Here is a 124,199-nt window from a genome sequence, read left to right as displayed (position 1 = left end):
ATTAATTCCAGAATTATCTTTGAATTTATTCTTCAGTATTTGTTTCTATAATTTATGATGTACAATTGTCTTCCCCTATATATCTGATAATGCAAAGAATTAACAATGTAAAGATTCTGTCTTAAGAAATATTTGTTACTGTAATTTATACTTGTATATTTAATCTTTCTATATAGCAAACCGACTTTTATGGAAGAATAAAGTTTGTTGGTTTGTAATGCTTTATAGTTTGATGTTTTGGTAGAATGTTGGACTCCTGGTGATGTACACGCCATTTTAACCCTGAAGATCCTACTCTTCATAGTCACTACTATGAGAACCCAAAATCCAACGTAGTTTTCTGTTTATTAATCATTAAAATGAACACATTAAAAAGGCAAGAAATAATTTCAGACTATTGTAAGATTAGCATAAAGCCTTTTGAAGATTTAATATGAAATGTTTGAAACAAATTTCGTAAAAGTACGCTGTCTCCATTCCCTATACGTTTTCATGGCGTGGCATTTAATTAATTAAACATAAGATCAACGTTGCGTTTACTTTACCCTACCTTGATAACTTGCAAGGTGTTGTAAAGGCACACTCAGAATGCGATTCTGATTCTCTACCGCTGCGCTAAGCCGCTCTATTATAATTATCTACAGAGAGCTGTCATTACATTCTGGTAATGACAGACCGTCTAGACGGGGCTGTTGCTCAATAGTTAAGCCTATATTGATGAACATATTGTGACATGTGTAACCGTTGCTAGGCAACGGGAGGTGGAACGAGTTTCAGCGAAGACAGACCCTTGATAAACGGTCGGTCTTCGTGGTAACTCGTTCCAGCTCCCGTTGCCCAGCAACGGTTAGACATGTCACACTATGAAATGGCACTGATATCTAGAGGAAACGTTTTAGACAAAAACAGACAGTTCACTATATCCCGGCCAGGATAACATATTTTGTATAGCGACTGGCTACGAGCTGGACGACGTAGGGGTCGGAGTTCGAGTCCCGGTAGGGTCAAGAATCTACTCTTCTCCACGTAGTCCAGACCGGCTCTGGTGCCCACCCAACCTCCTATTCGATATGTACCGGGGATCCTTTCCCCAGGTGTAAAGCGGCAGGGTCGTGAAACTGACCACTCACCTCCAACTAGTGTCGAGGTCAAGAAAATGTGGATCTGTACATCCACTTCCATACTCCTGCATGGCATAGTGCTAAGTAAAGTACAGAGACAACTTTACTTTTAAGAAGAATACAGAAGGAACATAAATTTCCCCTGCAGTTTGAGAATGGATAGTATCTTCTTTTCTTCAGCTGTTTCTTAATTTTAAAAAGGAAATTAGGTGAACAGCATCTCTAACATCCTTCTTATGCGTTGTTCTCTTTCATGCTGTAAGACCATGGTTACTGATGTTTTGATCTGAACTATAATGTTCATAAATCCAGAAATCTCTTTGTTTCTTTTACCTTTAGATAGATCGTATGAGAGATCTTACAGTTACTCAAGAAACATGATGACATTTCGCCTTCTTTAAGTTCAGGAATTTCATCTCCATAAGTTTCATGACTCACAGAGATAGGATGGGATGGTATGGATTGGATAGATCTGGCTCAGGATAGGGGCCAGTGGAGGGCTCTTGTGAACACGGTAATGAACCTTCGGGTTCCATAAAATGCTGGGAAATTCTTGAGTAGCTGCAGAATTGGCGGCTCTTCCAGCAGGGCTCAGCTCCATGAGTAAGTAAGTATGTTTCTTGACATATACTTACTTCGGCCTACTTAGATTCAAGCTATGGCAGGATTTTCATTATGGCTTGCGTCATTGCTAATGCTGATGGTATCTTAGTTTTCCGCCTATCCACGATCTGAGAAATAATTTAGGAATATTTTTATAGCAGGGTTATCCTTTTCTAACTCATCATTTTGCTTCTACCATTTCCGTTGAATGCTTTGGTATTTCCTTCTTATTTTTATATGATCTGAAATTCATTTTTAAGGAATTCAGCGTAGTTGTCACTAATGACTCATGAATGATGATCCCGTAAATATCATAGGGAATTTAAGATTCTTGACCAGAGATGCCTTACAACTTTGCTTTTGAATAAGCTATTTCGAGGGTCCATATAGACCAGGCGGGATTGAAATTGAACGGAACGCATCATTTTCTGTTCTGTGTTTATGCTATAAATATATTTGAAGTTGGAATAAATAAAATAAAGAGTAATACAGATTCTCAAATTTACGTCAGTAATGAGGTTGGTCTAGAAGCAAGGTCATAGAAATTTAAGCATATGCGGTATATTGAATTCTCAACAAGAAGAAATCCTGACATAAAGATAGTTAATATATTCTTCGAACTGTGTAAATTTAAAATATTTTGGAACGAGAGTAATAAATAAAAATAGGTACATGAAGAAATCAGGAACAAATTAAACATAGGTAATGCTTCCTGCCGTTCAATTCAGATTTTTCTTTTTTTCTTCTCGTCTGCTGTCCAAAATTACAAAGATCAAACTGTTGCTTTGCCTGTAGTTTTGTATGGATGTGAAACTTAATTCCTGACATTATGGTAAGAGAGTGTTTGAGAACAGGGTGCTGAGGACACTGTTTGTGTCCAAGAAAATTAAATAATAGACCTGAAAGTAAATGCATACTAGAAGAAGGAAGGAAGGATGGAAGGAAGGAGGGAAGAAGAAACCTCAGTCTGAAGATGACTTGTTGACACACTGGATTTATTACTAGATGAAAATTATTTTAGGAAATAGCCTTAAATACGAATTTAAAACTTTGTTTACAAGAAACGTTTTGAAATTCTGCGTTGTAATTAAAATGCATTAATTAAGAAATAATTTCTAATGTTAAAAAATATCCAGTTTATAAAAATAAACTTTGTTGTGAAATGTTGGACAAAAATGAAGTACGAATATTAGCTTTCCGTTTTATAGTGACATCAACTTCATTTTCAATTGTGTATACGACGAACATTGCGTGCCCTCTGGAGAGATGGATGAGAAACAAACTGTTTGCTTCAGGTTTGTGGAAGATCTCTTAATTCAATGGTCTATGCTCTGAGGATAACAATATATAGGTGGAAACAAAATGGCGGTAGTAGTGTGTGTTGAAATAGCATGTCTGTGTGAAATATTTTAATTATGAATTAATACAGAAGTCAAAATGAGTCAATGGAAGCCAGTAAAAGAAAAAGATCGATATGGAATTGGTATGTCATAATTTAATTTAAGAAATAATGGAAACTTTGATTCAAACTATGTTCGGTACCAGTGGTCCAGCCCACTTTTCGGTAAACATTCCGTCGGTCATTGATTCATATGTATGTGTATTTTACATGAGATGTTATTCGTTGCAATGATATTTATTTCAAGCTTGTAATTTACGGCCGCATAAGCTCCCGATTTCAGTGTTCATTATTGGCTTAGCTCAATTTTGGATAGACTTACTCTGTTATTGTCTCTTCGGTCGGAATGGATGTGGTCCATATACGAGTTTATTGTTCGATAATGAGATTTTCGATTTTTTTTTATTATTCACAAATGTATAGTAGCCGTCGATTTAGTCAATTTTTTCTAACATGTAATATTTATGACAAAAATTGTTACGTTCAAATGACTGCAGATACTCAGTTGCACCTCTGCACCCATAGTTTTGAATCTTGTATTGTTCCAGTAATTCGGTTAATTCAGGGAATATTTTTTTTGTAACATTGTTCACTAGTTCATTCACAATATTTTTACATTTTTATAATTTTCTTAACGACGTGTTTTCCTGTAGACCTGAAATAGCTGTCGTTCATGGACAGTATTATCAACAAATATGCTCTGTCATATGGTCCTCCATACTCAGTATATTACCAAGGCATTTAAGACCAAAAGGCATATAACTCCACGTTAGATCAAAATGAAACTTAGTTGAAATGTTGAAGGAACAGATCTGTACTTATTTAAAGTGTACTTCTGTGATTAATGTAATAAAACTTTTAAGGTAGTCATGCCTGAAATACTCATTTTTGTAGGAAGGAAACATTTTTGATGCATATGATGCATGACTGTTATATTTTGAAAATGTTGTTATTTATGTTACTTCATGTTAAGATAACCACTCAGCAACTGGAGTGACTATGATAAAAAATTGACTCCATATGCTTTATGATCTATCAAAGCATCAAGAGGTTTGTTAACTCTCCAACAGATGGCATTAGAAGACAGGAGGCTATGTAAATGCTTTAAACAATGATGGACAAATTATAAATCACTCCGTCCAATGTGACCTGTAAGTTTTTTACTACATAAAAACTTAACACCCTTACATGTTTCGGTCTCTGTGGACCATCTTCAGAGGGTAAACATCACTACAAATAGGAAACCACTATCACATAATTTGTTTACACGCAAAGTACGTACACTTATATGTTACAGCACACAGTGCACAGAATAGAACATTTCACAAACACAGCACTTTCCTGGGAATGTAAGTTTTAAAAAAATTGTATAAAATTCCTTGATGCTAATTAAAAGTTTTTTAGATTGTCAATAATTAAAATTCATAAACCATGCAGGCTCATGTTCGTTTTTTTAAAACTTACATTCCCAGGAAAGTGCTGTGTTTGTGAAATGTTCTATTCTGTGTACTGTGTGCTGTAACATATAAGTGTACGTACTTTGTGTGTAAACAAATTATGTGATAGTGGTTTCCTATTTGTAGTGATGTTTACCCTCTGAAGATGGTCCACAGAGACCGAAACATGTAAGGGTGTTAAGTTTTTATGTAGTAAAAAACTTACAGGTCACATTGGACGGAGTGATTTATAATTTGTAATTGTTATTGTGATGGACCAGAATGAAACAAATAAAAAATGATGGGACATTTTGTTGAGAACAGCAAAAAAGAATACCCAAAGTCAGTTATAGAGCTCTTAAGGCTAGAAGAAAAAAAGATTTCTGCAAGGCGTCTGTTACTTCATAAACAACATTCCTATATTTATATAAAATAGATATGTAAGAAAAGCAAAAGAAGTAATTATACTGATTATGAACAGTATACTCGCAGATTTAAGTTAAGATCTATATTAAGAATCTTGGGGTTACAGTTATAGAATAAAATGTTTATAAGAATGTGCTATAGAAGGCCGGATGGGCATTGCCTAGGCCTTTTTCGTATATATAGTATTTTTTCTGTATTAAAAAAAATAAATGCTTTCAGCTGCAAAGCCCAGGCACAGCATTTTGGTCAGTAAAAGTGTAACGGTTGTGCATCAGATCGGTAAACGTTACAAACATTTATAATGAATTAGGTATGTACATTTCTGTTTATTTTATAATGAACATTTGAAAAGTTTGAAGGCTTTTAATTTGAGCTTAATCTTGCATGCCTTCTGGCAGGTCCACAAGAATAATATTCTGTTAGATGTGACAACTTGCGAAGCAGTTTCAAAGTATGGGTAAACATAAAGTATGCAATATTATTGAGGCAGTGCATTAAGACACACTTTTTGTACACATTATTGAGCCTGTGTTGAGTCCTAGAATGTTGAAGAGATGTATTAAATATGCATTTTTTTCCCCACATTCCTTATCTTGGGATGTCATCCCACATGAAGAAGTATTCAGGTGTTACAGTTGGCTGTATGACGATATACTGAAGGTCACATTTTTATGGACAATTCTGAGTGAAATTGTTCCATGCCTAAATATAAAGAAATCTGTCAGAAGTTTAGTTGTTAATATCACACCACAGGCAGATGGAAAGACATTATGACCAGAGACAAATCTGTGACCTCCAATATAAGATTTTATTAAAATCAGTCCAGAGTTTTTAATCAGCTTCTTGACAAAATGACAGATGTTGGAGCAGAGAAGATCCTTATGCTGTTCATGAAGTGCCATTGCATGATTTAAAAGTTGGGAGGATAAAAGTTTGGCTCAGGCCTTCACACGAAATAGTAAATGCCAAACATTATGTGAAAATGATTCTCTTGCACATCTTTGACCAGCTGATTGATGAAGAAAAATTGTATGAGCATTTCTATGGATGTGTTAGGTGAAGCCTTCAGCAAATGAGTGATAAGCTGAGGATCATGGCCTCCATGATCACCAAGTTCCAAACCTTGTGATTCTTATTTGTGGTGCATGCTGAAGGTAAAAGTGTATATGAACAATCCACACTCTTTGGGAGAACTTCAAGAAAATGTTAGGCATGAAATTTCCACTGTACCATACATCAGCATCAGTGTGTCTAGAAACACATTTTCACAATGTGAGGCACACTTGGAGACTTCTGTAAACTTACATTAAAGTACAGTAGATAATTGGGCCATGAATTATATCTACTGCTGCAGTTCTATGCGAGAAAAGTGCCATGTCACATGTGGGAAACCGGTCTAATGATGAACTGTACAGCCAGTAGTTTCAGAAACGAAACTCATGACTGAACAGACACTGCTTCCTCCATAAAAAGTAAAAAAAGTAAAGCTATCCCTGTAACAGGCTGTGAAGGCCCATAGGGTTGTGAGACGTTGAGGGTCCCACATTATCTAGACAATTGGCTTGGAGGTGGCGACAATGTTGTCAGCCTTATGCGCCAGCTGCGCTTTACTCCCCAGGAAAATTATTGAATTAATTCCTGGTACTCATTTCTGTTAGAGGCTGAGTCAATCCCAGGGCCATAGTGCGGCTGGAAGGGTTAGGTAAATTGAAGAAAATCCAATGACCTCATCGGGACTTGAACCCATGACCTTCCAGCTTGTAGCATAGTGCCTCAACCAACTACGCTACCGCATGCCCCATGCTTCCTCCATAAGAATTCATTTTCTGTATCGAATGCAAAGAATGCTTAAAAGTGATGGGACTTATGTATTTGCTTTATTATTATGTGATTAGGACAACTTTCAGTCTGTTGGATATGCAGCACATGTTAGTGGTGCAGCTGGATATTCATTCAAAGCTGTTGTCAACATGGAACACTGTTAATAATAATTTACTGTTTTATTAATTTAATTACTGCTCTATTATTCAGTTTCATATTCTTTTTTAAGTAGAGTGTAATCAGTAAAGTATATGAATGTGACAAGAAACCAAAGTCAGGAACAATACACCTTGTATAATTTGAAAGTATTATGGAATCTGTCTGAAGTCAACTAATAGAGGTTCGTGAACTTTGTAGAAGAATGAATTCTGGAAATTCTTATTAGTATTAAGTTTAGAAATTGTCATGCCATTTACATTTAAAACACTAAAGATTTGGATATAATATAACATTTTTGTTGCTTTGTGTGGGTGTGACATGTGGTCTCTTACTAGATGGGAAAAGTATTTGGGTCTTAGCTAGGATGTGAAAAACTAAAAATGTGTACGGAAGATTGATGGGGATACCTCCCCGAAGAATGTGCAGGAGAGGAGAAGAAAACATAGGGATTATAGGGAAGTTGGTTGTAGATGAAGCTGGCCCAGGATCACGTCCAGTGGTTGGCTTTTTAGCGTTGATTATTCCGGTTCTACTGCCAGACACTTTGAGCCTGACAATTTTTTTTTTACTTTATTTCTTTAATGGGTTATTTCATGGTGCTTTGAGTATCAAGACAGCATGTTAGTTGAGACAGTTGAATGATAGGATATTAGATGAATTGGAAATAATTTGGAAAATGGTTGTCTTGGCTTGTTAGAGATGCTATCCTGGCATTTTCTTCCAGAGACAGGAAAACTATGAAAAACGTCAGTTAGTATAAAGCAGTGACTCAGCTGAAATTTAAAGTAAGTGCTTGCTGAATACTAGTCTAGAGCACTGTCTCCAGACCATCCTGTTTGGTTTCAGTAATTTCATGTGAAAGTAATTGATTGGCTGACAGTATTAGTAGGCAACCTGCTCATTTATATGTTGTTCCTAGAAACCAGGTAAAATCTATGTGACTTGGAGGTCTCGTTTTTTATCACAAAAAATTTTGGGGAGATTTGTAAAAGGCACTTCATGATACAGTAAAGTTTTATATTTTGTTATTTCACTGTGCTCTTCTGTCACATGAAGATTTATATTTCCTTATAAAATGTAACTTATAAGGTTCATCGCATTGTAACAAATATGTACTGTTGATGTAAACCAGTGTATGTAAATTATCGTGATTGCATATAGTACAAATTACAAAATTGATAGATGTATTGGTGTCTTTAGCTGCATTGAATTGTACTCTAAATGCATAATGTAATATATATGCCCATCCCAGTATGACAGGAGTGGCTGTAAGCAGTCTCTTCAGTGGGCACATTTCTGGACCAGTGCAACTCATCCTGTGAATGGGTTGTCTCTAATGAGGATATCCTGATATAAACATCATAATGTGTAATGGGGGGGGGGTCTCTACAGAACTGGTCTAGTAAAAGAAATTCAGATTACTATGAATGTTGATCAAGAAATGGAAACTGAAGTATGGCAATATTTGCATTTTGCATTTAATGCATATTTTAAGAACATTCTGTTGAAGTAGTTAATAAAGTAAGTTAGAATGTCTCTCAAGACACGCCGCCTCTTATTTAGGAAATTGTGTCAGAAAATATTTTTGTTGACATTGTTTAAGTCAAATAACACCCTTTACCCTTTAGTTTACCCTTAAGGTTTATAATTCACTGTGTTCCCCATTCTTTTTACAAGTTTTTCAATGTCTTTTTGTCTTTGGTTATCTCTGCAGTTGTATTAACAGCCATGAGACATTGTGAATGTTAAAATCTGCCAGGCTCAAATGTTGGAAATATTTCCATCTAAAATTGGAACACAATATGGCACACTTTGTACTACATTTATTCTTTCTTCTTTTCTGCTGGATATCTGACTGTATTGGGTACTGATTCATTGTAGACATACATCATTATCAAAATTCAGGTCAAGTTAGTTGAGATCTTAAGTGTTCGTTTAATTTGTTTTGAGTCTCATGCAACGTAAGCCCAGGAGTGTTAGGTAACAAATGAATTAAGTCATGCAGTAAGTTTGTACCTTTACCTGTAGTAAGTTCAATACATTGGAAACTTGGAACTTTATTACACTTTAGTTAAAGCTGTATGATGAATGATTAATAGGATTATTTGTGTAATAAATTAATTATAACATTTTTTTAACAGCAATCCACAATTTTCATCAGGATGCAGCATACAGGATAAAGTTGATGGTTGGAGAAGCTGTTCACATTCTGGAAGAAAATGGAGGCTGGTTCTTTGGGTATTCAACGAAGAACCGAGCAGTGCGTGGAATCTTTCCAAAATCTTACATCCATATCAAAGAATGCATTGTTGACAGAACTGGGTAATTATGTAGAGATTACAATGGACACATGTCAGAGACTGAGTTGACTTTTGAGAGTTATGATATTTGTGACGGGTTTTAAGAATGGCAATGTTCTGTGGTTACAGACCAGTTGAAGTGGTAACATTAAAACAACCTCATGTCGTGCAGGAACTAACATCAGTTCTGAGAGAATGGGGTCATATATGGAAACATTTGTACATAGTAAGTATGACAAAATTAATACATTTGTGTATATTGTAATCTTGGTTAATCAGTCAAGTGAAGTTTTCAGTAGCTGAAGTGGATAACTAGCTGACTAGCAAACCACCCAACTGACCAGTTGACCAACCAGTTAAGATACAGATCGGGTAACTGACCAACAAAGTAACTAACCATATTAACTAAGCAATTGACCAATTTATTGACAAAGAAATTCTTAAGTAAGAAATTAATTAACCAACAACCATGCTGTACGTCTATGTAACCTGTAAAATAATTAATAAAGAAAGTAATTATTAAGTAACTAATGAATAAACACTGAGTGCTCGAGGACTGCATGGCACAGTGTTCTCCCTCTTTAATTATAGAGTTTAGCTCATATGGAACTTAAGATTCATCAACATTGTTACAAAATCCTGCTCTCAGATCCAGTCCAGTACTCTGAAAGTAAGACTTAAAGAACATGGCAACAGTATCAGACAGGGAATTGTAGAGTGGCCTAAGTATGCGTGGTATATATTTGAATAAGCACTCGAGATGGATTAGTCTGATTGCACTGTCATATGGATAGATCTTAGTATTAGACTCAGAAAACACTAAGAATGGGCCCACACAGTGTGCTCAGAACGTGGATACGAAATTTTGCCAAAGACAGTCTTCTGTAGATTCGGCCAACAGGAATGCGTGCGTAGTATGAAGTTAGTCCATGGTTAGTTTTTGTCAATTTGTTACTAGAATATGGTTTCTTGTTGTCATAATATCTTTGCTTGATCTAGTCTCCTGGCATTCATTTATTTCTGCTTGTTCTGACATAACTTTATGCCAATTTGTGACATGCCACATCTTGTACTCAATTTCTTTCTTCTATCCTTCTACATGGTGCCTGCATCTGATTTGCTTTGGAGCATAGTGGTAAACAGTCACAGATAGTCATCACAGACTAGGTACATGAAGATGGGCACAAGGCCTTCCTCAGAAGTGTCATATGTTTTGTTTCCAGAGAGTGAAAAATACCAAAGAAATTTCTCATATGACTACTAAGTGTTCCAAAAATATTTTACAGCTTTTGCTGTGAGAATTTATGGAACTTGTACTTGTTTTCTGTTCTGTTTTTTAGATCCATAGTGAACATTTTGAGACCATAGAGCATCGGATTTATGAATTGATTCGATACCGAAGTAAAATCCTCTCTGGCACATTGCCTGTCGATGAACTCAAAGAAATCAAACAGCTAGTCACGTCAAAAATAGATATGGGTAACAAGTAAGTCATGTGTGTATTTGTTAGAAATAAGCAGCTGTATATGTTTACTTCAGAGCCAATTGAAGTGTTGTCTGTTTTAGTAGCTCTGTCTATCATGTCTGTTTCATGAGGCACCATGAATATACTTGATGTTTATTTACAGATTGTTAGACCTTGATATGGTAGTTAGAGACGACCAGGGAAATATTTTAAATCCAGATATTACTTCCACCATTCAGCTGTATTGGCAACATGAACTAGCCACTGAAAGGATAAAAAAAGCCACAGTAAGTTTTAAAGTATGTAATGAAAAATTTTGAAACTGGCAGTAGAACCCAAAGGTTTGACACTGCTAATACCAAAGCCTGCAATGGGACAAGATCCTGAACTAGTTCTGTCTTCCTCCTACTGTTAATATCTGTTCACATGGGGTCCGTTGTAATTGGCTCCATCTCCCCCTCAGTTTTATAGTCTCTTTCACAGTGATTTCCCAATATTCCATAATAAAATGCAAATAGGGATTATATTCAACTGAAACATAAGTCTGTGAGGAAGATTTATGAAGAGATAGTCAAACAAGATTTAGGAGTCATTGAACCAGTAGAATCCACACCCTTAAATGGATGATGATGATGATGACAGTGACGACAATGATAGGTACTTTATCCACTGTGATGTAAAAAAATGAAATGGAAGCTGAAACATAATTGCAAAGTGTCAGAGGGTATACTTGCATGTCCCTGCAAAGTTGAGATTTGCTGTCCATTGTGGTGTGACTCTCTTCTTTTACAAAAATTTGTTTTAATGTATTCAGTGTTCTTTGCAAAATGTGAATGACATGAACATATATGAAGGAGATCATGTTCATTTACAAGTATGTTCAAATTTTGTGACTTACAAAACCCACTAAATAAATTTGTATAAAAGTTAATGAGTTATTGCAAGTCTGGCGGCCTCCGTAGTGTAGGGGTAACATTCCCACCTCATGACTCAAGGTACGCGGGTTCAAACCCGGCGGAGGTCGTGGAATTTTTAAGGGCGGAAAAATTCAGGGAACAAGTCCTCCGGGAGGGACTTTAAGCCGTGGGTCCCGTGTCGTAGATTTACGGCATGTAAAAGTACCTCATGTCTCTAGGATGCCTCTGAGCTAAATTAGGCCAAAAAAAGTTTCCCGCCCAAATAGTTTCCAATGCCTCCGATAGATGGGGAAGTATTAGGTACCACTTCCAGAGGAGGGACGACCTCGCTGATAGAAAGGGACTAATTATTAGATACCACTGCCAAGTAGAGGGTAGAAACCTTGCTGGCAGAAAGGGGCTAAAGTATTAGGTATTACTGCCAGAGGAGGGACTACCTCGCTGACAGAAAGGGACTAACTATTAGATACCACTGCCAAGTAGAGGGTAGAAACCTCGCTGGCAGAAAGGGGCTGATAGTGAGCACCAGTATCAGTAGGGGATGGAGACAGTAGAAATTAAAAGGGGGATGTACAATAGACTATCAGTCGTGGTGCATGGGGAAACCCACCCCCTCAATACTGAATCACTGAATTGCAAGTCTATACCAAAAGGTGGGCATAAATGTAGTTTTGGTTCATATCTGTCCCATATAACACATGTAACTTGACAAATTTTCTCATAAATGGTTCAGTGTATGAAAAAAAATGTCAGACTATAGAGTTTATTAAGATGTATAACTTCCATTTGAAATATTTTTTGATATGGTAAGGGAAAATAGTCTCTGATAATTCAGCATGAAGTTTGTAGTATGATCACCAATGTTTTCTTATGCACCAACTGAACATCAAGGGCAGTGAGGTATACAAAATCACAAATAATGCATTTGAATGAAAAAATATGTATGCATATTTGCCAATGCACTTGCACACACAGGACACTGAAGCAGATCTTTCCTCTTAATTTTTCTCTTATGGTTTTGTTTCCTGTTTTTGTAAGAGTTAAATTTGTCATGTTTGCAGTCTGTCCCCATGGAGAAAGCGCAGAAGACATTGACACAGTACTCGCATATATTTTTTGTGTCTGTACGTAACTTTGTATGCAAGATGAGTGAGGATGCTGAGCTTCTCATGACATTATATGATGCCAAAGAAGGCCGAGCTATCACAGAAAATTATGTAGTGAGATGGAGTAAGGAGGGCTTGGCACGAGATATTGACCAGCTGCACAATCTCAGAGTGTTATTCACTGTAAGTTAAAACTGAAATCACAGTCTTCATTTAAATAATGATATGGTAGAAAGTTGCAGCAGTGTAAGATGATGTACTGTCTAACATTATAAACCATCATTAATACATATTGCTGAAATGGGTATAATGGGCAAAAGGAACAAGTGAGAGAGTTTGGAGCAGAATGAGTTGGCCATGTTTTCTTCCTGTCTCAGTAAACTCTATCGATTGAATCTAATGAATGCAGTTTATTATATGATCTTCCCATTCTGTCTGGTTCATAGAACAGCAGAACCATTTTATAGAAAGGACGCAGTGATTGGTGACACGTGTTAACTGGACAGCAGTCACAGAATGTGGGTGGGAAGAAGTAGTGGTCATACTTCACAGCTCTGCAAGTTGTCAGAGGTTTTTTGAACTTCTGAGAGCTAAATATAAAATCATACTGAAGTGAGCATATGAAAATGAAACTTATTTGTAAAGGAGTATGAACTAAGTGAATGTATTTAAAAACTTCAGGTATTGCTGAGTTGATTAATTGTAAGCAGTTCAGTTCTTATTTGGAGCTTACAGCTTTAAAAATGCAATACATAGCAATTTACTTTCTGAAATACTGCATTTCAGACATTTAATTGCATTTAAAAAGCAAGGCCATCAGCTAGAGTGCTGGGGGCTTAAATGTCATTCCTTAAAGGTCCGTGATTAGTATCATGTTAAAATGTAAGTACACTCAACTCTCGATTATCTAGGGGCGGATAAACTGGTTTGCGGCTTAACTGGGGCTTTTTTTTGAGGCTTATATGTTGTTTAATATTCATTCACTTTTGTTTCACATGGTGAGTTGTAATACTATTTTTAGCAATAGTGTGAACTGAGCTCTGCATTTTTTGGTCCCGTTATGCTAACACAATGTTCTAGGGTAGGAGTGGAAGAATGAAAGGATTTGTGGAAAGTTTCAAGGACAGATACACTGCTCCAGTTAGTCTCTTTGTATCGATCTTCAAGTGCATTAGCAAAATGTCGGGGTGTAGAAGGAAGCATGTTGTGTTAAGTATTCAACAGAAAAAGGAAAATGCCACGAATAAACAAACAACAATATTAAATTTTTTTAAGGGTTAAGTGTGAATATTCGTAAAAAGAGTTGGATGTTGTTGAACACTGTTATTGAAATAACTAATTCATGCTTCAGTGTAATGTAAAAAAAGTATTAAATAGGCCATGAGATGACATAAAAATGAGGTTGAATAAATTTAAATACAGGTAGGCCTATAGTATAATGAAGGTACAGTATTACAGTACCTCTTTTAACCAAATTTGTGTTAACCGGGTTTTCAATTAATCATGATTTTCATCCCCACCATTATCCCGGATAATCGATTGTTGAGTGTAATTAGAAAAATATGTCTCGAACAATGAAAAGCTTTGCTTTTACATGGTGGTGCCATGTTTCCTGATGAAATGACTGTTATGATGCAGAAGTTAAAAGCTTGAGAATCATTGATCTAAAACACTTTCCTCCTGGTTTCTGATTGAAATTTCTACTCCTAGCCCTAGTCACTTCTGCCTGGAAGATGACAGTAATTTTCTTTGAAAATATCAGTTGCCTAATCCAGTACCATCTGTTGTTGCAATCCAGAGGATTTTACTTTTAAGATTGTCTGAGTACTGTAAATTTTTTCCTCTGCAAATGCATTTTGATATAGATTTAATGTTATGATTAATAAAACATAAAGGTTTCTCTGTAACAGGCCATGGAGGCCCATAGGGCTATGAGGCGTTGAGGCTTGCATATTTCCTAGACAGTTGACTCAGATGGCAATGAGGTTGTCAGCTTTATGCACTAGCTGATCTTAACCCCCAGGAAGATTCCAGGTACTCATTTCTGTTAGAGGTTGAGTCAGTCCCAAGACCATAGTGTGGCTGGAAGGATTAGGTCACTTGAAGAATCCAGTGACCTCATCCAAATTGAACCTGCCACCTCTCAGCTTTTAGCATAGTACCTGAACCAACTATGATTAATAATATATATTTTTTTTTTTGCCAGGATTTGGGCAGCCGGGATTTAAGTCGTGAGAAGGTGTATCTGGTTTGCTATGTAGTGAGAGTAGGTGCCATGGAGGTTCGAGATCCTGACCATCGACGGAGTTCACACGTTCCAAAGAAGGTGCATGCTGAGGGCATGAGGCGTCCTTTTGGTGTTGCAGCAATGGATGTAACTTTATATATCACTGGCAAGATAGAAGGGAATGAAGAGGAGCATCATTTTATTCCTTTCTTGCAGTAATATATCCTTCAGTATTAAATTTGTTGTAAATGTCTTCACCTAGAATGGAGTGATGTTGTATTAAGCAGCTGTTTGGTCTTTTCACATAGATGCAAACAGTAAATTTTGAACAGAACATACAATCCTTACCTTCCTCTAGATGCTTTAGGTTATAGGATGAGGCTAGAAAGAGCTATGTGTTAGTAGCTATGCACTTTAGTGATTCACTTCTAAACATAAAGAGCTATCCCTGTAACAGGGCCATGAAGGCCCATGGGGTTGTGAGATGTCGAGACTCCCACACTTTGTCTAGACAGTCGGCTCACAGATAATGGTAAGGATGTCAGCCTTATATGCCAGCTGCCCTTTACACCCCAGGAAGATTCCCAGTACTGATTTCTGTCATGTTAGCNCCCCCCCCCAAGTTTCTTTTATCTTAGCAAAGGCATTGGGCTTTCCCAAAGCTCTGTGCTTTATACCTTTCTTATGAAGTGTAAACACCATGAGAAGCTACCTTTTTGAATGTTGCTTTGACTCAAGAAGATCTGCATGCAGTGGTAAGTGTTTATAATATGTATCATATGCATTTCAGATGTTGTGAGAGAGATAATCTGGATGGTACATTAAGGAGGATACTCACCTTGAAGGAGCTACCTCAGAAAGAGCACAAAGGGCAGGGACTGTGGACGAGCCTGAAACTGCTGCATGGTGACCTGAAGCAGGTTTGTTTTATTCAGATGTTGGGTAAGATCATGCTGAATCAGTAATACAGTTACAGTATGGTGAAGCTTATTATTTGGAGCAGTTATTATCTCATCAGTGTTGTAACCACTTCTGATCTTGATGTCTTCTTGCCTTGAGCAACCCTTTGATATGGTGCAAGTCTTTCCAAGCCCATCACCATCATCATTGCTGTGGGATACTGCTGGATCATGTAGACTACATCCAGGTTCATCTCTTCAGGATGGCTGCAGTGTATGTAACTTTCCTCTGGTCTCTGTTGGGTTGGACAGCTTTATTTGTTTTCCTTCCTGGAATCTACAGATTCGGCTAGGCACTGGTTTTTGGGCTGCCATCATGTCACTGGAGATGGTGATCTTCTTGAACAGTGCCCTGCCATTATTCTGGGGCCTAGGGATGCCACACACTTGTCACATTGGCACCTGCTCTCACCCCTGTTGCGTACCCAGTAGTACCACTGTCTAACCTTGTTCAGACTTTTGTTGACACCTTGAAGTCCTCCCGGAGATCATCCATGGGACTTTCTTGCTACTTCCTTCACCTTGCTCAGGGGAAGTACTGTTTTGGCAGTCTTGGACCTGTCCATCTGCTGACCCCCTGTGGTGCTCTAGCATGCCATGTCTCATTGTCAGGGAATTCCATTGAGCTTAGTAACTTTTGTGTCTGGGACTGTGGTCAATGATGCTCTTCTACTGGGGATGCTGTCTGGCCTGAATTTCCTGTAGAACTGGACTTTTGTTATTGTCATCCAGCTGCTACATCCTCAGTGTGGCACAGGTCCAACATCGTATGACAGCAGCAATGCTAACTTGTGCCTTCAGGCTGACTGTCATTCAATTGCTGACAGTGAGTTTATGCCTCAGGATGGGGTCATCTAGAAAATTCAGTGCCATTGTTGTGCTTCTGCCCCTGGTGATGTTCAGCTGTTCTGACAGGTACCTCTCTTGGAACTTGAACCAATGTCCTTGCCCTGCACTCACCTTATAGATGTGTAGCCTTTGAACTTGGTCCCATTAGGCTGTTTCCTGCCTCTAGGGGGCCCACCAGCCATGCAGTGATGACTGTCCCAAACCCAGCCAATACTATGTCATTGCTGGCTATCATATAGAAAAATGATCGTGTTAGTGTCCAGGGACCCATAATGACACTTATATACCCAATCACATCACACACACTGCTTCAGATTCAGCATCAGGTTGTAAGTTGGCAGGAGATCCAGCTAACCTCAGGATGAATTTTCCTGTGACCTTTGCAATCGAGAACTGAATCATAGCACATTTTGCTGCAGAGTCTGCTGTACCAGCACATCCTTCAAGATAAGAAGGTCCCCCCATGATGCTGTCTGAAATATCTGCAGCTGACTTAGCTTTCTCTTGGGCAGTCCTGCACTGATTTCAGGTCTGGTGATGGTCATGGATGGTTTGATGTCAGTGGTCATGAGACATGGTTTGTCCCCAGTGAAGCCCTTGGCGTTTAGGTTGTTGTTGCTCCTCTTGACCAACACATTGAGTGTGGAATGAGGGTAATGATTCCAGCACCTTGTTCTTGTCAGCATTTACTCATACTCATGAGTCCTTGTTGGCCCCCTTAGGCAGTCCTAGTCATGTTTCTGTTGACACTCTCCTCAGAGAGGGCTGCATATGGGTTGTTCAGTCTTGTGGCATTGGTTCTTGGGAACTGTGTTCCCACTGGTGTCCAGCCCTTACATTCTTCAGGTCTACTGATACTCCAGCTGGCTGTCTTTGCTGCATCTAGCTTCAGGACCTGTTTTTGTGCAGTGATTATATAATGACCAAATTGACAAGCGAGTGAGTTGACACTCGGTCTGAGGTTGAAGTCAGTGGTTAGGAGTCTTGAGTTGCATTGTTAGCAGCAGTTACCTAGCAGCGACTAATGAACTAACAGCAGACTGTGTGTGCACTTTAATTGTGATTTAGAGTGTGTACATTAGTGGAACTATTATGGATATTTGTAGTCATGAGTTAACAAGCATCCAATAAATCCAATTATCAATCCAAACCCCTTGTCCAGTTACTAACATGTGACAGCTGGTGTCAGAAGTGGGATAGAATTGTATTGTGCAGCATTGGATTGGAACCCATGTGATGGATAATCATGGCAGACTTGGAACATCTCTTAGCCATTAACCATTAGCTGGAAGCCAAGACAGAGACCAGCCAAGAAAGAATGAAAGCCAATGAAGAAAAGATGAAAATCAAGATAGATAGAGGGCATTCAAGAATATATGGGGGCCATTTCGCAAAGTGTGGAGGCCAAAATGGACACCACCGTGAACATCATCAAAGAAGCAATGAGGGCCTATCAAGAAAGGATGGAGGCGCATCAAGAAGGGATATGAACCAAAATTGAGGCCAGTCAAGAAGAAATTAAAGCCCCAGTAAGGACAAGCCAGGAAAAGATGGAGACTGCAATAAGCTCCATTTTATCCAAATTGGAGGAAACTATCAAAAGTCAGGTGGAATCTTTCAACCAGTGCACCTAGAATCTCTGCAAGGAACTGAGCTTAGAGATTGGAAAAAATGCAGGTGGAGTTAATGGACGTTCCTTGATAAGTGGACCTGATGCCTCCATGGTGAGTGCAGACACAAAGGAGGACTTCCATGAAGAGTTCTACTTCAAGATAGAAGCCACACAACATGAGTTCAAAATGCAGCTAGCAGAAGTCAAAACCAACGCTGAGTGCGGATCTTGTGGGAGAGCAGGAAATGGTGTAGGCATGGCACAGCCACCTAAGTTTGATGGATTGATACCATGGGCCATGTTCTGACAGCAGTTCGAGACCATGGTGGAGCACAGCCACTGGATGACCAGCAAGAAAGCTACGTACCTGATTGCCATCTTGAATGAGCTGGCATCCCTGTGGGAGCAATGTATGAAGAGTTTACTGAGGCACTTGAGAACTGCTTTGCTGACTGCCACCTCGAAGCAGCTTTCCACTTGCAGGTGAAAAGAGGGACCCAGCCCATCAAGGAATCCCTGCAGGAATTAGCTACTGCCATTGTCCACTCTGTGTTTGATTCTTTTACGAGTATTTGTTAGTTTTATATAATTTTCACATTTTCTCCTATGTGGGTGCATGCAAACTGCTTTGAGAGAATTACATAATGTTCTTAAGCTAAAAAGCATGCTAAATCTTTCAAAATTATTTTCTTTGCTTAACTACATTGAAACTTAAAGTATAACAAAACCATTTGAGGAAGAAGGATGACATGTGATTTAACCCCAAAACCATTCACTCTAAATATGTTAACTGTGTGATGACTTAATTACATTAATTAATTTTTTACAGGTTCGAGAAGAAAACCCACATTTAGTACTGGGCAATGTGACAATAGCACGAAAGATGGGTTTTCCAGAAGTGATACTGCCAGGAGATGTGCGCAATGATCTGTACCTTACTCTCGTGAGTGGCGAGTTCTCTAAAGGAAGCAAATCAACTGACAGAAATGTTGAAGTTACTGTCAGAGTTTGTAATGAAAAGGGGCAAAGCATTCCGGTAAGCATGACTGTCACCTGTGTGTTAGTTATTGTCATCATTTACAGTAATAAAGTAACAAGTAAATTCATTTAATTATTTAGGGTAGCAGGTATGTTTAAAGTACAAGAACAGGGTTATGCAATAAAATGACACAATAAAAGAATCTTAAAAAAGAAAACTGTGGAGGGTATTTGAATAAAACTGTAAGGCTTGTGCTTTCATATAACTTTTAACTTTGGACAAGTTGCTGAAGTTTTCTGAGATTAGTAACAGATTTTATATTTTAAGATCAGAAGAGAAGTGAATGTATTAGAGAGGAATTACAGATTATTAAATTTACAGACAGAATTTCAGATTATAGAAATTAACTGTGGAGATGTGTTGAAAGGAGGGAAGAAAATTATATTCTAAAGAACGATTCACAAGGAATAAATAATGTGTGAAGACCTGTGGCAAGATGGATTGAAGATTTTAATGGAGATGTAACATGTTATTAATCCTCATCCTTGTGAAGTTCATCTTGATGATGATGGCGAATAATTACCATGTGTAGATTACTGATCATGTATTGCTTGATGATTGAGTATTAGTTATTTTCCTGTCATACCTTATTATTTAGAGATGTTGGGTTTTCGGACTTATCCATCGTCCTGGTTTTAAGATAACTAAGAAAAAAAAACATGACGTTTCGGAAACTGGATCTGTTTCCGTCCTCAGGTGAAGGAAAAACACCTATTCTGTTGGGTCCCTTAGAAAGAGTAGCCTCAATCACTGGACACAACAGAATAGGTGTTTTCCCTCACCTGAAGACGGAAACAGATCCAGTTTCCGAAAGGTCGTGTTTTTTTTCTTAGTTATCTTAAAACCAGGATGATGGATAAAGTCTGAAAACCCAATATCCCTAAGTGTTATACACCATCGTCAGAATCCTGTAGTAAATACCTTATTATTTATTCTGACTTGGTGTTTTCATGTTATCCCTGAGTCTGTCAAGGCTGAAAAGCACTGTGACTTCCTTTCTATATCAGTACATGTTTTTATCATTCCAGGCAAGACATTTAGTTCCATCTTTAACATATCTGATCTTAGTTTATGATTGTGGGGAAAGTAAAGGAGGCTTGAGGAAATTGCATAATGAGAGAATCCATAATTTGTATGTAAAAATTATTCAGATACTATTACGATAATCAAATCAGGGAAGATTAGATGGGCATGACATGTAGGATGCAATGAAGAGATAGAAAATGCATACAGCATTTTAATTTGAACATATGAAAGGTAGAGATCACATGGGAGAGAGGTAGGAGGATAATATTAAAATGGAATTAAAAAAAAAAACATGGTTTGATGATGTTGACTTCATCTGGCTGAGGAGAGGATCCAGTGATGGTCTCTTGTGAACGTGGTAAGGAACTTTGGGTCCCATGATAAGTGGGGAATTTCTTTAGTATCTTAGCAACTATTTGTTTCTCAAAAAGGCTTATGCATCATCATGATACTTTGTGACCAATAGGAAAGCAGTGCAGTGAAACTTTGATGAATCCATGGATTTTTTTAATGTTTCATTGCCATATATTTGGAGTGAAAGCCTTCAGTAGCTGATATCTCAAAGTGTCAGTTTTCATTTGAATTTTATTAAAGAACTTAAGTGCTCTTAAATGCAATAAAAATGTGTAATTAGAATATTCAGCTTTTTTTGAGCTCAAATTTCAGGTTTCATGTAAATTCCAACTTGTCCAGTATGGACTGAAATTTTAAATATTTGCATCTCTCTCTTTGTTGCTGTATGTCACCTTGGATTCAGAATGTACATATATCTTTATCCCCAGAAGTTTACTCTTTGTTACAGGGCTGTATTTAAACAGGTATTTCATTTAGTGGTTCAGATGCCTTCCTCTACTGGAAATAATGTAGAATAACATAAAATGAGTCTTTTTTCAGACACAGTGTTGTTAGGAAGAAAGATTTGGCAATGGAATAATCAAGATTTATATAAGTTTAAATTTAATAGTTCTGCTATTTTTCTTCTCCAGAAAGAAAGGATATCAGAGCGATGTTGGGATATGGCAATAGAGTTTTGTGTAGAAACATATTTAAAGAGTAAAATGTTTTATCATTTGCATTACAATATATATTTTTGGTGTTAATATTTGTATTGCAAAATAAAGTTCTTTTTCCATCAAACATTGATTCTCATACTATTGATACTAGACAAAGACAAGATTTGTATCTACCTCAAGCTAATTTAACTGTTTATCGAAAAGGAGTTTATTATGCGGTTATAAAAATATTTAATAAATTGCCCATAGAGATCAAGAACACATATAATAATTTTTAAAAAGTTTAAGGTTGTATTAAGGCATTTCTTGAACACTCATACGTTTTATACTGTGAATGAATATCTCAATAGATAACTTTTATTATTGTTATATTCACTGTACTGTCTAGTTGTGTAATAACTATGTATGTATTCTATGCTTTGTATTTTTTATGACATGTTGTATATCCATCTTTGGATCTCTTTAACTTACAATACACATTTGTAATGAAAGAGTTTTATTGTTGATATTTTTTCAAAAGAACTCCCTAAATGAAATTCAGGATTCCCTGTTGCTTTGCTATAATTCTCTTTTCAGCTGGGACAGTGTACTTATGTTACAGGGTGTGATTACATTGGGTGGTGGAGTTGAAATGATAAATGAGTACAGGTCTGTCATTTATTATCATGAGGACAAACCTCGCTGGTTTGAGATATTCAAGGTTGCTGTGCCCATTGAGGAGTTTAAAGGAAGCCATTTAAAATTTATGTTTAAACACAGATCTTCAAATGAAACCAAAGACAAGACTGAAAAACCATTTGCTATGTCATATGTAAAACTGATGCAGGAAAATGGGACCACACTACCAGACAAAGAGCATGAACTTCTAGTGTATAAGGTATGTGGAACTTCATACAGATGCTCGTTTACATTCTCACAGTTTAGTGTCTAGACGTGGGGTTTGAATTGTTTGATTTATTGAACACCTATTACGATGGGAAGTCAAAATGTCTTAATTATCACCATGAGAAAATCATAATTCAAAAATATCGTTCTATATAGGAGATAGCCTGTTTCCTGAGCTTGCCAAACAATAAAATTTCCCGTGCCAAGTGGAAAGAGGGAGCCACCAGAAGGGGCAGGAGCAAAATGGCAACATCAGTTGAGAAAGTGGAGGCTTGAACTGTGATACGGTTCCTGCATTTGCAAGGGAAGTCTGCCAAGGAGATCCACGACCAGATGACTGCTGTGTTTCAGGAAGGTGTACCTTCATATGAGACGGTGGTCAGGTGGAAGAGGCGCTTTCATTGTGGACAGACAAACCTCAAAGTTGAACCCCGAAGTGGACGACCGTCTTTCACTGAGGAACCGGGAATTGTGGCACAGGTGGAAGCTTTGATCCTATCCAGTAGGTGAATAACTATTGAAGCTATTGTTCATGAGGTCCAAATTAGCCATGGGTCAGTTTTCAACATCATCCATGACAAGTTACACATGAGAAAGGTCACTGCATGTTGGGTGCCACGATTGTTGACACCAGTTCAAAACAGCAACGGATGGATTTGGCAAAGAAACTTTTGCAGTTTTGTCAAGACGAAAAGGTGGAATTTTTCAACTACCTGATCATGATTGATGATGTTGGGTCTATCATTATGACCCTGAAACAAAGGAAATGAGCAGGCAGTGGAAACATGCAGACTTGCTGCCACCAAAGAAGGCCAAATCCCAGCCGTCATCAGGAAAGGTGATGTTGAGTGTGTTCTGGGATTGGCAGGGTGTCATGACCAACTACGCACAAAAGGACTTCACCACCACTGGCAAGTACTACTGGAACCTTCTGAGAAAATTATGGGAGGAAATCCAGAAAAAGCAACACAGAATGCTGAGAAAAGGTGTGCTACTTCTTCATGACAGTGCACCAGTTCATGCTACGACACTTGCTGCCAGTTTGGGATATGAAATTCTCCCCCATCCACCATATTCGCCAGACCTGGCACCAAGCGACCTCTTTCCACGACTAAAGAAGCCACTTTGTGATAAGTGATAAGCAATTCGAAGATGACGATGATGTCCTTTCTGCTGTGGAGGACTTCCTAAACAGTCAAAATGAGACATACTATGATCAAGGTATCCAGCAGCTAATGCATGGTTGGGGAAAATGTGTGGCCTTGCAGTTGACATATGTAGAGAAGAACTAACTCACATACAATTTCTTGCACCTTTATCTCTGTTTCTTCTGGGTGATAATTAAAATTTTATGGCTTCACCATGTATATGTGGCACACTAGTCTTCTCAGTTTGTTATAGTCTTCACTAGTCATTGCTTGGTTACGGCTTCTATGGTGGTGCTGACATCCTTGCCAGCTGGCATCTTTCAGCTGCAGCTCCCGTGCTAGGCTGATCAGGTTGTCCAAGTCACATTGCAACTGATGGTCCATCAGTCTGTCTGTCTTTGTGTTGAGCCCTGGCTGGGGCTCATGACAAGATTTTTTTTTCTTATATGAAAGTTATTGTCCTGTTCATTTGGGGCTCCCTCTCTTCATTAATTTTAATATTCCAGTGTTCACACCAGGTCTCCATTAAGCTGAGACCACGCTGGAGTTTTCTAACAATAAAACCCTGCTTGTGATCTGTCACATAAGACAGGTGTCGTCCACAAAGAGGGCCATGTGAACACCATGTGTTTGGGGGGTACAAATTGAAAAGGGTAGGGGAAAGGACTGAACCTTGTGGCACCCCTGCTTGCATTTCCCTTGGGGTTGACATTTCGTCTTCAACCGAAACCCTGAATTTACGTGGAGAAAGAAAGGACCCAATAAGTTTCGTCAAACTGTTTGAGAATTTCAATTTTGGTAACTTACACAGCAAGCCTGAGTGCCACGTGGTATCAAAGGCTTTTTCGATGTCCAAGAACACCGCGGCCGTAGACATTTTGTTGTTGAAATTAAGGGTCACATGGTCTGCCAGCCTCATACATAGCAGTGTCATGCTGTGACATGCACAAAAACCAAACTGGTTTGCGTTGAGCAGGCCTCTTTCTTCAATATGTTTTTGTAGTAATTTCAAAATTACTTTTTTTAATAGTTTTCCTGTTGTGGACAGAAGGCTGATCAGACATAAATTTTGCAAGAATTTTGGGTCTTTACCAGGTTTAGGTAAAGTTATTACTTTTGCTTCTTTCCAAGTATTTGGAAAATGAGAGAGCCGAAAACAATGATTAAATAAATGAGTTAGGTAAACCAATGGTCTGTATTTGTTGTGCTGACAATGACATAATTCTTATATATATATATATATAGATTATGACTGTTCATCTGTGAGGTACAGATTTGAAACTGGTGTGACTTGTGCTACGTGATCAGAGTGTACTCAACCAGCCCTTATGGATAAAAATAAAGTTTTAAATACTGTAAAAATTTAAAACTGTACCAGTGTCAAAATTTAGTTGGAAGGTGTCTTATTGCTAGTTTCGAATTCACTGGCTTAATTATATAGGCGCTGTATCTCCATTTACATTTACAAGTGAAATATTGTTTCAGATTGATCACAAGAAGTTTGAAGACAATGATTTGGGTTATCTGAGCCTTCCTTCAATGCGACAAGAATTGACTGAGGGGCAGAAACCCCAGCTTGGGGGAATAAGTCTGAGTAGCAAAGACAGCTTTACTATTCATACCAATGTGTGTTCAACTAAGCTGACACAAGATGGTAACATTATTTTATTTTGAGTGCTATGTAAACTTTGTTATTACTTAAAGGATTACTGTCTTCCGGGATGTGATACAGTGTAATCTGGTAGAAAGTTACCAGTGTTTCAGAAGTACCCATTGGCTCCAACTTCAGGGTAGAAGATTAAGCCAAATGGGAAAAGCAGGGTACAGATATAGGGAAAGAAGGAAAGGACCCAGGATAATAACAGTCCAGTGTGAGATGGTGAGCAATAATAGGGTGGGACTGTACATTTGACAGGAAGAGAGACAAGATAATATTTTTATGAGGAAAGCAGGTGAGAATACTTAATCAAATAGGAATTGCAAGGGAGAAAGAAGATAGTGTGTTACATGGTTTCATGAGGAATATCAAGCAACCATGTGGAATTCACAGTAATTAATTCCATGGAGTTCTGCAAAAGGCAATTGCAGTGAACTCTGGTGTATCTGTGCAACACTAACTGGAAAGGAGGATAAAGAGGAGGAAGGGAAAGGAGGAAAGTCCTCAGTCTTACCAAACACAAGTGCATTGATACATCATTAGCATCCAAAAAATGATAAGAAAATGAAAGTAAGGAAGGAGTGTCTGTCATCAGGGTAGCACAAATTGAGCAGTGTGCTGGTCACTGGTGCATCTGTGCACTGGCTAGAAAACGGAAAAGGAAGGTCAGTCTTTGTGTGTCATGATTGGGCAGTATGTTGACTGTAAGTGCATCTCTGCATCATTAGTGGAAAAAAGGAATGATAAGAAGGAAAAGAGTTTGTATGTCAGTCCACGGGTGCCTGCAGAAGAGCAGTTACATGAAACTCTGATGCATCTGTGTATCACTAGCTGTAGTGGGGAAAGGGATGGTTGTAGGCCAGCCCCGTGAAAGGGTATATAGGATCAAACGCGCATTAACATGTTCAATGTAAAATGTAATGATAAGGAGCAAAGAAGGAAAGGAAGGAAGAGCAGTTTCAAGGGGTCCCATAAAGGTCATGAAAAGTTGTGACCTCTGGGATGTAATGCTGTATAGTCCATTGCAAGTCAACCAGTGTTTTGAAGGAATATGTTATCACTTGTCTTCAAGGTTGAAGAGTAAGCCAAGCATGAAACCATCATGAAGCAGGTGGCAAGTAAATGGATTACATGGCATTATGTCTCAGAAGATATAACTCTTCATGATCACTGCTGTGAGAATCTCAGATCCTACATAACAGAGGCCTTTTTTTTTTTGAAACTTCCCCTACAGAGCACATATGCATATTGCAGAAGATTTTCTGTGTTCCTTCAGGAAGCAGAGAAGAGACTACTGTGACTCGCTGAGCTAAAAACCATCATCCCTGTTCATATTGGAATGGGGCTTCATCTCTGGGCTTCCACAATGATGAGGTCCAAGTGTTAGGATTTGGTGGAGAGGATACTGATGTTCTGGACTAAGATGGAGTGTCGCAGGTTGATGCTTGTTCCCCTATGGCTGGCTTATTCAGCAAGTAGAGGTGGTTGTGTTGATAGTCATACTTGACTCTGGTCTTGGTGAACTGACTAGCATGCTCATATAGACCTGATCATATATTCAGGGATTGCTGTATCATCAATCCTGCATCATCCTTCACAAGTCAAATGGAATTAGTAATCTTTCTTGATGAGAGGAATTGGAGATGTTTATGAATCTGAATCTTGTATTTCTTCTGTGATTAACTTGGAGAGAGAGGGAAAATTGAAGAAGAAATAATGTGTCATGCAAGAGCAAAGAGGCCTATATTGGAGCATCAGTGACAGGTAGTGGAAAACAGTTGATGATTCTTACTCTCCACATAAATTAATTTATCTGAAAACAGTGGTACCTTAATGTCTGAAATGCATCTCTGACTTTAAAGCTAGATTTGATTATTTTGTCATGGATACAACCACCTCTGTGGTCTGGTGGTCACAGTTTCTGGCTACAGATCTAGAGGTCTGGGTTCAATTCCCTCCACTACCAGATTTTCTGAGAAATAGTGGGTCTGAACCGTGTCCACTCAGCCTCATGAGGATAATTGAGGAGCTATTTCTAGGAAATAGCAGCTACGGTCTAGAAAACCTAGATTAACGGCCATGGGGATTCATTACGCTGCCCACATGACACCCTCTATATGCTAAAGTAGACATGAACTTCACTGACAAGCAGGAGTTGCTCGGTTGGTATAGTTTGCTTGCGGACTCAGAACCACAGTTTCTTTTTGTCATGGAAACTATAGTTATAAACTGTTATTCTGGAGAATTCTTGCAGACACAGAAGGATTAACTAAAACCATGATCTTGTGTTGTCAATGGAAAGGATATTGACAGTAATAAGGTTATGTTTTTTGCACTTTCATTGTTTTTACATTCCATGAGCAGTGATGAAGTTGGAGCTTAGGGATGATTATGGATGAATAGTTTCTACATTTCTCCAGATCTCTGCCTGCTGATAAAGAAAAATGGTTTAGATTTATAGCTGGAACACTGCAACTAAACAGGAAGAACCTTTGGTTGTAAAAGAGGCAAAATTGAGACAGGGTGAACATGTTGCTATTTTGGCTCAAGGCGTGATGTAGTGAAGCAGATGGACAGGAAGTTTGTGTCATTATTTCCATGTTTCACACTGATACTGTGGTGGCAGTTTTCAAACATACATAAATATACAAACCAAAAGATATACATAAATACAGTTTAAATGAGAGAGCGTTTATGAAGAAGTCTGTCTTCTGGGATATAACACTGTATAGTCCGTTGACAATCAGCTGAAGTTTTAGAAGAAGTTGTCACCATCATCAGGGTTTGAAGAATCAACCAAGCAAGAAACCAGCATGACACAAGTCACAAGCAGGCACTGCTTCATGCTGGTTTCTTGCTTGGCTTTTTCTGCAGATGTTGGTGATATGTTCCTCTGAAACAGTGGTTCATTTTCCACATACTACACATCGTTGTATCCTAGAACATAGAACTCTTCATAATAACTGTTATGAGAACTTCAAATCCTATTTGGGAGGTGATCTGAAAGATCAAAAGCTACAGCCATAGGAAATCGAGATGAAAGAAGGCAGAAAATAATGCCCAGAACTGTTCAAGAGGCTGCTGAATATATGATATGTAATGCATTTGTACTTTACAAAAAAAAAAAAACATAAAAAGGGCCGTATTTCTTTTTAACTTCATAACCCTAGAAGATTGTTGAAGACATCCATTGATAGACTGATTGCAAGACATTTTGTAGAAAGGATACCACCATCTGAGAAGTTGGCAAAGCCTACCAAAAGGTGCACAGACAAATGGAAGAAGAAAGGAAACTTTATTTTGGTGTAAGGACTCTGGAATAGTTTGTGTTTTGTGGACTGTTTGAAGATCTGCCATGCAAATACAATTTATAACTGCAAACAGGATTTTATAAAAATAATTATGCTGCATGAAACTTTAGACCTTTTATAACATCTGAAGGTTTCATAAAAGTCTCTTTAGTAATGTATAAAATGCATACAAATGAAAAAAAGTCACAAGAAATGTCTGCTGCAGGATCATTTGAATACTGCTGTGTTATGCAGTGAGTAGGGGTTTTCAATGCCGCCTTTAGTGGCTAAGAGGGATCCTAGTGAGATTGGATGTAGATTGAACTGGCTTAGGATCATGTCAGTTATGAGCTATTGTAGTAGTGGTAAAAATATTGGGGTTCTGCTGCTACTTAAGGAGTTAATACTCTGCCTAATCCTGTTACTGGGACCGAAATGGAAGACCGTCCCATTCCTGCAGATACCAGGATGTTGAAACGCCATACTTGAGGCATAGGCCATGTCATGCACTTGCTTGTTTGTTCTTGATCTTTATAGTTGACTTGCTTGGGCTGCTGAACTGGATTAGCCATCCTGAAGTTCTTAAAGACAGTCTTGCAGCATTGATGACGGTGGATGGTGAAGAAGTAGTAAAGTTCCTGCAGGATGTATTGGATGCACTGTTCAACATTCTAATGCAAAATTCAGACTCAGATCTGTACGACAACATGGTCTTCGAGTGCCTTGTGAGTAAATGGATGTGTCATCCCACCTCTATAGTACAATGAAAATAAATGTACAGTATGATTTAAGATCTTTACAGGCCTCATCAGTTGCAAGAAAATTCCTTTCCTAGGTGTAATGCAGTGAAAGCTGGTTTTTACGTTTCTTGAATATACATTTTCCTTGATTCTACACATTTTTTATTGGTCGTGCCAGGACTTCCAAATGAATAATATTAAATTTTCTTGGAATTTGCATTTGTGTTCTCTGCCAGTTCCATGATTTTATGTTCAAATTTGCCATTAATTATCCTGTTGCCACCGTTTTAAGTACTTTCAATTGGAAATCAGGAAAATAAACATTGATATTCTGTTACAATTTCCCATCTCCTCTATTGTCTTTATGTACGCTAACCTTTCTATGGCTTCAAGGTTGCACTAGTAGAGCACAGCCATGTTTCCTACCATTTCCATGACAACTTGTGATGCAAGTTTCATGTACTTATTAATCACTGTGCTAGTGCTGTTTGTAGATGTACCACTGATTAAATCTTACTTTATTTTCTGGTTATTATAAGTGATCACAAATACCACATGCTTATTAAGTCACTTTGTTAGGGTTGTTTCATGAATCTACTACAAAATAAACTAGGGAACAGTTTTGTTTTAATGCATAGTTGTGATTTGTTTTTCAACATACAGGAACCAAAGAAAGGGAAAGGGTGCTCTGTTCTAGAATAAATCGACATTCTAGCCCAAATGGATGCTAGTAAGGAAAGATGTGTTTCATTATGAAATCATCACTGTCACACATACCACATCTGTGAACTATTGCCAGAAGTGTGTATTCAATTTAAATCAGAGCAGTGATGTTGAAGATATAACAGAACTTAGCATATTAAAGATGACCAGAGGCAGCTGAAAGCAGGTGTATCATATTAAGATACAGATTCTATAACATGTATGGTGCAGACAGAACAAATGTGAATGTTCATTATAATTTTCAGAGGAATTTGTTACTGATCCCTGTCCTGAGCAAGATGAATCCATTTTATACCTTCCATCCTATTCTTTCAACATTCACAATTCCAAATCTCATATCTGTTTTTAGCTTCTTAGTTATTCCAGAGAATCTATCTGAAGTCCAAGACCCAGCGTAACAGTTCTTATGGCAAGGAGCTGTTAGGGCGCTGTCCAAAGCCCAACTTGGTGTACCATCTCTTGCTGGTTGTCTCTGCTTATTCATTATATTCACAGCTGGCCTTCATATCTGGAGTGTTTAGGTTGCACCATACCATAGTGGGTAGGATGAAAAGTTTACATTTGATGTGTCTCAGGAGGAGGATGGGGGGGGAGGAAGATGATGGTGGAAAGAGTGAACCTTCAGCAACATTTTTGTCAGCACCGAAGGGCATCTTACACTGTGAGGAAATACTTTGTGTTTGATGTCAATGATATCATGATAGCTGCCTTCAGTAGTATTGAGAATGAGGTGTTACAGGGTTCAGCAGAAAGTGAACCTGTAGCAGCAGTAACAGCTTATTTTACTGTAGGTGTGAAAGACATGAACCAGATTACATTTTTATTGCAGAACATTGAACTACGGAACATTTTTCGTGTAATACAGTATGAATTTAGTGTATTTAGTTACAGTAGCTATATAAGCAGCCTCCGTAGTCTAGAGATAACATTCCCACCTCATGACTCGTGGTACGCGGGTTCTAACCCAGCGTAGGTCGTCGAATTTTTAAGGGCGGAAAAATTCAGGGAACAAGTCCTCCGGGAGGGACTTTAAGCCGTGTGTCCCGTGTCGTAGCTTTACAGCACGTAAAAGAACCTCATATATCTCCAAAGGAGGTCACTGAGCCAAATTCAAGGACATTTCCCGCCCAACAGTAGTCTCTAACACCTCTGATAGATGGGGGAAGCACTATAGATACCGCCAAGCCAGTGGAGGCCGAACTCGCTTGCTCGGTCGGGACTGATGGTACGCACCAATATCGGTAGGGTATAGAGACTGGTAGAATATCATAGAGAGAAGCACAATGGACCAATACTGGTCTAAGTGCATGGGGAAACCCACCCTCTCCAATAACTAACTAACTACAGTTGCTCTATAAATGTTCATTTCCTCGATTTTATGCCATCCAATATCTCTCTCTCTCTCTCTCTCTCTCTCTCCCACACACACACACACACAAATTACATTACATGTTTGGTATCACAGAGCTCAGGAAAAATGTTTTTACCAAACAAGGACATAAAGTCTCTTGGAAAATGTATTCATAACAAGCAATGGTGGGTTTACTTCACTCTGGATATTGATCCCGATATTTCCTCGATACAGATGTAGCATTTCCATCAGAAAAGCATTACATGACTGCATGCTGCTATACTCCACATTAATTAATAATGTCATTTTGTTCTCTGTTGTCACTCCTTTGCCATCAGAAATACAGCAGTATGAGCCACAAGCGAATACAGTATGAGCTTGTCACATTATGAAGGCTTCATTATGAGAACATACAAAAAATAATACAGACTGTAAATTTGATTTTCTGTAGCTCTAAATGGTAGTGGATCAGGCAACTGTTTATATATATTTTCTGCTTAAAATTGTCTCCTCAACAGCCCCATGAAATTTTGCCATAGGACTTTGAATAACTCTCTGTAATAATACAATTTGTTAATTATAACTTTGAATTTTAGCCCTGGTGATGATGCAGATTGCCTGCTGTGGGCCAACATTGAATTGGATTAACAGCCTCAGTATTACATTTCATGAAAGTCCATTCAGCTGGATTGATGTTTTTTTATGCTTGATGTTTCAGTTGTTTTCTATGGATGCTTTATTGGAAGAAATGTGTGAATTTTGGCAGGTAATTTGTTATTGAATAGCAGGCAGGAACGAATGTGATGTGCATGTATATGCTTGCTTTCAGCTTTATATAATTGGACTGGTGTCGGACAGAAAGTACCAACATTTTCAGCCAGTTTTGGACCTCTACATACAGGAGAGCTTCAGTGCAACACTTGCTTATAAGTAAGTTTGCCTGCTGCAGAACAAGCCTAAAGTTAATTTCATTGGAGTAGAATTAGATTTACCAAACATGAATGAATGAATTAGTATAATTTCAGTGGTTTAAGATGTGAAACTAGTTAAAAAACTTGGGAACAGGAGGTGGAGGGGGAATCCAAATGAACAGTAATGGACAATAAAGAAAATTAAATATTGAAAGATCTTCGCGGGTTCAAATCCCAATGAGGTCATTGGATTTTTTTCTGTTGACCTAATCCAGCTGCACTAGGCCTTGGGGTTTACTCAGCCTCTAACAGAAATGAGTACCAAGAATTAAATAATAATTTTCCTGGGGAGTAAAGCGTGGCCAGCGTGTAAGGCTGACAACCTTACCGCCATCTTTGAGCCGATTGTATAGATAATGTGGGACCCTCAACGTCTCACAACCCTATGGGCCTTCATGGCCTGGTACAGGGTTAGCTTTACTTTTTACTTTTACCCTGTAGAAAAATGAATTTAAGAATGATACCAGCCTTACATTTAATTTTGTGGAGGATAAGAGTCTTACAATATAGGGATACTTAAAAAGAGTTGAACATTTTCAAAAATGTATTGTGAGTGAACTGAATAGGTATGAAAGCCAACAGTGCATTGTTTGAAGTAGTAACTCAGAAGGTTTATTATCAACCAGAAAGTATTCAGTGTGGGCATGAAGGTAGTCCTGACCACTCCCAAAAGATATGTGAACTCATCCAGTGCTCTGTGTAGAGTATGTATTTCAGTGGACTCCACAGCTTACATTTGTACATAATTCGTAAATTCACTGATCCGTTGTCCGAATTGGACTGGATATTGAACTCGTCAAAATAAGACTTGATTGCAGAAACACAATTGTGTCAAAGGAATTTAGTTATTAAATGTTATACATGCTTAGCAGAAATATATTCATCTATTGAACAAAAAGCATTTGTTGTGAGGAATCTTTTCAGTGTGCGTTTAAAAATCTTCACATTATCACTCATCCTTTGTATATTTTGAGGAAGATTATTATAAACCATAATGGATGAATGTAACACGCCTCTGTGGATTGAAGATACTCTCACTGTTGACACATGTAGCTTTCCAATCTGTCTAGTGTGTTTATATGATGAATATTATTATGATCCACTGGTTAGAGTACACATTATTTTTGACAAATTTCGCTGGAAAACATGTTTCAAAAATCAGTAAAAAGATATTAAAAAATAGATTAACACTTTTGTTAACATCAAAATTACTTAAAACAGTTTCCCAGGTTTCCCTACTCAACAACTCACTAAAAGTTATGATGCCAGAGCTCAGATATAACTCTTCTTTTAACTAATCCACTCTCATTCCTTTGGCTGTTCATAACATTACCAACAGTCATGATCTGAAAGCCCATTGATTACTGAGTACACCTGTAAAGTATTTAATCTGCTGTAATCCAAAAATATACTATCAGTAGCAATACTGGTATCAGTTGTAATCCTAGTTGGAAATTTGACAACTCGAAACAGGTTGTACATCTGAAATAGTGAAATAAGCTGAAGAGATTTACTTGAATTCTCTAAAAAATTTACATTAAAGTATCCACATATTATTAATTAAACTTTAGGCTTGTAAACAGATTTCAGTATTAGTTCAAATTGCTTAATAAATTCCTCTACATTTCCACAAGGAGATCTGTAAATACATAGTATTATAAAATAATTATTACCAATATTTTGTCAGACTGCATAGGCCTCAATCACCTTTTCCATGCAATATTGTATTATATCAATTGGATCACAGTCCATATCCAATTTACAATATATACAAACACCTCCACCATTACTTAACGATCGTGAGAATTGAGAGGTTAAACAATAATTTTCTGGTTTGATCAATAAAGGTTTCTGTTCAGTTAAGTAATGTTCAGTTATACAAATTACATGTGGGCTTAAGTCATGACTAATTAACATACAAATCAGTTCATCAATTTTATGTTGTAGACCTCTAATATTTTGGTGAAATAAATTAAAGGAGCTTATCTTAGTATCCTTAAGTTTAATCTTTGGTGCTTGACTAAGGTCACAGCTACTGCATGAGGTCTTCAAATTCAATACAATTTGAGGCATACCATAAAAAATCATCACTCATATTTACTGGTCATCTTCTAACTCTCTTACCCAGCACCGGGGAGATGATTCATTCATTGAATTTAACTGTTAGTGTTCAAATGCAACAACCAGTTGGTGCTATTAATATTGATAAAATACTGTCAGTACAATGACAGCCATTCACTTGAAGATGATAGAAGAGCCATTTTATGAAATTTTGTGTATATTGAATATAATTGAAATACCAGAAGTATCCAAAATAATTAGTGGTGTAATATCCAGCCATTGTCACTTTCCTTTACAGAATCAGTTGGTAACTAACTTGATGTTTTGTTTTGTAGCAAACTGATTGTGGTTTTGAAGTATCATATAGACAATGCCAACTGTACTGACAGCCAGAATAAGGACCTTATGCTGAAGACCATGAAGTCCCTGCAGTATTGCATTCGCTTCATTGTACGGTCAAGGCAGCTCTTCTCAGAGTGAGTGTTGTGTTAAGAAGATTAGCTAAGTATAATCAGGGTTTACAGATACTCATATTATAATGCAGCATGCATGGGAGATGACGAATATATATACAGTAAAACTTGGTTATAGCAACATCGGTTTCTGCGACACCTTGCCTATTGCGTCAAATATTCAATGGGGTATGAACTAATTCCTCATAAAGCAACTGTTTTTATACCTTGCTTAGTATGACATGCACAAATGCATCAACCTCGTATGTAACGTCATTTTCATTCCTGAATTTCTCTGATATGGACATTGAACGTAATTTAGAAAGTGGGCAAGTAACAGGAAACAGATGAAGATAACTGATTACTGTACTCATATCTAGGTACAGTAAGGCACAACAATTGATGTAATCTACTGTAATTTGATGAGTAGGCCTACCTTTAATATACAGTATTAGTGCGGTGTGTATTGTCAGTGAAAAGCGCTGTAATATGTCTTTGATATTACACATTTGGGCAATTCCACGTTAATGTTACGTTAGTCTGTACTTAACTACGTATTTCACTAAAAAATGCAACATTTTAACTCGGTTTTTGGTAGATTTTTACGTGACTAACATAAGGCTACTGTGGAAGTGCCCATTTCGGTTACAGCGACATTCGTTTATAACGACACTATTTTTAGGTCCCTTTGATGACGTTATAACCAAGTTCTACTGTATATATAAATATAAAATTTTAATTTGGATCATAACCCAAAAGGGGAGCTGGGATAGTGCAGTTGGTATAGCGACTGATTCTGTGGTGGATGACCAAGGGGTCAGAGTTTGAGTTCCATTAAGGGCAAGAATTTTCTCTTCATGTCTGTGGTCTGCTGGTCAGAGTTCCTGGCTACAGATCCAGAGGTTCCGGCGCAACCAGACTTTCTGAGTGGTGGGTCTGGAACAGGGTCCAGTCAGTCTTGTGAGGATAATTGAGGAGCTGTTTCAAGGAAATAGAGGCTCTGGTCTAGAAAACCGAAATTAACGGCCTTGGGGATTCATTGTGCTGACCACGCGACATCCTCTATATGCTAAAGTTGGTACTAACATCAACAAGCGGCAGTCGCTCAGTCGGTATAGTGTGCTTGTGGACCAAAACCACGGAGTTTGTTTTGTTTATGTCTTCCAGACTGGTTCTGGGGTCCATCAAGCCTCCTATCCAATAGATACTGGGTGTTCTTTCCCCGGGGGTAAAGCGACCAGGGCGTGAAGCTGACCACTCACCTCCAACTAGTGCTGAGGTCAAGAAAACATTGGCCTATTCATTCACTCCCCTATATGCCTTTATGGTGTAGTGCTTAATTAGTTAAGCATGGAGACAACTTTACCTTTACCTTTAAATAACCTGAAAAGAAAAAAGCAACTTAGAAGAGTGTGGGATGCTAATACTAAAGGGGATCATTAGGAACAGGTATGAGAGTATGAACTACATTGAACTAGCTGAGTATAGGATCTAGTGGGAGGCTTTTGTGAACGTTGTAAGTAAATTTCAATTTTAGTACAGTATAGTAGCTGTCAGCTTGTCAAAAAGAACCTACTTTGTATACAGTGAAACCCCGATTTAATGGAGCCACATTTTATGTTTCCTGAATTTAAAGTACACTTTTTATGGTCCCACCCTAAACTCCATGTATGTAATTTTGTCATTTTCTTTGGTTTAAGGGTTTTCCTGCATTTTATATATGAAAATGTGATTCCCATACATGTTTCAGGTCCCATTTTAGTGTTGAAGGGAATTTTTTTCATTTTCCAGCATGTATATGACCACCCTTGCACAGTTCTACATCTTCATTTGCGTGGTATACAGTGCAGTATTTCTCTTTCTGCCCAATCTTTGTTCCTTCTTGGTTTCAATTGAAAGCTGTTACTGCTTGTTCTTTCTTGTGTTATGTTTGTATTTCATAATTTTTTAAATTGATTTTGAAATAATATATGGCCACTGTGGGGGCACGCGGTAGCGTAGCTGGTTGAGGGGCTATGCTACAAGCCGGAAGGTGACAGGTGCAAGTCCTGATGAGGTCATTGGATTTTTTTCATTTGATCTAATCCTTCCAGCTACACTATGGCCCTGGGGTTCACTCAGCCTCTAACAGAAATGAGTACCAGAAATTAATTAAATAATTTTCCTGGGGAGTAAAGTGTGGCCAGTGCGTAAGGCTGACAACCTTACCGCCATCTTTGAGCAGATTGTCTAGATAATGTGGGACCCTCAACGTCTCACAACCCTATGGGCCTTCACGGCCTGGTACAGGGGTAGCTTTACTTTTATATGGCCACTGTATTGAAAAGAAAGAATAAGCAATAAATGAGAAAGTGAAAATTATTCAGAAGGGTGGAAAGTGTCCAACTATGTTACGTGAAATTTTGAAGTGTTATGTGCTGACCCCATCATCATTAAGTGACATAATTCAGTGGAAAGCTTCTGTTCAGCTGTGGGCCATATTTTGAGAAATGAAAAAACTTAGCTTATTAAAGGAACAACGTTTAGTGCCTTATTATTGATTTAACTAAGTTCAAGTCATTTTAGGCTCCTTCCCCTTCAAACCCCCATTTGAGATAGGTTTAAAAAGCTTGTCCTCCAGATAGACCTTAAATTGGGTCTTCACCATAGTTAGTTTACACCATAACAGTCATTCCCTGTGTGTCAATAAAATTCTGTAGTTCAGTTTATCCTCAGTGTAATTTGCATCACGTGTTCTGATAATCTAACATGATAGTTACATGTATCTAAATTTAGAAAAATGGTGTCCTCTGTGTCAGTGTTTCTCAAGGGTACTGCCCCAGAATTCATTTGGCCATGAAATACTTTTACAATACTCTTGAATAACAAGCACCTAATTGTTTTGAAATATTGCTTTTTGAAAAATAATGCTACATGCAAAACGTTCAGTTTCATTCCATGTTCAGGAAATAGCTTATGTTTACTTAACTAAAGCAAAGGCTGGATCTGCCTATTATTCACAATGGTTTTTTCTTAAAGGAAAAAGTAGAATTATTTCACCATACTCTGTGTGTATTTGTGTCTTCCTTTTTGANAATATTATGCATTGGCCACATCAACCCCATAATTTCATTTCCTGGGATTAATAATAATGACAAGGAGGGTACATGAACTTTAGTCCAACTACTGCCTCTTAATGTATAGGGTCTTGTAATCGTGTATAGTAATAAGACTTCAAGGAATATACATATTTGTTAAGCCGATTTATTTGTGGTATTTGAAACAAAAGTGTAGTGGCTGTGTGGAAATATTCTTCTGGCTTTTTTGATGGCCATCGCTCTTATGCCATTGGAGCTATCAGTTTCAGTTTTGTATGAAGGTAAAATATACACAGTGAAGTGGAATATTTGGGTTATTCAACACTGAGGAAAAGATTAGTATAATTGTATAACTTTCATGTTCAAAATATTAATGTGATTTTACTGTATTTTATTCAGGTTGAATGAAGGGAAAGATCAACAGCAGTTTGAGCTTTCATTAAAACAGTTGCTCCAAAGCATCACTGGCATGATGTGTTACAATACAGATAACACACTGACAGTGCAAGGGACATGTCTCAAGTTCCTGCCGTTTACCATTCCAGATATCCTCACAGTATTCAGTGCCACAGAACTGAGGTAAGAAGTCACCATCATTATGGAATATACCATGTATCTGTGAGATCAGGGTTCTCACAGATACGATTGTGAAGAGTGCTGTCTTCTGGGATGTTGCACTGTGATTGTTGATAGATGTTAGCAGTGCTTCACAGGAATATACAGCCTTCATCCAAAGGGGGCTTACTGCTTGCTTCATTTGTCAACTCTAAAGCTGGAGGTAGCACATTCCTCCAAAATACTGGCAAACACATGGCAGGCTACAGAGCATAACATCCCAGAAAATAGAACTCTTCATACCATGTTATATACTTACACTGAGTCTGTAGAGGAGAATCTTACTTTGAAAACAGATTTTCTCACATACTTAATAATTTCTGCAGTGGAATATCAGGTCTGATTCATGGAAGAAGAATGTGAGGAAGGGGAAGTGTGGTATCTATTGGATAGGCAGCTGGATGGCTGCAGAATGAGTGTATAAATTTTAACAAAGAGAAAAATCCCTTCCTCTGCTTGGAATTGAATGTCATTTGCCTTTCCCATATTAATATTAACCACTACCAGAGTTATCTTAACATGCAGTAATATCTGTGATCAAAATAAATACATTTAATGGGAATGGATGGAAAATATAATTATGTGTCATTTTATGTGGATATAATATTTGATCTGACCGAGAGGTGAGGACATAGATCGAGGGTGCTGAGAGCAATACTTAGATGATGGAGAACATTTGACTGCCAAAAGTTACAGTGATTAATTAAGGAATGAAGAGATGGACAGGACGTGTAGCATGCAAAGGGGCAGTGAGATGTGCATATACAATTTTTGTTGTAAATCCTGAAGGAAAGAGACTGTTTGAGACCCTAGATGTAGATGAGAGGATAATTTAGAGAAACAGGTTGTGAGAATGTGGACAGGATTCAGGTGGAAGGGATTTAATGGCAGGCTCTTGTGAACATATTAGTGAACCTTCTGGTTCCATAAAGGCACGGAATTTCTTGACCAGGTGATCAGCTGCTAATGCTCAACTTCATGGAATTAGTTATGATTGGAAAATAGTAATGCCTTAAAAATATTGACAATTTTTTATAGTGGCTTATTAACGGAGCTTATTAACAAGCTGCCTCCAACCCGCCTCACAAAGCAGAAGATGATGACTGTGAATGACATTGTGCATAGCAAGTTGTTCCTCTATTCTGACTGCCGTGCAGTACTGCTTCCTGTCATCACAGCTCACATCAAAGAGCTGCTTGAGTCCAAAGAAGAGGTAAATATGTACTTTCCTGTTATAAAGTAATTATAGAAAGTGTTCAGTCAGTTCATGGATGCTGTACCTAGGATACTGGAACACAATGAAGATGTTTGATGCAGAATTGCATCCTGTTGTGAAACATGTTTTTGTAATTTTTCAAATTTCTGTAGAGTGGGTTATCATATATGCAAGAGACTCGATAGGTTTAATATATATAGCATTTTATTTGAAGAATATTTTTCAACTTATTTTTCTAATACTAAAAATGTAATACTAAAATTTGACAATTTTCATTCAAATACTTTTAATGGGAAATTCCCCCCCCCCACACAGAAATAGTTCCAATGAATATAAACGTTTTTCAAAACTGATACTAAGGCTAGCTGAATCGCGTAGTTAAAGCTAAAGTTGGTGACTTAAATCCCCTGTTCTGCATGATGAAGGTTAGGAATTCTGGCAAGAAGGAGAATGTGTTGCATGACATCAGGAAACTGTTGATGAAAGGAAAATGCATTTCTGTTTTATTCATCTTCTTGATTTGCACTGAATTAGAGACAAAATTTTTGTGGGCAAACACAAGAGTTATGATTAAACTTTAGAATAAGTTTTATGAGCCCGCATTTACATTCTGGCGCTATGCTCTGTAAGCAATGTGTTGGTCAAAGCATGTACCTGCCCATTTCATAGCATTTATTTTAACGCCTATTCTAGAAACACTTAGGATAAACCATCTTCGTCTTCATAATTATTATGCGTTGATGCATCAGATTAGCTTGTCCTATAAAAAATTGTCTTCATTCAGCCCTACCTTCCCTCTCATAAGTGCTTTTCTAGTATTTGTGTTCCATATTCTGTTTCATATCTGTTCCCCTTACATAGTTTCTTTTTCCTCATCCCTTATTTATTAATGGTTAAGGATATAATTTAGGGACAAGATATATATATGCCATTTGTTGTATGAGGGCCAGGATAGCTCAGTCAGTATAGCAACTGGCTGTGGGCTAAATGACCAAGGGGTCAGAGTTCGAGTCCTGGTGGAGGCAAGAACTTTTCTTCTCCATGTCATCCAGACTAGCTCTGTGGCCCACCCAGCCTCCTATCCAATGGATACCCTGGGGGTGAACTCACCTCCAACTAGAGCCATGGTCAAGAAAACGTGGATCTATACATCCACTCCCCCATACACCTTCATGGCATAGTGCTTAATTAGTTAAGCACATAGACAACTTTACTTTTACCTTTGTTGTATGCCATTATAATCAGAAATTGCTGCTCTTTTGCTTCCTTTATTTTGGTGTATGTGGTCTTTGAAAATAAGATATTAACAAGGGGCCACTTTATTGCCACCATGAGACAATGCAGCCAGCTGTTTGGTCAGATTTTGTAACCAGAAAAGTTAATTTCATTACACCATACCACCAGAATCTGTACTAAGGAACATACATAACTGTATGTATAAGTGATGATTTGAAGTTAGGGGACCTTAATTTCTGAAGGTGAAGGCAGAGTTATCCCTGAGACTAAGCATGACACTATGAAAAGATGGAATGTGATGGTAAGGCTCCACACATTCTGCATGTGTGCACTGTATAGAGGTGAGTGAGCAGTTACTCGTATGCCCTGACCCTTTTGATGCCAGAGAAAGAGCTCGTGTAATACATTGGATTTAATCTGCATATGATGGTGAAAAGAAGAATTCAAGTTCTTGTACTTCATTCTAAAGCCTGACTATCCAGACCACAGGCAGCTACCTTACTGAGAGAACTGTAATTATTTGCAGTATATCAGTAGATAAGCTACTTATGATAGCACTCCTTAGGAAGTTGACTTGTATAGATTATGTATTGCCTCAGTTGATTAGCTATATGGAATATTGCTTTTGTTAATGTATAGTTGCTTGAATAATAAATGGCTTGCTTTTGTGACCCAGCTGTGTACATGTATCACTGAAGCATTCAGATGGGAATGTAAGAGTGCTCCTCTCATATGCATAAGTACTATGCATTTGTTGGGACCACTTTAACTTGATTATAGTGTATGTGTATGTTAATTGTACATGGTGAACATTTATGCTTGCTGATTTCTTCCCAACAGCCCTGGCAATCTTGACAGCATCTTGTGTTTGTAGACTTGTTAGAGTGCATACGGTAGAATATAACTGCAAATGTATTTCTGTATATATCGTTTATAGGCAGTATATTTCCTCTGTTTGTATGATACTTATTACGTAATTTCTTGTTGAGGACATATCTGGTGAAACAGTTTTGGGAAGAATGACCATATGAGTTACTTTCTCTCATCTCTCTGGTTTGTTAGTGTTCGGTTTTATAAATGCAACACTTCAGAGTGTACTTTTGTCTCTGCATCAAGTAATGAAATTACAAGGAATGAGGAAATGCTTGTTTTTATCCCATAATTTGTTTTTATTTTGGCTTCTGACTATACATACACATGTGAATTCACCTTTCAGGAGTAGGTCGCATCAAACTTTGATGGTTTTTGTAATGTTTCATTAAACCTTGCAGCCCTCTTCTTGAGGGTAAATGACTTCATGAGAACTATTGGCACTTTTATATAGCTCTTGCATTAGGTAGCAATTTGGAAGGAGGCTGTGATTGCATGAACAGGGATAGCGGAATGATAACCAACAGGGACCTCCTTTGTTGATTTTTAAGATGGCAGGCGCAAGGTTTGCCAGAAGGTTGGAACACCCTCAGTGTTTGACATTGCCTAGTCCCAGAAGCTGAAACTACACATTTATCTCCAGCTGTGAAAGCCTGAAGGCTAGAATTATATATATGAGATCTGGTCTAAAAGCATCAAGACTGAATCTGTGGACATTGAGTTACTGTACTAACAAGAAAGGGATGTTAATCCCATTTAACAATTCAGCAGGTTCCTTTAGCATGTACAAACTTGTTCCACCATTCCTGTCAGTCTGGAAATAGGTTTTAAACTCAGTTTTTGTAATTACCAGTAGCTGCTCCATTGCGTTGTATTCAGTTCTTTCGAGATCATTGACTATTTTACTTTAGAATTTGTTTTCTTTCTCATGTAAGCAGTTTATATGAGAGAGTGTTCTGGTGGTGATAAGTATGTCTCAAGATTTTGATAGATTTTCAAGGCTGCAGAACCCCTGAACATGAATACATATATATATGAGAAGGTATTCTCATGTTGAAAGAATTGACCACATGATTTTGATGGCTTTGCATGTTTTTGGTTTCCCTGAATATGAAAAATTTGTTTGGAGTGCTGTCTTTCTGCAGTTCTGTATGTATGGATATCCATCTTACTATCACCTGAATGGGTTGATGAATTTTATTCATATTTTTCGGTTAAGAGCTTATCCATCATAGGCTGGGCCTGTGGCTGAATGATATAGCCTCAAAATAAGGGGCTCTTCAAATAAACCTCAAAAATAAAATAGCAGTTTACTTGAAAATGTCTGGATTGGTTGTATCAAAATTTCCGTAGTTTATGGAGACTGTTCCCCCAAAACTGCATAGGAGGTACTGTCAGTAAATACTGGCATACAGACTAGGGGCTGAAATGTTTATACAGTGCATGCATGTCCTAGCTTGTATAATTAATAGCCAACAGTGGTCTATTAACTGATTTTGTGAAGAGTTCTGTCTTCTGGGATATAATGCCATGTAGTCATGGGATGGGAGTAACTCCCTTGCACTATGGCCACTTCTGGCGTATTGTACCAGGCCCAGATGATAGGTGAGGGTGATTGTGGAGCAATTGGTAGAATGAAGATTGGCAGGGAAACCGAAGTACTCGGAGAAAGACTACCCCAGCGCCACTTTGTCCACCACAAATCCCACTTGACCAGACCCGGGATCGAACCCAGGCCACCACGGTGGGAAGCCAGCGAGTAACTGCTTGAGCTATGGCACAGCCTGAGTTGGCATGTCATTAACACCCTCATTTTAAATGTGATCATGAATGACTGAAGCAATGGAATCGGCTGTAACTGTGCCGAGGTATGCATTGACATGTCAGGACACATTCATTATATCTGCTTTCATGCACAGTGAGATCTATCTGAGATATGCATTCATTCTCAATTCTTTGTGATTGGACCTTTCAGCTATTTTTAAATTATGAACTTTAAATGCATTTTCTATCGTTACTCTTTATTTAGAATATCATAATTGGTGCTTCTGTTGATATTTATTGATGAGTAAGAAGCTGTAAATTTTGAATCTGAAGTCTGAAATGAATGAACCAAGTGTAGGTAATAAGCAAGAAAATTTCAGCTATTGACACTCGTTATCTTTACTTAGTTTAGCACATTTCTTCATTCTGGCTTTGCTATATAGGGTGGCGATTATTTATGTTGGATTTAAGGTTCTCACATTAGTGACTATGAAGAGTTCGGTCTTCTGGGTTGTAATGCTGTGTAGTTCGGATAGAGCCTAAGATTTTCGAAGAACACATTGTCTTCACCTTCATTGTCATCCCTGAAGATGGCGGCAGTACGTTCCTTCGAAACATCAGGCTGTCGCTGAACTACATGGAATTGCATCCTATGCACTTCGAAGATGACTTAAATTATCAAACAAGGTGATAAGGTGAAATTGAAGCTAGTGTTCTGATTTGTGTGGATTTAGGCTGGGGCCACGAGCGCACAAAATGCGTCCGTTGTAACGAACGTTGTGATGTCCATTGTAGAAATAAAGAAGAGAGGTGAATGCTACGCTTTCTTCTGGCTCCATTGCAGACAGAAAACTACGCACCGCATTCTGAAACTGTGTGATGTCCTCAGCAATGTCCGTCATAAAGTATGTTTGTTACAACGGACACATTTTGTGTGCTCTTTTGGCCCCAGCCTTGCATGATTCAAACCTTGGATAGGAAGTGACTATAATGATTCAAGGTTTTGTGTTCTTCGTGAGTGTGATCAGGGCGATGTAAGGATACCTTAAAGTAGGCCATGTCCGTTTTCTTCCACATCCTACCTGGCTTATCCGTCACAGTTATCATAATCCATTCATTTTTCCACCAGGATGAGCCATGTCTCATTCATTCTTTGCTATGCTGCATAAGTCTCTTGTGTATGTACACCTTTTTCGTGGTCTCTCTAGCAGATCTTTCATTTGGTCTCCCTATCCTTTCCTTTGTCACCTCAGTGGTTATTTCTTTGTTAACTTAAATGTGTATGAACATTTGAATAAACATTTACCTGTTCATAATTCTCATGTTTATGGTACAGAACTTTATAACAAAATAACATTATAAAAAATAACTGAGTATTGAAGGAAATATATAGCAAGTTAAATAATTTTTCACAGTTTTGTATGACTCCTTTACATTTATAACTCCTTTTCATTTGCATGTCTTTGAAGAATGATGATGAATATTACTTTAATACAAATTTTGAAGATGTATTCTTGATAGTGCCACAGTTGCTTAAGTACAGGATGCATGTATGCGTTGTAATTTAAAGATTTTCCAATATGTTTTAGTTTGATTTCACTGGCTGTTTTGAATTTAACATCAACTAATATAGTACCGAAACATATTTTCATAAACATTCTAACTTCATATTTAAACGTTAACAAAATCATAGTTTTGCAGTGATAGTGATTAGTAGGGAATTATCATGTTTGAGTATGTATAATGAATGCCTTATTTCAGCAGAATCTCTTCCCAAAATTGATTTTGTAATATATTTATGCAGATCTAGAGTGGTAGCTTTTAGTAAAATATCTGAAAGAATTTGTGGAGCTTGAATATAGCATAGAGTCAGGTTTTCATAAGTATATGATGTTAAGAAACTGTTGTATTTGGTCAAGTAATTTCATTTTCCTTGTAAAATAAGGAAATAATTCAAATGTGGATTATGCGAGGGTGACAGTCTTCTCTGGGTATCCATTCATTGAACAGACTCTCCAGAACCTATGTGGAATTTTCTGAGTTTGCTTTCACAGAGATGAACTTACACATGACTGAAGCACATAATTATATTCTTCATTGTAATATTAGTGTCATGAAATCAAGAAGAATGAGGTAGGTGGGATGTCACACTTACAAGGGAATGGGAATTTACATGTACTTCAGAAAACAATAAGGGAAGAAACCACTTGTCAAATTAGGCATAGATGCAAGCATGATAGTAAAATGGATTTTGGAGAAGACTGAAGGTTGCAGCAGAATTGGCTAACTTAAGTTGGGTGTCAAGTGAGACTTTTTGAACATGGTGAGAAATCTTGATGTTCCGTAAATGCAAGGAATATTTTGGTAATTTAAATAACCATTAACATCAAGGAATAATATACTATGGAGGTGGTTGTTATGCCTTTGCAAACTTTGTGTATCATACATTATACCACAGGAGATGGTATGATGATGGGTTTGTTAAATTTATGTCGTCATGAAGTGTGTTTAGATGCCAAAGGAAACTGATTTAAGACCGTAGTAGACAGTTTTTTTTTACCTCCAAATTATTGTTTGATTCATTCAGAAAACTCCACTCAGTACTATACTTGCTTGAATATAATACCTTCTTCCCTCTCCCCACAAATTACTTCATGGAAATTGACCATACATTATGTTTGTGGATGTTCAGCTGTGTGGGGAATTTAGTACAAGCTGTCATTCAAAATGACATTATTTAAAATAATTTTTGAAGTACTAAGGTAAAGGTAAAAAAGGGTGAAGTCCCTAAGACTTAGTAAACACTATGGTATGAAGGCGTATGGGGGAGTAGATGTATAGATCCACATTTACTTGACCTCAACAAAAGATGAAGGTCAGTAGTCAGTTTCATGCTCCTGCCACTTTACCCTCAGGGAAACAGCCCCCGGGTACCCATTAGATAGGAGTCTGGGTGGGCCCCAGAGCTGGTCTGGACAACGTGGAGAACAGAAAATTCTTGACCCTACCAGGATTCGAACTCTGACCCCTTGGTTGTCCAGCCCATAGCCAGTCGCCATACCAACTGTGCTATCCCACCTCCTTTTGAGGATCTGAGGCATGCATTACATGCAGGGGCAGTGTGACAGCACAGGTAGACTGAGCCAGTGCATGGGGTGGCACATGCGGTGTTTCTTTTTTTTTGTGAGGGGGGGAATTCAGTAAATATTTTTCCTTATCTTTTGTACATATCATGGCTGGAATTTTTATATTTTTATTTTTGTGTGATATCCTGCCTAATGGCTAGAATTGTTCTTTAGCAATTAAGATTCTGTAAAATTTGGTTTGGGGTGATCTGTGCTATGTGGTACTGCATTTGCTTTGATGATGAAACCACCCACTCTTTGTATATTTTTCTTCAAACTAATTTACTAACTTTTGGGAGAGCATCTTTCTTCAGTAATTAATAGTGTGCTCACCTAAAATTCTCACATGGAATATGAAGGTTCATTATTATGTTCACAAGAGCCCATCACTGAACCCAACCTGAGCTTGCTGAGATTTCTACATGCAGTTTAAAAATGTTTTTGTACATTGTTCTTTGAAAAGTAAAAACTTTCTGAGTCCTGTATTGTTGTAATAAAACTGTCTGAGTGTGGAACTTCTTTGGATGACTGAATGAAATCTGAAGTAGCTTTATACTTATGCATGTTATTAGTTATAATGATGGGTCATGTGTTGTGAATCAATTAACCTGTGAATGAACTGCAAGTTATATAGAATGGCAAGTGCAACGTGTTTATAGCAGTATATTTGTTGGTTCATAGGGTATTTGCTGTTTCAGCTGCAGTTGAATGATTGGTGAAGATGATTCAGAATGGTGTATAAATAAGAATTTGGAATGTGGTGGTTTGGCTAATTTAAAGACACTATCCTTACATTTACTTGGACAGACTGAGGAACGCAGTGATAAATCTGTCAGAATGCCAGGATGCCCAACTCAGTACCTCCAGAAACACATATGATGTGTGTTACTGCTGATGTAAAAAGTATTTACTTGAAGCAGAACTGTACTGCTTGTGCGATAGCAAGGCAGTAGTTTACTGTGTGACTGTAGAGACAGCTGTGCAAGATTTATACTTTCATGTGGCTCTGACTCTTATATCAGTGTATATTTTCACAGAACATCAATTGACCCTATAGAAACATAGCACAACTTATTCTGTTTTGTAAGAATTGCTGGTAATGACCTCTTCTGCCACCAAGCATGCCTTACTGTGAGCAAGCAAGTTTTGTGACAATTTAAGTTCATCCTCAGAAACTGAAACACTTTCATGTGGTATTTCTCTCTGGAGAGCCTCAGCTGTTCACATTATTCTCATCACTTTTTCCTTCAGGTTCCTCTAGAGTTAGAACTCACAGTAACTAAGATCTAAGAGGCCATAGTCTTTTGCTGAGTATTCTGTTCTGGTCTCTTTCCTTCTAGCTTTCCAACCAAAATCCTATATGCATTTCTCTTCTCCTTCATGCATGGTACATAGGCTACCCATTTCATCCTCCTTGACTTGATTATTCTTAATATACTTGGTGAAGAGTACAAGTTATGAAGCTCCTCATTGTGCAGTTTTCTCCAACCTCTTACCGCTTCATCCCTCTTCAGTCCAGATATTTTCCTCAGCACCCTGTTCTCAAACATCCTCACCTTATGTTCCTCCCTTAACATCAGAGACCAAGTTTTGCACCCATATAAAACCACAGGAAAAAGTATAGTTTTGTATGTTTTTATCTTTATTTTTCTGGACAGCAGATGAGAGAAAAAATGGCTCTGAACTGAATGGTAAAAAGCATTACCTGAATTCAGTCTGCTCTTAATTTCCACATGAACCAATTTTTGGTGTATTACGCTCATTCCCAAATATATGAACTTTGCCACATTTTCAGTGGATTTATTAGCTTTATTTATTTTGTGATTTTGGCCTGAATTCTGGTGATGAGCAATCAAAATACATTTAGTTTTCTCTACTTTTACTTCTAGACCACCCTGCTTGCTACCGTCAATTAAAATTTCTGTGTTTTTCTTTATGGTATATATTGTCACGTGTTGGTGACTAGACACCAGGTTTGGATTGGTGATTGGAATTATTGAACACATGTAACTCACAGCTACAATATTTATAACACTGTCACTAATATACACTCTTAGCACATGATTACTGCATATGCTCCATCTCTTATGTCTTCGCTAATTGTTGCAGTTAGCGTCTTCACTAGGCATCTTAAGGTTAAGGATAATAACCATGGAGGTTCATCTGCTTCAGTGCTTACCTTCTCACTGATTGATGGCTGGCTGCCAGTTCACTGTCTGCTCACGGGTTATCACTCATTAACTTTTCGTGATGGCCCTTGCTATATAGCCTTGGGCCAGACCACATAGAAGACACTGCCTCTTTTGTGGCATGTTGAGTCTCCAACATTTCCTCTATCATTGGCAACATGTCCGTTGCCATGAACATGTGTTTATCCAGCTGTTACTGTCCAATGGATGGCTTCTCTTGTTAAACTATTCTGTTGTGTCACAGTATATTTTCCCCCCCAGTAGATTTACATCATCAACACAGACAAGCATGTGATCTGTCCCATTAATTTTAGTCCCATCAGGTTTTCCTAGGCCTAATAGCACATTGTAAATCAAAGTTTAAAAGGGATGACAGTAAATTAGCACCTTGTTTTAGACCATTTTGAGTAAGAACTGTATCAGAGAAATGTTTACAGACTTTACTATAGGCTTCATTTAAACACACATTAATCAACCTAACTAATTTCATGGATACCCCAAACTCTGTGAGAATACTGTACAATACCTGCCTACGAACTGAACCTTAGGTTGTCTTGAAGTCTATGAATGGCTGATGTTCTGTGTCATTGTACTCCCATTTTTTCTCCAGTGTCTGCTGTATCAGAAAATCTGATCAGTAATTGAAACTCACACTGATGATCCCTAATAATTTCATCTATGTATGGACTCAACCTTGAGGGAAGGATTTTGTATGAAACTGATAAAAATGATATGGCTCAATAATCACTACAGTCAATTTTATCATTCTTCTTGTAAATTGGTGCTGTCTTTCAGATATTCCCATGTTCCCTCATATTTAACTCGTGCACAGTCCTTGTTTATGTGGCAGAGTCTTGTGGCTGTGAATGCATGTACCAGTGAAAAATCAGTTTTTTATGTTTCATGAAGGTATAAATTATGGTTCTCAGAGGCATGGCACCATTCATTATGGAAGGGAGGTCACAATGTTTTGGAGGAATACTTTATCTAAATCTTCAGTGTAGATGTGAGCAAATTTGGAGAAGTGGCAGGATATATAGCAGTAGGAGGAAGGTAAACAAGTCTTGGATGACAGGAGTATTTGTTTCACTTCTGGACTGTGAGTGACACAATGACCATGATTTGGAAACTTGGAGATATTTATATCCTGACTAATATGTACAAGTTGGCTAAGGCTGTAACATTTCTGGCTTGTATTCAAGAGAAGGTGAGTTAGAATCTCAGACAGGACACTGGCCATCAGTAGTGGGGTTGTATGTAGTTTCCCCAGACTCTCCAGGCAAATAGCAAGATAGCAGGCCTACTCCAGATTCGACCATGACCATTTCCTTCCATTAAACATCCTACCATTCTGTCTTTTGTAGTCTCAGTTATTCTGAACTCTGTAAACCACGAACATTCAACAGAAGGTGGAAATAAGTGTTTTGCATCGCAGAGAAAGTTAGTTTAAGCTGTACTCTTTTTGACTTGCATTTAGACATCCCTCCTGCTAGATCTTGGGATAGTACCTAAAATTATACTGCAGCTATTCTCTTGCACCCCTTTCCCAGTAAATGTTCACGAACCATCCTCTCATTCAGAGCTTTATGCTCTGATCTACTGACATCACTGTGTAAACAGCAATATAAGTGGGCAAACATTCAACAAGAGATGGAAAAATTACTGTTATGACTTACAAAACAGCTTGACTTAACCCATAATGTTTTTTAATTCTACTTGGGAGCACTCATATTTTGAATTTTGGAATATTCCTGTGTCAATTTTGGGACCTGTATACAGGATTTGTCCAATTTAACTGTCTTTTTCTTATTCCATCAGTTATATTTGTGTTTTATGGTCTGCTCATTTTTTGTTTTATAACCACTGATGCATATGTATGATTCTAAAGACTGCAGTTGATCACACATTTAGTACTTTGTTTTAAGACATGGTTAAAAATCCAAATTTCCAGTTTATAGATGGAAGCAATGATAAGTGTACAATGAATTTGGTATGGTACATTCTTTGGAATTGTGTGCTAGGTTTCACTTGTAGCTTTACTTATATAATTTTTATCTTTAGAGGAAACACAAAGTAATTTCCAGTCACCATGATATCAAAGAATTGAATATCATTTTATTTAATTATGTGCTATTGTAGTGTAGTTAGGCATACTAAATTTTAATAGCTGGAGTAATATTTCAGTGTGTCTGCTAGCTGTAGTGTAGTTGAGTTTCTTGCATATCTGCGTGATAATGTAGTGGTAATGCAGCTTGCTAAGATTTTGAACTTTTTTGTCATTCATCATCATGGGATCAAAATACTTTGGAGGACATGTAGGTGTTCAAGTCCAGTATCAGTATTTTCCCAGATAAATAGGATTTCTAAATGCCTATTTCGCAAATGAATATATTAATTAAGGAGGGCAGATTGTTTGGTCTCCTCATTTACTAATTTATGAATATGCATATTGAAGTTTNATTTATGAAGTAGGCAGTTTATTATTGTGAGAATTTGCGTGGAGAAGTATACAAAGCAAACTGAATTTATATTATTGACTACTTGGAAGTGATGGCATGTAGTTTGAAAGATAGGTACAAGCATTTCAGAGGACTCTGGTGTAGTAGGACTTCATATATAATAGAGTTGTGATGATTGCAAACAGTGGATGGATATAATAGTAGCTTGACATCATAGTTGAAGTGTTGCCTGATGTCTGTCAGGGACGGGCTGGTGTCGAATTCCGTAACAAGACTAAGTCTGTTGCCAAGGTTGCCAGGATGTTAGGAGCCAGCAAGCAGAAGTTGCACACTCACTGTGGGAACTCTGAGGAGGTGAGTCATAAGGATAAGCTTCCCTCTTTTCTTAAAACCTAACATTATAAAGTATAGCATCACATCAGAATGGTGGAAGGTGTGTTTGTGGATGAAGTTGCTACTCCTTTCTTCAGGGTAAGAGTGCACTTGAACCCTGAAGGAAGAGGTGAATGTTCACCTTCTTGCTGTGGGTAAAGAACTCATTTGTTAGGCTACAGGTAGGCTCCAGAACGAGTCTGACAGAAAAGAAAAACTCCAGCAGTGCAGCTTCCTTCGCATTTGAGTGCATTTATTCTTCAAGGAGGAAGTGGCAGTCTTCTATAACATATGAGTAATTCTTAACCATTTTGACATGGTGCTACACCCCATAAACTTTACAGTGAGTATTGACTGCTGTGAAAGATGTCAGGTCTCAACAAAAATAACCTTAGAGGCTGTAGGATGCAGTACTAAAACAAGATGAAGTTTCCTTGTTGCCTTAGCACTGCACCACAAAGCATCTAGAAATTATGTTAAAGTTTCACAGATTCTTCATTTCAATACTAGATGGAGTTTTACTGAATGCTTTACCTCTACTTTACCCCTAGGAAACTCCTCTTGTACCCATCCAAGATGGAAGCGAAGTCTGTGAGAATCCTCCTGTAATGATATGGTTGGTAATATTATGATTTTAGGTGTTTGGTGACAGCATATACTTTTGCCATTGGTGTTTCTCATGTACACCATTCTGTGGTAGGTGAATCAAAATGAGTGATTAAAGAAAACAGCTTGTTTCAAGCTTGGTAAAGTGGCTTCTGAGACATAAAATATATTACAGTAGTAGGAGAAGATGCTGTATTAAAAGCACTGGTTGTTTTCGAGATTTACTTTCTCATATATGTGTAATATATACAGGGTGTGGCTGAAAGGTGTGGACCAACTCTAGGCATAAGTTCACATACCGAAACAAGAAAAAATATCTGTACCATATGTCAGAAAAGTTTGTGAATTAGAGCTAAAAAATACATTTGGAATAAGTGTTAAGTGTCCCCTTGTTGGTGATTGATAGACCTGCATATTTTGCCACATCAGCCTACAGACAACCATTACTGAGATTTCCTGTTACACGATCTGCCAAAGCCACTGGTAGTCAGAGCGTGAATGTGGCACATGCAATATGGTGCTCTGGCACGTTAAAGTCGCACTTTGCGAGATGTTCTCAGTAACACCTATCATGACAGATAGATAGATGGAGGACCACTGCATGACCTCCATGCTCACTAGATGTGAATCCTCTGGATTTTTACCTGTGGGAACACCTAAATCCCCTTCTGTATGCAGCTTCTATTGACAGTGAAGAAGCACATTACCATTGCATTGTGGATGCTTATCAGACTATCTGCAGCTGCCCCTGCATCATTGTATGGATGTTGCAGTCATGATGAGACTTGTCCAAGCGTGCATTGAATCTTGTGGAGGACATTCTGAGCACTGATTATAAATGTATACTTTCAGCTGTAGCTCACAAATTAAATGTTTCATGTCATGTTGATATGGACACTTTTTGGGGTGTTGAACTCGTGCCCAAAATTTGTTTGCACCTTTCAGTTACACCATGTATGAGAAAATATTGTAGTTTCAAATAAATTATTGCAGTTTTTGATGGATTTATGCATTTTCAGTCACCCTGAATATGAAGCTATTTTTGTGTGCGTGCGCGCACACCTCTCTAATGCCTGAACTGTTGGAACAGATTTTATCCTTGAAGAATACTGTCTACTGGGATATAACGCCATGTAGTTGATTGAAAGTCAGTGGACATTTTGGAGGAACATGTCTCCATCTTCAAAGTTGAAGAAATGCCGAGCAACCTGGCATCATGAAAGCAGGTGACAAGCAGAGCATATCCAACATGTTCCTCCAAAATGTTAGTTGACTTTCAGTGGACTAGATGGTGTTGTATCCCAGAAGGCAGTGCACTTCAAATCCTACAGATATTATTCATGTTCGGTATTTGAGAGTTTATCCATCAACGGTCAGTGCTTGATGAACATTTTAGCTCCAAGAAATAGGCTCTTCAGATGGGCCCCCAAAAAACAAAATCATGATTTTACCAAAAATGGCTCAGAGTTAAACTCGTAATTGCAGAGACTTCCTGAAATATAATTGCATAGGTGGCATCTTTAGGAAGGTAATGGTGCACCTTATAATGGCTGAAACACATATGAGAAAGTATGTGCAGTGGCTTTGCATTCTTTTTCATTTTTTTTTTCCTTTTAAAGTTGCCAGTGCATTCTATCAGATCTGAACATGCGAAGGATCTCTGCCAAATGAAAGAACAAAGAAAGTTCACTGTCTGTCCTGATCTCGATCAGCGTTATGGTGATCCATGCTCTTGGCCAGTGGTTATTACAGGTGATAAAACCTAGGTTTGTGGGTATGATTTGGAAACAGCTGTAGTTACCACAGTGGATATCTTGACTTGTTAGTATGCCCAGCGAAGTAGACCACACAAATTCTGTTAAATGTCAAGAGCATGTTCATCATTTTTTCAACTGTAATGAGGTTTTTGTGTCGTGAATTACACCCCCCCTCCCAGCCAAGTAAATAAGCAGTATTACTGGATGTCTGTGAGAATACATTTGCCAGAAACATCCTGAGACATGGCAAAATGTAGCCTGTCTGTGTGCCTGTCTGTCCCAACAGGTCATGACCAAGAACATGACTTTTTCCCCAGCCACCTAACTGCTTGATTTGATTCCCTGTGATTTATTTGTGTTTCCAAAGATGAACCTGAATCCCTGAATCCCAAAGAAAAGAGATGTAATGTTGTTTTAGAGATCCAGCAGAATTTGCAGCAAGTACTCAACAGCATTATGACAGAAACAGTCCCAGACTCTCTTCTGATCGCTGGGCTCATTGTGTTAACTTCCAAGCAGAGTATTTGGAAAAGAACACAGTGCACAATTGGACGACTTATAATCCAGTTATCCTTTCTCCAGACTGCAAATTGGGGAAAGGGGAGATGGTACTTAAGGTTTGGGAGTGAGTAATGCAGAGGTGGGGGTGTTGATGCTGTTTGTTTATTTAATGTGTGAGATGGTGAATTACCATAATTAGATTATTTATGTAGTTCTATATGTATGTGTATATGTTTATAATGTATTTATTTAACAGTAAATCAAAATCAGAAGTGGCACTGCTTCTTTAAGAACAGAAGTGGTGTGAGGAAAGTTGATTTTTTTATGAATGGTATTGTTAATGCTTTGGACAAAAGTGTATCACTGTCACATTTTCACATCATCATCATTTAACCATTAACAGGGCCAAAGATACAATAACTGGTCCATAAATCATTATTTATAAATGCATTGTTTTAATTTTGGACATGAGCTCAAGGGATAGGTGGCTGTGTGGGATCCAGAACTATTGTGATATGACAACAAACTTACTTCTGCCCCTGTTGGAGATGAATCATAGTCCACAGCAAGTCGTGTTACTGATGGAGCTTATGGAGAGTTTTATAATGTGTGGAAAATTATGTGAGTTTCTCAGTCTCAGGGATTGTTCCTCTTCATAGGACACATTCCCGCCCTTCCTGCCAGATTTGGATCCCCCCCCCACTATGTGCCTAGCCTGTTGATATCAAATACAGATGTTAGTTTCACACTGGGAAAATAAATCTGTGTTTTTAAGTTCATTGAACTTCATGAAAGTCAGTGTTTGTTACTATGAAGTTAAACCTTGAGTTGCCCTATCCTGAACTGTGCAACTCATGTTTTTAGTAAGTTAAATGTTTTGTTGCAGGTTGTTCTTTGTGTGAAGATCCTTAGTGATATAATGGAACTACTATTCCGTAAAGATATTGGACCAACAGCTCCAGATGTAAAAGAAATCATGCTTACGGTCTTGCGGACTGTCATCCAGACTACAATAACAATGGACCGGGAAAATCCTTTAGTTGTAAGTTCTTATTCATTACAAAATAATGACTTGAATCCTCAATCCATTTGCGTAACAAATTACCTATGGATGCCTATAGGAACAGACCATATCATGTAAAGGTGTTTGCTTTTCTTACTCCAGAATACACTTTCTGGACATCACAAAATTTATTTTTATGAATGCAGTGGTATGCTACCAGGGGTAAGAGGAAGTCCTACCACTAACATTTATAAAGCTGTAAGTCATGGGGGGTAAATATTTTCCCTGTTGCTATTTTCTCTTGTGCAAGTGCCTAAAACCTGGCCTTTGACCTATCAAGCTACTCAGCTAGTAAGGGGTTGACCTGCCTAGTACTTTCTTAACGATAACTGCATGCAGATGTGATCACATCCCCAAGAGACTGGGCTGGGTGTTGTGTTCATGGGTGGCTCTTAGACCAGTTACACTCATAGCACTCTTTGGAGAATTATCCTAGTAGCATACCTGCCACCATGTGGTCAATCCAAATCATAAAATATGGCCATGCAGTGACTAACAATAAACAGGCTCTGGTTTAAATGGAGATTTTGGATCATGCATATATATTACAAAATGATGATCTATTACTTGAAGAAAGCAGTCTTCTGGGATTTGGCACCGTGTATATGTGGTGTTAACCGACGTTTCGGAGGAACGTATCGCCCCCATCTTCAGGGTAGAAGAAAAAAGTATAAGAAATCTGCAAGCGACAACACCGTGAGAAACGGTCTGCTTTACCGTTTCTCACGGTGTTGTCGCTTGCAGATTTCTTATACGTTTTTCTTCTACCCTGAAGATGGGGGCAATACGTTCCTCCAAAACGTCGGTTAACACCACATATACACGGTGCCAAATCCCAGAAGACTGCTTTCTTCATAGTCACTGCCGTGAAAGCCTCAAATCTTACATCGATCTATTACTTGTTTGTTGAACCAATGATACCCATGCACTGCATACTGAACCATGAAAAAGCAATTTCTGCAGAATCTCCTAGTGCAAGACAGGCATGTTCATTTGAACTTTCTTTGCACTGGGTTAGATTTGAGCCTAGTATCAAGCTGCAAAACTGTGAGGATGAAAGCAGGTCCAAATCTCATAAGTCACATCATCAGTTAATTCTTCAGATGGGACAACAATCATTAATGTTGAGGGGTCTGTCATCACCCACTGTTTTTTATGTGATTTCATTTCCAAATTCAACACTGTCCATTTTAGAAACTAACTTGCATACTGCATCAGACCCAGGGCAACTTGCACACTTGTTAAAGCATGTGTTTCATTTTCTTTTGACCAAAGCATTTTTCAAGACAGTGTTTTGCATTGAAATCGCCTGTAAAGTGTGCTTCTTGCACCATGAATTTTATGTTCTCAGAAACCATGGACACATATTGTGTGGGTCCCTCTTGCACATCCATGGATGTAGTTCTGCAGTTTTTTCTTAATTCTGTTGAAACAGGTGCAGGTTTCTCATGAAATGCCACATATAGTTCCTGTAGATTACATGATACTAATCTGCTTTGCACATCTTAGAGAGTATGATTTCTTCAGGTCCTCCTTGCAACAACACAGGTGATGGTATTCATCATTCTCATAAAATTGGATGACCATATAACAGCTTTAGGCAAAGGCTGGCAACTCTCCTTTCCAAATTCACGAAGAATGTCATGAGTTTTCTCTTAAAGTTCTTTTTTCACAGTGTGTTGAGACGCACCAAGCTCAGCAGTCCCCTTTACTGACCAGCTGTGGGGTTTATATATCCTAGCTTGTGCTATGGGGGAGATAGCACGAATTAGGGAGGCGAGGAATGTGTAGGATATTGGTGGGAAAGCCAGAAGGAAAGAGACCACAGGGAAGACGAAGGCGTAGGTGGGTGAACAATATTAGAATGGATCTTAGAGAGATAGGATGGGATGGTATGGATCGAATAGATCTGGCTCAGGATAGGGACCATTGGAGGGCTCTTGTGAACAGGGTGATGAACCTTCGGGTTCCATAAAATGCTGGGAAATTCTTGAGGAGCTGCAAAATTGGCGGCTCCTCAAAAAGGGCTCAGCTCCATGAGTTAGTAAGCAAGCTTGTGCTGTTGCTGGTGTCTGGAGATAAGGACTAGCTCTTTTGATTGGGCCCAACTGAGCAGGTTCCACCTGAAGATGAAGACAGAATCCAATTTCCAAAACATTGTGCATTTTAAATAAAAACAGGATGATGGATACTGCCCGGAAACACAATAATTATGATAACTGATGTCGCTTATAAATATGCCACAACTTTATATTCAGATAGAACAGAGCAGCTGGTGTTCCAACCAAGATTCGAACCAAGCACATTCCGAGTACAAATGCAGACATTACTGTTATATCAGCTTGATCAGTACCAGTGGTATAATTTCACCATTGCAGCTGATAGTGATTCAGATTTCTCCAAAGATCATTACAGGTGATGAAACCTGATGTTTATTTTATGCTCTAAGAAAATGGCAATCCTCTGTATGGAAGCTGTTATTGTTGCCAGGAGCTGTGAAACTGTAGCAGGATCGCACAAAAAGGAAGGTGAAATCTTGTTATACTAACAAGGCATCAGTGTATGTCTGATGGTGATATGGACAGTAGTGAAAGGTACAAGGAGATGCTCACCCATCTGTGGAAGGCATTTTGCCTGAAACATCCCAAAATGGTGATCCCTGTGTCTGAGTGCTCCTGTATGACTGCCCCAGCACATTGGTTACTCTTATGCATCAGAAAGTCATGAAGCTGGTATTGTTGTTTTTTCAATCACAACACTGTTGTGATTGTGAGCCCTACAGTTTTATGGTACCTTTGAAAAAGGAGGACTAGCTGCAGGAATGTCACATGAAGGTTCACCTGACTGCACACTGCATTGCAGGAGGATGTGTGCAGTGGTTTCAAGAAATATTTTAAGCAACTTTTCTCATATTCTGGAATAAGTGTGTAGCTCCTGAAGGACAGTATTTTGAAAATAATTGCATTTAATAGCTTGTTAGTTCTTCCAGATTTGAGATATTGTTCCTTTCCCAGAACTTTCCGAAGCTACACTATAGAGCATTTATTTTGTCTGTTTTTGTATGGTTATGAAACATGGTACTGTATGTAAACTGAAATTATTTGGAAATGAAATTACATTCATATACGCTAGAGTCTATACTACCTCAATACAGAAACCTCTTTTCCTATGCAGGGTCGACTGGTCGCTGTAATGATTTCAATTTTTCGTCAGATGACAGCACATCATTTTGAAGTGTACATAGGTCACTTTGTGACAATTACAGACCTGCTTGATTTCCTTATGGAAATCTTACTTGTATTCAAGGACCTGGTGTCAAAACCTGTTTATCCTAAGGATTGGTGCGAGATGATAATGTTGCAGAACAGGTGAGCAAGTTCATCTTATTGCTATTAGATGCATTCAGGAAGTTTTGAATTTCTCAAGAAATAATGATAGCCTGTCTTGGTTCATGGTCTCATTTGTGCAAAAAAATAGTAATCCAGGTAGTATGGCATGAACCATGTGATTGATATAGAATTCTCATTGGCATTTGTTGCAGTTTATGAAGCTTACTTTCAGTAGATGTATAATTGGCATTACAAAACTGATGTGAATTGAATTATTTTGAATCTAAACATTTTGGTTGCTATCCCCTATGAGCACACTTTCCTCCATGATGTCATCCGCAACATTCCCTGCAGAATTCTTTGCAGTTTATTAAGCTTGCTTGCTGCCAGTTTATAAATGGCATTTAAGCAAAATATGAAATTTGTTAGATAAAATGAGTGAAATCCATATTTAAATAACATAATAAGGCACAATAATTAATTTTCATAAAATATGTGAAAGAATTTTGGGTTGGCCTGCAAAGGGAAAGTCTGTTTATGGCCTTATCAAGAGTTGGATTTGTAACCAATCAGTATGGCTAAAAATCGAATTAACTAAGTAATGTTATTCCAAGACACATCAAATTCCACAACAATTTGATTAATGGTTTTTGACATAAGTTTCAACGAAAGTTCATTTATGCCCTTATGTGAAATATAATTTGTTACTGGACAGTATAGCTAAAAAACAGAATTACCCATGTGTGTGTGTGTGTGTGTGTGTGTATGTATATATATATTGTAATGTATTTTGCTATTGATGGCGCCGTTCGGATTGTTAATTGGTTTATTTAACAACCTACAAGTCTTGGCTGCAATTAATTATAACACTGTTACGGGCTTACACAATTTACAAACCCTACTCACAAATCTCTTCAATCTGTCTTCCGTAGTCTTCACTTATTCACAGTACAGTACGGGAGCTATACCAGTGTCACTGTATTACACACTCCCAATACCTTCTCACACTATCACTTCTAATCACACGTTCCGGTATTCTTCTTTTCGCATTCACGATTCGCTTGCTACAACTGAACTTGGCGACTGTTTCAATTCAACTGTCTTAGGCGGCTGCTACATTTTAACTGACTCCTTAGGCAGTGCAGTTATCATATAAACCCTCAGCCAGACAACAGGAAAACGCCTCGCTTTCTTGTTGCCTAGTCGCCGTGTTTACGGGTGTTGCTGGGAATGCTATCGAGAGTTGTTTATTGCTGCATAGCAACCGTGGCATCCTCTGCTACATCACTGTTGTCACCTGCCATGTCACTGTGGGGGAGCTGCCAGAGCGCTGACCAGCCTGTTACCATATCAGCGAAAGCGCTCGATGTTCTTGCATCATCGCTGGTGGAGGAGGGGATGTCCTCCATAGCGCAATACGTCACAATATACACATGCACACACGCACACACATATATATATACATACATATATTGTAGCATGTACAGCCGTTGCTGTGCAGCAGGCAAATATACAACTGTTTCTGAGTAACAGCCCTGTAAACACATTCGTGTGGAAATAAATACATATGTTGGAAACGGGCTGTTTTCTGTATGGTCCATGTCGAGATGTTATGAGCAGGACGGTTTGAAGCAACCACTTCAGTTGAGCTCTGCAACGGTGGCTGATGAGAGATGGGACCGTAGTTGAGTTGAAAGTTGATAAGAGTTGTACATAGGTGGCTGTGAAGATTGGACCTGAGCATGGGAGGCTGAAGAATCATCACTGTTAGAAGCCGTTGTCAGGGAACAGCTGATGAAGGCACAGCAGGATGGAAAAAGTCTTAGTGGGTGTTGTGATGATTTGTGAATTGCAGAGTTTAGCGGTATTGCTGTAATCACTTGTACCGAGTGGTGTGTATAAATGGTCAATAAATCTGTTCACCAATGCATACCCTGTCTATAGTCACCCTTAAATCATGACAAAGATGTTTCATACTGTATTTATCAAATTTCTGTATTTTAGTATTCTGCTGTATTAGTGAAGTTGGTTGCACTTACCTATCTTCTCTACACAATGCACCAGTGATGTTGTTCAGTTGTGTATTTATTAGTCAATCACAAGGTCACTATGTACACTGGACACTGAATTGTTATTTATTAACAACATATTTTGAGCAGTATAAAGTTGTCATCAGGTAGATCTGTGAGCTGATACACTGTCAGTTGTATAGTCATTGTAGATAAAAAAAAAGGGAGGGGAAACTGCTTTAAATTTTCTAATAGAATTAAAATTGAAGTTAAATTAATGTAACGTGTTTGGAATAGGTACTTCCATGGTAACACAATAATAGTGGGCCGTTGCGTAGAGAATGCCAAAACAATGAACGTGTTTCCCTGGAGATGAACAACAGAAGGTTCATAGACAGACACGTACGAGCGAGACAATTGAGATCCAGCCACAGCCAAGGACAGTTGAGAGGTCACAGCCGCAGTAGAAGTATTGAAATTGAGGCAGTAGTTGTGATACCGCAAGTTATAGTAATTGTATTCCTGACTCTAAGTAAGTGTGGATGAATGAGTTGAATAAATAAGCATCGAATCCTAAGGCTACAGGAAGTTATTTGTCGCGCTGCATAGGTAACACATGACATTATATTTGGTGCCAGTGTTTTTATAAAGACTGGTGTTAAATTCAGGACTGATATTTGATGTTTTTGATTTGCCTCTTTCTTCTTTTGGCAAAAGATGGGGTATTACAGTTAAATTATGAATAGTAATACATTTTTATATCATTTGTTGCAGTGTCATCCTGAAGTCTCTTCGATTCTTCTCACACACAATACGCGATTACTTCTTCCAGCCATTTGAGCACCAGGCATGGAACAACTTCTTCCATTGTGCCATTGCATTCCTTACTCAACCTGCATTACAGCTGGATGTTTTCAGCCAGAATAAACGTGCACGCATTATTGGAAGGTACAAGGATATGCGCAGAGAAACAGGCTTTGAGATACGCAGCATGTGGTTCAACCTTGGTAAGTGTGCTCTTACATTATTACACATGTGTTATCTAGCATTTATTAAACGTAAAGGTTAGCCATTGAAATTTTTCAGTGATATATTTGCTATCTTTTTTCTTTCTGAGTTTGCAGTTCTGCTACACTGAAAGGCTCTGTTATTGCAGGATTTTTTATAGCTAAAGATTTTTGGCACTAGTTTAGTACTGGCAAGATTATTTTTATAGGATGTCCATATTTTGATAAAAATATTGTGTGTTGTGTGAGAAAGGAGTCTCACAGAGTAGGCACACTTACCAGAAGACACACACATAACTTGCCTCTGTAACACTGTATATCTTTTATGCTCAGAAAAGGTCAGTATCAAAAGAAAATGTTATGTGAAAGTCTACAGGGGTCCTCTTACCAGATGTGCTGGAATCAAAATTAAGGGAACCTGGGTTATGAAATCACAATCTCTTGNTTCTGAGTTTGCAGTTCTGCTACACTGAAAGGCTCTGTTATTGCAGTAATTTTTATACAAATAACATCACTGATATTAAGAGATGCTTAAAGCTTGACCCTTTCGTAGCATTTCCTTGTTTCAGACAGTTTGAATAGTAAATGATAAGACAAATATTTACCTATACAGACTTCATTGCATCATGGGTGTACTAAATACAGTGAGAATATCGTACAGTGTTTCCCTTCAAACTGAATCATAGGCACTCTTGAAAAAGTAAAGTAACAGGCCGTGGAGGCCCATAGGATTGTGAGATGTTGAGGATCCCACATTTTCTAGACAGTCGGCACATAGATGACGGTAAGATTGTCAGCCTTACACACTGGCCACCTTTTACCCCCAAGAATATTCCTGGTACTCATTTCTGTTAGAGGCTGAGTCAACCCCAGGGCCATAATGCAGCTGGAAGGATTAGGTAAATTGAAAAAATCCAGTGACCTCATCGGGATTCGATCCTGCAACCTTCCGGCTTGTAGCATAGTGCCAGGCTCTCTTGACGTCTGTGAATAGCTAATGAAAGTGACGCTCTGTTTACTGAATCAACATAAAACACTGACCACTTGATTGTTTCTGATTCTGGTTGGTTGTTTACAGTGCTTCCTAGATGGACACGGTGACTAAATACAAGCTTAGTGGAGTGAACACTGATGACATAAGTTTTTAGTACTCTGTTATTTTGTGCGATGGAAATATATCTAGAAACTATATCAGCCTACACTGAATTTGGGTGAAGCCTTGATATTCTTCATAATACTTCCCCAAGACCTCTCACAGAAATTTTCGTTCTCAATTGTTCCTTTGAATGGCTCTTTTCTCTCTACTTTTGCATTGGCATCTCCTAAAAACTATGCATGTGGTACCTGGGTATATTTGTTTATGGTCAGTTTATTTAATGACACTGTTAGGCTATCTATGTATACACAGGAAAGAATACAATCTGGCAATAAAGCATATTATGCCAACCTATAGTTACTAAAATCTAAGTATATAAACAGGAATATGAAAATGAAAATATGTAAAACATTAATATTTTCTGTAGTAATATATAAAAATTAGACACGGGTGCTAAAGAAAGAGGATGAAAATAATTTAAGAAGATTTGAAAGAAAAATTAGTATGAAAATATATGGGCCAATGAAACAAGAAGAGCAGTGGAGAATTAGAAACAACGAAGAAAGAAGATATAGTTAGATTTATAAAGGCAAGAAGAATTGACTGGCTGGGACATGTAGAAAGAATGGATGCTAACAGAATGCCAGGGAAAATCGTGTATGAGAAGATGTACACTAAAAGAGTAAGAGGCAGACCAAAACTGAGGTGGTTTGATGATGTCAGAGAAGACTTTAGGATACTGAAAGATAAAGATTGGAGATCCACTGCGATGGACAGAGATGCTTGAAGGCTGTTGGTGCAGGAGGCCAAGACCCATAAGGGCTGTAGAGCCAGTTGGTATGTATGTGCGTGCGTGTGTTTTTTTAGGCTATGTATTGTCAGATGATTGGATGACAGTGAATAATGAATTTGACAGGATGCAAGGAAGCAATTGTCTAATTTAATGGCTTTAATCCTGTAAGTGAGCTTGGTCATCTACAGATGCTGTATGCAAAATTACCATAGAGGAGATTCTGTCTCTTAAGATTATACTCTGTCAAATTAAAAGTTTTTCTTCTGAAAGAGCTTTAAGGAAATTGTTTCTTTCCCTGTCAGTAGATGGTGCATGTAGATACATTTTGTGATTTATTGGATGTATGCAATTTTTTGCTTTTCATTTCTTTGCTGTGAAATACTGCCTGTTGCTAGTTTACCTAAAAAGTGGTGACTTGGGAAAAATCATCTGCAGAAGTGATAGAAATGAAAATGTTAAGGTTTTCCTGGAGCTTCTGTGGAAAAACCATGAAAAATCTTTGTCTAGTCTGTGTCCCAGCCAAATTTCAAACTGGACCTCCCACACTTAAGTAGGAAGTGTTACTGATTGAACCCACTTGTTGTCACTTGTGGAAGTGACCAGATATCCATTTTAGTTCATAATAAAAACTGTCCTTCACATCATCACTTTTATCCTATATGTGCATGCAGAAAAATATTACATTTGCCTTGTAGTAGTATCCTGTCAGTAACAAATTCTAGTCTCTTAATTCCTGGTCTTTTTATGTATGTAAACGCTGTAGTGATCAGCATTTCCTTTTGCATAGGCACACGTGTAATCTGACCTCCTGTACTCCCACTATATCTGCAAATGTATCTAACTTAAACTTCACTAATTGTCTTGATACTCTTTCCAGTGAATCTAAGCTATAGAGTCTCCTGAAATTCCAAGTTGGAAACCACATATCCATTTCCTGTTGCATTTTGGCAGTTAATTATGAGTTATCATTGAATTGCAATAAATCAGTGACACTTAGGCTGAAACTGACTTTGCTTCAAAATTATTTGTGTCCCTCTTCTTTCAGAATTCTCATACTCCCATAAAGAACCAGGGCTCAAAACTGAAGATCGAATGCTTGCAGACGAGAAGAAATTTGTTATAGGAAAAGTCCCTAATTTGATTTACCATTGAATTCATAAAGATAGCACGGTTGCTTCATTAACTAATCAGATGTTGTATGTGGTATACTATATCATGCAGTGTTTGTTTGTTTCATAATTTCTCAGGTCAATACAAGATTCAGTTTGTGCCCGGGTTGGTTGGTCCGTTCTTGGAGATGACCTTAATTCCAGAGACTGAATTAAGAAGAGCAACAATTCCAATTTTCTTTGACATGATGCAGTGTGAGTTTTACTCTTCTCGAGTATCAAGCGAAAGCTTTGGTGACACTAAGCGCAACACTGCAAACATCAAAGCCCACTTCTCAGAGGTATGGTATCATTGTTATCTTGACATCTGCACCACCACCATTACCACCAGCACTGCCTCCACAGCTACTGTTATTACAACAAATGCCACCACCTCCACCACCACAGCCACTGCCTCCACACCTGCTGTTATTACATATATATAAAGGTAGAATTCCATCAAGTGCTACTATTTAGTAATCAAATAAATAAATCTTTTCTGTCTTACCCATTTAGTCACTTAACAACCATTGTCAGGAGACAAACCAACAACATTATGAAGGAAAAATATTATACTATACATAAGCTGTTATTACATATCACTAAAGAGGCTAGTGGCAGCTTATATATAGTATTTTCTTTTTAATGATGGTTTGCCTCCTCGTGATGGCCACAAGTGTCCAAAATCTGTAAGCCAGAAAGTATTTTATTTATTATATGAAATAGTTACACTTTATGGAATTCTGCTTTTTAATTTATTGATATGTGTATGTTCTTGAAGCATGAAGTAGTTTAGTTGTATACCATGAGACACAGTGAATGCACAGGAACACATGATTACTTAGTGACAGTTGTATGAATGCGTTACTGACAGGTTTGAGGTGGAATGTTATAGCAGCAGTTCACTGGGACCCTTTCTTGAACATTCTAGTCACATCTCTTATATCTTTTAAGAATATAATTGGTGTGAAGGTATAGAGGGATCATTTATTCCTCAAAAGTATTGGTACCCAGCTACCAAACTACACAGTGTCATATTACAGAAGACTAATCTTTATATGTGTGGTAGTTTTACTATATAACAATTTTTATTCTTTGAATATTATTTGTACATTTTCCTTTAGATTTCATTTAAAGGTATGCTGTAATGCCTTTTTACTAGCTCACATCTGAATAATGAATTGTACCCATGCAATAAGAGCACATTTGAGATCCTGGAGTCTACCGAAAATTTACCGGTGTAAGAAAATATTATTAATGTATTCACTGCCAGTAGTAATTGTTTGTAGTTGTCAGTTCTTATTAAAATTTTAGTTTGAGAATGAAATGATTGCCAAGCTTGATATCCTGGTGGAAGGGGGACGTGGAGATGAACACTATAAAGAACTGTTTGGAGAAATTATGCTGGATCGTTGTGAGAACCATTCCACTATGAGGGATCAGGTAAGATGTGTAGGTCCTAGTTCTCATTGTCAATATTCACTGTTTTGTCATAATGAGTCTGATGACAAATCCTTCTCTATTCATCATAAATATTTCTCTTTTACATGTCTGTCTTTTCTCTGTTCACTTCTGTATATCTTCTCTCACCACCTTATTTCCTTGTGGGGCATTTATTCAAAATCTTTCTCTTCGACCCTCTGAAAGGATCCTATTATTCTTTCAAAACATGTGCCTGTACAATTTTTTTTCATAGTCTTGTGTATCATCTTAGTTTCAGATGTTATTCCATCTTATTCATTCTTAATACTTTTCATACTCACATCTGCTGTATAATATAACCTAACAAGTTGTACATGTAAAAAAGTAAAACATATGAATTTGTGATACAGCATAATTTTGGATTCAGAAGAAGCAGTGTATGATTTCTTCTGTCCATACTATTACAGTGAATGAAATGACCTGTGGTAGTGATTTAATTTTTTTCTTGGTGAACACCTTCCATGAAAAGTGAAAGTACCCCTTCCCCGATTATTACTTCTTCTGGAAATTTCTCTCTTCCCCTTTCTCCCTTTCCAAACATTTGATCGTGCCACTGCCTCACATCTAAAGTCTTACATGGAATTTCAGAAATAATTTCTGTTCTAAATGGAACAGAAACTGATCTAACATGCAGTATTCTCCTGTTAATCTGGCATGTGATGTATCTATGTGCCTTTTCTGGAGGTGTTAGAAAAATGCAATGTTCTTATTGAATTCACATAGTCCATTCAGCTGTCTGTACAATGAAACAACTTGAGAAACATTTTACAGATTTTCATGAAACTTGTTACTCAACAATTTTACAAAAGATTTTCAAGACATTTAATTTTTTTAGATTGGACAGTTATTTCTACTGACTGGATTAATACTGCTGATGTTGTGACATTTTCATTTTAAGGAAGAAATTTGAACAAACGAATGTATGTATGAGGAGATGGCCACAATAATCTGACCCTTGCACTGCGACCTTCAATGATCTGTTGTGCTTCCCATTTGATTAACCCTTTATTGGTCCTATTCTTCAAATGAAATATAGGACTTTGTTTATGGGGCATCATAGTAGTCACGTGGTTCCATAAAGTACTGGCCAAGGTGATGAAATCTTAAATTGTGTTAACATTATGTAGTGCATTGTTGTGTTGATAAATACATATTTTATGTTATCACAGGGTATGAAGTTTGTGAAAACTGTGACTCGTCTTATGGAGCGATTACTGGAGTACCGTTTCATCATCACAGATGAAAATAAGGAAAATCGCATGAGCTGCACTGTCAACCTTCTTGTGAGTATGCACTATTATTGCATTTTCCTTTAGCCGTTCATTTGGTTCAGGGTTTTCAGATACTGATAGCTGTTGGTCATAACCACCGAAGTGTGTCACATCATTAGAAACATTTACAGTAAACTCTCACATCAACTACAAGTAAGCTGCTAGGCCTTTACAGCGTATAAAGAATCCTTCCATCTGATGTAAATGTGTTTTGCATGAAAGTGACATGTCTTAATCATCTTTGAACACACTGATGTATGTGCCCTTTTTCCATAAAGTTTGTCTTTTATGCATTCTTCATTAGCATTTTATGATTGTACTGAAAATCATGAAAATATCCTGTCTTATCAGCATCATAAATATTATTTATTAACAGCGCATTGGTTGTACAGCAAAATCTTGATCCAGTGTTCTTACATTTAGTGAAATCCCATATTCAATTAATATTTTTTTCTGGCCCTAGCCTAAGCATATTATAAGAAATGTATTATTTCCCCATATTAAGTTAATTTTGATGTAGCAAATCTGCATTTAGTGTAAGGTATTTTCAGCTTAGAGAACTGATATTTCTGTTAGTTTGATTGTGGTTGAAACAAGAGTCAGTATTGATGTTTTCTCTCTGCCAGAATTCATTACTGCACAACACTCTTTGGCATATGATGTTGCATATTTAACCCACACTGAAACCACCTGGTTTCTTGGCTCATATTGTTTGATTTTTTTGTGGGTTCTTTTCGTGTTTATTTCACATGTCAGTTATTTTATGAATTAATTTCGTATTTTTGATTATGTATTTGTATTTACTTGTCTAGAAACAGTTTTTTTAATTATTGTGTAAATGCATTTTTTATCATAATTGTGTACAGTAAGTATTATAACAAACTGAACAATTTCTTGTTATAATTTTGCATAACTTTTATTTAGTGGAAAACTCAGATTAGTATAATAGAAGTCGTTCCCCCAGAGATTCATTAGCCTTTATCAGCTGGCACTAGGGACTGCAATCTTGGGCTGGCTGCCAGATTTTAACTCGGGGAAGTTTAAATAGTAGGGTGTTAGTTGTGAAGAAATGTGTATATCAGATTATGTTCAAAGGGAAGTTTTATTAAATGTTACTGGACAGAAAAAGATATTTGAATCTTTGTGTCTTACTGCTTTTAATGGTTTATTACAGTGACTTCAGAACAAATGTCATGCCTGAAAATTAATTGTTTCTAATCCTTGTGATTACTGGCCACCACATTCTGCAAGTTTTATGTCAGCAAACCATGAAATACTATTTTGTTCTGAAGCCTGACACCTGAGTTCACATAAATTATAAAAATCTTTGTATTTTCTTGGATTCCTCATGAAACAGGACTTCTACAGCGAGATCAACCGCAAAGAGATGTACATCCGCTATGTGAACAAACTCTGTGATTTGCACCTTGAGTGTGACAATTACACAGAAGCTGCGTATACACTGAAGTTGCATAGTAAGCTTCTTCACTGGTCTGATGCACCTCTGCCTCCCTTGCTGAAGAGCCATAAATACCCCACATGTCAGACACACAGAGAACTCAAGGAGGCATTGTACTATGATATCATTGATTATTTTGACAAAGGAAAGGTAAGGTATTACTATTTGTTCTCATTAATTTTTGTGTATTCTGTGCTAATGTCTGCTCTTATATATATATTCCCCCTAAAACTTCTCAGCAGTTTTCCTTGAAGTTTCACGGAGCAAGTTGGCTCAAGCATCAACATTTCCAACTTCTATTTAGGCTGAGACTGATTCAAATTGTGCACAGGATATGGCTATCATGACTAAGGATTTTTTGTAGTTTTCCATAGTCTGTTAAAGGAAATGCTAATGTGATTCCCCAGATTATGTCTTAGCTGCTTCTTTCCACATCTTTCCAGTTCATTATTTGTCATTTATTTTTTTCTTGACGCTATTTGAATTGAGTTCCTGCCAGTGTTATTAAATGAACTATAAGTAAAGAAAGTCGTCTTCTGGGATCTGGTGCCGTGTATTCTTGGTTTTCACCGACGTTTTGGAGGAACGTATCGCCTCCATCTTCAGGGCAGGTGAGTCGTGTTGCGTTTACAGAGAGCAGTAGCTCAGCTGAGTGAAGATTGACTGGGACTCAAGAAATAAATAAGGGGCAGTGTGGAGAAGTAAACACAAGCTTCATCACCCCCACTCCATCACTTCACATTCAACATGTCAGCAGAGTGGGATGATGTGAAAATATGGCCATGAAAACCAATGGTGCTCTGAACCAAGAATGGCTCATTGGTGAAGGCCAGTAGCAAATTGCTGCTACTCTCTGCTCAGTCAGTGAGTCTCCTGTGACATTGCAGTGAGGAAGCAGGATGACTACAAAGAAGGGGGAGAAAGAAGCAACAGGAATGAACCAGCCAATTTAATCACTTGCAAATAAGATGGAGTGGTGTCTAATAAATCCATTTCTGACCAGAACCCACAGTGTAGTCAATTTATATGATGATATTATGAAGACAGTTTATGTAAGTGTTCGCGAGTTCTTTTTTCAGTTATTTCTAGTTGTTTTCTTCCACAGAAATGAAGAATTATGAACGTATGAAGTCTTGGATTTGGAAATATATAAATCTGTTTAATTTAGTGAAGAACTCTCAGACGTTTCCATATAACCATTAGTTATTGATGTTTTGGTTTGAGAGGTCACATATCCTTTGTCCCCTTGCCCCTTGCACTCGGAGGTTGTGGGCAATCCTGTTAAGAATCTGAACGTTTTTCTACAACATCTTGTTTACAGATGTGGGAATGTGCTATAGCTGTGTGTAAGGAGCTGGCTAGTCAGTATGAAGAAGAAGTGTTTGACTACAAACAACTGAGCTTGCTACTGAAGAAAGAGTCACATTTCTATGATAGCATCATGAAGCAGATACGGCCAGAACCAGAATATTTCCGTGTTGCATACTATGGTCGAGGCTTCCCAGCATTTCTCCAGAACAAGGTATGTATGCAACTGAAACATGCATTTGGCAGCTTTAAAGTTCTGGGAGAGGTGTATCGAATCTTGTGGGTTTGAGGAGAAGATAGATGAAGTCGTCTTCAGCATACCATCCTTAAGCACCTACACAATTCTGCTAGTGTTTTAATTGTTGTATAAAACTTTTCTGCAAGCCACCTTATAAATCTCCTAAAAGGGGCATTTAAATTCCATAGTTTTAAAAATACTGTCTTTGAGCAGCTATACAATCCTGCTAACTTTTCAATAGATGTTTGAGACCTTTCTGGATAGTCATCGAGTACAGTCCCTGCATAGTTGTCTTAAAAACTGCTTCAGTCCAATTTTTCAGCAGGTCAGCCATCTGGGAAAGAACAGAAGACTCATGTTATTCATGATTAGGAAAATTTGGTGGATGGGTAAGCACCATGATGCCCTATTTTGTGAGTTGCTTTTGTGCAAGCAATGTCAGATGTACCGGGGCATTGGAGTATACAGTATTTAGGACACTTTGGGTGCATTACCCCCTGTAGGAAGAAACAATTCCAACGTGTGGAAAAGCAGTGCAGCATTTGGACATCTACCTCCACTTCCTTAGTGGCATATCTGACATGCCAGAGTCAGCTGTTAGAAATATTTGGAAACTGGAAAGCCACACTCCAAATCAGAAGAGTTCTATCTTATGGAATATAACGCTCTGTAGTCTGTGAAAGTCAGTCAGTGTTTCAGAAGAACATATTGCTTTCCACCTGTAGGATCACAGAGTAAGCCAAGCAAGCAGCAAGCAGTCTGCTTACTCTTTGACCCTGAAGATGGAGGCAGTATATTCTTCCGAAATGGTTTACTCACCAGACTACATGACATTATACCACAGGAGACAGAGCATTTCATAGTCACTACTCTGAGAACCTTAAATTGAATATACTCCAAATCTAGCACAAAAGTAAAACAAATGGTAAGTTCAGGAAAAAACAGGGCAACAGACTCTCAATTTAAACCAAGGCAGCTCGAATATGTACTGTATATTCAAAAGCCTGAGCATTTGGTAAGTGATTTATCTGTCTCTTCAGTGAAAAATGCTGCCTTATATGTATAATGTAATATAGTGTAGATATGAAAGATCTTGCAAGTAGTTAATGTAAGGCAAAACTCATTTCCATTAAAGTATTAAGGTATATTATATTTCAGCGTTCTGTTGCATTGAAGCGGCTGTGATTCGCCGTAGGGACATGCATCTTTGTTTCAGTTGCTATTATCCCTTGGTCCATTGGTTATAGGATGCTTTTATGTTGGTCAGCAGAAATACTAGTTGTACTTTTCTTTTGTGATGGACATGCTTGAAGTGTTGTCTATGCTGTCTACAGACAGAATATATTCCAGTTCTTAATGGCCATTCTCTTTTCAAGGGATGCTAGGAACTCCATAAACAACAGACATCCCATCCATGCATTAGGCCCCCCATACACACACAGTTTGGCCTTCCGATCGACCTTCCTGGCAAAACTTTCACAGTTTACCCCCTTCCTTTCCTTCCCCATGCACGCGCAGATAAACTGGCAGGCTTCATGCCACAGTCACGGTCTTCCAGCCTATAATGCTGAGTCACACACGTCACGTGCTACGGTCCTGCAGGTAGAACTGACGGGCTGACGGGTTTCCCACAGGCCAACAGTTCAAATGATTGGCCGGCCGGCCGGCCGCACCACAGACATCAGTTTTGCCTGTCCGTCTTCAACTGTGCAGGCCGAACTGGAGGCCAAACTGTGTGTGTATGGAGGCCCTTAGATATATCTGTATGTACATGGCAGGGACCTTGGTTTCTGTGAATTCCTACTTACCAACCACGGCTGCTTTTCACATCTGTCCATATTTATACATACCGGTCCAGTAAATTTACATGTAACATCTCATGTCCCCATGGAAGTTTCCATTTGTGAAACTTCAGGTGTCATATGGAAATAAGTTCAGAAATAACCCACACTCGTCTCCATTGGGTTGTATTTCTTCTGAAGGAATGGAGGCACACATTTCTTCCAGGCTTTTAATCTTCATCATTTACACTTTTGGATTTTGGATTGTAGATGTGCCCTGCACATTTTCGGAATTTGGTGGTATATCCATTTTACGGTGTGAATTGAACATTTTATTTGAAGGCTATCGCTTCAACCTTATCTTTAACAAATGGCTTAAATTGTCATATTTAATACCTGTTTCTGCCTGAACCACTGTATTAGTACTTGCTCGTTGATCCCATGTTTAGAAATATTTAACCTTTTTCTGCCTGATTGGGTAGTTACTCATTAAATTTCTTATTTAGCGTAGTATTGTTTAGTGTTAAAACTGGTATGCCGACATGTTCTGTTGTCTTTGTAAACATCATATCTATTGGATTATCAACTTTCTTAATGATCTCCACTTTTTGAGAAGCTGACACCCCATTATATTCCATGCTAGATTCTGTGGCTGTGTTTAACACTATGATATTTGTATATGATACTGACTATATAACACAGCAGTATATATTACATGTGAATATGTTTCTGTGGAATTCCATGAGATTGGTCACGTATGTTAACTGTACATAAGCTAGTATACATACACCATGTTACAAGCCATATCCACTGGATGGAAGAAGAGAACAATAGAGGCAGTATTAAACAGACTGTTGTTAGGAAGTTACAACCAGTTCCACTCACTGACCATTAGCAGGGTGTTGACATATGTAAATATCTGCTTTGTTTCTCATTCATTTCTGCATATAACATAATCTAACTAAAATTTATTGAATGAGTAATATGTCTGTGAAATGCTTTTAAATTGGCCCTCTTATGTGGAAATATTTTTTAAGTGAGAAAAGTCTTAAATGGGATTTAACCCTTAGACTATGAAGCCCCTCCATATCACTGCCTGCTAGAAATACCATGCTTGCTTACAGATGAATGCAGTTGCATGTAGAAACCCACAATAATTTCTTTAATTGACCTTTAAACAACAGCAAATAAGTATCCTGCAAAAGCCCATTCACCTTAAACATCAGAATGTCTCACACTTTATACCATGTGATGACAGAAATGCTATGCTGATCTGTTGATAATGAGTTGGTCTCATCAGCTGTGGTGATTTAATGTAAGTACCTAAATTCTGGTCTGTATACAGTGTGAAAAGTGTTAAATACTGTCACGTGTAAGGTGGTATGCTTGACAAGAATGGCGGGTTCTAGTTCGGATGATTGGATTTATTAGAACCTTGGTTACAACCTCTCTTAATCACACTCAAATACAGGCAATACAGTGCTATCACTGATTTCCACACTTCACATTTTACCGCTGCACACACACTAGGATTCCCAGTCTTTACTAGTTGTCTCCTGGCAACAGATCTGAACACACAAACTATAATAGTCTCACTGGATCACACACTTCCAATATCGCTGTACTACCGCACACATAAAGTCTTCACAGGCTGACCTCCTGTACTCTCTTGTACTCCTAGTTTCAATTCACTCCTCCAGCTTATGACTGAATTTATCATGCTGAATTCACTTCTCTTATAAGCCTTTGGCATGGACCACACAGAAAACACAGCGTCTCTTGTAATGCTCTCACCGAACCATTGCATAGCAACAGTCATGGCATGGACTCCATAGAAAGCCAGTCACGTAGCCATCTCACCAGCCCATTGGCATGATGACTGTTGCCTAGCAATAAGCTATAAACATCCGTCCTATTATTGAATGCGCTTATGTGAGGAGATATTTACTGCGCCATTGCCTAGCTATACATGTTGTGAATATATTATTTCTAGTTTGTTATTTTTGGGACCCATTCATTTTAATTTCTTAGGTGGGAATCACTCTTAAAAGGGATCTTCTTAAGTGGGAACCACTGTATCAGCTCTTGTCCACATCCTTTCAGGTTTTTGTCTACCGTGGGAAAGAATACGAGCGTCTGAGTGATTTTAGCAGTCGGACTTTGAACCAGTTACCCAATGCAGAACTCATGAACAAACTGACTCCCCCTGGAGAAGATATCATGGAGTCTCCACACCAGTGTATCCTTTTGTTAGCTGTGTCCTCAATTATGTACAGGTATCCCTCATTGTATGAATTTTTACTACAGTGGATCGTGTTAATTTGTACATATTTTTCACATAGCAAACTTCATTTACTCTACAATGAACAACTTGCAGGCATAAAAGTTTTTTCTTTCTCTCTCTTTAAGGCAAAAAAATACATACACAGCACATAGGGATGAGAAGCAGACATCCCCACCCGCATCTCCCACCTTGTGATCGTACGGGATTAGCTGTGTTCTTGTTGCTTACACTTTATCCATAAATATCCATGTCAGTTGTTGCCAACATGGCTCCCAGAGAAATGGAGGTGGTTTTAAGAGGTGCTGGTATTATTTCCGCTCATAAGAAAGTGGTCACCAGACAACTCGCTTCCTTGGTTTTGAGCGGCCAGATGTTATCGTCCAGAAACCGCTACATAGTACACATGTGACAATATGGCATGCCGTCTCAGCACACGGTATATTAGGCCCCTATTTCATTGAGGATGAGGAAGGAAATGCTCTTACCATCACCCAAGAATGCTACAGGGACATGGTGATCGGACCAGTCCTTCAGGATTTGAGAAGGTTCTGTTGTGCAAGGGGCCTTCACATGAATAGGCAGTGGTATCAACAGGATGTCTTTTCATTTCAGTACTGTAAATTTTGGGGCATATTGTATGTGCATGCTTCAAGTGTCTACTACTTTGTATACAGATACACATTTATCTGATGATTCTTCAGTCCATGATGGGCTAAAACAGAGGAATGTTTTATCCCCTCAGCTTGTTCACTTTGCATAGGATATGCCACCAGAGAAGCCCAGGAAAATCAGATAGGACCAAAGATCAGTGGCCTTAATTGACTGTTTGTTTCTGTTGCAGTTGTGAGTTTGTTGGGGAAGAATATAAATGGTGTTACTAAGTAATACCATGGAACTAAGTCCTTCTTGAGAAGCCAGTCGCTCAACTACTCAAGAATTTACCAACATTTTATGAGACCTGAAAGTTCATTACCATGTTCACAAGAGTCTGCTACTGGTCCCTGCCCCATGCCAGATCAATCCAGTCCATACCACCCCATCTTATTTGTCTAAAATTCATATTAATATTATCCTCTCTCCTATGTCAGCTAGGTCTTCTTAGTTGTCTCTTTTCTTATTGCTTTCCCACCAAAATCTTGTGTGCGTTCCTCTTCTCTCTCATGCGGTCTATTGTATATGCCTACCCATCTCCTCCTCCTAGATGTTATCACTGTAATCATGTTTGCTGAAGACTGCAACTTATAGAGATCCTCATACAGTTCTGTCCAGCCTCCTATAATTTAATCCCTCTTCAGTTCAAATATTCATCCCAGTACCTGCTGTCAAGCACTCTCATTCTGTGTTCTTCCCTTAATGTCAAAATATAAACGGTACCCCAAAGATTAAATCATGAATTCAACAAGCCAACAAAGAAAGTTTTGTCTCTTCAAATATTGTATGCCTTAACATTTATTTAGATGTTCAGATTAACAAAGTTGACCCACTAATGGATGATCGTAAGCAGCGGTTATCTGGAAAACCCATCAACGATCAGATCCTACGATATCACAGGTAAAGTCATTTTCACATGTATAACAATAATGCTTTGAATTTTATCTTATTTTCCTTGATCTTGGTGACGAATAGAAAAAACCGCTGCATCAGACCAGGATAAGAGCACTGTGTATGATGAAGCTGAGGAGGCTTATAGCTTGAGCCATATTTCTCAGTCAACTCTATACAACAGAAATTACTCAGAAAGGTGTAAAATGAGAGCCAAAGAAGAAAATGAATCTGATGATATATGATTGACCTGCAATCTGTTTGTAATGTGACTGTCATCATTGATGATGAGCATTCAAGGGAAGGAGGAACCTAAATTCAGTGGAATATTTTTGGTGTTGTTAGGGTGAATGACATACAGAAGTTTCGTTTCTCCCGGCCCATTCATCGTAAGGAACTGTCTGGTGGTGACGGAGATAATGAATTTGCAAGTCTCTGGTTGGAACGTACAGTGTTAGTCACATCATATCCATTGCCTGGAATTCTCCGTTGGTTTCCAGTTACTTCCACAGATACATACCAGGTAAAATAATTTTTTTCTCTTAAATTTGTCAGCTGGAAATTGTCATTTATGGTGAAGAATTTAATTTTTGAGACAGCTAGTCATATTGCTGAAGAGCAGTGTTAACCATGCTTATGTCCTTGCATACAAAGTCTGTAATATCTTGTGAAGCTGTCCCTGTGGTTGAGCGTGTAAGCACTACATCATCAGCCTCCTGTTCAACTGCTTTATCTTAGGAAGAGAGCTCTTTGTACTTACAATTGTTGTCTTTTTGGACATTATCCATCCTGTTTTTTTATTTAAAAATAACTATTTGGAGACAGGACTATGTTTACATCCTCATATATAAGCCTACTCTGTTGGGCCCAAATGATAGTGCTGATCCCTATCTCTGGATACCACTATCAACATGAGAGAGGACATATAAACCACATACAACATAAACCATCAGCAGGAGTTAAGGTGGGCATTAAAAAAAAATGTTTTTTTATGTTGGTACTGCACAGATACCTAATTTAGGTTTTTTTTTGTCTTATTTGGTATATAGAAATTTTTGTTCTTCATTGCTTGTTGTATCTATATGTATGTCTATTTTTATCTTATCTCTGATTTTATAGGTGGATAGACTGTCCCGTCATTTTTAACTTCCATTGATAGTTTATGTTATGTGTGGTTTATATGTCCTTTTCTTGTGTTGGTACTGATGGCAGGAGATAGGGACTAACTCTGTCTACTGGGCTCAACTAAGTAGGCTTTTACCTGACGATGAAGGCAGAGTCCAGTCTCTGAAACGATTTTTAAATAAAAAACAGGCCAATGGATAATATCCAGAAAGGCTATAATTGTATTATTAATATACTGTCATGTGTAGGGGGTACGTGTGACAAAACGATTTGTTCTAGTTTGAATGATTGGTTTTATTAACAGCTTAGTTACACACACTCTTTTAATTACACTTAGATAATGATTTACATGCACCTCATAATCCACTGTTGCATGCACCGTTGCACACACAAAGTCTTCTAAATCACACTTAACATCCTCATAGGCGACCATCTGTATTCCTGGTTCCACTTTGCTTGCTTACGCCACTCTCAGCTACTGTAACTGCCTCAACACTGACAAATACTCTCGTTAAATAGCTTCTGCAAATACGCCACAATACCATTGTAACAGATTTTTAGACCCTAATGCGTAGCTCACTTGGAAGATGGCTACGTGGTTTGAAAACAAAGAGCCAAGGAAATTCAGAAAATTACACAATATGAGACTTCACAGTTTGTATTCTTCATGTAATATTTTATTATGATTGAATCAGAGGTTGAAGTTTGTAGGTTTCTTAGCCTGTATATGGGAAACAAGAAATGAATATGATATTATTTGTGGATAGACCAGGGAATGGAGATGTAGATGGTAGAATAATATTGAGACAAAGTGGAGATATGAACAGGATTGAACTTAGTGAAGTTGAGGTGTGATATTGGGCTTGAGAATTTCAAAAAAGGAAGTTATGAACATTTTAATTTTGTAGGTACAGGCAGTAACATAAATTTTAAGAGTACACCGTATTATCATGTGCCGGTGACTAGATACGGGGTTTGGATTGATAATTAGCAGGGCCCGGATTTTGATGACATGTCATCTTTTTTTTTTTCCTTGTATCCTATGTGATGCTCTTAAATATATAAATCTCAGATATGAGCTGCTGGTTACAGAAATGTAAATTTTATAGGTAATTTTTTGTTATTTTTTGACATTTTTAGGTAATTTTTTGGTAAATTTTTGGACTTTTAAGGGTATTTCTTGTCATATTTTGCCATTTTAGGGAATATTTCTTCATATGTTTTCTGAAATGTGAATAACATGGAAGCGAAGTGTTCTCTCTTTTCTCCTTTAGGTCATTTTTCTGGATTTTTCTGGTCATTTTATAGGTCATATTTTCAGGTCATCAAAATCTGGGCCCTGATAATTAGATTTATTGAACACTTATACCTACAGATAACTATAAAAGTCTCACTGATTCACACACAGTATAGATCACTACAACTACAGCCCACATAATTCTTCTGGTTGTCACTAGTTGTTGCTAGGTAGTGGCTGCTAACAATGCAACTCAAGACTGCTAACCACTGACTCTGACCCCTGACTGGCTGTTGACTGACTCACTTTTCCATTTGGTTCTTGTTATATAAACTTGCCATGGACCACATTGAAAACATCACTTCCATAGTTTCTCTGGTGTTGCATGTTTATTCATTGCCATGGGGATGTGTTTACTACATGGTTGCATAGCAACAGTCGCCTCTTTTTTGTTTCGCTATTCCAGCTTTCAGCTATCATGTCACAATATTATACTTTTATAGGTATCTCCATTGCAAAATGCTATTGAGACAATGGAAGTCACAAACAAAGCTCTGCGTGACCTTATAATAGCACACCGAAGTGATCCTACTCTGCAGTTGAATCCACTGAGTTTGAAGATCAATGGCATTGTCGATGCTGCCGTGATGGGCGGCGTAACAAACTACGAGAAAGTGAGTACTTTTCAAATTTGTGTTACTCCAGGTTTCTGCTGTGTCTTTTAAATTTAGATTTATGGAAGATGAAGATTATGTAGTTAGTACAATTTGTATGCTGCTTGTAAAACAGTATGTCACTGGAGTCTCAGTTCCGCAAAGGTCTATATTTTTAAAATGAGAGCTCTCAAAATATGGTACAAGATGCTGGATCGTTGTTGCTGGAGTTAACTGTATGAGATTACACATGATATAACTCGTGGAAGAATTAGTAAAAACTCATCATGCAACTTAGTGTAAAGGTTAACACTTTGAGCTTAGGGGCATTTAAATGCTCACTCACATTGCCAGCAGATGTAAAGGATGTTTGAAAAGAAGAATGATTACATTTGCTTGTTTTTATGAAAAGAAAAGAATTCATATTCATTAATAGAGGTATACATAGATTTAAAAAATAAACCCAGTACTTGCATTAATTTGTTGAATTTCAGCCCTGCTGTATTTCATGGACACACACATATGTCATATGTGCATGCGTGGCAGTGGACAAGCCACGAGAAAAAAAATTATTCTATACAAAAAATACATACATACTTAAGCTAGTTCTCAACATGGTCACCGCTGGAATTGAGGTACTTGTATTGGGGAATAAGGTTTTGTACGCCTGTGTCAGAGAAGTCTACCACCTGTGTTGATTGTATGGGATAATCCGTCATGTACGAGTGGAAAATTCATTGTGAAAAGTTACCTGTAGAAGTAGTGGGATATTTATCTTATTTTATTTTTGTGAAGACATTCTGTGGGACATCCATATATTTAATATCATCATTTATGTATGCAGGCATTCTTTACAACTCAGTACCTGGAAGCACACCCAGAAGATGCAGTGCTTATCAACAAGCTGCAAGATCTGATTGCATCACAAATTCCACTCTTAGAGCTCTGCATTCAAATTCATCGTCAGAGGGCACCTCCTTCTCTTATGCCCTTTCAGCAACGACTTGAGGAATGTTTTGCTGAAATGCAAAATCATGTGGAGTCAAAATATGGAAAAAAGGTAATTGCAGTGTATATTAATACATGCTGTTGGGAAAGTGCATCAGTAGAGTGCATGCAATACTCTGACCCCTCAGTTATCCAGCTCATAACCAGTCGCTATACAAACTGCGCTATCCCAGCTCCTGATCTGAGAGAGGCCTGTATTTTATACTATAATGTACACACTTCTTATAAGGAGAACCACTAATAAGGAAGTTGTAAGTTATGTTTGATCTGCAGTATAAAGTACAATTATATTGGAATGGTATAGACCAAAATTAAATTCACTGATGTCTTTTGGTGTAGACCCTTCAGTAATAAATTTCATCAGTATTTGTCGTCTTGTTTTGGAGATTGCAGCATCCAGAGTAAGTGGAATACATTAGTGTTGAAGCTATGTCATCTCCAAATTGTCATGGGTATATATCCCCAAGAATGTACTGGGGCATTGAGGTGGACAAGTGGTGTAGTATAAAAATACCAGAAAAACATCTGGCAGAAAGAAATAAGGGCAAAGAAACTGGGAACTGAAGGGTCCCTGATGTAGGGAGCAAAAGAGGCAGATGCTTGCAGGTGATAGTTATCAGCTCTATGGTAGAGAACACATGAGGCAGTGAAAAGAAAAAAATAACTGATTATATGTAGAAAAATAAGAGTGAGCACACTGAATAGCCTGAAGTGAAACAGAGAACCAGAAATACACATAATAACAAGGCATCAGTAATACAGAATTGTGTAAGGTGTGTGACAAGTCACAAACAAAATGGTGGAACCTAACTAGACTAGGCACAGAAATACAAAGTAAACCAAGACATATGTAAAATAACTAATACGGACTGAAACAGAATGTAACCAGGCTACACTGAAGTAGCCCGGCCAGGAAGCAGAAGAGCTTACAGTTCACTAACATGAAATGAGCATCTGTGTATAAGCAGCATAACTCTGGAATTCTAACTTGATAAACTGCAGTATAACCTATTTCCACAGCAGTTACAAAAACAGACACAAGACAGGTCTCAAGAAATTATGCAGTGTAAGTCTGTAAGATTAAAACAAGAGAAATACAATAGTACACCCTAAACCAGGCATTAACAAGCTCAAAACATAACATGACCATAAAACTTACCATAATCCTTTGCCCAAACACAATACTGACATAGACAACAAAAATTTCTGGCCTGTACACACTTAATAGTATGGTGATGGCAAAGGCTGTCTGCTCAGGATGTTAGCAGTCTGCCAGAATGTAATTCAGAAAAGTAAGAACACTACATCAGAAAGAAATTTTAGAGAAAGTAAGAAACCACTGCTTGCTTCAATGTCCATTCATTCTAAATACATTTGAGTAACTGATCTGGCATTAAACAGGTGCACTTACTAGACATGTTGCTACATGTCATGGCATGCATATGCCTATCACTTGTTTCTTTTATAGTCAGGTAGATAATGTACAATAGCCTTCATAGCTAGAGGAAGAATCTTCAGAGTATAATACAGAAGACTGCAAAAGTTGTGTAGGATCATGTTAATGACATTGATGGTCTTGCAAAAACTGAATTGAACTCTACTGCTTTATTGGTTTTGGAAAATGTGATTTTGTTGTTGTGTCTATAGTGTCCTTCATTGTAAATTATTCTGATGTCAAATTCAAAAAACAAACATTTCCTTGCATTCTTTTTGCATCTTACTATATAAATATTTTTCATGGATTTATTCCTTGTCACGTATTATGTTATATGTTTACAAGTGATGAATTGTTCTTGCAGACATGTGACTTAAAGTTTGAAAATGCAAAGTTTGTGACAATGAGGCGGCAGTTCAGTAGTGCCAGTACGCACACGGATAATCATCGACTGTCTGAAGTTAGTCTTACATCATCAGAGTACGTACATTTATCTGAAATATAACTTGCATGGGCCTAATGCATATATTCACTTTCAGATGATAATATATATTTATGATATTTCAATCCATTTCACTGGATTCTAATGTGTTCCGTAGATTTACCATACATCCTCAACGTAATAAGAATTTAAAAAAATTTTTGGATACTTGTAGTACCAAAAATAGTTGAAATGCTATTAATGGCTGTGGGGATCCATTGAGCAGACCACATGACACCCTCTATCTGCTGAAGTTTGCACTTACTTCACCGACAAGCGGCCTCCGTAGTCTAGAGGTAACGTTCCCATCTCATGACTTGTAGTACGCGGGTTCAAATACCCGGCGGAGGTCATCGAATTTTTAAGGGCAGAAAAATTCAGGGAACAAGTCCTCCAGGAGGGACTTTAAGCCGTGGGTCCCGTGTTGTAGCTTTATGGCACGTAGAAGAACCTCACACCTCCAAAGGAGGTCACTGAGCAAAATTGCGGACGTTTGCCGCCCAACAGCAGTCACTAATACCTCCGGTAGATGGGGGAAGCATTATAGATACTTCTCAGCCAGTAGAGCCGGTCTCGCTGGCTGGGCGGGACTGATGGTAAGCACCAATACCGGCAGGATATAGAGGCTGGTAGAAATCATAGAGGGAAGCACAATGGACCACTACAGGTCTAAGTGCATGGGGAAACCCACCCTATCTAATAACTAACTACTTCGCCGACAAGCGGCATTTGCTTGGTCAGTCAATATAGTTCGCTTGCAGACTAAAACCAAGGAGTTTGTTCTGTTTTTTGTTTGAGTGACAGTGGTATTTTTGAACCATAGCAAAAATAAAGTAATCTTTCTGTGTGGCTTATTTAATACAAGTAACACATAACAGAACATTTTAACATTCATATTTAAAAAACTGAATTAAGAAGCATCTAAAATGCAAAACCAAATCTGTATCTGTTTATAATAAAAATAACAAAATGTTCCTGGAGTTCACTAATTGGACAGTTTAGCAATAGAAAGGCTTACAAAATAATAATGCCTATATGGAACAGTTTTTATTTACAATTAATGAAATGAATGTGCTTAATGGGAGTTGAAGATTTCTTGAATATTTGGGCAAATGTGCGATAAGCTCACACACATTTCTTCATTCAGAATTTTCAATCTTTCCCATTTGGATATATTTGCCTTGCTCTTTGCTGAACTCCAGACCTGCCGTGCCTTTGTTGCTCTTGGCAGTTGTGGGCTCTTCCACTGCAATGATTGTTTCTTTGTTTCTGGGTCCACCTTTCATCACCCATTATGATCCCAAAGATAAAAGTCAGGCCCTCTTTAGCTTTCTTTCATAGCTCAAGACACGTTTATGCACCATTGCTTTTGGTCATTTGTCAAGAGTTTGGGAATAAACTTCGCAGCAAGGTGACACATGTTCAAATTTTGTACTATATATATGTGAGTTTTCATTTTACCTGTGAAACACAACAGAAACAAACATCAAATAACTCAGTTACATTCCACTGTGCATATCCAGGTTTATTTGGTTGTACAGCGTTGCTACATTTTTTGCTTATGGAACCATCATCAGGCGATACATAAACAAGTCTTACACTGTTGAATTATGCTTTCTATATGGATCCATATATTGTTGTTAGTCGTATATTATGAATAAAGTGATAATACAGTGTGCTTCTCTCACTTTTACTATTCACCATTATGTGCACAAATTAGGTGGTTCTGTACTGAACTTTAATTCGTTTAAAATGTAACAAATAAGCATTTAAACTTGTTAAAATCTTAAAATATTAGGCTTATAGAAATATATTCTGCATAAATCCTGAGTTTAAATAAGGCCGTGTTGGGTTTGTTATTGTTCGTGACTATGTTTCAGTTTTTTGGCCATTATCTTGATTCAACAATGTTGTGTTTACAATGTAACTGTCTTCTCTTATGTTGCTTATAATGTTGGTATTTGGTGTTGGGTCATAGTTGGGTATGTTGAGTATGTTATTGGATATGTAGTCTTTATTCAAGCTTACGCTGTTGTGTCTGCTTACGTTGCTTGTCGATTTTTACACATGGCAGACTGATGCAACAGTCTTGCGGAAGCGTGACCTTAGCCTCCCCTCTCATCTTGCACCAAGGGAGTTACAACAATAACAGTCTTGGAACTTTCTAGTACACCTCATATTTATTGAATATGACTTCTGAAGAAATTGGTTGTTAAAAGCTAAAATGGACATTCTGGTGAGACTTAATGTTTCGTATAATAATAATATTATTTGATGTATATGATAAGTTGAGAGTATTGTTCCATGAATGAAAATTACAAGTTTGAGAAAGCATAGTTAACCTTTATTCAACCAAGTTTGGGGTTTTATTTATTTCATCCTTGATATCTTTGTCTCTAGTTGCACATGACTTCCCTCAGAGTTAGGAAGAAATTACTTATTTCACAAAGTACTGAAAAGTATAGTGACTGCCTGCATGCTGGATGACTCGGTTTGATTTCCACTAGGGACAGAATTACATTTGCCACCATGTCACAACCAGCTCTAGAGCTCATGCAGTATTCTTTCCAGTGGACACTTGGGCTTGTCTCCTTGTGGATTAAGCCATCAGAATGTGAAGCTGACCACTCATCTGTATGTAGTACAGAGATTAGAAATGTATGGAGGCATGCATACACTTTTTTTATAATCTGATAGCGAAACAAATACTTTAGTCATCAAGAAAGAGGGATCATTATTTTGTGGCACTTTGCTCTTCCCTCTCCTCTCTGATCAGCATACAACGTTACTTTCTTCATGTTGTACTGTTTATTCTATACACACAGGTCAGGCATGAGGTAATGGAAAATAATTGTATATACAGGATGTGTGTGTTATAACTTAATAATTATATTGAACCTAGAATTTGGGTTGCAATTTCCTCTGTGCTGCAAGTGACTGTCACATTGGACTGAAATAAACTTAATTATAAAATTGACACTAAATGTTTTTTCTTCACAGTAACCATTTATTGAAACAAAATACATACAGATTATATTAGAATATTTGGAGTTAAAAAGGGGGAATTAACATGCAACAGAGGAAATTACATAATAAGAAGCTTCATAACTTGTGCTCTTCACTAGAATATATTGGTGTAATTAAATCAGGAAGATGGGATGGGCAGGACATGAGTATGCATGAGGGTGATGAGAATTTGTGCAAAATTTTAGTCCAAAAATTTGAAGGGGGGAGAGCATTTGTGATGCCCAGGCATAAATAGAAGGTTAATATTAGAATTAACTGTAGAGAAATGGAACATGAGGATAAAAGTAATGTTGCCTCTGTCCTTAACTAATTAAGCACTACACCATGAAGGCGTATGGGGGAGTGGATATATAGATCCACATTTTCTTGACCTTGGCACTAGCTGGAGGTGAGTGGTTATCTTCACACCCCGGCCGCTTTACCTCCGGGGAAAAAAGCCCCTTGTACCCATTGGATAGGAGGTTGGGTGGACCTCAGAACCGGTCTTGACAATGTGGAGAAGAGAAAGGAATGAGAGGGTGTAGACTGAAATAAACTGTTCAGGATAGAGTCCAGTGGTGGATATCTGTGAATTCAGTGATGATCATTCAGGTTCAGTAAAAATTAAAATGTCTTGACCAGCTATAAACTTTTCCAGAAAGATTCTGCACCCTAAATTTAGTTAGTAGTGTTTCTTAAGTTACTGCGTATGAATGAGCTCCTCAAGTTACAGTCTTCAAATGAAAAGAGTATCATGTTCATAAGGATTTGCATTTGTCTAATGAGACTGAAGAAATCATGAAAACTTTTCAATCAGTATGAGTCTAACCAAGAATTGATTCAGATACCGGTCATGTGAGTTTAGAGAATCACAGCACCTTCAAGTCAAAGTCGACTGACAGTCAGTCAGTAAGTCTTGGTATCGCGCCCCATCTGGGGCTCATGACCAGATATCAGTTATTACTGTTTGACAATTATGGTCTTATTTTTGCGGGGTGCCCTCTCTGATGAGAGGACAGATCTGTCTTTTGCCTGTGCTGCTGGCCCTTGCCAGCGCAGTCTTTCTTGGGTCCGAGTCCCTTGGAACTTGCGACCATATTTTACTGTCTCAGATTTGAGACTTCCCTTTTTATTGCCTTCTACAACTCACAGGGTCACGGTGGAGGTATTCAACCCTGCCTCCACACCTTCGAACATGCACAGTCATTTTTATAGTGCTCACTGTTTGTCTAACCCTGGAGTGATTGAGAGAGTAGAGTTGAATGTGTGTGTCCTGTTAATGAATAAAAGTTACATAGAAAATAAAATCAATATAGTGTGATCTAATTAACCCTTACTGTGTGTACACTTTATCATCTCCACTATAATACCCATTTGTGTTTATGACCATGCTGAAAAGATGGACTTCCTGTTTGATTCTTGTGCTGTTGAATGATGGTTTATGAACTTGATCATATGGCATGGAGTGTGAGGGTGACTGGGAATGGTGAAACAGTAAAGATGGGGAGAAGAGAAGCCATAGCCTATTTTAAGCTACTGTCTCAGAATTAGTCTAGACAGACTGAAATGTACACTGGTAATAATTTGCTTCTTCCTGCTGAAAAAAGTATATATATATATATATATATACAAAAATTGATTTGTTGGTACAAAAGGTGCCATAATAGATGCTCACCATTTCTGAAAGAGATTTCCTACCTCATTATTAATTCCAGTCTGTACTGCATGAAAATAGTATTAACCTTCAAAGCACAAAATTTGAATCTGATGTATGGGAAAAATTTTTCATATGGCATTTAAAGTTTAATATTTATGTAGTCACCGGCTACTAGAAGTATGAGAAGTCTGATGTGTAGAGGCTTTTGTATTTGGGGTGAAGTTTGAGAAAAAGAATTCAAATATTTGTGTTTAAATGTATGCTGGGGTAAGGAGCTGTCTTAACCTGGCTTTTTTCCGTGGTTTTGTTTTGCATGTTGATTGGTGCCTGATGAATAGAGGGAGTAGGTCACGTGTTTCAAGCCTAACCCGATCACAAGTCGCTTCACTCAAAAATTTTGCTACCACATTCAATTTCTCCAACATCAATTCATCCAACACTCTGGGAAGGTAAGGTTACTCAAATAATGTGCTCTTTTATTGACTGGCTGCACTTTTTAATGGTTTAAGTGTTTCTGCTTAATGTGTCTTTTGTATAAATCTGTACTCACTGATCGTTTTATCCAGTCCAGATATTTTGTGAGGCCCAAGAAGTTTTGGCTGTACAGGAAATTTGGATGATTAAACTTACATGTGGAGTGCATGGGGAATCACTTTTCTGGTAGTTATATATGAGAGTGGTTGAATTTGAAGACTTTACTGCTGTGCCACTAGTGAACATAAAGACACCAATTTCCTTGTACAATGAATGTGCTGTCTGCACTATATAACTTTTACTGAAAAATATTCCACAGCCGAACTTTTGGCAGTGATCAGTCAAAGGTCTGCTGTTGCCACAGTAAAAACTGTAGTTACTACAGGATTCTGACGATGGTGTATAACACACAGAGATATTGGGTTTTCAGACTTTATCCAACCTCCTGGTTTTTAAGATAACTAAGAAAAACACGACGTTTCGGAAACTGGATCTGTTTCCGTCCTCAGGTGAAGGAAAACACCTATTCTGTTGGGTCCCTTAGAAAGAGCTACCCTCAATCGTCCAGTGAGGACGGAAACAGATCCATTTTCCGAAACGTCGTGTTTTTCTTAGTTATCTTAAAACCAGGACGATGGATAAAGTCCGAAAACCCAATATCTCTGCGAGTAAAAACTGTGCATGATAGTGTGTGAATTAATTTCATGGTAATGAAAAGTTAATTTTTCCCAGCAGGTCTGTTGCTGCATTGTTACTCATTACTTTCCTTCTGTATCAGGGCTCAGTGACTTGCTTTCCTGCTACTATTTTTATTTTCATTTCTGTCCCATTCAAACTGTGAATCACCGTAAAATAACAGAACAGTTACATTGTGAAACTTACAAAGCGTATGTCTTCATAATTGTAAGAATACAATAATTTTGCTCTACAGCCATGCACATCAAAACTGTGAACATCATAGTTACAGATGTACAAGCTGAGCTATTTCTTGGTCAAACAATGGGAACAACAACAACTTCTTACTGTTTGTTATTTAACCCTTGAGCGTGGGGATTTAAAAATCGCTTTCGTGGTGCCTCCGGCGGTATTACTTTTTAGTTGGCCATTTAAATTTTGTGTCTAAATTATATTAATTATCATAGCTTTTGAACTANTTAGACGACATAGACCCTTCTTTCGTTCAAGTAAACACGCACCCACTGAAAGGACAGTTCCTTTCAACACGTTTCACAAACAACCGCTGGCGCTGTTTGTTCTTAGCTTTCCTAACCACTAAACCATATCATGTGTTTGGAATGTGTAAATTATAGTCAGCGTTGATACCACTGTGAGTCACGAGTTTATTTTTAGACTTCCTGGCATAGGAGGTGCAGTTGCATGCGTACATTCAGCGACTGCGTTCTCTCCATAACAGGGGAGTCCAAACTGCATAATTCTAGCGTGATCCTTTCAATTCTTATGCCATTTCGAAACTTAGCTTACAGCTTAACGTACACAGTACGTGAAACCACAGACAGGGGCATTTAAATACCACGGTACGACAAACGTCAAACCACCGTAAAGGGTTAAAGATGCTAAAGTACTAAGACTGCATACAGTGATGATAGGATGTTTAATGAATACTAAGCGGAATGAGAATTTGCAAGGGAAACCTAAGTACTCAAGACCTGTCTCAGTGCCACTTTGCCCACCACATATCCAATATAACCTGACCTGGGATCAGACCCGGGCTCCTGTAGTGGGAAGCTGGTGACTAACCACCTGAGCTAGTGAAGGCATGCATCAATTAAAAATATGGCAGATGTATCCCACACGAAATGTCAGTAATGTTAATCCTTCCATCATCTGTCCATGATAATATGAAATATGTTGTTGAAAAGCCATGATTAGTTATTTCTTCATGTCAAGGAGTGATGGGAGAAGTCTGTATTGTTAATCGTGCAGAACATTAAATAAGTCCAGAGAGATAAGCCAGCACTTACAAGTGAGATATTTCACACATCATTGAAATTTTTGCACTTTCATTGATTTTAATCAGTCATTTTTATGTTTCATGTTTTGATGGTTATTTAAAAATTGAGTTTGGAGTGTGTTGCAGATGGTTAGCATTTTAAAAGGACACAGAACAGGTTTCTTTTCATTGATAATGCTACACAGGCAAAACGAAGAAGGAACAGTTCAAGAGCAATGTAGCTTGTTCGTAGCATTGTTAAAATTTTGTCAAAGAGTTCTTGACAGAGGCTGGGTCTTTCTTCTTGTTCCAAATTGAATGTCAGTATGGTTTTCTGTTGTGACTATTCAGGGACCTAGTAGTTCACCAGAGAATCCTTAAAGTAGTACAGTGGGTCCCTGTGCTACAGATATCAGGTTATGAAATTTTACCCATATGGAAATTATAAAACATGCCACAAAATTCACAATGTGAACCATAAATTCGTCCTTGTGGAAATTTTGGATATTTATCAATTTGTTTAAACATAAAATACAAAACAGTAACAACAACAAATGAGGCAAAACTGATTCTTTCTAAAGAAATGATTACTGGCTGAGAAATTGAGATTGCTTATGTGCTTGTGTTGGGGATTTATATAGCCGGCCACTGGGTAGCATATGTGCATTCATCAGTGAAGCGGAGGGATGTCTGGAATGGTTAATATACCCATCTTATTTTGGACTGTGTGGTGTATTATTATCCTTATTTAAGATGCCTGGCAGGAGGCCATCAATTTCAGTGGAAGTACGAGTACATGTAAAGGAGATTTTAAGTTGATTTTTATGTACTACTGTTATTTGTGATGGGGCATGTGGTAGCGTAATTGGTTGAGGCACTATACTCCAAGCCAGAAGGTCGCGGGTAAAAGTCTCGATGAGGTCATTGGATTTTTTCAGTTGACCTAATCCTTCCAGCCACACTATGGCCTTGGGGTCGACTCAGTGTCTAACAGAAATGAGTACCAGGAGTATTCTTGAAATATTCTTGGGGGTAAAGGGCGGCCGGTGCGTAAGGCTGACAACCTTGCCACCATCTATGAGCCAATTGTCTAGGAAATGTGGGAACCTCGACATCTCACAACCCTATGGGCCTCCACAGCCTGTTACAGGGATACCTTTACTTTACTTTACTGTTATTTGTGATGGCTAAAGAGACATGTTTTTAACATGGCTGTGGACTGAAAAGAATTATGTAGGGATGTGTCTCCACTTACAGTGTGGGAGTCACATTAAAAACAGGGTTTGCATCATGGGAATCCCATGACACAGACATGTTTTCTGTAACACAGGAACAAATTGTACTTATTTTGAAGCGCTAAATAGAGATGCATAAATAGAGGCCATGTGAAGGAGGAATCTGTTTTGACATATTCAATATGTGTGGTTTCACTTTAACAGTACATTTGAAATAACTTTTTTGTGTATATGTGATCTGAAAATAGGCAGTGATATATTGGCCTTGCTTTGTTTCCTTGTGTTTTATAGGAGCCAAGGTTCCCCTGCACCTCCTGCCCAACAACACCAGTCCACCACTGCACTCACATTGTCTTTACACAGTAATGTTAAACTCAACCCCCATAGCATTTTCTCATTTCTCCACCATAACAATTAAAAATTATAAATGCTTGGTTATGGTTTAGTCATGTGTGAGATTCAAGATTTTCATGGCAGTGAATATAAGGATTGCATTCTTCTGGGATGGGATTTCAGTGGTGATGGCATCACTTGCCAGAATACTGTAATCTTAATAGCAACGTGTGCACATTGATCATTTTACTTTGCAGAACTTCTAAGACTTTTCTAGCTGTCATTATAATAGTGTAGATGAATAACCCCCCATACTGCAATAAAATGTTACTGCATTATAATGTTGCACTGGCAGGAAGTTAAATACAGCTGCTTATGTTTTGAAAGACATGCCTTATAAATACATCTCAGGCTCTTGTGATCATGATTCTGAATAAACTTTGATTACTTAATGATGAAACTCTATAATGTTTGTGTCACTGAAAAATAGTACTTCATTTGCCTTAATGGGCTAGGTAGCAGGTCTATGTATTGTTTTAAGGTCGTGTGTCCAGCTTTGATAATAACATTCTGTGTCCATCATATCTGCATTGTTACATGACAGGAACAGCTGTTCGTGTTAATATTCCATATCTCTGTGAAAACATGTGTTGCAGGCATGTTTCACTGCAGTGTATGATAATTTGTTAGCTTCATTGTGTCCGTCTGTTTGTGTATTACTCTGAATGAACTGATTTTGATATTTTTATTACCTTTCATATTATGACTTTACACAAAGGCCTAAATACTCAAAAACATTTGCTAGATTTTGTAGCTTTTAATAACATCAGCATTTTTAGTTACATAGGTTAATCATGTTTGTGACACTAACCATCATATTAAAGCGGATGAGTTAACATACACAAATCATCCCTACATTTGACATAATGTGCACTTTTCCAGTTTTACTGATTTTTCATTTTCAAATTGTGAGAGCAGTGTAATCCATTTCTTCTGCCTCTGACCATATTTGCTGATAATTAGTACACATTCATCCCATACCTCTGAATCCCATGGCTGATGGGAGCCTGCACTGTCTGACTGCCCGGCCTGTGGCCAGCAATTGGTAATTATACTTCATGTTCGTGTATGTGTTGCATAGTTCTTAATAAAGGAAACTGTGTTAGTATTTCTGCCATTCTCAGACTTTTTCAGGAATGATATGATAAAAGTTTTCTTGTTTGTTTAAGCCTTGTTTAAGTAAGTGAATTTAATATGTGTAGATAAAAGTCATTGTCAAATTTGACTCTCCCAGCCTAAGCACTGAAAAAATTATGATACATAATCTGCCATTTGAAGCCTTGATGCTTGAAAGTTTAGCTGTTTCTCCTGACTCCTAGTGTCATCTGTTTGAGAGTTAATTAATTTATAAATGGTTTGATAGATAGTAGAGTATATGGAGCAGTTGCTGCTTCATGGATTCCTCCATTTCCTGAGCTATTCAGCTTGACATGAAATAATGTGAAATAGTTATCTGGCATGTTTGCAGTGAGAAGTTACAAAAATCTGCCTACTAGCTTCATTATGTTTGCTTGGCTGTCTGCATGTAACAACTCCAGAATTGCATAATGAATTTTCATGAAATCTTATATTGAAGAGTGTTATGTTCATTGCTAAATTCTGGTTTTGGTTAAAATCAGACAAATACTAGGGTGTATTGGAAAGTTCCTGGACTAGGTCAAAAAGGAATGTTGGCTTACTCACTCAATTTTGGCTGCCATCTTCAAAATAGTATCCTTGGGAAAGTAGGCAGTGATCCCATCAGTTTTTCCATGCTTCGTAAGCACCATGGAAGTAATTTTCCTTAATGCTGTCAAGTACCGCTTGCAATTCCCTTTGGATGTCAGACGCTGTTTCAAAATGTTGTCCCTTCAGTTTCTTTTTCAATTTGGGAAACAAAACAAAATCACAGGGGGCTAAGTCTGGTGAGTAGGGAGAATGAGGAACAATACCCATGTTGCTGTTAGTCGTAAACTCTGTGGTTTTCAGGGACACATGGGCAGGCATGTTGTCATGATGAAGGAGCAGTGCAGTGCATGTTCAGATTTTCTGTTAAGATGTCCTGGCAAACTCCATAGCTGATCCAAATGGTGTCTGCGAACTAATGGATTGTTCAGTGATGGTCTTTCTGGATGAGTTCTCAAATATTTTCAACATTTTCTGTCATTTTGCTGGTGCTTGGTGACCCTGAATGTTCATCATCTTCAACCAACACCTGACTGGCATTGAAATATGAATGGCTTACAAGAAACTGCTATCTGGTTTAAAGAATGTTCTCCAAAAGCCTCACGAAGCATTTTATTGGTTTCAGTAGTGGATTTACTGAGCTTTACACAAATCTTCACACAGACATGTTGCTCGATTTTGCCATCCATTGCAGACAAAACAAAATGTAAACTTGAAAAGGCACTCTTCTAAAATCAGTGTCTCTTCACAGCGCGGTGTCACATGTCAGACTGATGCAATAGGCTTTTGGAAGTGTGACCTTGGCCTCCCCTCTCATCTTCTTTCACCGAGGCAGTTAATAACAATAATAGTCCGGGAACTTTCCGATATCACCTTGCATAATGGACATGCTTTATATGAATGCTTACTTGCGTGTCTGCTTGCGTCTGGAGTTTAACCTGTTACATGTTTTTCAGAGTGAAAAATATTTCAAACAAAACTGCAGAGAAGAATGAGCGCACATTGTATGTATCATTTGAGGTTCCCACAGTGGTGTTTATGAAGATTTTTGTCATCTGGTATATATCATTCTCTAATTAGTTTAAAGTCTACTGGTGTTTCAGAGGAACATGTCACCTCCATGTTCAGGGTCAAAGAATTAGACAAACAGGGAACTACCATGAAGCAGTCTTGTTTATTACCTGCTTCATGCTGGTTTCTTGCATGCCTGCTGCATGTTTTGTGCTGGCTTCTTGCTTGTCTTGTTCTTCAACCCTGAAGATGGAGATGACACGTTCCTCCAAAACATCAGTTGATTTTCAACAGACTGTATAGCATTATATCCCAGAAGATAGAACTCATCACACAGTTAATGTCTGGTACATTTTTTCCCCACACGTTTTATAGTATTTGAGACAACTGAATCAGCAGGAGTGAATGACCCAGAGTTGTTATGGCAGGCATCCATGTCTGAACCCATAAAAAGGTAAAGGTAAAGCTGTCCCAGTAACAGGCTATGGAGGCCCATAGGGTTGTGAGATTTTGAGGCTCCCACATTTTCTAGACATTAGCTCATAGATGGCAGTGAGGTTGTCAGCCTTATGCACCGGCCACCCTTTACCCCCCAGGAAGATTCCTGGTATTCATTTCATCAATTAACATTGCACTTCCAAACACACATGAAGATTGATATAGTCTTTATTTATTTATAAATCACTTAATTTCAGGCCTGATGTGTTTGATGGGTAAAAAGTAGAGATACATTAGAAATATATTTTTTGGTGTTTTTGCTTTAAATAATCTGTTTTAAGCTGTTTATAAGAAAACGTCAGAAGTTATCATTCAGAAATTGAAAAACTACAAGTAATAACAGGGCAAAAGTATACAAATGTATGAATGGTGTTTTCGTTTGACTGCCTGTTTGGTCTAGTGGTCAGCGTTCCTGGCTACAGATCTGGAGATCCCGGTTCGATTTCCGGCACTACCAGATTTTTTCTGAGAAGTAGCGAGTCTGGAACGGGGTCCATTCATCCTCGTGATGATAATTGAGGCGCTGTTTCAAGGAAATAGCAGCTCTTCTAGAAACCCGAAATTAATGGCCATGGGGATTCATTGCGCTGACCACACAACAACCTGTATCCGCAAAAAGGTTGGCTCTAAACTTCACCGACAAATGGCGGTCGCTCCGGTGGTATAGTTTGTGTGCGGACTAAAATCATTGTTTTTTTTTATATTGTCACGTATTGGGTGTATCACACAACAAATAACTTCACGCTGTATTGGATATAGCAAATTTATTGCACACTCGCTCTCACAATTACACAGTTCACAATTTTACAAGTACTGCCATCGGCAGTATCACAATTAATTCTCCATTCACTCCTGCGAGTGCTAGACTGCAACTTGGTGACTTCACGATCCGCACTGTGTCACTCCTGATCACATACTCTGGTCACATACTGCTCAGCTGGCGTTTTATACCATTCCCTGTTGTTGTTTGGTTTCTTAGGTAATGTAGTAATGGATTGATCATAAATTAGCAAATAACACTATAAATCTGAAAACAGCTTCTGATGAAAAGACCACAGGCAGCAGGTATTTTTTATTGTCCATTTTGTGTAACGAGAACTCTGGACAGGAGCATATCTCGAATTGATTTAATTTTTTCTCCCCCCATATAATCATAAGTGGTTTATATATTCATCCCTTCTTTACTCTCATTTTTTTAATTAAATCTTGTTAGAGGAAGACTCCTTTATCTTTAACTAAATTTTGCCAAGGGAGAATAATTTTTCTTGTTGATGTTATAAGTGGTGATTTGAAACTGTACACACTCATCCCTGCTCCCTGATTTTAGGTTCAGTAACAGGCACTTCAAGATATTGTTAACTATACCAAATATTATGTTACACTTATCTTTAATGTTGCCAATATTAGAGACATATTTCTAGATATTTTAGAGGAGCATGTGAGGGGCACATTGCCTCACAAAACATTACTCTTATAATACAGATTTTCGTATCTTCAGATGTTCGGGAATGACAGTATCGGTCAAAGTTGTATTTATGAAGAAGTTAAAATCAAATTGAATTTGGTGAATGCTTGCTACCATTTAGCTCAGAATCTTCTGTTTTCCCATGGCTTATCTACAAATGTAAATAATAATCATGTCTGTTTTTTTTTTTTTAATTTGTGTGAGGCTTGGTCTGTCACTTTAAGGGAGGAACTTAAATTGAGGTGTTTGAGAATACAATGCAGAGGAGAATTTCATGACCAGCTTTGTGACTGTTAAGTTCTAAAGAAAAACTGTGCTCCATAGAGATAGTCAGATTTGTATACTCGTTTCTCCTACAGTTGCTTACACTTGCTTAAATATTAATATTAATATATACTAGAGGGCATAAAGTTCGTCTTTTATCAAGTTAACTTCTGTAAGAAACAAGAGGTATTTCTGTTACTTTAGTACCTTCCAAATGGACAGAAAAAGTGGCAGTTTTCAACATTAAAGTTTATCATACATGTTACATGAAATCTGAAGTCTTTGTGATGACTAAATGAAGTGAGACCTTGGACAGTCAACTGTGTCAATAAGGAGAACATCTTACATTTTATAAGCACTCGGTTGGTATAGTTCACTTGTGGACTAAGACCATGTTTGTTTATGTTTTATATGCTTTTCCAATAATACCAGGTTTTATCTGTATGGAATCCCACTCAGTACTGGAAACATTTACACCAATATCAAATCTTTTAGTGTTTAGGACTGTTTAAATATCTCAATATACTTACTGTGAGTTACAAATTCTAATTAGAAATTAAAATTGTTTAAATATATAAAGTCATTATTAAACATTGCATATTGCTTTTATTTGCTGGGATAGCGCAGTCAGTATAGTGACTGGCTAGGGGTTGGACAAACAAGGGTTTGGAGTTCAAGTCCCAGTGGGAGTAAGAATTTTCACTTCTCCATGTCATCCAGACTGGCTCTGAGGCCCACCCAGCCTCCTATCCAATGGGTACCAGGTGCTCTTTCCCGGAGGTAAAGTGGCCAGGGCATGAAGCTGACCACTCTCCTCCAACTAGTGCCACGATCAAGAAATTATTGGTCTGTACATCCACTCCCCCATACGTCTTCATGGTGTAGTGCTTAGTCAGTTAAGCACAGGGACAACTTTACCTTTTACCTTTTTTATATGCAGTTCATAATATTCATGGTTAGCTGTACATTTCTTTGTTCCCAATAACCAATAGAAAAGCCCTCCCAAATTTTCTGCAATGTATGGTAGCCCTGCTTTTCTTAATGTTGTATAAATGAGGGGAACTTATTGCTACCGTGAATATTGAGGCATTGTTCCCTATCAATATTGAAAAATTTCCTCTAACATATTGTGCCAGTTTTCCAGTATCAGTTGATATCTCTATTATGTTTACGTTCTCAACAACTCTGATGCTACTGTTCCTAATTAAACAAATATTTTTAATGACTTTGTTTCTTTCTGACATAGATGATTGGCCATTTTAAAAAATTTGAAGTACTGCAATATTTAAGTTGTTTGTTGAAAATTATTATCTCTCATTTGTGTTAATCAAAATTTCTATCCTAGACTTTGCCTGCTCTGTTGTATTAGAATCTGTTCACAAAACATAAACTGCACCAAACAGACATCTAAGAATACAGGTATATAGAACCATCTTCACATAAGACTGTTATTTTTGTGTCATCTGGCTCATTTTGCTTAATATTTATGACATGCAGTTGTTTAGGCCGATCACAGTGGTTGTGCAGTGTAAGGCATGGATGTTTGTCTGCATTTGTTCTGTGTTTGTGTTGTCCTGTGTAGGCAATGGCTTTGCGAAGGGCTGACCCCTCACCCAAGGAGTCCTACCAACTGTCTTTATGATTAAGAAACTGTGAAACAGAGGTCACGGTTCATCATGGACTGTAACACCCAGAGAATAGTAGTTGCATACAGTTCTTTAGAATTTCAGAGTTGTTTAAATGGGTAGGTGTGTCATGTAAACTTGTACTGATTGAAAATGTGTTGGTAGGCATTTAGTTTTGACACCACAGGAAAATATACACCAATTTCAGAATGAATATTACTTGCCTTGTAACATTCATTTGCATTCATTTTATAGCATGAATCCACTATCAATCAGAAATGTGGAAATGTCACAGAGGGTTGTCATATTGAATAATTTTATCTTCTTTTCCTTCTCCATCAGCATGTACATGGCTTAAGCATTGGAGGATTTAAGAGTAAGTGAATTTTTGCGAAAAGAAAGTAATGTTATTATTACATTTACTTCTGACTCTTATATTTGTTTTTGTGTTATAAATACAAGTATCTATATTGATAAACGTTTAAACTAGAATGTTTATTCTTGTATGATTTACATCTTTTTATTGTTCTATTCAAATGTTTTCTTTAAATACATCGATCCAAGTGCATAGCCCTGAAATGTCGGAAGTTTTAGGAATACTGCGCGTTGTTTTATAAAGTTGTAAATGGGAAAATAGTTAGATTAAAGGTTGGATTTAGACACATGCACAGTTTTAAAATGAACTTAATCTCTGATAGACTTGAAAGGATTCTGACGATGGTGTATATTATACTTCTCTTGGCTTGTTTTGGACTTCATCCATCGTCTGGTACGTAAAAGACAAAAAACCACGACGTTTCGGAGACTGGATGTGTCTCCATCTTCAGGTGGGTAGGGAAGGATAAACCTACTCAATTGGGCCCATTAGAAAGAGCTAGTCGGAATCACTGATGCTTGGTGCATGAAACCCTACTCCTTAAATCTGAGTTACACATTGTAGAAGCAGCTTAACCTAAGAAAACGACAAGGGGGCACCTGAACTGGTTGACAGATGAATTCTCCTGTGCGTGTAACACCCAACACCTAGGCATAATACTATTCCCAGACGCTAACCCATTATCCCTGTCGAGAGTTCGGTGCTGTTGACTACTGAGTCATTCAATTTTTTCCATCCATTATGTCATGTGAAAATTATTTTTATGTCATGAGAACTATCTTGTTACATCTGCATTTTTAGTTTTACATTTGTTTGTTTATCACAGCTTTGGTGACACACGACATGCACTGTATTAAGTTAGTCTCCTTTCCTTATATATTATTCTCTGTGCATTTTTGTCGCACTGCCATATGTTATATTTATGTGTTCTTTAACCTATACTTGACCGTCTATTTGAAATCATACATAAAGTTGTACAGTTTGTTTATACAGTATATTATTAACATTGTACTTTCATTTTCTGAGTGTTTCTTTGTAAGAAATTTTGCATAATATTTGCAGTTATAAAATTTTATTATCAATGATGAAATAGTTATATATCCTATATCAAGAATTGCTTTTCTGTGCGTTTGATGTGTTGGAGTGAATTTTGACTGTTAACTACTACATACATTAAACCCTAATGTGCTGGCAATGTTTTAAAGTGAAATGTTAATTTCAGTAAATTATTTGATTGTCTGCTGTTTTAGTATTTCATAACACTAAACACATTAACTCATATTGACTCAGATCATTATGAGTTTTTAGAAGCAACTCTAATTGTCTAACACTGTATATGTTTTCTGATATATCTGCAGAGCTGCAGTGTCGCATCATGGCAGTTCTCCAAGCAAGCAACACAGCATCGGATCCCCTTCTGTGTCCTCGAGATCACAGTCGATGTTTTCCAAGACATCGAGTTCTGCTTCACTTAAAGGAACGTCTAAGAGAGACAAATCAACTAAGGAGGGTAAGAGGCGGTCATCACGTAAAAGTGATCATGAATCATCGTCAAATGTTAAGGCTGCCGCATCCAGTAGTCAGTGGTACACGACACCAGAATGTGAGCTGTCGCCTCCAGTAATCTCTTCTGTAGCCACCACAACTGTATTTGAACTGCGACAAGAGGTAAGTGTGAAGTATAAAATCAGTAACAGTAAGTATAGGCTAAGAAAAATGGTAAAGCTACGTATATCCCTCTTAGAGGCCATGGAGGCCCATATGGTTGTGAGACGTTAAGATCCACATTTTCTAGACATTTGGCAAGCAGATGGTAATGAGGTTGTCAGTCTTTCGCACTGGCCTCCCTTTACCTCCAGGAAAATTCCTGGTACTCATTTCTGTTAGAGGCCGAGTTGACCCCAGAGCCATAGCATGGTTGGAAGGATTAGATCAATTGAAAAATCCAGCAGTCTCATCAGGAGTTGAATCTGTGATCTTCCAGCTTGTAGCACAATACCTCAACCAACTATACTACTGCATGCCTCCAGTAAGTGTAGGTATTGTCACGTGTATCAGTGACTGAAGATGGGCTTCAGATTGGTAATAAGATTTATTAACCACCTACAAGTTGTAACTACAAATAATTATTACACTCTTGCTGATTTACACAATTTACAATCACTCCACACTAATCTTCTCCGTCTATTTCCACTAGTCTTCACTCTCCATTTCCTGGCAACAGATTTATAACACAGGAACTCACAGAGATATTGGGTTTTCGGACTTTATCCATCATCCCAGTTTTTAAGATAACTAACAAAAAACACAACGTTTTGGAAACTGGATCTGTTCCGTCCTCAGGTGAGGAAAAACCCCTATTCTGTTGGGTCCCTTAGAAAGAGCTAGCCTCAATCACTGAGGGACCCGACAGAATAGGGGTTTTACCTCACCTGAGGATGGAACAGATCCAGTTTCCAAAACGTTGTGTTTTTTCTTAGTTATCTTAAAAACCAGGACGATGGATAAAGTCCGAAAACCCAATATCTCTGTGTGTTATACGCCATCGTCAGAATCCTATAGTAACTACTAACACAGGAACTGCTCACTAAATTACACACTCCCAATGTTGATATACTGCAGCACATGGAACATCACACACTGAGTCTTCTGCTTCTTCTTCTGGACACACTGCTGTTCCCTTGGAACTTCAGAACTCAAGTGAAGTCAATTCCCATTCCCGTATTCTCTTATCTCCTCTCAGCATGGACCACACACAGAAAACACAGCCCCTCTCTTGCTGCATGGCGCAGACCACACAGAAAACACATGTCACATGTCAGACTGAGAGTTCATTGGTCCATTAGCATTGCTGGGCATGGCACGGACAACATAGAAAACACAGCCTTATCTGTTGTTGCATGTTGGACTGTGCTTACAGAGCTGTTGCCTGGCAATGAGTTAATCAAATCAGTTACAGTATTTTGAATTAGTGAACTAGGGAAGCAGAGTCAGTAAAGTGACTGGTTATTGGCTGGATTAGAGGTCTTTCTCTTCCACAATATCCAGAAAAGCCCTACCAGGCATCCCAATTAGTGGATACTTTGAGCCCATAGTCCAGGAGTAAAGTGGGCAGATCATGAAGTTTTGTCACTTATCTCCATTTTGTTCCAGTGTTAAGAGAGTGTGGAGTTGTACGTTCACACCCATATAATGCTGATGCTAAATCACAGAGACAAGTTTATCTTTCAGAAAAACTTAACTTTCCCAAGGGGTAGATTGGCTGGGGGGTGAAGCTGACCACTCATCTCCATCTACTGCTGAGGTCAAGAGTGATGGAGCTGTACCTCTACTCCTCCATATGCCTTAATGGCATAGTGCTTAATTAAGCACAGGGATAGCTTTACTTTTACATTTTTACAGATGTGAAATCTTTGTTTGTAATGATTCTCTAAAGGGTATTCTTTGTTTCACAATGCTTAATCCACTGTGCTGCAGGTCTGTTGATTTGTAGGTATTAACCAAGGTGCATATAGTATGTGCAGCATTTTGGGAGTTAATTGTACATCATCTTCACAATATTAAATGCTATTTTACTGAGATGTTTTGTAATCTTATGTATCAGTTGTTCTAATAATTCAGTTAAAAAAACAATAATTCAGGTAATGTAAGGTAAAATAGAAATGTGTTAACTCCTTGAACATTGTGTAAGTTAAGTATACTGCAGACAGTTGATCTGGTTTTTGTAAAGGTCACCATCATATTAACAAAATACGCCATCCACTGTAAAACAAGGTACCTCATAGCACAATCTTCCCACTGCAATCAGTAAAAGTTGTCCAAATGATAAATTTTTAATGAGGAGCATACTTAAAGCCTGTTTCTGATAAGCATCTGAAATGGCAAAATTTGGATTAATCAGTATTATTAGTATCAGTATTATTTTATTTCCTGCAGTAAGTGTTATGTATTATCTCCTTATAGCTAACACCGAAGCGACCGTTGCGGTCTGAAGTTGAACGTGAACGTCGTATGAGTCGCCCATCAAGTGGGCAATTTCAGACATCAAGTCGATTCAGCACAACTACCATTCTGACCACAAGGGTTAATGGCAGCAACACCACTCCATGCAGTAACCGTGACTCTATAGGTTAGACCTATCTCTGCGACATCATACCTAGCATAGATTTTCCTCTGTGTCACTGTATGCAGTAACTGCAGCTTCATAGATATCATGTATATGTTCTTAGTAAAGATTTGTCTAAGCATCATGTTACAAATTGTTATGCTTATTAGTTACTGTAATTGGGTTGCTATAAACATCTGGGGAGGGCCGGTCATTAACGGTTCACTGGGCATCATTTACATATGTTTAATTTGTTGGCTGGTAACAAAATGTACAATAAACCATATTCAAACATAAATTCACAAAAAAGAAACAAAGATTTGTTCCAAAAGCAAATCTGAATTGTGCTGAAATGAAGGTGGCTCATAGACCCATAACTGTGGCCACACTACCCATAATTTCCTAAGACCTCATGGTAGGTCACAATCAGTTAAGAGTAGGCCTTAAGAGCACTCACTGCAAATTTGGATAAACGAAAGGGTAACCATTTAAGCTATGGACATTCTAACTTCAGAATATGGTGTAACTTGTAAATCCCTATAAGGGCATTTTCTTAATATAATTAATTCTGCAGTACTCTGAAGCTCTAGACACAAATTTAGAATAAGACTGAAAATATTCACCATGTGAAATCATGCTGGGTGCTTCACATACTCAGAGTCTGATAGCTGTTTTTTTACAAAGTTGTCATTCCCCTGTTGTATGCTGTTTGCTTATCTCGTACCACTCGAGACCAGACCTGAAGCTCCACTCATTAGTGACTGTCCTGCTTCGCAGCCTGCAGAATATCTCCTGTACTCTGACTCCTGAACTCATTTTCTTAACTTAGGAAGGGGAGAGGGGGTTGGAGTCTTTATGTCACTGCAGACAGTATTGCCATCTGTTTACCTACATTGTTTCCACATTGCTGATGTCTCAGTCTATGGACTAATCATATGAAGCATGCTTGGCAGGTTCTGTATACTGTTACAATCACACATTCATTAACTGTCGACTTGGTAGGTTAGACTTACCCTAACCACTAGCCACGCCATAGCTCAAGCGGTTAGTGACTGGCTTCCCACCGCGGCAGCCCGGGTTCAATCCCGGGTCTGGTCAAGTGGGATTTGTGGTGGACAAAGTGGCGCTGGGACAGGTTTTCTCTGAGTACTTCGGTTTCCCCTGCCAATCTTCATTCCACCAATTGCTCCGCAATCACCCTAACCTATCATCTGGGGCTGGTAGAATAGGCCAGAAGTGGCCACAGTATAAGGGACTTAGTCCCACCCCACTAGCAATAAAAAAGAATACAAATTTTCTATTTACAAACTAAGTCTTCACAGACTGACTTCTAATTCTTGTTCAACTACCCACTTTCTGTTGCTCTTTTGTACTCTGCTTTATGCCTTTGTGATCCCATTGTCTTCACTCTGTAACCTTCGAACAGCATGAACCATGCAGCACAGAAAACACATGTCATGGGTCAGAATACACATCTATTTACCCGCTGCCCCACGCTGGGCATGTCACTGACTACATATAAAACAATTTATCCAACAGCCTTTATGTTGTTATGTGCGCATATTCTTAGCATTGCCCAGAAATGGGTCTGCATGTCACAGTGTATACAGACTGTTGATTGTCATGTCTCAGCTTGTTATTTTCTCTTTCAGGAACCACGGACTCAACAGCAAGTGAAGAAGATTTGATACCTCCCCCTCTGCCGCAGAAAGCAAGAGAAGCTGACTACTGCAACCTTCCCGATGAACCGGACTCTGTAGTATCAGAGCCTGTGCGGCTACTCACTCCTCGAGTCCGGAACAAGGTGTGCTGCACAGCATTAAATTAGTTCATAATATGGATATCCCTAGATTTACATAATAGTTTCTTTTTCAAGAGTGATTGTATGACTCAAAATTTCTGTTACCCTCTTGGATCCTGTGCCTTAAATTTTCATTGAAGAATAAGTAATTTAGTTATCCTCAGTACCTTATTTAGCTGTTATACATTTTTTTTTAAGATTAATAAGTTCATTATATTTAGTCTTCAGTAGAAGAATTAAATTGGAAAAAAAAAAAGCTTAATGTGAAATTTTGTTAAAACAGGAATTTGCATCAGTTGAAATTGCAAAAGGTGGGAGATACTTGTACACCAAGACAGAATCTACGCAAAATGGAAACCTTCTGTTATCAGAATGTTTCTCACAAAACCAATTTCAATTTATACATAATGAACCAGTCTATATAATGCAGGAACAGAATGAAAAAACAAGATAATTTTATTGTGTGGTGTACTTATTTAATTTACCTGATATGAAACATTTCACAGATGGGAAAGAATTAAGTCTGAGTATCAGCAAAATATATGCACATTATTTTTAATTCAGTGTTTGAAAATGTGACATAGACACAGAGGGAGGAAAATGGCACACAACTGAAAAGTGTTTTGGTAAGTTACATGGTAGCATTCTTTTGGAAGCTGATTGTATACATTTAGTTTGTGCTCTGCAGGTTTATAAATATTGAAATGTAAGCAGCCTATTTTAATTTAGTGTTACTTCTCTTGTCATACTTTTGTAAGCAACATGAAGCTTTAAAATTAAGTATTTCAGAGACTCTTAACATGATCTATTTCACATATGTAGGCTGTATATTACTGTGAAATCTTTGGGCTTGTATTCACAGCTTAATGGTCAGAAGGATACCAGTTCTTAATATATGGCTAAGTCATTACCAGATGTATAGTGACATGCAACGTTCCCTTGTCACTAGTACTTGGCCTGATGGTCTGAGCATTGTTGGGATATTTTCAATGACTGTTTCACATTCGCTCCCTGAGAAACCATACATTTAGATTCACTGCCTTTTTCCTTGAAATGCATACACAGCTTTGGTTGGGAGTCTGAAGGTAAGAGACCAGTTGGCAAATCTATGCATGTATAGGTAGTTAATACTGGAATTGATGTTAAAGAAATTTGGTTCTGGCACGCATACTGGATTCATCTGTATCAGGATAGGGATCAGTGGTGAACTCTTGTGAATATGGAAATGAATGAACTTTTGTTTTCTATAAAATGTGAGGAATTTTTGTAAAAATGAGCGACTGTTAGCTTTCCAAGGACTGCCTCATGGAATTGGTTAGTTAGGTACAGAATCCCTACGTAATGAATCTTTAGAAGACTGGATTTTTGCACCCTAAAGCAATGTTTTCTGTAAATGGAGTTATGTAAAATTTAATCAAAAATATAACAGTGCACTAAATGTGGGATTACCGAATTGGAATTTCACCATATAAGTGTCCCTAATATCTGATTCTTTTCCCTCAAAATATTATAAAATATATTCACATAAAAGAAATCCCTCATGGTGCAAGCAAGATAGTGATGGGATTGAATGCTAGTTGCAAAGGATGTGACCAAAATATGAAGTGGTATAGCTAAAAGTGATGTACAGGTAGCCATCCAAATATGACACTCATGAATCCATAATTTCATTTGGATCCTAGGATTATCAGCAGGGATTTTTATACAAACTATATGCTGTTGTTGGTTTTACATTATAATAGCAAATATATCTTTATGTGTATACAACTGAATAAATATTTGTGTTACAAATAAAAATAAAAATACAAGATTTTTTCTTATCGATTTTGTAGATACCAAATCATTATTGTCTATTGATTATTATATTATAGCCTGTTCCGTGTTAAGTATAAAAATTTTAATAATAAATTTTCAGTATTTAATTTCTTAGTAATTATGCTAACCCTGTGTTTAAGTGGGCATGTTTGTTTTTTTGTTTATTGTTAGGTTTTCTACTAACTTGTAAACTAAATGAAATTATGGATGCATAAATGTTTTAGGAGGTGGGTGGATAGCTATAAAATCTGCCATGCAGATTATGGTACCTTAGTATGATTTCATGTCTGAATAGAGTTCAGACTATTCCAAAAGTTGGCAAACGCTTATGAATTTAGAGAAATACACAGAAAATGAAACAATATAACAGAAAGACAGTGTTGTGAATCAAGTCTGCAACAGTTGCAGCAAAGAAGAACAACTGAGATGAGGTCAGGGACATTTTCTGAACCTCCTTCAGGCAGTTGCTTACACTTACAATGTAGGTAACAAAATCTAACTTACAACAGACAAGTTGTATATAATCTTAAGTCAGGGATTGAATGAAAATGTGTTGTGTTTTGTGTTCACAGCCACCACCTCCAGAACCTGTTGAAAAGGTATCTCCACCAACACCACCACCAAAGAAACCAGCTCTCAAGCCTTCACTTGGTTAGACCTTAGTGTAACTAAAATATTAGGATAGTAAGTTTGTGAAATGTTCAGGATACAGTGAAGCTGATTACACCATATCCTGCACAGCCATGACACCAGACTACAAAGCTGAGTTTCTTTATCATTATTCCAAAATTAAGGTGCTTCTTTTCTGTATTTACCTGAATTAAGGTAACCACAAAAAGAAATCATCCTTTTAGAAACAGAAGGAAACAGTGGAAAAGAGTAATGCTACTTTTCCTTTTCAATTTGTCTAATCAATATCTGACCCTTTCTGCTCAAAATTACACCTGCCTTCATAATTTATTTTCAGTTAACATCTCAGTTTGTGTTTGTTCATGGCCACATAGACCATAAGGTATTGTAAATATATAATTTAAAATGTGCCAGCAAATGACAGAGATAGCTTTTGTAGTTATATCACTATCTGCAACACCTTATACACAATAACAAAAGGGAGAACTTGCCAAAACCACTATTATGGATGTTCCAACAAATTATATAAACAAGAAACAGTGATCCCATGATAGTGGAGGAATGATGGTTGTGGTTGCTATAAAAGGCTTCATGTTTACAATTGCATTTTTCACAAGCATTTACCAGTGAAATGTAATTTCTGTTCTTTCATTTGATCATATCCTCAACTTATTAAAGAAATGGTGTATTGCAGTAGAGTTAAATGTTTTCCACACTAACCTCACACAAACAGAGATGTGGATTTCTTGCTGATGTGGCCTGCTCAGTCAGCAATATTTGCCTGGCTCCTGTTTATTTCTTTGAAAAATTTGAGATATCACTCTTGGAAATAAATAATGGTGTACTTTGTAAGACAGCCCATATTGCTGTACTTCTCAGTCTTAATATCATGAAGTACAGGGTGTCTGTACCTTATGAATCCATTTATAATGAAACAGCTCCTTATTCCACACATAAGCCCTCCACATTATTACATTTATATAAATATATCTATTCTTCTTGGATGGTCTATTTTTAGACCTAAATGCCATATCTTTCAAATATCAAGAAACTCTTGATCCTTTCATTGTCATATTGGCTTTCTTTATTATAATGGATATGTGTGTATGCTTATACGTAAATATGCCCTGATTTAGCTGCATTCCTGGAAAACATAGTGACACAAATTGAAGGTTTTTTCCTCATAGACATTAATGCTGAAATGTTCCTGAGTCAATAATTTTCTGTCATTAACTTGATAATATGATTTTTCTTGGTTACTTAAAGAGAAGCAACACACTAATGCCATAGAAAGAGTATTATAACATTTAGATATGACATTGAAGAAGCCCTCTGCTCGAATGCCAGTGTGCTAATGCCTCCATGAGGGATACTGAAATATCTCATCTCCAGAATGAGGCACGGAAAAAAAGAACACATAAGTATGTGTGTTCTTCACAGTATAAACTAGATGTATAAACATGCAAAGTGGAAGATACATAAATCAAAGTGTACTTGTATAAACATACACAAGAGTTATATAAATGGTCCTGTCCTTTGAAATGTTACAAATATAATTTTAATGCTGTTGGGGTCCTGAGCAGTGTTTTGAATAGAACTTTTGCTAATGTATGAGAATTGTGGTACAATGAGGTACTTCTGATACATAATCAATTGTAAATAAATCCTCTTATGTACAAACACATGTTTAGTAGTGCTGTTTATATTCTTCTGTGAAGACTTCAAAGATTTGAAGGTAAATAAAATATCAGTGGCAATTTTATTAGAACTATTTACAAAGAAATCACCCAGTAGCTAGGTATATTTTAAATTTCTGTGTAACTGACCTGTTTTTCACACTCTGTGGATGTAGGCAGTGTTGCTGACATTGCATAGGTACATGCTACATCCATCTTCATGGTGAAAGTGAGTAAGGTAGGTGGTGCATATTTAAGTACTCACCAATCATTATGTTGCTTAACCTCATTTGCCATCAGTTAAGCAGCTCGGGAGATTGCCTAACTATTTCTATGAGAGCTTTCCCTGCCCATTGCCACTCTTTGTTCAGACCAAGCACCAGCCCCCACCCTTCCCACTGTAGATGTTATTGGCCAGAACATTGCTAGGTAACAGACCAGTAAAAACACGGGATACACACATGCAACAATGGAATGAGGTTATGCAGCCCGCTTCTACATAACAGCTCAGTAAACAGACTTATGCGCAGGTGCAATGATGTCACACTCCAACCATACTAGTTCTCATGCGACTTGTTTTCAGTGTTGTCCATGGGGCACCAATATAACAAATATCTGTTTAAGGTTAGGTTAGTGGAGAGTCCAGGAGGGTTCAGTAGTTAAGTGTACAAGGATGAGAATGGAGCATGAATTGTGAAGATCGAGTACAGATTAGGACAGAGGAGTACAGAGCGATTGAAGACAAGAAGACTTCAGAGTGGTTGGAAGTGATAGTTTCTGTATTGAGATCCGTTGCTAGGAGACAGCTAGTGAAAACAAACCTAACCTAACCAAAGTGCTAATAAATCCAATAATCCAAACTAGAACCCATCATTTTCGTCGCACTTACCACGCTACATATGACAATATGTGTGTGTTTGTGCGCGTGCATGTTAATACTCGCCTGCCCAACTTGCTCTGACCCTGAAGATGGAGGCAGCATGTACCTCTGAAAGGTTGGCAACACTGCCTACATCTACACAGTGCAAAGATCCACAAGCAGAATCAACGTCAACAATGAACCGCTTTGGGAGCCTAAAATCAGAAAGATCCATGAGTTGACCAATTCTGTTATAAGAAAATATTTTTGGCTAATCCTTATGTCTTTCTTGCACTGTTCCTCTACATGACTGATAAACAAACAAACTCTGTGATTTTAGTCGGCAAGCAAACTATACCGACCGAGCTACCGCTGCTTGTCAGCGAAGTTTAGTTGCTCATTTAAAATCCAGTTTCATAAATGCTGATTCTTCAGTTCTACCCTATATGCTAATTGACTTGCTCTTTAGTCTCAGCACATGTTACAGTCAATGGCCACTCAAAATGTGCATTATCATTATCATCTTATCAGCCTTTCTTTGAATTATTCCACTCCTTAATAAACTTTCTTGTGGTTTATGCAGTTGTATGCACACTGAGCTGCCATTCTTCCATAAATCTGACTAGTGTTAAAACCCTCCAATCACAAATCATTGTTCTTCTTGGTGAATTTTATTGGTGGAGCAACAGTGTTCATCTTATAACAGTACAGTATTATTGCTACTCAAAAGACAGGTAAACTGGGAAGGTTCATATGTTGCAGATGTAGTTTTTTTGAAAACTGGTATTACCATTGCTTGTGATTTTCCCTCATAAAAACATTATGTTATAGAACTGTGGTTTCTGTGATGTCCAAGCTCTAGCCAAAGCTTCTAAGTGATATTAAGTATGGTATTATTTTGACACGATTGTGTATTGAAATCAGAGATTGTATGACTTCTGTTACATTTTATTTTCACCTTAAATTTCTGTTGCTTTATACCTGGAGCCAACAAATTCATTAAATTGTGGAACACAATTTGTTCCTTTATGTGTGTGTTGTGTAATATTACAAAGGGTTACTGAAGACATTTCTGTGGCCTTACAACTCCAGTTTTAATATGTTATTTTCATTATGTATATTCTTAAAGGATATTATGAGGGTTAAGAACCATGGTACAAAAATGAATTTACAGAAACTGGTTCTGGTAATATGGATTGGACTCAGCTGGGTCAGAATATTGTCCCATGGCATGGTCATTGTAAGGATGAACCTCTGGGTTTAGGTCCTTGGTAATGTATTAATGTCTTCTACAATCATTTGTGATTTCAAAAAGTTGGAAATCAGTATCAAAAGAAATAAAATTTTTAGGAAGTTAGTACCAAAATAAATCGATATCTTTGGTACCAGCTCCTTTTGTATCACCTTTGTGTATCCTTTTGTATGAATTTTTAAAGCTATACTAAATTACATTTAATGGAATCTGAATTTTTTAAAGTTAACCATTCTTGAAAATAATAAAGTATAGGAAGCGTGCAGATACTGCTGTACACTATGGTCTGTTTTCAAAAGTGGACACAATCCTTGCATAAGTATACTCAACTTTCACTTTCCTGAACAGATATTTTTATTTGTAATTAAAAACATCTTTATGAAGCATTTCATGCTCTTTGTATACCTAACTTTTGAATCAGTTGTTCAGCTGGAAGTGAAAATCATAGGGGTGTCAGTATGAACAATATTTTCATTCCTTTGTTCCTGTCTTTAACAGATGAGAAAAGTTCTGAGATGCTTGCAGCACTGATGCTGTGGAGTGCAGGTTCTTGAAAGTTTGCATGAAAGCCATGAAACTTCTGCTTTGGTTGTATTTGTCTTAGTGAGGAGTGACATTGTGATAGTAAGAATTCTAAAGTAGATATGGTTCCTTACTGTGTCTCGTCTCATGTTAACATGTGGGCCATATTCAAAGAAAAGAGGACATAATATACCCATTTGAAAACTGCCTGAGTTTGTTACAGAAATTGATCCATTAAGTACCATCATGACGATGGTATCTGATGCATCAGCCAGTGATTGCCCACCTTTGCTTCAAGAAAACTGTTTGAATTTCATGTAAGCCAGAACATCTTAGTCAGCAAAATGAGTAGCTGTGGGCTTGATATGTTTCTCTTTGCCACCACCATGCACCAACAGCTGTGTCTCACCCAGCTTCCTCTCCAGTGGGTGTTGAGGATCCTTTCCCCTGGGATGAAGTGACAAGAAGCTGTTATTACTGAGCCACATTTATTGCAAAGATTAAGAATGTATATTAACCGTATATAAACAGTGTTTGAATACAGAGATAGCTGACCTTGACCTTATAGTTTGATATGTTTTCTTTAAATGATGAATCTAGTTCACATTTACATTTTGATTTATATGTTTAATGAAGTTGGAAAAGAATGCAAAATGACACCAAGATTTGAGCTAGTTTCATTTTACTTTTATTTTTATGCAGTACTGTGGGATGTATCATACAGACTAATAATATAAATCAGAGTGTCAAAATATGTATCAGGATATATGTAATGTTTAAATAGCTCATTTTCTTGCTAAAAGAATGCATTCGTGATGTAGCATCATAAAGAATATCACTCATTTAATAGTGACAGGACCTTACAGGAAGTATTAAAACATTATTTACATCTTTTCTTTACTATGCAAGGTGGTATAGTACTGTAAGATATTTAGGAAATAGCATGGTACTGGCGGCAATTTTTCATGTTTTACCTCAGTGTCTACAGGAAAATTAAGGGATGATAGCTTAAGGATCATGTCCAGTTGTGGACTTTGGTTATCAGTGGTGTTGAACCTTGAGGTTCTTCCACCAAAGAGCTGTTAATTTATTGCAATTGCCGATAGTTTGCATGAATACACAGTTTTGGAAAAGATTGTAACATACTTAGGTAGCCACTGTATGCTGTGTATTACTGTAGTTTTAGTGAGAACATTTGTCACCTCAGCCGGGAATACATAACATCTGAGCCATAGGGGTGTACCTCATGGCCACCTTTCCCAATTCTTGAAACAGATCAGAGGTTAGCTGTTGCAGTGGGGCCCTCTAAAACTTGGGAGTATGCTGTGATTTCAATCATAGCATGGAATAGAGAGAAGGAAATTTTCTTGGATGTCCTGAGTAAAATGTTCGGCGTAGATCAGAGGTTAATTTCACAAAGCAATAATTTTTAACCCTCTCCAGAGTAAGCACCGAGTGGACTGGTGTAGTAGTTACAATAGACTCCTTAACTGAGTTACTGGTTGTTGTGGCTGAGGAGCTGTAATGTTTTCTTCAGTCTCGCCAGACAAATCTTATGACAATACCTTGATCACCTTACAAACCCTTATCTACCCAAGTTTTATGAGTTCATATACTTATCTATTTCAATAACCTATGCAACCGAAATGCTATTGTTAAATAATGTAACAGTCACTGAATCCAGGCTGAAGGTTCTGAGAATGAGGCATATGCATGACTGCTTGTGAGAGCTGACTCTATACAGTTTTGTGTCATCTGTTACATTTTTATCAGATATATTTTGAAATAACAATCTCTATGTTGGAAGTTTTCAGAAAGAAACTTCTCTATATTAAACAGTGTATGAAAGTGAAATGATAAAAATGTATATGAAGCTATGGCTTTTGTAAGCATTCACCTATGAGCAAGGCTTCAAACATACAACCTGAATGTACTAGCCACTTAAGCAAAGTCCACTTGCACACAATCTCACAGCATGTTTTATATAACTTGAGTATACAAGCCACTTAACAAAGTCTACTTGCCCATAGTCTCACAGTGTATTTCATATAATTTGAATATTCTAGCCACTTGACAAAGTGCATTTGGCCATAGCTTCACAGCATGTTTTGTTCAGAAAGAAAAACTTCCTTCTCTATAACCAGCTAAGTGTCTGGTCAGAATGTCAAAGTCCCTATCTTACAGACCAAGGATGTAACAATATACTGCCTGGCCAGGGTTATCACTTACCTCATAGGGTGCTGCTGGATAAGAATGGAGCAGTGCTGGAGTGGTGATTAGCTAGAGAAAACTGAAGAAAGTGCAGTGCCATTGTATCCACTATGGGTTTCCTGTGAATTTACCCAGACTGAACCTGAGGCTTCACTATAGGAAGCCAGTATCTAATTGCCTGACTTATGGCATAACCTTTATATTTTATACAAATATTTTAAGTATTTATAAAAATTATTATTAGATATTAAGCTCAGGGAACAAAATTAACATAATCTTTAGTTTTCTTTCACTGCTTTGGAGGCAATAATACAGTAATACTCATTGTCCTTATGTGTAATTAATACTGACACAATTAACACAACCATTTTATATTTTAGTTACATGAGAGCCCTTTTTGCTCTCCACTTTGTCTTTTCTTGCTTTTTCCAGAATAAAATGTAAAGATAATTATTTATATGTATTGTAAGTAAATGAGGGCATGCGGTAGCATAGTTGGTTGAGTCACTATGCTACAAGCCAGAAGGTCGCGGGTTCGAGTCCCGATGAAATTCATTTTTTTCCCCCCCAATTAACCTAATACTTCCCAGCTGCACTATGGCCCTGAGGTCAACTCAGCCTCTAACAGAATTGAGTACCATGAACCTTCCTGGGGGTAAAGGGCAGCCAGCATGTAAGACTGACAACCTTACTGCCATCTGTGAGTCGATTGTCTAGATAATGTGGGACCCTCAACATCTCTCAATCCTATGGGCTTGCATGGCCTGTTACAAGGATAGCTTTACCTTTACCTTATTGTTAAGTAAATAACCCAGAGTGGGTGCATTCTTTCTTTTTACCAGTTCTTGAACACCCTGCCATGTAGATACAAGGTGATATTTAATGCTGTTCATGTGTCATATTATTCATTAATATTTTTATATGTACACACACACACACACACATTGAGGAGAAGTGTGTAAAAGCAATGAAACGTGGCGACAGTTTAGTCATCTTTTTTGTTTGTTAGATGAAATATGAATGTTTCAGTGAGTTTTTCCTTCATTAAGTAAACAATGGCCAGAAATTCTGTTCTCTTACTGAGAACACTATATTGAATATTCAGCTCTGTGATCTTCAAGCACTGTTTTTAGGACTATATTTACAGAGGTGTCTAAAAATAAAGGGACAAAAACAAAATGTTATTACCAAGAGTTCATAAATTAACTATGCAGTTCACATGAATTAACTCCTCATTTATTTTTCTCATCTTACTAAATTTATCTGAGGCAGAATAATTAATTCAGTAAAATGGCAGACTATAGGAGAGATGGATGACCTTTGTTGGATCCATGGTAGAGGCAAGGTTTATGTTTCTTCACTGCTGTATCCAGACTGGGTCTAGTATCCACCCAGGTTCATATCCAGTGGGTACCAGGGGCAAAGTGCATATTCCAAGGTTAAGAATGCTTGAAGCATTATCGTTATGCCTTCACATGCATTGTTTTGCAGTGCTTAATTACAAGGACAACCCCACTTTTACCCTATTAAATTTAATTAAAACAAGAACTTCTTTTCTCTTCTCCACATCATCCAGATTGGATCTGGGGTTCTCCCAGCCCCCTATCCAGTGGGTACTGGGGTTAAAGCGGCCGGGGCGTGAAGCTGACCACTCACCTCCAGCTAATGCTGAGATCAAGAAAATGTGTATCTATACATCCACTCCCCCCATATGACTAAATAGCATAGTGCTTAATTAGTTTAGCACAGGGACTACTTTAACTTTTTACCTTTTACTTCTTCACAGTATCTTGAAAATTTTAGGAACTGGGGTTGATTTTAAGTTAACCATCAGCTAAAGTTTGAAATGTATAGACTAAAGATAACATTTTTCTCTTGTCTCATGAAATAACTTTAGTCAGTGATGCACAATATTTGATATTTACATTTATTTTGTTTACCTCCAGGGCCTTATCTTATTAAGTGTTGTTACTTACATGTTTTCATTTCCCACTATTACCATGCTTAATGTACCAGTTGCAGTCTTGATATGTAAGTGGCACTTTCTGTGAATTTCAAATAGTTTTCCAGAATAACAATCTTGGCTCTTGGTACAGGACAGTCTGATGATAGAAATTGTACTTGAAGCCTTCCATAAATTATGCTAAGACTGATGTCCTTGAAAACTAAGCAGTACAAAATAATTATATTCAAGCAACTGGTCAGTGGTTTTTAGGAATCTTGTCAAGTAGCCTTGTGAGCTTGCGTTCCTGTGACAGCACTTTAATAGTGAGGTTCCTTTCCATCTGTCAGACCTTTTGGAATGGGGTTTCATTTCTATAATTTCTGTAACTACAGTGTGGCCAACTCGCTCCATGCAGCTGAGTCCTCCTAAGAAGCCCAGCAGTTGCTCAGCCACTCAAGACATTCCCAACACTATGGAATCCGGAGGTTCATTACCATGTTCACAGGAGTCCACTACTGGTCTCTCTTCTGAACCAGATGAATCCATCGCCCCCCCCCCCCGGTCCTGTTTCTCTAAGGGCCGTTTTAATATTAACCTCCAATCTGTGTCATGGTCTTCCACATAATCTCTTTTCTTCAGTTTAACCTACCAAACCCTTGCATGAATGCCTCTCCCTTGCATCCTACATGCTCTGCCCATCTCATCATTATTAATTTGATCATTCTAATGAAATTTTGTGAGGAATATAAGTTAAGAAGCTTCCTATTTTCCAGTTTTCTCTAGCCTCCTATTATCTCATCTTTCTCAGTAAAGTCTAAGAAAACTAAAACCAGGGCACATCATCTGATTTGTTGTAGTCACTGCCTTAATCACAATTCCAAATATACAGTTTCACAGACTTTATAAGTAGTAACATTCCTCTTTTTGATGCAGTGAGTATTGGGTGCCAGATTGCTTCATTTACTTTGTAACCAGAAAATCTTAATTTCACAATTTAACAGATGTTCTAAAATGCAAGTGCAGATGCATACTGACAAAAGAAAAGTTAGAAAGTGTGAAGAGTTAGTACATGAAATTAATGCACATAAAATTTACACAGAAAGTCCAAGTATTGTAAGCCATTTTGATTACTGGTTTATTATCTGTGATAGTGAAATCATGTAGAGTAATGTCTGACCTCATCCTGTAAATCTTTTGGATTTCCACATTATTTTTCATATGTCTATTATACACATATGTTGCATTGTATATATAAGAATAATTGTGTGATCATAACATTTGGCAATTCATATTGTTTAAAACGTCTGTGATTCTGATGTTCACATTTTTACTTTATTGTGTAGGTGAACCTTGAATTATTGTTCTCACCATTACAGACAGGATTGCAGTTTACTCACATCTGTTAAACATCCCAGAAAGTAATGTTACCTTTTATCTGTGTAGGTAAAGTGATTTGTGTACTATAAACTAATTGTAGTTCCCTTAATTGTTTTCCACGTTAAACACCTTTGTCCAATAAAATGAAACTTATTCAGGATGGGGCTTTATTCATATTGTATTGATCCATCTTTCATATAATTTCATTATTTAATGTAATATAAGGCTTTTAATATTGTATGCAATGGAACAAAGCAGCAGTTTTCAAAGATGTGACCAATGGCGCTGGAAGTTTCAATGTCTGAGGACTGTCAGTTGATAAATATTTTAATACCAAAATCATTATGTGCCAGTTGATTTTTCACCTTTTAATAGACATTAACATGTTACTTCAGTGAGCAGGGTAACCAGTTTTGATGTTAAAAATGTAGAAAGTTATTAAATAACGATTATTCATTGATGGGGGAGGGGGTCAGGCTATAATAAAGCTTTCTCCAGTTTCTCTGTCCTACCATAAGCACTTCTCTTGTATCTGTGTGTACTCTTTCTCTGCTCTATATAAGTATATAGTTACTTATTTGCCACTATCAATTTTATGCTCTTAGAGAAACACATACCACTGTTTCCTGAAATTTGACAGTTTTTTCTCGTATTTCTGCTTTCAGACCTTTGCTTAAAGCCCTGGTATCCTGTGTTGTTACATGAACTTGGTATATTGCAGTAGGCATACACAACCTGAAAATATTTGAGATTTCAAAAGGGAATTCTTTTGGTTCATTTTATATTCCGAAGTTATGAAATGATTGATACTTCATTAAAAATAATAAAGTTTCATGAATTAATCAATTATATGTGGCATTCTTAATGTAAACATGTATCTGGTATGTGACACTGTGTTAGTAGATCAGATTATCTGCGACTTAACTTTGCACCTACTGTAATCCACTCATGTTATGAATAGGTGAGGACAAAGAAATTCTGAACTTTGTGCTGAAACAATTCATATATCACCTACATGCCAATTATAATATGCTGAATTTATTTCTTTTGATGTATAGAGCATGTTAATTGATATTTGGATGCTTGTATTATCCTGTCCAATGCCAGTACATTCATGGGACCAAAGGACAGTTTCAGTCTGTATTCCTCCATTGCCATGTTTATTTCTACTGGTCTTGTATTAGTGATTTTTAATGTACATTAGCACACGTATAATAGATAAATATATTTTAAATATGCATATGCTACTTTTCTTAATTTATGTTAGACCAAGGGTCAACAAATTTTTAATTAATAAGACATATATTCTGTAATAATATACAGCTTTGTCTGTTTATTCATAAGATTTTGTAAGAGTATATTCTATATTTATACAAATTTTTAATGTTGATGAATGTGTTGCTGCACTTAAAAGATTTGACAAGTCTGTGGCTGTTTGTAAAGAGTGTAAAAACAGTGAATGAAGTGAGTGAAGAACATGATGTATTTATATGTTTATATTTGTGTTTTGATTCTCAAAACCACAATCCCTTTAACATTGTTATTAAATATAGGATATATATATAAGAAGGTTATGATAGTATATGATTTTTTATCCTCATTATCCATTAATGTTTCCACCAGGAGAGCCATCTTATACAAAGACTTCTCCATTCTTCTCAGTTCTGTAAGTTTTCCTCTTGTTTCTAGTAGCCACTCTTTCCCGACACTGTTTTGTGTATCTGTCCTCCATAGATCTTGCATAATATAATACCATTATCATTTATATGCTGTCAAAGAGCATTTACACTTAATGACTGTGCATACTACTGTATCCTTAATTTGACCAACTCTTCGTATTGTTTCTACATTAATATTTTACCAGAAATTAAATTTTATCTACTGTAGATAGTTTAATATTCAACAGGAACTCACCTTGTAATATGCTCATATATTTCTTAGTTTGTGTCGAAGGTTCTACTCAGTGTGTAAGAATAACAAAATTAAAAGAACATGTTTTGAAAGTTCCATTTATTTCATTATGAAATGAATCATTTGTACTGAATGATGAACTTAATTTGAAATCAATACAGGGTGCAGGAAGTGTGGCTGATGTTGCATGCCTGAAGCCCAATGGACTATGTGCCATGGCTTTTGCCACTACATAAATATGAAATATGCTGACCTGTTATCAATTACTTATCTCTCTGATTTTAAATTCGTTGCTGTTGCACTTAAGTGTACATATTCAGCTCTGATTTTGTACTATCTAACTTCACGGAGCTGAGCCCTTCTTGAGAAGCCACCAGTTGTGTAGCTACTCAAAAACTTCCCCAACATTTTATGGAACTGGTTCATTGTCATGTTCATAAGAGCGCAGTGGTCCCTATCCTGAGCCAGATCAATCCACTACATGCTATCCCATCCTATCTCTCTGAGATCCATTTTAATATTATCTGCCCACCTAGGCCTTGGTCTTCCTAGTGGTCTCTTTCCTTCAAGCTTTGCCACCAATGTACTATATACATTCCTCTTATCCCACATTCGTGCTACATGCCCTGCCCACCTCATCCACCTTAACTTGACCATTCTAATTATACTTGAAGAAGAGTACAAGTTCTGAAGATCCTCATTATGCAGGTCTCTCCGACCTCCTGTCACTTCATCTCTTTTCAGTCCAAATATTCTCCTCAACACCCTGTTCTCAAACACCCTCAGTCTATGTTCCTCCCTTAATGTCAGAGACCAAGTTTCACGCCCATACAGAGCCAGAGGCAAAATTATAGCTTTTTATATTCTAATTTTTGTGTTTTTGGACAGCAGACAAGAAGACAAAAGGTTCTGGACTGAATGGTAGCAAACATTACCCGAGTTTAATTTCCTCCTGAATCAGGTTTTGATTTGTTATCGTCGTTCCCAAACAGTGCCACGTTTTCAAAACATCTGTTACCTATCGTTTTATCATGATTATGCCCAGCATTTTGGCGTCGAGACTGGTGTAGTTACTATGTTGAAATCCGTTGCCAGGATACGACTAGTGGAGACTGAGAACCGTAATGTGTTTGTAACGGTGTCGAGATCAGCGGTAGCGGCGTGTCACACTCGTAACTGCCTGTAGTTCCGAGTGGTGTGCATGAGGTGTTATTAAATGCAATCCATATCTCATCTAACAGTCACACCTACACGTGACAATATTCTGAAGCATGTGGGTATCTGATCCACATTAGCAGACTACTACATCTTGTCGTGTTCTCTCGCTCAGATCCATATATTCATCACAGTGCCTTGTTCCTGGTCACCAGCAATCTACATTCTCCCTTCAAGAGATGGAGACGAAAATTCACATCCATATCAGTTTACTCGATACGGCCGGTAAACAAAATTTACCCTATACAGAGAGGAGTATAATTAGAATGATCAAGTCAAGGAGGACGAGGTGGGCTGGGCATGTAGCACGAATGGAGGAAACGAGGGATGCGTATAGGATATTGGTGGGAAAGCCAGAAGGAAAGAGACCACTGGGAAACCAAGGCGTAGGTGGGTGGACAATATTAAAATGGATCTTAGAGAAATGGGATGGATAGGATTGATCTGGCTCAGGATAGGGACCAGTGGAGGGCTCTTGTGAACACGGTAATGAACCTTCGGGTTCCATAAAACGCTAGGGAATTTTAACATCCCCAAACCCTTGTAAAAAATACAGACTCGGAAAAGACACATTTCCTCGCCCACAGCAACCTCCCTCTGTCATATCGATCTGGTAGTAGCAGTGTACTGGCGCCACATAGCGACGCTTCCATACTGCGACGCGAAACGCCAACATTGTGCGATTGACCGCCACCCTGTTCGGCAGCATGGTGACTCGACGCTCCACTCTCCTGTTTTTGGTCGCGATCTTCGCGGCTGAACTCACAACCGCCGCATCCAGGGCCGTAAGTACATCCTAAGTGCCAAAAAGTAGTATCAAACAGCTCCACACTCTGAATAGCATGTCAGACAACGCAAACGGATTCAGAAAAATAAGAAATATCCGCCCATATCAGTTGTACTTATGCCATTCTGGGTGAATGAGTACTGCTGAAATTTTTTTTTCTTGGCACTACAGCCCCAGTGGGCCTAGGCCTACCTCCATGAACTCCGTTCACTTCGGTTTTTCTATATCTTACACATTCGGTAGGACTCCTTGGGTGAGTGACCAGCTCGTCGCAAGGCCTCTACATGTAGACAAACACAGAAAAACGCACACAAACATCCATGCCCTGAGTGGGAATCGAACCCACGATCCCGGCTTCCGAGCGAAGGAAGACAGTGCATGCCTTAGACCGCTCGGCTACCGTGACCGGAAATAAGTCTTGATTTACAGGTATAAAATTATTTTGGGCCGAATTTAACGAAACAGTTACTTCATATAAGTAAAGCCTTGAATTTATCTGTACCATTAATTCTTGTTACATCTGAGTTGAGGTTCTCACAGCGGTGGTCATGAGTTCTATGTTCTGGGATATAGCGCCATGTAGTCCGTTGAAACTCAACAGACGTTTCGGAGGATAATGTCGCAGACATCATCAGGGCTGGAGACTAAGCCAAGCAGGGAACCAACATGACGCGCGCCACAAGCAATGTTTGCTGGTTTCCTGCTTGACTTACTCTGAAACCGTGAAGATGGAGGCGATATGATCCTCCGAAACGTCGATTGACTTTAAATGTACTACACACAGTTATATCCCAAAAGACAGAATTCTGCAAATTATATTAGTTCTTAGTTGCTCCTAATAAAGATAAAATTTAAGATTTATTTGCTTTCTCCACCGAACAGGTTAATGCAGCGCTACAGCGTCCAATTCTTATTCGCTGTGGTGCAGGGGTGGGTGGACAGTATTAAAATGGATCTTAGAGAGATAGGATGGGATGGTATGGATTGAATTGATCTGGCTCAGGATAGGGACCAGTGGAGGGCTCTTGTGAACACGGTAATGAACCTTCGGGTTCCATAAAATGATGGGATTTTCTTGAGTAGCTGCAGAATTGGCGGCTCCCCCAGAAAGGCTCAGCTCCACGGGTAAGTGGTGCAGGGATCGAATTTCGTTCCGGGACTCAACTGTCCGGTTTCTGGTTTTTCCCCTTTACCTCATTCACTGTCGCTAGAGTAGCCGATATTCACAATGACCATCTCCTTTCAAATCCTGCCCTGCGCAACAAATATATTCATGTGATCTACTGTTGTTGAAAGTGCGTTATGAAACAATCAGCTTATCAATGTGAGATTTGAGGTTCTTACGCCCAGGTCTTCTGGAATGTGACAGCAAGATATCGGAGGAACCAGCTTCTGCTCTAAATATGAAGTCAGCAGATCCCTCCGAAACGTTTATAACGTTCTACAAAACTACACGGAGGCACATACTATAAAACGTGAACGTCTGAGGTCTGAGTGCATTTCCACTAACGAATTAACACCTTTCATTCATAAAATCTCACCTGGCTAAGAAATTCCGTGCTTCAGGTGCCAGGTTCATAGCCCTGTTTACAAAAGGCAACCACTGTACCCTATCCTGAATTTTATAGACTCCACTGGTATTTATTTTAGATCCCTAAATCCATTCAAAAGTCTCCGAAGTGGTCACTTTCTTCTGGTGTTCCTATTTAAAATTTTGTGTGCTTTTATCATGTCCAATACGCTTGATACAGGAACAACTTCTCACATACCTTGACTTAATAATCAAAATATTATGCATGCTTGCTGAAAAATACAAATTATAAAGCTCTTCGTTATATATTCTGTCAGTTTCCCTGTTAGCTCATGATGAGATGCCAGACATTTGTACTCGACGTTCTGTTGTGTTCCTTCGGTGGGAGGGAGGGATCAGTTATGCTCAGAAGAAACATGTTTCATGAACATTTTACTCTTTAAATTTTCTATTGGATAAAAGCTAGAAGAGAAGAGACTACTTGGAAGATCTGGACATAGATGGGTGTATAATAGTAGAGGGGATCTCATGGATATAAGTTGAGAGGCTTTGGGACTGGATTCGGTAGTACAACTTAACTAATACCTCGCTTTTGTGGAAGCGGCAATGAACCATTGAGTTCTATAAAAGTTGGGAATATCTGAAGAGTACCACGTATATTAGTTTCTAGAGAAGGGTTCTGTTTCATGGTTTGTAAAAATAAAAGTGAAAATACGAACTCAAACGTCTCTGTAATGAAAAAAAGAATGAAATGTATTCTGTCTCAAAATATCTCCTAAGAGAATCCACTGGCTTGCATTGCTGTTCCCTGCATTTATTCTGCTCTCAATGCCAAAGGCTGAGGCAAAATATGACAAGCGTGGAACCACGAGAGGCATTTTACAGGCTTCACTTAGTTGCTTCGGCGTCCCACTGGATTACGTAATAATGCAGACATTTGCCTCAGCAGCCCAGTGAGCCTTTTTCCCATTGTCAGTTATCAGGTTCTCTTTCGGACACATGTTTTTACGTCATCAGAGCTTCATTAATCAACACGAAGCCGGTTGTAATTTCACATGCAGTATTTTGAGCATACAGTCTATTGAAATTTGCTTGCAGTATTTACTGCCTACAAGAAATGTTTTCCATTCCGATAAAAATTTAGTGATTGGTCTCGGGATGATTACAGAAATATTTCATATAAACTGAAATGTATCGACTAATTTTAGTAAAACTGCTCAGTATCAAATTTTATGGAAATCATCTCAACGGTTGTCGAGCTCCTACATGCGGGAAGAGAGACAAACGCCGAAATCAATGGACAAATTTTTAAAATTTCGCTTTTAAAGCATGAAGACAAAATACATTGAAAAGAAATTTACCTTGCAAGTTGTCGTAAGCAATATTGTTTCTGATTTTTGTTCGAAAAGTGCCTGGTTCAAATCTCGTCCAGGAATCCGACTATCACACTGAGAGTTTCATGGCCTTCCTCAGTCCCTCCAGGAAACTTTCGGGATAATTCCTTAAATTAGGTCATGACCGCTTCTTTTACATCCAGTACTGTCATCGGAGTTAATAACAGCTTCGATGACGACAGAACAAGTGGAACATATCTGCGTAAGATCCGTCAGTAAGTTGAAATAGATTTTGTTACGCCTAAGATTGGGGGCACGCGGTAGCGTAGTTGGTTGAGGCACTATGCTACAGGCTGGAAAGTCGCGGGTCTGATTAAACATTTCACTGGATTTTGTTTTTTTCACTTTACCTAATACTTCCAACCGCAATATGGCCCTGAGTTCGACTCAGCCTCTAACAGAAATGAGTACTTGGAGTCTTTCTTGGGTGCAAAGGGCGGCTGGCGCGTAAAGCTGACAACCTTACCGTCATCTGTGAGCCGACTGTCTAGAAAATGTACTCTCATGATCCTTTCACCTACACGTAGGTCTCACAAATAATGTCTTACTTTGAAGTTTATATTTAAATTAATTGGTACATAGAGAGTTATGTTACTGCATGGCGCTCAAGTTCGACACCTCACAGCTATCCCACCCAGGTTTGCAGGAGCTGCGTATGACTCTGCCTGTACACGCCTGCTCGTGGGATAAATTGAATGTCCCAGAAGTCGATCGATGTTTCCAAGTTTGTAGTGTCTTACTTAATCACTAAAACTACGTAGTTCTTTTCAAAACATAATCAAGTAATGAAAGGTGAAGGTAAACATGAAAGTGGATCAAAGACTTGAAAATAAAGACACATGGCCTCTAACAGAAATACGTACAAGGATTATTCTTTGGGGTAAAGGGCGGCCGGCGCGTAAGGCTGATAGCCTTACCGCCATCTGTGAGCCGATTGTCTACAAAATGTGGGGATCCCGACGTCTCACAACCCTATGGGTCTCCACGGCCTGTTACAAGGATAGTTTTACCTTTTCATATATCACGAATACACGTGTATCTAAAACATTGCCTATGGATGCAGATAACTGGGTAAAAAGCCCCAGGGAAGTTTCGGGAAGTTTGTTAGGTCCAGAGCGCTGCCAATAAGTGGTGCGAAGTAAAATGCTCTCGTCCCTATCGGGAATTGAACATCGGTCGCCCAGCAAAACACAAGTTTATCTCGTCTGTCATTGAAGTTTCTGCATTCATGTATTTCACTTTCACAGAACTCAAAG

General features: G+C 37.9%; 2 protein-coding genes across 6 annotated transcripts in view; both read left to right on the top strand.

Moving 5' to 3' along the window:
- Positions 1-3,080: 3,080 nt before the first annotated feature.
- LOC111864920 (dedicator of cytokinesis protein 1) lies at positions 3,081-108,651 on the top strand. Of its 5 annotated transcripts, XM_033751624.1 has the most exons (37): positions 3,081-3,207; positions 9,107-9,287; positions 9,395-9,491; positions 10,606-10,751; positions 10,894-11,017; positions 12,709-12,936; positions 14,960-15,195; positions 15,771-15,900; positions 19,230-19,436; positions 22,080-22,355; positions 24,997-25,165; positions 28,996-29,183; positions 32,102-32,202; positions 34,640-34,780; positions 38,233-38,412; positions 39,487-39,661; positions 51,551-51,661; positions 55,430-55,585; positions 58,781-58,974; positions 61,719-61,951; positions 65,088-65,290; positions 66,303-66,431; positions 67,640-67,753; positions 69,099-69,350; positions 70,522-70,722; positions 74,631-74,766; positions 76,269-76,362; positions 76,699-76,876; positions 79,219-79,389; positions 80,213-80,428; positions 82,176-82,291; positions 87,294-87,404; positions 99,271-99,580; positions 101,876-102,041; positions 103,670-103,821; positions 104,884-104,903; positions 106,206-106,275. In XM_033751624.1, the coding sequence occupies exons 1-36, from the start codon at positions 3,162-3,164 to the stop codon at positions 104,899-104,901; spliced, it is 5,886 nt and encodes a 1,961-aa protein (XP_033607515.1). In that variant the 5' UTR covers positions 3,081-3,161; the 3' UTR covers positions 104,902-104,903; positions 106,206-106,275. The 5 variants fall into 5 exon arrangements, with proteins under 5 accessions (XP_033607515.1, XP_023708304.1, XP_033607516.1 ...); XM_023852536.2 differs by lacking the exon at positions 104,884-104,903 and having other exon boundaries at positions 106,206-108,651; XM_033751625.1 differs by lacking the exons at positions 51,551-51,661; positions 104,884-104,903 and having other exon boundaries at positions 106,206-108,651.
- An 11,236-nt stretch (positions 108,652-119,887) lies between these two features.
- Positions 119,888-124,199, top strand: part of LOC111864903 — a 50,834-nt gene continuing 46,522 nt past the window's right edge. Inside the window, exon 1 of the mRNA XM_023852503.2 lies at positions 119,888-120,016. Coding sequence (XP_023708271.1) covers positions 119,939-120,016 — 78 coding nt within the window. The 5' untranslated portion in view covers positions 119,888-119,938. The remainder of the gene's footprint in view (positions 120,017-124,199) is intronic.

The sequence above is a fragment of the Cryptotermes secundus genome, unplaced genomic scaffold, assembly GCF_002891405.2.
Source record: "Cryptotermes secundus unplaced genomic scaffold, Csec_1.0 scaffold62, whole genome shotgun sequence".
In the NCBI taxonomy this organism is placed as follows: Eukaryota; Metazoa; Arthropoda; class Insecta; order Blattodea; family Kalotermitidae; genus Cryptotermes; species Cryptotermes secundus.
This window is presented reverse-complemented; position numbering and strand designations above follow the sequence as displayed.

Excerpts from the sequence above, each read along its gene's own strand:
- LOC111864920 (XM_023852536.2), top strand. The coding sequence starts at position 3,162 with ATGAGTCAATGGAAGCCAGTAAAAGAAAAAGATCGATATGGAATTG. Across the intron at positions 9,492-10,605 it reads TATGGAAACATTTGTACATA|ATCCATAGTGAACATTTTGA; the intron begins GTAAGTATGACA and ends TCTGTTTTTTAG. Across the intron at positions 34,781-38,232 it reads TCAAGGCAGCTCTTCTCAGA|GTTGAATGAAGGGAAAGATC; the intron begins GTGAGTGTTGTG and ends TATTTTATTCAG.